Source organism: Carcharhinus amblyrhynchos, chromosome 9, assembly GCF_965287045.1.
Source record: "Carcharhinus amblyrhynchos chromosome 9, sCarAmb.v2.hapA, whole genome shotgun sequence".
Classification (NCBI taxonomy): Eukaryota; Metazoa; Chordata; class Chondrichthyes; order Carcharhiniformes; family Carcharhinidae; genus Carcharhinus; species Carcharhinus amblyrhynchos.
In genome coordinates, this window is record NC_137332.1 from 9,850,878 (window position 1) to 9,995,056 (window position 144,179).

General features: G+C 45.6%; 2 protein-coding genes across 2 annotated transcripts; one reads left to right on the forward strand and one right to left on the reverse strand.

Annotated features, from left to right (window-relative positions):
• Positions 1-11,612: 11,612 nt before the first annotated feature.
• Positions 11,613-53,256, forward strand: LOC145348294 (interferon-induced protein 44-like). Its single transcript, XM_080196497.1, has 8 exons — positions 11,613-11,813; positions 25,446-25,928; positions 31,944-31,983; positions 32,566-32,761; positions 41,537-41,683; positions 43,342-43,513; positions 45,056-45,156; positions 52,891-53,256. The coding sequence occupies exons 2-8, from the start codon at positions 25,454-25,456 to the stop codon at positions 53,071-53,073; spliced, it is 1,314 nt and encodes a 437-aa protein (XP_080052623.1). The 5' UTR covers positions 11,613-11,813; positions 25,446-25,453; the 3' UTR covers positions 53,074-53,256.
• A 12,292-nt stretch (positions 53,257-65,548) lies between these two features.
• On the reverse strand, positions 65,549-105,365 carry LOC145348295 (prostaglandin F2-alpha receptor-like). The gene is made up of 3 exons (XM_080196498.1): positions 105,274-105,365; positions 102,279-103,113; positions 65,549-68,063 (listed from the first exon to the last, which is right to left on the reverse strand). The coding sequence occupies exons 2-3, from the start codon at positions 103,083-103,085 to the stop codon at positions 67,764-67,766; spliced, it is 1,107 nt and encodes a 368-aa protein (XP_080052624.1). The 5' UTR covers positions 103,086-103,113; positions 105,274-105,365; the 3' UTR covers positions 65,549-67,763.
• Positions 105,366-144,179: the final 38,814 nt, after the last annotated feature.

The window sequence follows — 144,179 nt, forward strand, 5'->3', positions numbered from 1 at the left end:
CTGTAAATATTAACACATTCCACACTTCCAGTTGATATTAGCACACTCTACACCCCCTGTAAATATTAACACACTCCACACTCCCTGTAAATATTAACACACTCCACACTCACTGTAAATATTAACACACTCCACACCCCCTGTAAATATTAACACACTCCACACCCCCTGTAAATATTAACACACTCCACACCCCCTGTAAATATTAACACACTCCACACTCACTAAATATTAACACACTCCACACCCCCTGTAAATATTAACACACTCCACACCCACTGTAAATATTAACACACTCCATACTCACTGTAAATATTAACACATTCCACACTCCCAGTTGATATTAGCACACTCCACATCCCCTGTAAATAGTAACACAGAGAATGATGAGGCTCGCCTCCCACTCGCCCCCCCCTCCGCCCCCACCACGTCCCCACCACTGATCTGAGTCAGGGAGCCGTTCAAAACACTGAACTTGCTCTTCAGCAGCTGCAGCGCCCGATTCAGGCTTTTATTTAGCAGGTCCATTAGGGCGCGGTTCCAGATTGGTAAACGTGGTGGTAAAGGGGGAAATGCGGATAAAGTTGGGCGGGCAGTTCATTAATTCAATTTAAATGCAAATGCCGATGCGTTTAAATCACCGTTGCGCCCATTTGAATTGCTGCCGTTCCCGGGTTTTTGGTAAAGTAGCCATCTGTGCGGACACGGGTATGGATCGCATTAATGGTCTCTCACCCGACTTTACCACGTTTTCGCACCCGAAATGGAGCGTGAGGCAATGGGAAAATCAGGCCCATTGTCTTTGAGTCAGTTTAAGGTATATCAAGCTAGTGAAGTGAATCGAAGTTCTAATTATTCCAAGTTCCAGCGGAAGATTAATAAATTAATCCGGAACGATCGGAGCTCCCAAGCCGCAGAAAGCAGAGAAAGCGGCTTGGGAGCAAAAACCGGGAGCGAGGGAGGTGGGTAAGTTGTATCTCGGGGGAGAGGGCAGATGTGTCTCTGGTGGGAGGGGTGGGGGGCGAGTAGGAGGGGTCCGCTGTCACTCTGTGGGCGATCAAGGAGGGGGAGAGGTGGGAAAGGGTGGCGATCGGTCTGGATAGTTGGGGGGGGCGGATAAGGGGAGCACACACACATTACTGCCCCCCCTTATCCAACACCCCCCACTACCCAGACCGATCACCAACGCTGCCGGTGGGTTCTGCCTCCTGTCGGGGGGTCTGCTTCCAGGGGAGGGGCATTCGTCTGTTGGGGTGGTTGGGGGGGCAGGGGTGGTGCGGGGTGGGGGGTGGTCTGCCAGTGTGAGAGGGGGTGGAGGGATTGCCATTGTTGGGGGGACGTGGGCTGGATATCGGGGCGCCCTGAGAAGGATGGTCGAGAAGGATGGTGGCCGCAGACTGACTTCACAAGGGCAGAGAGAGCTTCGGAGGTTCCCCTGCAGAACAGAAATCCGCTTTGGATTTTTATTTTGCCGGTCGCTTACAGCACGGATCCGGAATGAACCATAAGAAGGTAGAGTGGGATTTGGTGGGAGAGTTGGGCGTGCGGCTCATTAAATCGATTTAAATGCACGGTAATACATTTATATGATGTATAATATGTCGGGAATATGGGGGTAGGGCCTGGGTGGGATTGTGTTCGGTGCAGACTCGATGGGCTGAAGGGCCTCTTTCTGCACTGGAGGGGTCTATGATCTATGATCAGGTGTCACTAAAGTTGCAGTTTGCTCAGATTCGGGTGCAGATCGCGTTAAAAGCCCGAAGCCCGAATTTACCTCGATTTTGCGTCCGAAAACAGGTGCAAATTGTTGGTAAAATTGGGCCCAGACAGTCACCCAAGGCCAGAATTGAACCCGGGTACCTGGCGTTGTGAGGCAGAAGTGCTAACCATTGTGCCACCATGCTACCAGGTCAAGGAATTCCAAAAATCAATTTAATCCAATCCAATTCCCATTTTTATTTTAAACTTTGTATCAAACCCACTATTTTAAAATCACAATTACAGGAAGAACATTAAAACATTAAAGCAAACAACATAACAAAAACATCCACACAACCACACAGGCACACATGGAAGATTCCATATTCATTCCACAGCATTTTCTCTTCTTTAAAACATAACCTTTTAAACTGGAATGAAAATAAGACAAAGAAAATAAAGAAAATAGATTAAGACAGCGACCTTCATTCTTCTTTCTTCCAAACTGTAACCAAACTCAAAAACAAAAGTAAATTCAAGAAACCTTAAACTTAAATTTTAACAGTTGTAACACTTTCTCAGCCCCTTTGAAGTCAAACCAAAGTGTAAAACATTGGTATTTATTGCCCGCAATAAATGTTCTGCAAGAACAAACAAAGGCTTTAATAACTCCTGCTCTCAATCTAATGCAACAACAACCACCTACCTTTAACAAGCAACCAGACCACGCAAACAAACTGAAATACAAAAACTACTCAAATCTCAGCTCCTCCTCAGATTTCCTCTAACCAGCATTTTTTCATCTTGCCAAGTAATTTACAATGTTTCCCTGGTAAGGTGAGAGAACATAGTTCCTTTCTCTCTCAATTCTGTAACACCACTCTGCACACCAACACCACCCCAGCCCACCCAACCTCCTTTCTAAAAAAAAAGCCAAAGGACAAAGAAATACATGGGAATAGAGGGATGTGGTCCCCGGAAGGGTAGGGGGCTTTAGTTCAGTCAGGCAGCATGGTCAGTGCAGGTTTGGAGGGCCGAAGGGCCTGTTCCTGTGCTGTAATTTTCTTTGTTCTTGGTTGGCCGCTTGGGGTTCTTTGTGATGTTAGTGAGGATTTAAGCTCCTTACCCTACTTGGTCTGTTTTACTTGGAATCATGGGCATAGCATTTCCTAATAATGCAAGATGATCGATCGGTAAGGGTGGTGAAGTCCACATTCAGAACAGTGGAGGGATTCTTTAAAACATTCATTCCTTCCCAATCAACAACATCTTCTGGTAATTCCATGCCTTCCTTGCAACTAATAGTCATAGGGTTCATCGGACAAGGGGCAAACTCTAAATTTGCTGAGGAATTAGTTGCCTTCCAAAAAGGAGGGGGTGGGGGCCTTAGTCGATGCTACGTGTGAAATGGGCATTCTTTTCCAGATATGATCCACAACCCAATCCATAGGGCCTGATTTTACCAACAATTTACACCCATTTTCAGGCGTGAATCGCCGTAAATTCGGGCATCGGGCCTTTAATGCAATCCACACCCAAATCCAAGTAGATCGCGACTTTACCAACACCCGATTTGGGTGCAGATCCAGTCCAAGCGCGAATCGGGTGGCCAATTTCAGAACCGCGCGCCCAACTCTCCCACCAAATCCCACTCTACCTTCTTTCGGTTCATTCCGGATCCGTGCTGTAAGCCACCGGCAAAATAAAAATCCAAAGCGGATTTCTGTTCTGCAGGGGAACCTCCGAAGCTCTCTCTGCCCTTGTGAAATCAGTCTGCGGCCACCATCCTTCTCGACCATCCTTCTCAGGGCGCCCCGATATCTAGCCCACGCCCCCCCCCAACAGTGGCAATCCCTCCACCCCCACCCCTCCCCACCCACTCCCTGGCAGACCCACCCCCCGACCCACTGCTAACCACCCTAGCAGACCAATCCCCCTCTCCTGGAAGCAGACCACTCCGACGGGAGGCAGATCCCCCCAGCAGAACACCTCGCACTCCCCCCCCCCCCCCCCGACACACACGGGATCAAACCCCCGCCCCCCCCCGGGAGGCAGGCGCCCCTCGGCAGACCACACCCCCAACCTGCCTCGATCGCCAGTCTCCCTCCACCATCCTTCTCGACCATCTTCAGTCCTTGGAGAGCCTGCAGCACCTTCCTGGCCACAGACTTGGAGCCACGGATAAAGTGACCAAGCTTCACACCGTTCCGCTGGCGTTCGCCGGAGGAAGGGGGGGGGGGCGGGGCGGGCTCAGATGGATCTCTGGTTGGGGGAAAGAGGGGGCTCAGATGGATCTCTGCCTGGGGGGTACAGGTGGATCACTGGTGAGTGGGACAGATGGATCTCTGGTGGTGGGGGGGGGCAGGGGGTCTGCTGCCACTCTGCGGGCAATCGGTGCGGGGAGGGGGGGAGGGTTGGCGATCGGTTGGGTAGTGGGGGGGTTGGATAAGGGGGGCAGTAATGTGTGTGTGCCCCCCCTTATCCACCCCCCCCACTATCCAGACCGATCACCGCCTTTGCCCCCCTCTCCCCCCCCATCGAACGCCTACAGAGTGGCAGCGGACTCCCCTATCCCCCCCACCAGAGATCCATCTGCCTTCCCCCTCTGAGATACATCTTACCCGCCTCCCTCCTTCACCCCCCCACACCCAAGAGATACACCCTCGCTCCTGGTTTTTGCTCCAAAGCCGCTTTCTCTGCTTTCTGCGGCTCGGGAACGACCTGACAGGGGCGCGCTTTTTCAGGTTTTTTTTGAACTGCACATGTGCAGTTCAGAGCTCCGATCGTTCCGGCAGCGCTAAGCCCCACTCACAGCACGGATTAGACTGGAGCTGGCAAAACGCGTATGGGTGCGCTGGAAGGAGGATTCCAGGCTCGGATCTGTATTACGCCCGGATCTGACCCTTAGACTCCAAATTGCAAAATTGGGCTCATAAAAACCATCTCCCTCAGAGTTAACTGTCCCAAATACAGATAACACTCTGATCTGCATTGACGTGTGGACTGTGTTAATACTTACAGTGAGTGTGGAGTGTGTTAATATTTACAGTGAGTGTGGAGTGTGTTAATATTTACAGGGAATGTGGAATGTGTTAATATTTACAGTGAGTGTGGAATGAGTTAATATTTACAGTGAGTGTAGAGTGTGTTAATATTTACAGTGAGTGTGGAGTGTGTTCATATTTACAGTGAGTGTGGAATGAGTTAATATTTACAGTGAGTGTAGAGTGTGTTAATATTTACAGTGAGTGTGGAGTGTGTTCATATTTACAGTGAGTGTGGAGTGTGTTAATATTTACAGGGAGTGTGGAGTGTGTTAATATTTACAGTGAGTGTGGAATGTGTTAATACTTACAGTGAGTGTGGAGTGTGTTAATATTTACAGGGGGTGTGGAGTGTGTTAATATTTACAGTGAGTGTGGAGTGTGTTAATATTTACAGGGAGTGTGGAGTGTGTTAATATTTACAGTGAGTGTGGAGTGTGTTAATATTTACAGTGAGTGTGGAGTGTGTTAATATTTACAGTGAGTGTGGAATGTGTTAATATTTACAGTGAGTGTGGAGTGTGTTAATATTTACAGTGAGTGTGGAGTGTGTTAATATTTACAGTGAGTGTGGAGTGTGTTAATATTTACAGGGAGTGTGGAGTGTGTTAATATTTACAGTGAGTGTGGAGTGTGTTAATATTTACAGTGAGTGTGGAGTGTGTTCATATTTACAGTGAGTGTGGAGTGTGTTAATATTTACAGGGGGTGTGGAGTGTGTTAATATTTACAGTGAGTGTGGAGTGTGTTAATATTTACAGTGAGTGTGGAGTGTGTTAATATTTACAGGGAGTGTGGAGTGTGTTAATATTTACAGTGAGTGTGGAGTGTGTTAATATTTACAGTGAGTGTGGAATGTGTTAATATTTACAGTGAGTGTGGAGTGTGTTAATATTTACAGGGAGTGTGGAGTGTGTTAATATTTCCAGTGAGTGTGGAGTGTGTTAATATTTACAGTGAGTGTGGAGTGTGTTAATATTTACAGGGAGTGTGGAGTGTGTTAATATTTACAGGGAGTGTGGAGTGTGTTAATATTTACAGTGAGTGTGGAGTGTGTTCATATTTACAGTGAGTGTGGAGTGTGTTAATATTTACAGTGAGTGTGGAGTGTGTTCATATTTACAGTGAGTGTGGAGTGTGTTAATATTTACAGGGGGTGTGGAGTGTGTTAATATTTACAGTGAGTGTGGAGTGTGTTCATATTTACAGTGAGTGTGGAGTGTGTTAATATTTACAGTGAGTGTGGAGAGTGTTAATATTTACAGTGAGTGTGGAGTGTGTTAATATTTACAGTGAGTGTGGAGTGTGTTAATATTTACAGTGAGTGTGGAGTGTGTTAATATTTACAGTGAGTGTGGAGTGTGTTAATATTTACAGGGGGTGTGGAGTGTGTTAATATTTACAGTGAGTGTGGAGTGTGTTAATATTTACAGGGAGTGTGGAGTGTGTTAATATTTACAGTGAGTGTGGAGTGTGTTAATATTTACTGGGAGTGTGGAGTGTGTTAATATTTACAGGGGGTGTGGAGTGTGTTAATATTTACTGGGGGTGTGGAGTGTGTTAATATTTACAGTGAGTGTGGAGTGTGTTAATATTTACTGGGGGTGTGGAGTGTGTTAATATTTACAGTGAGTGTGGAGTGTGTTAATATTTACAGTGAGTGTGGAGTGTGTTAATATTTACAGGGAGTGTGGAGTGTGTTAATATTTACAGTGAGTGTGGAGTGTGTTAATATTTACAGTGAGTGTGGAGTGTGTTAATATTTACAGTGAGTGTGGAGTGTGTTAATATTTACAGGGGGTGTGGAGTGTGTTAATATTTACAGTGAGTGTGGAGTGTGTTAATATTTACAGGGAGTGTGGAGTGTGTTAATATTTACAGTGAGTGTGGAGTGTGTTAATATTTACTGGGAGTGTGGAGTGTGTTAATATTTACAGGGGGTGTGGAGTGTGTTAATATTTACAGTGAGTGTGGAGTGTGTTAATATTTACAGGGGGTGTGGAGTGTGTTAATATTTACAGTGAGTGTGGAGTGTGTTAATATTTACAGTGAGTGTGGAGTGTGTTAATATTTACAGGGAGTGTGGAGTGTGTTAATATTTACAGTGAGTGTGGAGTGTGTTTATATTTACAGTGAGTGTGGAGTGTGTTAATATTTACAGGGAGTGTGGAGTGTGTTAACATTTACAGGGGGTGTGGAGTGTGTTAATATTTACAGTGAGTGTGGAGTGTGTTAATATTTACAGTGAGTGTGGAGTGTGTTAATGTTTACAGTGAGTGTGGAGTGTGTTAATATTTACAGTGAGTGTGGAGTGTGTTAATATTTACAGGGAGTGTGGAGTGTGTTAACATTTACAGGGGGTGTGGAGTGTGTTAATATTTACAGTGAGTGTGGAGTGTGTTAATATTTACAGTGAGTGTGGAGTGTGTTAATATTTACAGGGAGTGTGGAGTGTGTTAACATTTACAGGGGGTGTGGAGTGTGTTAATATTTACAGTGAGTGTGGAGTGTGTTAATATTTACAGTGAGTGTGGAGTGTGTTAATATTTACAGTGAGTGTAGAGTGTGTTAATATTTACAGTGAGTGTGGAGTGTGTACATATTTACAGTGAGTGTGGGGTGTGTTAATATTTACCGGGGGTGTGGAGAGTGTTAATATTTACAGTGAGTGTGGAGTGTGTTAATATTTACAGGGGGTGTGGAGTGTGTTAATATTTACAGAGGGTGTGGAGTGTGTTAATATTTACAGTGAGTGTGGAGTGTGTTAATATTTACAGTGAGTGTGGAGTGTGTTAATATTTACAGTGAGTGTGGAGTGTGTTAATATTTACAGTGAGTGTGGAGTGTGTTAATATTTACAGGGAGTGTGGAGTGTGTTAATATTTACAGTGAGTGTGGAGTGTGTTAATGTTTACAGTGAGTGTGGAGTGTGTTAATATTTACAGTGAGTGTGGAGTGTGTTAATATTTACAGGGAGTGTGGAGTGTGTTAACATTTACAGGGGGTGTGGAGTGTGTTAATATTTACAGTGAGTGTGGAGTGTGTTAATATTTACAGTGAGTGTGGAGTGTGTTAATATTTACAGGGAGTGTGGAGTGTGTTAACATTTACAGGGGGTGTGGAGTGTGTTAATATTTACAGTGAGTGTGGAGTGTGTTAATATTTACAGTGAGTGTGGAGTGTGTTAATATTTACAGTGAGTGTAGAGTGTGTTAATATTTACAGTGAGTGTGGAGTGTGTACATATTTACAGTGAGTGTGGGGTGTGTTAATATTTACCGGGGGTGTGGAGAGTGTTAATATTTACAGTGAGTGTGGAGTGTGTTAATATTTACAGGGGGTGTGGAGTGTGTTAATATTTACAGTGAGTGTGGAGTGTGTTAATATTTACAGGGAGTGTGGAGTGTGTTAATATTTACAGTGAGTGTGGAGTGTGTTAATATTTACTGGGAGTGTGGAGTGTGTTAATATTTACAGGGGGTGTGGAGTGTGTTAATATTTACAGTGAGTGTGGAGTGTGTTAATATTTACAGGGGGTGTGGAGTGTGTTAATATTTACAGTGAGTGTGGAGTGTGTTAATATTTACAGTGAGTGTGGAGTGTGTTAATATTTACAGGGAGTGTGGAGTGTGTTAATATTTACAGTGAGTGTGGAGTGTGTTTATATTTACAGTGAGTGTGGAGTGTGTTAATATTTACAGGGAGTGTGGAGTGTGTTAACATTTACAGGGGGTGTGGAGTGTGTTAATATTTACAGTGAGTGTGGAGTGTGTTAATATTTACAGTGAGTGTGGAGTGTGTTAATGTTTACAGTGAGTGTGGAGTGTGTTAATATTTACAGTGAGTGTGGAGTGTGTTAATATTTACAGGGAGTGTGGAGTGTGTTAACATTTACAGGGGGTGTGGAGTGTGTTAATATTTACAGTGAGTGTGGAGTGTGTTAATATTTACAGTGAGTGTGGAGTGTGTTAATATTTACAGGGAGTGTGGAGTGTGTTAACATTTACAGGGGGTGTGGAGTGTGTTAATATTTACAGTGAGTGTGGAGTGTGTTAATATTTACAGTGAGTGTGGAGTGTGTTAATATTTACAGTGAGTGTAGAGTGTGTTAATATTTACAGTGAGTGTGGAGTGTGTACGTATTTACAGTGAGTGTGGGGTGTGTTAATATTTACCGGGGGTGTGGAGAGTGTTAATATTTACAGTGAGTGTGGAGTGTGTTAATATTTACAGGGGGTGTGGAGTGTGTTAATATTTACAGAGGGTGTGGAGTGTGTTAATATTTACAGTGAGTGTGGAGTGTGTTAATATTTACAGTGAGTGTGGAGTGTGTTAATATTTACAGTGAGTGTGGAGTGTGTTAATATTTACAGTGAGTGTGGAGTGTGTTAATATTTACAGGGAGTGTGGAGTGTGTTAATATTTACAGGGGGTGTGGAGTGTGTTAATATTTACAGTGAGTGTGCAGTGTGTTAATATTTACAGGGGGTGTGGAGTGTGTTAATATTTACAGTGAGTGTGGAGTGTGTTAATATTTACAGTGAGTGTGGAGTGTGTTAATATTTACAGTGAGTGTGGAGTGTGTTAATATTTACAGTGAGTGTGGAGTGTGTTAATATTTACAGGGAGTGTGGAGTGTGTTAATATTTACAGTGAGTGTGGAGTGTGTTAATATTTACAGTGAGTGTGGAGTGTGTTAATATTTACAGGGGGTGTGGAGTGTGTTAATATTTACAGTGAGTGTGGAGTGTGTTAATATTTACAGTGAGTGTGGAGTGTGTTAATATTTACAGGGAGTGTGGAGTGTGTTAATATTTACAGGGAGTGTGGAGTGTGTTAATATTTACGGGGAGTGTGGAGTGTGTTAATATTTACAGGGGGTGTGGAGTGTGTTAATATTTACAGTGAGTGTGGAGTGTGTTAATATTTACAGGGGGCGTGGAGTGTGTTAATATTTACAGTGAGTGTGGAGTGTGTTAATATTTACAGGGGGTGTGGAGTGTGTTAACATTTACAGTGAGTGTGGAGTGTGTTAATATTTACAGGGGGTGTGGAGTGTGTTAATATTTACAGTGAGTGTGGAGTGTGTTAATATTTACAGTGAGTGTGGAGTGTGTTAATATTTACAGTGAGTGTGGAGTGTGTTAATATTTACAGTGAGTGTGGGGTGTGTTAATATTTACAGGGCGTGTGGAGTGTGTTAATATTTACAGTGAGTGTGGAGTGTGTTAATATTTACAGTGAGTGTGGAGTGTGTTAATATTTACAGGGGGTGTGGAGTGTGTTAATATTTACAGTGAGTGTGGAGTGTGTTAATATTTACAGTGAGTGTGGAGTGTGTTAATATTTACAGGGAGTGTGGAGTGTGTTAATATTTACAGGGAGTGTGGAGTGTGTTAATATTTACGGGGAGTGTGGAGTGTGTTAATATTTACAGAGGGTGTGGAGTGTGTTAATATTTACAGTGAGTGTGGAGTGTGTTAATATTTACAGTGAGTGTGGAGTGTGTTAATATTTACAGAGGGTGTGGAGTGTGTTAATATTTACAGTGAGTGTGGAGTGTGTTAATATTTACAGTGAGTGTGGAGTGTTTTAATATTTACAGTGAGTGTGGAGTGTGTTAATATTTACAGGGAGTGTGGAGTGTGTTAATATTTACAGTGAGTGTGGAGTGTGTTAATATTTACAGTGAGTGTGGAGTGTGTTAATATTTACAGTGAGTGTGGAGTGTGTTAATATTTACAGGGAGTGTGGAGTGTGTTAATATTTACAGGGAGTGTGGAGTGTGTTAATATTTACGGGGAGTGTGGAGTGTGTTAATATTTACAGTGAGTGTGGAGAGTGTTAATATTTACAGTGAGTGTGGAGTGTGTTAATATTTACAGTGAGTGTGGAGAGTGTTAATATTTACAGTGAGTGTGGAGCGTGTTAATATTTACTGGGAGTGTGGAGTGTGTTAATATTTACAGTGAATGTGGAGTGTGTTAATATTTACAGTGACTGTGGAGAGTGTTAATATTTACAGTGAGTGTGGAGCGTGTTAATATTTACTGGGAGTGTGGAGTGTGTTAATATTTACAGTGAGTGTGGAATGTGTTAATATTTACAGGGAGTGTGGAGTGTGTTAATATTTACAATGAGTGTGGAGTGAGTTAATATTTACAGGGAGTGTGGAGTGTGTTAATATTTACAATGAGTGTGGAGTGAGTTAATATTTAGAGGGACTGGGGCGTGTTAATATTTACAGTGAGTGTGGAGTGTGTTAATATTTAGAGGGACGGGGGGTGTTAATATTTACAGTGAGTGTGGAGTGAGTTAATATTTACAGGCGGTGTGGAGTGTGTTAATTCTTACAGGGGGTGCGGAGTGTGTTAATATTTACAATGAGTGTGGAGTGAGTTAATATTTAGAGGGACTGGGGCGTGTTAATGTTTACAGTGAGTGTGGAGTGTGTTAATATTTAGAGGGAGGGGGGGTGTTAATATTTACAGTGAGTGTGGAGTGTGTTAATATTTACAGTGAGTGTGGAGTGAGTTTATATTTAGAGGGACGGGGGGGTGTTAATATTTACAGTGAGTGTGGAGTGAGTTTATATTTAGAGGGACTGGGGGGGTGTTATTATTTACAGTGAGTGTGGAGTGAGTTTATATTTAGAGGGTCTGGGGGGGTGTTAATATTTACATGGGGCTTGGAATATGTTAGACATGTCAGACTTGCTGAAATTGCCAGCATTGTTTCAGATTTGCAGTATTTTCGGGGTAATATCGTCTGCACTGATAGAGGTTTAGCGTTAACAGGAAGGGCGGATAAATAACTAAAGGGAGGCGGAGTGTGCTCATACTTGCAGACTTCGAAAAAGAAGTAGGAATTTGCAGCCTTTTCCATGTGGTTTTCTGTTCATGTTTGGTTATTAGTGGAAATGAAACCGAAACTTTCCCTGAATCCCAGTTTCGTTTCTGAAGCAGACGTTTGAAGGTGCGGCTGAATCATTGTGTTGCTCTGGTATCTCTGCCGTGAATACAGGATAGGAGCAGCTAAACATTCAGACAAATTACAGCACGCATTCTCAAGGTGAGTGTTCTGTGATCACTTTCCCTGCAAGGAATGGGACTCAGTCGCGTTATTTCCGATTCTTCCCGCAGGATATTAATGGATTGGGAGCAGTGGCAGTTTCAGACTTGTGTTACTGTTAATGTGACAAGGTTAGAATTCTGACGGGTCTACCTTTGTTCCCTGAACACAAGGTGTGTGTGTGTGTGTGAAGTCCTGCAGTGAATTTAAAGCTCAGTTTGCGAGTGGGGTGTGTGTGACGCTGGGCTGAGCTGGCAGCACTCTCGCATCTCCCCCTCCCGGGGCGTTAGTGGGGAGTGTTGGAAGTTCTGTCTTTCATTGAAGTACAATCTGTCTATCTGTAAGTGGTCCCATGGCACTGTTTTCGAGATGACCAGGGGCAATTTTACCATTGCGTCCGGGCGTGAGAACATGGTAAAGTTGGGTGTGAGGCCATTAACGCGATCCGCACCCTCGTCCGCGCAGATGGCCACTTTACCGAGACCCGAGAACGGCCGCGATCCGCTTCACGCTCAAAACGGGCGCAGCGCGACAAATTAAATGCAGTTAAATTGAATTAATGAACTGCCCGCCAAACTTTATCAGCATTTCCCCCTTTTACCACCCCGTTCGCCAATCCGGAACCGCACCGTCAGGGAGCTGCTGAATAAAAGTCTGAATCGGGCGCTGAAGAGGGAGTTCAGAGCTTCCAACAGCTCCCTGACTCAATCAGTGGTGGGGGTGGGGTTGGTGATGGAGGCAGGTCAGATCATTCTCTGGTTGGGTGGGAGGAGGGGAGTGAGGCCAGATCGTTGTCTGGTTTGGGGGGGCGGTGGGGGGGAGGGGGAGGAGAGAGGTCAAATGGATCTCTGATGAGGGGATCTAACAGAGACATGTAAGATAATGAAGAGGCTAGACAGGGTAGAGGCAGAGAGATTATTTCCACTTAGAAAGGAAACAAGAACTAGAGGGCACAGCCTCAAAATGAGAGGGAGTCAGTTTAGAACAGAGTTGAGGAGGAACTTCTTCTCTCAGAGGGTGGTGAATCTTTGGAATTCTCTGCCCATTGAAGCAGTGGAGGCTACCTCGTTAAATGTGTTTAAGTCACAGATAGATTTCTAACCAATAAGGGAATTAAAGGTCATGGGGAGCAGGCGGGAAAGTGGAACTGAACCCACTATCAGATCAGCCGTGATCTTATTGAATGGCGGGGCAGGCTCGAGGGGCTAGATGGCCGACTCCTGCTCCTATTTCTTATATTCTTATGAGTGGGGGAGCGGGCCAAGTGTTGTCTGGTGGTGGGGGGGAGGGCTGATCATTGCCTGGTGACAGCGGGGGGGAACTGATTGTTATCTGGTGGTGGGGGGGGGGGAACTGATTGTTATCTGGTGGTGGGGGGGGGGCAACTGATCGTTGTCTGGTGGTGGGGGGGGGGCAACTGATCGTTGTCTGGTGGTGGGGGGGGAGGGCTGATCGTTACCAGGTAGGGAGGGAGGAGGAGGCAGGTCAGATGGTCTTCTGTGGGGAGGGGGGGGTTGGCAAGGCCAGACCATTCTCTGGAGGGTGCGGGAGGAGGGAGGTGGGTAAGATGTATTTCTGGTGGGAGGGGGGGGGAACCTGATCGCTCACTGGTGGGGGTGGGGGGAGCAAATGGATCTCTGGTGGGGGGGCAGGGGGGGCAATCAGTCTGGGTAGCGGGGGTGGATAAGGGGGACAGCGATGTGTGTGGGTAGTGGGGGGGTGGATAAGGGGGACAGTGATGTGTGTGAGTAGTGGGGGGGTGGATAAGGGGGACAGTGATGTGTGTGGGTAGTGGGGGGGGTGGATAAGGGGGACAGTGATGTGTGTGGGTAATGGGGGAGTGGATAAGGGGGACAGTGATGTGTGTGGGTAGTGGGGGGGTGGATAAGGGGGACAGTGATGTGTGTGGGTAGTGGGGGGGGTGGATAAGGGGGACAGTGATGTGTGTGGGTAATGGGGGAGTGGGTAAGGGGGACAGTGATGTGTGTGGGTAGTGGGGGGGGTGGATAAGGGGGACAGTGATGTGTGTGGGTAGTGGGGGGGGTGGATAAGGGGGACAGTGATGTGTGTGGGTAGTGGGGGGGGTGGATAAGGGGGACAGTGATGTGTGTGGGTAGTGGGGGGGGTGGATAAGGGGGACAGTGATGTGTGTGGGTAGTGGGGGGTGGATAAGGGGGACAGTGATGTGTGTGGGTAGTGGGGGGGGTGGATAAGGGGGACAGTGATGTGTGTGGGTAGTGGGGGGGGTGGATAAGGGGGACAGTGATGTGTGTGGGTAGTGGGGGGGTGGATAAGGGGGACAGTGATGTGTGTGGGTAGTGGGGGGGTGGATAAGGGGGACAGTGATGTGTGTGGGTAGTGGGGGGGGTGGATAAGGGGGACAGTGATGTGTGTGGGTAGTGGGGGGGTGGATAAGGGGGACAGTGATGTGTGTGGGTAGTGGGGGGGGTGGATAAGGGGGACAGCGATGTGTGTGGGTAGTGGGGGGGGTGGATAAGGGGGACAGTGATGTGTGTGGGTAGTGGGGGGGGTGGATAAGGGGGACAGTGATGTGTGTGGGTAGTGGGGGGGTGGATAAGGGGGACAGTGATGTGTGTGGGTAGTGGGGGGGGTGGATAAGGGGGACAGCGATGTGTGTGGGTAGTGGGGGGGGTGGATAAGGGGGACAGTGATGTGTGTGGGTAGTGGGGGGGGTGGATAAGGGGGACAGTGATGTGTGTGGGTAGTGGGGGGGTGGATAAGGGGGACAGTGATGTGTGTGGGTAGTGGGGGGGTGGATAAGGGGGACAGTGATGTGTGTGGGTAGTGGGGGGGGTGGATAAGGGGGACAGTGATGTGTGTGGGTAGTGGGGGGGGTGGATAAGGGGGACAGTGATGTGTGTGGGTAGTGGGGGGTGGATAAGGGGGACAGTGATGTGTGTGGGTAGTGGGGGGGTGGATAAGGGGGACAGTGATGTGCGTGGGTAATGGGGGGGGTGGATAAGGGGGACAGTGATGTGTGTGGGTAGTGGGGGGGTGGATAAGGGGGACAGTGATGTGCGTGGGTAATGGGGGGGGTGGATAAGGGGGACAGTGATGTGTGTGGGTAATAGGGGGGGTGGATAAGGGGGACAGTGATGTGTGTGGGTAGTGGGGGGTGGATAAGGGGGAAATCCACGCAAACAAGGGGGAGAGCGTGTAAACTCCGCACAGACAGTGACCCAAGCAGGGAATCGAACCCAGGTCCCTCGAGCTGTAGGCAGCAGTGCTAACCACTGTGCCACCGTGCCACCCATGTGTGCCTGGTCCAGTTTTCATTGGTGAAATCTTCCACATAAAGATTCATTATGATGTTAGATTGAAGCTCAAGTGATTTTGATGTTGCCAGACTTTGTATAGTTTCTGGCAGTGATATGCCAGGCCATGTCAATGCCCAAACATGATCGATGAAGCATTGGGAATGATTGAAAAGAGCTCTGTCTTGGGGTGTGGGCAATGCTGCCAAGGTCAAGTTCTGTTCTCAAAGATACAAAGTTATTAGTGATATGGTCTCCAGTGAAGTTTTGTGTGGAACCCCGACTTGTGCAGTTCTGCACAGAATTCTAGAACATTCACCCTCTGACAATGAGGGGTATGGACAGGGTGAATAGGGAGCAGCTGTTCCCCTCGGTTGAAGCATCAATCATGAGGTGGCATAGATTTGGGGGGAGGGCCGGGAGATTCAGTGAAGATTCGAGAGAAGCCTTTTTCACTCAGAGGGCAGTGGGAACCTCACGGTCGGACGCACTACCTGGGAAGATAGCGGAGGCCGGAAACCTTACAGCCTTTAAAAAATATTTGGATGAGCGCTTGGAACATCATGGCGTTCAAAGGCATGGGACGAGTGCAGGAAGATGGGATGAGTGTGATTTTAGTGGTCGTTATTGTCAGTGCGGATTCGATTGGCCAAAGGTCTTTTCTGCACTCTATGACAATGGGGAATCTGTGAGCTGTGCCCATCAAGTTGGTAACCGCCCGAGGATCGGAGTTCTCTACAACAGTGAGAACACATGAACCAAATAGGATGAGACAATCAGGAATTGGCAATTATTATTCATCTAAATTTGAATAGTCACGCCAAGAAACTGGGAATGCCTCATGGGGCTGAGGACTTTCCATGATAACTTTACTGGGAATTGAGAATATAGAGATCCTGTAAATAACTGATTGCATTTGTTACGGGAGAATTACCACCGGAGTCAGACTGGAGGTTCGATAATACAGCTTTATTTAGGCCACATAGTTTCGGGGAGAAAGCTCTGGTACTCCGCAGTACTTGGCAGCTACTTTCTCAATAGTACAATAGGAGTGGTTCATCTTTATACTTTTCAGACAATAGATAGTCCAGACATTAGCCATTTAACACATCGTTATAGTTGAGTAGGGCTGATAGTTAACACATTGTTACAGTCAGACATATACAGACATTAGCATTTAACACTTCATTGTCTCACAGAATGGACACATTTCCTCTATCAGTGACTATCAATGACTTAGTTTCGGTCTATACATACACTTTTTCCTGCATTTTTGTATTCCGGTTCCCATTTATGGCTAATGTCTTTATCAGACATTATTGTCCTGAGTCTGTCCTTAACTTTAAAGTGCCTCAAGCTCTTACTGGCTTCCTGCAGTATTTGTGTCCTGCATGTTTAACTTTAAATAACTGTCTGTGCTGCATGTTTTAATTTCAAGTAGCTGTCTGTGCTAAGAGTCAGTGCCTGCTTAATGTATCTTTCTCAGGTAACCGTTTTATGAGCCAGGCCACCATTTTGTGCGTCAGGTACCCACGTTATGATTTTCCCCGCTTCACATTTCACGGAATCACACAGTGTAGAGGAGGCCCTTTGGCCCATCCAGTCTGCACTGACATGTAAGGAACACCTGACCTACCTAATCCCATTTACCTTGGTCTATAGCGTGAATGTTATGACGCGCCAAGAGCTCATTGAGGTGCTCTTTAAAGGATGTGAGGCATCCCACCTCTACCACCCTCCCAGGCAGCGCATTCCAGACCCTCACCACCCTCTGGGTAAAAAATGCTTTTCCTCACATCCCCCCAAACCCCCTGCCCCTCACCTTCAGTTTGTGTCCCCTCGTGACTGATCCTTCAGCTAAGAGGAACAATTGTTCCTTATCCATCCTGTCCATATCTCTCATAATCTTGTACACTTCGATCAGGTCACCCTTCAGTCTTCTCTACTCCAATGAAACCAACCAAACCTATTCCACAGAAGGAGGTCGTTCAGCCCATCAAGGCTGCACCAATGATAATCCCACCCAAGCCCTATTTACCCTGCTACTCCTTCGAGTATACACATCCCAGGACACTAAGGGTCAATTTGGCATGGCCAATCAATCAAACCTGCACATCTTTCGAACTGTGGGAGGAAACCGGAGCACCCGGAGCAAACCCACACAAACAGAGGGAGAACGTGCAAACTCCGCACAGACAGTGACCCAAGCCGGGAATCGAACCTGGGCCCCTAGAGCTCTACGCAGCAGTGCTGACCACTGTGCCACCGTGCTGCCCATAACTCTCCATAACCTAAATGCTCCATCCCAGGTAGCATCCTGGTGACTCTCCCTCCAAGTGCAATCACATCCTTCCAAAAAATGTGGCAACCAGAACTGCACGCAGCACTCCAGTTCTGGCCTCACCACAGTTCGACACGACTCCAACATGACCTCCCTGCTTCTGTAATTTATGCTTTGATTGATAAAGGTCATATGCCATTTTCACTATTCTTCTAACATGCCCTTCCATCTTCAGAAATCCATGAACAGGCCAGGGTCTTTTTGTTCTTCAGAATTTCCTAGTGTCATTTAATACTTCTTGTCAAATTATTCCTTCCAAAGTGTATCGCTCCACACAGTTCAGGGTTAAATCCCATCTGCCACTTACCTGCCCATTTGACCATCCCCTCTACATGCTAGGCAACATGGAAACACAGTGTTTAGCACTGCTGCTTCACAGCACCAAGAACCCAGGTTCAATTCCCAGCTTGGGTGACTGTTTGTGTGGAATTTGAACATTCTCCCCATCGTGTGTGGGATTCCTCCGGTTCCCTCCCACACTCTAAAAGACATGCATTGTGACCAAATAGGTGCCGGACTGTGGTGTCTCGGGAAATTTCACAGTAACTTCATTGCAGTGTTAATGTAAGCCTTACTTGTGATTAATAAATAAACTTTATACCTTCCTGTAGCTCAGAAACTCAAACTCACTGTTAACCACCTGGCCAATCTTTGTGCCATCGACAAACTGACTAATCCTAACCCCCACATAGTTGTTTCTGTAAATGGTGAACAATAGGGAACCCAGCACAGATACCTGTGGTACACCACTGGACACTGGTTTCCAGTTATTAAAGTAGCCTTCTGCACCCTCTGTCTCCTACAACTGAGCCAATGTAGAATCCAGTGTATCAAATTATCCTGTATCCCATGTGCACTTGTTTCCTTTATAAGGCATCCATGTGGGACCTTGTCAAAACTTTTGATGAAATCCATATAAACTACATCAACTGTACTACCCTCATCTACAGACCTGGTCACCTCTTCAAAAAACTCAATCAAGTGACAAAGCCACGCTGACCATCCCTGATTAAACCTTGCCTCTCCAAGTGGAGATAGATTCTCTCCTTCAAAATTGTCTCCAGTAGTTTTCCCAACCACTGATGTGGGACTCACTGGTCTGTAGTTCCCTGGCTTGGCTGTACAATCTTCCTTAAATAGAGGGACCACGTTGGCTGTTCTCCAGTTCTCTGGCACTTCCTTGTGGCCAGAGAGGAATTGAAAATTTGGATCAGAGCCCTTGCAATCTCCTCCCTTGCCTCCCACAGCACACAATTCATCTGGACCTGGATTTTGTTCACTTTCAAGCCTGCCAACACCCCCAATACCTTGTCACTCACTATGTCAGTTTGCACAAGGACCTTGTAATCTTTTCCTGTATTCCATACCTTCACCCTCTTTCTCTTGAGTGAAAAAGAATATGAAGTATTCGTTCAACATCCTACCAATGTAAGAACATAAGAACTAGGAGCAGGAGTAGGACATCTGGCCCCTCAAGCCTGCTGCGTCATTCAATAAGATCATGGCTGATATTTTTGTGAACTCGGCTCCACTTACCCGCCCACTCACCATAACCATTAATTCTTTTACTGTTCAAAAATTTATCTATCCTTGCCTTAAAGACATTCAATGAGATAGTCTCAACTGCTTCACTGGGCAGGGAATTCCACAGATTCACAACCCTTTGTGTGAAGAAGTTCATCCTCAACTCAGTCCTAAATCTGCTTCCCCTTATTTTGAGGCCATGCCCCCTAATTTTCATTTCCCCCACCAATGGAAACAACTTCCCTGCTTCTATCTTATCGATTCCCTTATAACCTTCCATGTTTTTATTAGATCTCCCCTCATTCTTCTGAATTCCAATGAGTGTGGCCCCAGTCTACTCAGTTTCTCCTCATAAGCCAACCCTCTCAACTCCAGAATGGACCTAGTGAATCTCCTCTGCAACCCCTCCAGTGCCAGTATATCCTTTCTCAAGTAAGGAGACCTTACTTGTCTTCTGGCTCCACCCATAGATTGTCCCTTTGGTTCCTAATGGACCCGATTCTTTCTCTGGTTATCCTCTTCTCATTGATATACTAATGATATACCTTGGGATTTTCCCTACTTTTATCAGCCAGAGCTTTCTCATATCCCCGCTTTACTTTCCTAATTGCTTTCTTAAGCTCCACTCTGCTCTTTGTGTGCTCCAGTAATGCTGCCTTGCCCCACCTTGGACCTTTCAGGAATCATTGGAGACAGGGAGGGTCCCAGAGGACTGGAAAGCAGATAATGTAACACTGCTGCTTAAGAAAGGAGGGAGGCAGCAGACGGGAAATGATAGGCCGGTTAGCCTGACTTCAGTCACCGGCAAGATTTTAGAGCCTATTATTAAAGATGAGATCGTGGAATACTTGGAAGTGCATGATAAAGCAGGACTGAGTCAGTACGGCTTTGTCAAGGGGAGGTCATGTCTGACAAATCTGTTAGAGTTCTTTGAGGAGGTATCGAGGAAGTTAAATAAAGGAGAACCAGTGGACGTGATTTATTTAGATTTCCAGAAGGCCTTTGACAAGGTGCCGCATAGGAGACTGTTAAATAAGCTAAGAGCCCATGGTGTTAAGGGTAAGATCCTGGCATGGATAGAAGATTGGCTGCCTGGCAGAAGGCTGAGAGTGGGGATAAAGGGGTCTTTCTCAGGGTGGCAGCCAGTGACTAGTGGTGCTGGGACCACGTCTTTCCACAATATACATTAACGATTTGGGAGAAGGAACTGAAGGCACTGTTGTTAAGTTTGCAGATGATACAAAGATATGTAGAGGGACAGGTAGTATTGAGGAAGCAGGGGGGCTGCAGAAGGACTTGGACAGGCTGGGAGAGTGGGCAAAGAAGTGACAGGTGGAATACAATGTGGAAAAGGGTGAGGTTCTGCACTTCAGAAGGAGGAATGGATGTATAGACTATTTTCTAAATGTGGAAATGCTTAGGAAATCAGAAGCACAAAGGGACTTAGAACATTACAGCGCAGAACAGGCCCTTCGGCCCACGATGTTGCGCCGACCAGCTTTTAAAAAAAAACAACAACACTAACCCACTAATCTAAACCAATCCCATTTCGTCCATAAACCTATCCACAGATCTCTTAAACGCCCCCAAACTAGGCGCATTTACAACTGCAGCTGGCAGGGCATTCCAGTCCCTCACCACCCTCTGGGTAAAGAACCTACCCCTGACATCAGTCCTATAACTACCCCCCCTTAATTTAAAGTCGTGCCCCCTCGTGCTAGCTTTCTCCATCCTAGGAAAAAGGCTATCACTATCTACCCTGTCTAAACCTCTAATCATCTTATATGTTTCAATAAGGTCCCCTCTTAGCCGCCTTCTTTCCAGCGAAAACAACCCCAAATCTCTCAGTCTCTCCTCATAGGATCTCCCCTCCATACCAGGCAACATCCTGGTAAACCTCCTCTGCACCCTCTCCAAAGCCTCTACATCCTTCCTGTAATGTGGGGACCAGAACTGCACACAATACCCCAAGTGCGGCCGCACCAGAGTTGTGTACAGTTGCATCATGACGCTGCGACTCCTAAATTCAATCCCCCTACCAATAAACGCCAAGACACTGTATGCCTTCTTAACAACCTTATCTACTTGATTCCCAACTTTCAGGGATCTATGTACACATACACCTAGATCCCTCTGCTCCTCCACACTATTCAAAGTCCTCCCGTTAGCCCTATACTCAACACATCTGTTATCCCTACCGAAATGAATTACCTCACACTTCTCCACATTAAACTCCATCCGCCACCTCGCGGCCCAGCTCTGCAACCTTTCTAAGTCACCCTGCAAACTATGACACCCTTCCTCACAATCTACCACCGACTTTGGTGTCATCTGCAAACTTACTAATCCACCCAACTATACCCTCATCCAGATCATTAATAAAAATTACAAACAGCAGTGGCCCCAAAACAGATCCCTGAGGCACACCACTCGTAACCGAACTCCATGACGAATATTTACCATCAACCACCACCCTCTGTCTCCTATCTGCTAGCCAATTCCTGATCCAATTACCTAGATCACCCCCAATCCCATACATCTGCATTTTCTGCAGAAGCCTACCATGGTGAACCTTATCAAATGCCTTACTAAAATCCATATACACCACGTCAACTGCCTTACCCCTATCCACCTCTTTGGTCACTTTCTCAAAGAACTCGATAAGGTTAGTAAGGCACGACCTACCCGCTACAAAACCATGCTGACTGTCTCTAATCAATTCATTACTCTCCAAATAACTATAAATCCTGTCTCTAATAATCCTTTCCAAAACCTTACCCACCACAGAAGTAAGACTCACCGGTCTATAATTCCCAGGGAAGTCTCTTCTCCCCTTCTTAAACAATGGGACAACATTTGCTGTCCTCCAATCTTCCGGTACTATACCAGAGACCAACGACGACCTAAAGATCAGAGCCAGAGGCTCCGCAATCACCTCTCTTGCCTCCCAGAGAATCCTAGGGTAAATCCCATCTGGACCAGGGGACTTATCTATTTTCAAACCCTCTAAAATATCCAGCACATCCCCCGTATCAACTGCAATACTATCTATTTTACACCCCTGCACCCCAGTGTCCTCCTCAGCTACATTCATGTCCCCTTGCGTGAACACCGAAGAGAAATATTGGTTCAACGCCTCTCCAATCTCCTCCGGTTCCACACACAACTTCCCTCTACTGTCTGTAACTGGCCCTAATCTTGCCCTAACCAACTTTCTGTTCTTGACATACCTGTAAAACACCTTAGGGTTCTCCTTAATCCTATCAGCCAAAGTCATCTCATGTCCTCTTTTAGCCCTTCTTAACTCCCTCTTCAACTCCCTCCTAGCCAATCTAAAACTTTCTAATGCACTACCTTGGGAGTCATTGTTCAAGATTCTCTTAAGTTTAACGCGCAGGTTCAGTCGGCAGCTAGGAAGGGAAATACAATGTTACCATTCATATCAAGAGGGCTAGAATATAAGAGCAGGGATGCACTTCTGAGGCTGTGTAAGGCTCTGGTCAGACCCCATTTGGAATAGTGTGAGCAGTTTTGGGTCCGTATTTAAGGAAGGAGGTGCTGACTTTGGAAAAGGTCCAGAGGAGATTCACAAGAATGATCCCTGGAATGAAGAGCTTGTCCTATGAGGAATGGTTGAGGACTCTGGGTCTGTACTCATCGGAGTTTAGAAAGATGAAAGGAGATCTTATTGAAACTTACAGGATATTGCAAGGCCCGGATAGAGTGGACATGGAGAGGATGTTTCCACCAGTAGGAAAAACTAGAACCAGAGGGCACAACCTCAGGCTAAAGGGCTGACCCTTGAAAACAGGGATGAGGAGAAGTTTCTTCAGCCAGTGAGTGGTGAATCTGTGGAACTCTTTGCCGCAGAAGGCTGTGGAGGCCAGGTCATTGAGTGTCATTAAGACAGAGATAAATAGGTTCTTGATTAATAAGGGGATCAGGGGGTTATGGGGGAAGGCATGAGAATGGGGTTGAGAAAAATATCAGCCATGATTGAATGGTGGAGCAGACTCGATGGGCCGAGTGGTCTATTTCCACTTCTATGTCTTATGGCCTAAGAGGAAGGCGGGGATTGGAGCAGAGGAGCTCCTGTCTGTGGTGAGGATTGGTAACCTCCTGACGTTTTTGGATGAGGGCTTGGAATACGACGGCAATCAGGGCTTTGGCACAGGTGCTGGGAACTGGCAATCACAGATTTGGTGGGCCGAAGGGCCTCTCTCTAAGGCTCTGAAGTGCTTTTCACCACCCTATTAACCTGCATTTCCACCTTCAAAGATCTATTATGGACAAAGTCCCTTTGTTCTTTGGAACTTCCCAGTGTCGGATCTTTCATAGTACATTTCCTTGTCCTTCCAAAGTGTATTACCTCACACTTTTCAGGGTTAAATTCCATCTGCCATTTATCTGCCCATTTCATCATCTTGTCTACATTTTCCTGTAACCCAATACACTCACTGTTAACCACCCGGCGAATCTTTGTATCATTGGCAAACTTACTGATTCTAACCCCCAACATAGTTGTTTATATAAATACAGTAAGAAGTCTCACAAGACCAGGTTAAAGTCCAACATGATTATTTGGTAGCAAAAGCCAGTAGCTTTCAGAGCGCTCGCTGCTCCTTCGTCAGGTGATGAAGGAGCAGCGCTTCGAAAGCTAGTGGTTTTTGCTACCAAATAAACCTGTTGGACTTTAACCTGGTCTTGTGAGACTTCTTACTGTGTTTACCCCAGTCCAACGCCGGCATCTCCACATCACGTTTATATAAATGACAAACAATAGGAGGCTCTTTTTTCAAAGGCTCCCCAATAACTGGAAAATAAAACTAATAGCCCCACACACTCCATCATGCAGCAACCCTCACCCCCCCACCCCCCCCCCGCCACCTTAACCCCCTCCCCCCCCACCACCTCTCCCAATCATCACTGGCATTGGCCCCCTTCACCCCCCTCCCACTGTTCATTGTCAGAATTGGCCTTCCCCGCCCCCCGATTGTCGCCTGCTTCCCTCGCCACCCCTACCATCGCTGGCATTGCTCCACTTCCCCAGCCCCGCCATTGTCACCAATATACAAAGAACAAAAGAAAATTACAGCACAGGAACAGGCCCTTCGGCCCTCCAAGCCTGTGTTGAACAGGATGCCCTAACTGAACTGAAAAAAAGCGCCTTCCGCCCTCACCTCGGTCCGTATCCCTCTATTCCCTCCCTAACCATGTTCCCATCCAGATGCCTCTTAAGTGTGCCTGTTTCCACCACCACCTCTGGCAGCATGTTCTAGACACCCACCACTCTCTGTGTGAAAACTTTTCCCTGGACATCTCCCTTAAACTTCCCCCCCCCTCACCTTGAACCCGTGCCTCCTTGTAATTGACACTTCTACACAGTGAAAAAGCCTCTGACTATCCACCATGTCTATGCCTGTCATAATTTTGTAGACCTCTATCATGTCACCCCTCAGCCTCCATCTTTCCAGTGTAAACAATCCTATTTTATTCAACTATGTTCCATACCACCCTCCATCCTGCTGATCACCCCCCCGGCATCCACTCATCCACTCCCCATGATCACCGTGGCATCCCTGTCGCCCACAGCCCCCCTACTCCTCCCCCTCCCTGCCCTCACTCCACATAGATGTGCCCCCACATGCAAGGATCCTCCTATAGGGGCTGCCCCTTGCACTGCCCTCTGGCACAGGTTGGCAATGATTGGGGGCATTACCAGAGCACTGCCTGTCCATGTCTGTCTCCTCTGGGGGCTGTATTTAAATTTGTTGAAATGAATGCAACCAGTGAATGGATGGCACAGTGGTTAGCACTGCTGCCTCACAGCTCCAGGGATCCGGGTTCCATTCCCAGCTCGGGTCACTGTGCGGAGTTTGCACATTCTCCCCCTGTCTGCGTGGGTTTCCTCCAGGTGCTTCAGCTTCCTCCCACAGTCCAAAGATTTGCAGGTTAGGTGCATTGGCCATGCCAAGTTGCCTCTTAGTGTCCAAAGATTTTGAGGTTAGGTGCACTGGCGATGCTAACTTGCGCCTTAGTGTCCAAAGATATCCAGGTTAGGTGCATTGGCCATGCTAAATTGCCCCTCATGTCCAAAGATGCGTGGGTTAGTGGATTGGCCGTGCTAAATTACCCCTTAGTGTCCTGGCATGTGTCGGTTAGAGGGATTTGCAGAATAAGTGTGTAGGGTTGGGGGAATAGGGTTGAGGTGGGCTTGTAGTTGGTGCAGACTCAATGGGCCGAGTGGCCTCTTTCTGCCTTGTGGGGATTCTACGATTCAACTCAGGTTCTCTGCCATTTTGGCCGTGAACCTGATCACGTTGCCGGTGCTGGACAGCGAAAGTCGGGAATCACAATCTTGTCTGCAAGATTCCAGAATTCCGGGTTCCGCCAGACTTTGGGCCCCCGCTGGGAATCTCACGGGTGGAGAGTTAAATTCAAGCTGTTTCGGAGGATAACATCAATCTTAATCAATTCTTTGTTTTGTTTCAGTTTCCAGCATGTCTGACGTAACCTCACTGCTCACTGCACCAGATCGGAAAGAGTTGTCCCAACTCCTCGGGAAAGCAAACTTACATTTACTTTACAAAGCGACTGTCCATGGATTTGATGATCGTGCTTTCCATAGTAAATGTGATAAACAAGGACCAACAATAACTATCGGCTATAACAAGTCAGGTTTCATTCTTGGAGGTTACAGAAGCACAGATTTTGGTGGTCGTCCTAACCAAGTGAAAAGCAAGACTTTTCTTTTTCGAATTCCCTCAGAAGGAAAGGCCTCAAAGTATGCTGTAGATAAAGGTGCTGTGGCTCTCTGGAGTAATCAGCAAACTCCTCCTACTTTTGGACACAGCCTCTTATATCTGCTGAACAACAGAGAAAATTACTTAAGTAATCTTTTTCAGGAAAGTAAGAACAATTTCCTTGCTGTCAACGATGAACTTCTTGTTGAATGCGAAGCTTACCGTGTGGAAGGTAAGGCCCTTTTCATCTTACCAGAAATTAAGGAAATTTAGCATGTCAGCTGAGACTCTCACCAACTTTTACAGATGCACCATAGAGAGCATTCTTCCTGACCATATCACAGCTTGGTGTGCCTCCTGCTCTGTCCAAGACCGCAAGGAACTACAAAAAAGTCCAATCCGTCACGCAAACCAGCCTTCCATGAAAGAATAAAAGAGCAAAGAAAATTGCGGCGCAGGAACAGGCCCTATGGCCCTCCAAGCCTGCAGGTTTAAAACCTGTTGGACTTAAACCTGGTGTTGTCAGACTTCATACTGTGTTTAACCCAGTCCAACGCCGGCATCTCCACATCAATTTAACTAAACCACCCTACCCTTCCAGGGACCATATCCCTCTATTCCCATCCTATTCATGTACATGGCAAGATGCCCTTAAAAGTCAGTACCATATCCACTTCCACTACTTCCCCCAGCAACGAGTTCCAGGCACCCACTACTGCCTGTGTAAAAAAAATCTGCCTTGTACATCTCCTTTAAACTTTGCCCCTCACACCTTAAACCTGTGCCCCCGAGTAATTGACTCTTCCACCCTGGGAAAAAGCTTCTGACTATCCATTCTGTCCATGCCCCTCATAATCTTGTAGACTTCTGTCAGGTCTCCTCTCAACCTCTGTCACTCCAGTGAAAACAAATCCTGTTTCTCCAACCTCTCCTTATAACAAATGCCCTCCATACCAGGCAACATTCTCGTAAATCTTTTCTGTACCCTCTCCAAAGCCTCCACATCTTTCTGGTAATGTAGCGACCAGAATTGAACACTATATTCCAATTGCAGCCTAACTAAGGTTCTATAAAGCTGCAACAGACTTGCCAATTTTTAAACTCAATACCCCAGCCAATGAAGGCAAGCATGCCGAATGCCTTCTTGACTACCTTCTCCACCTGCACTGCCACTTTCAATGACCTGTTTACTTGTACACCCAGATCGCTTCGCCTATCAATACTCTGAAGGGTTCTGCCATTTACTGTATATTTCGTATCTGTATTAGAACATCCAAAATGCATTACCTCACATTTGTCTGGATTAAACTCTATCTGCCATCTCTCCGCCCAAGTCTCCAACTGATCTATATCCTGCTGTATCCTCTGATGGTCCTCTTTGCTGTCCGCAAATCCACCAACCTTAGTGTCGTCTGCAAACTTATTAATCAATCCTGTTATATTTTCCTCCAAATCATTTACATATATTACAAACAGCAAAGGCCCCAGCACTGATCCTTGAGGAACAGCACTTGTCACAGCCCTCCATTCAGAAACGCACCCTTCCACTGCAAACCTCTGTCTTCTATGATGAGCTAGTTTCTGCACCAGTCTGCTATGAGGGACCTTGTCAAAGGCCTTACTGAAGTCCATGTAGACAACATCCACTTCCCCACCCTCATCAATCATCTTCGTCACTTCCTCGAAAAACTCGATCAAGTTCGTGAGACACAACCTCCCCTTCACAAAACCATGTCAGCTCTCACTAATACATCCATTTATTTCCAAGTGGGAATAAATCCTGTCTCGAAGAATTCTCTCCAATAATTTCCCTACCACTGATATAAGGCTCACCCGCCTGTAATTACCTGGATTATTCTTGCTACCCTTCTTAAACAAAGGAGCAACATTGGCTATTCGCCAATCCTCTGGGACCTCCCCCATAGTCAGTGAGGATACAAAGATTGCTCTCAAGGCCCCAGCAATTTCCTCCCTTACTCAGTATTCAGGAGTATATCCCATCGGGCTCTGGGGACTTGTCTATCTTAATATTTCACAAGAACTCCAATACGTCCTCCCCTTTGATCTCATAATTACTCAAAATATCTACGCATCCTTTCCCAGACTCATCATCCACCAAGTCCTTCGCTTTGGTGAATACTGAAGCAAAATACTTATTTAATACCTCACCCATTTCCTCTGGCTCCATGCATAGATTCCCTCTCTTGTCCTAGAGTGAGCCAACCCTCTCCCTGGCTATCCTCTTGCTTTTTATATTTGTATAAAAAGCCTTGGGATTTTCCTTAACCCTGCTGGCCAATGTTTTCTCATGACCGCTTTTAGACCTTCTCACTCCTTGCTTAAGTTCCTTTCTACTTTCCTTGTATTCCACACTTGCTTCATGTGTTCCCAGCCTCCTAGCCTTGACAAATGCTTCCTTTTTCTCTTTGACTTGGCTCACAATATCTCTCGCTATCCAAGGTTTCCAAAACTTGCCATACTTATCCTTCATCCTTACAGGAATGTGCCAGTCCTGAATCCCTATCAACTTACACTTGAAAGCCTCCCACATGCCAGACGTTGATTTGCCCTCATACATCTGCCCCCAATCTACATTCTTCAGTCCCTGCCTCATATTGTTGTAATTAGCCTCCCCCGGGTTTAGCACCTTAACTTGAGGACTACACTTATCTTTATCCAACAGTACCTTAAAGCTTACTGAATTGTGGTCACTGTTCCCGAACTGCTCCCCTACTGAAACATCAACCACTTGTCCGGACTCATTCCCCAGTACCAGGCTCAGTACGGCCCCTTCCCTAGTTGGACTATCTACATACTGTTTCAAGATGCCCTTCTGGATGTTCCTTACAAACTCTGCCCCATCTACGCTCCTAGCACTAAGTGAGTCCCAGTCAAAATAGGGGAAATTAAAATCTCCCACCACAACAACCCTGTTACTTTTACACCTTGCCAAAATCTCATTCTTCCGCTGGCATTTGGATGGCCAAAAGTAAATCTCCAACATTGTGACTACACCTTTCCTATTCCTGAACTCTACCTATATTGCCTCACTGTATGAACCCTCCGAGGTGTCCTCCCGGGGGACAGCTCTGATATTTTCCTTAACCAGTAGCGCAACTCCCCCACCCCTTTTACATCCCCCTCTATCCCACCTGAAACACCTGTACCCTGGAATGTTAAGCTGCAAATCCTGTCCTTCCCTGAACCAAGTGTCTGTAATGGCAACAGCATCATAGTTCCTAGTACTAATCCAAGCTCTAAGTTCATCTGCCTTACCTGTTACACTTCTCGCATTGAAACAAATGCATTTCAATCCACCAGACCCTCTCTGATTAGCAATCCCACCCTGCCTGCTGTTCCTCTGTGTCTTACTGGCCCTACTCTCTGGTTCCCTTTCAACTAATTCACCTTTGCTTTGGTTCCCATCCCCATGCTAAACTAGTTTAAATCCTCCTTGTGTGATACGAGCAAACCTCCCAGCCAGAATATTTGTGCCCTTCCAGTTTAGATGCAACCCGTCCTTCTTGTACAAATCCCATATGCCTGGAAGAGACCCCAATGGTCCAGATATCTGAGACCCTTCCTCCTACGCATTTAGCCACGTGTTGAGCTGCACTACCTTCCTATTCCTAGCCTCACTAGCACGTGGCAGGGGGAGTAATCCTGAGATTACAACCTTGGAGGTCCAGCTTTTTAACTTCCTACCTAACTCCCTAAACTGCTGCTGCAGTTTAGACTCTGTCTACACTTCCCGCTGCCACAGCAAAGCTGCCAGCATGATTAAGGACCCATGCACTCCGGACATTCTCTCTTCCACCTTCTTCCTTCAGGAAAAAGATACCACGTACCAATTGACTCAATCACAGCTTTTTACCTCCTGCTGTTAAACTCTTGAATGAACTTGCATTAAGCTGATCTTTCTCTGCACCCTAGTTATGACTGTAACACTACATTTTGCACCCTCTCGTTTCCTTCTCTATGAACGGTATGCTTTGTCTGTATAGCGTGCAAGAAACAAAAGCACTGTATGTTAATACATGTGACAATAATAAACCAAATCAAATCAAAAGAATTGAGGTGGAACTGTGCCATTTGGAGATTAAGTCTTTCCTGTTCGACTGTCAGAAACACCTCTGACCTCAATTTCACGCCATCACTAAGACCACTTAAAAAGTTTATTTATTAGCCACAAGTAAGGCTTACATTAACACAGCAATGCAATTACTGTGAAAATCTCCTCCTCACCATACTCCGGCACCTGTTCAGGTACACTGAGGGAGAATTTAGCACAGCCAATTCACCTAACCTGCACATCTTTGGACTGTGGGAGGAAACCGGAGTGAACCCACACAGTCACAGCGAGAACGTGCAAATGACAGTGGCCCAAGCGGGAATCGAACCCAGGTCCCTGGCATTGTGAGGCAGCAGTGCTAACCACTGTGCCACCGTGCCCATCTACTTTGACCTCCATCACATTCCCTGACTCTACGCCTGTCATGTCGGTGCAATAACCTCAATCTTTTGTATTCCTCCATCAAATCTCCTCCCAACTAACTCTAGATGGGAGCAGCTCCAGCTGTCTTTTAAGTTTTAAGTTTATTTATTCGTGTAATCAATAAATAATAATACATAATGTAAGCCCCAATAGGCTTACATTAACATTGCAAGTGTGAGGTTATCCACTTTGGCAGGAATAATAGTAGGAGGGATTACTATTTAAAGGGCGAAAAGCTGCAGCACGCTACGGTGCAGAGGGACCTGGGGGTCCTTGTGCATGAGTCGCAAAAACCCAGTCTGCAGGTGCAGCAGGTAATCAAGAAGGCAAATGGAATCCTGGCCTTTATAGCGAGGGGGATAGAATATAAAAGCAGGGAGGTCTAGCTGCGACTGTACAGGGCACTGGTGAGGCCGCAGCTGGAGTACTGTGTGCAGCTTTGGTCGCTGCACTTGCGCAAGGATATCTTGGCCTTGGAGGGAGTGCAGAGGAGGTTCACTGGGCTGATACCGGAGATGAGGGGGTTGGACTATGAAGAGAGACTAAATAGACTGGGTCTGTACTCATTGGAGTTTAGAAGGATGAGGGGGGATCTTACAGAGACGTATAAGATGATGAAAGGGATGGATAGGATAGAGGTGGCGAGGCTCTTCCCGCTCAGAAAGGACAGTAGGACTAGAGGACACAGCCTCAAGATAAAGGGGGTGCAGTTTAGAACGGAGTTGAGGAGGAACTTCTTCACTCAAAGGGTGGTGAATCTCTGGAATTCTCTGCCCGTTGAAGTGGTGGAGGCTGCCTCGCTGAATATATTTAAGACGCGGGTTGATAGGTTTTTGATAGGCGAGGGGATTAAGGGTTATGGGGAAAGGGCGGGAAAGTGGAACTGAGCCACGACAGATCAGCCATGATCTTATTGAATGGCAGGGCAGGCTCGAGGGGCTAGATGGCCTACTCCTACTTTTGTTATTTTTATAAGATCTTGATTTTTCATGTATTTTTTTTTCTGCCTCTTCCTGCTATTCTCTGACCATATTCATTTCCCATATTGTAATTCTACTCTTTGATAAAGCTCATCTTTCCACATTTGATCCCTTTGCCCCATCGGCTACTCACCAATGAGCTGTTCCTCCAGTGTTAACATCACTATTCATAGAATCATAGGATCCCTACAGTACAGAAGGAGGCCATTTGGCCCATCGAGCCTGCATTGACAATAATCCTACCCAGGCTCTACCCTCATAACCCAACGTATTTACCCTACTAGACCCCCTGACACAAAGGGGCAAGTTAACATGGCCAATCAACCTAACCCGCATATCTTTGGAGTGTGGGAGGAAACCAGAGCACCCGGAAGAAACCCATACAGACACAGGGAGAACATGCAAACTCCACACAGATAGTGACCCAAGCTGGGAATCAAACCTGGGTCCCTGGCGTTGTAAGGCAGCAGTGCTAACCACTGTGCCACCGAGCCACCCATCATGTAAGAAGGTTAATTGAAGTGTTTTTATTTAATTTTTATGGTCTAAATCTCTTTGATTGTAATTTCTAGTTGATTATGTTAGAGCAAATCCTGGTTGTTTTCTGTTCCTTTGAACCCTTTGTTAATCATGGTGCTATTTTGATAGAACTTCCTGATTTCTCTAGTGTTTGATGTGGGCTCAGGTGCACCCTTTGGAACACTGCACGCTGTTTCTAGTGTGTTCATCAGTTGTTTTTTGTTATTGTTTGATATTTCCTTGTGTTTTCCAGAGGTAAAGACTCCCTGGAGACATCTAACTTGGACAACAGAGTAAGTCCCTTCATGGCCAGTTCTGAATGAATTTTTCGAGGAGGTGACTGGGTGTGTACATAAATAAGAATATAAGAACATAAGAAATAGGAGCAGGAGTAGGCCATCTAGCCCTTCGAGCCTGCCCCGCCATTCAATAAGATCATGGCTGATCTGAAGTGGATCAGTTCCACTTTCCCACTTTCTCCCCATAACCCCTAATTCCCTTGTCTGTCAAAAACCTGTCGACCCGTGACTTAAATATATTTAGCGAGGCAGCCTCCACCACTTCAACGGGCAGAGAATTCCAGAGATTCACCACCCTTTGAGTGAAGAAGTTCCTCCTCAACTCTGATCTAAACTGTTCCCCCCCCTTATTTTGAGGCTGTGCCTTCTAGTCCTGCTGTCCTTTCTGAGCGGGATGGGTGTAGATGGGCATGATTCCCACTGCTGGTCCAAAGTAAAAATAGTTAAGATCAGCTCCATTGAAATAATCCTTCTACCTTATTAATCAAACTATCAGTCAGCGGAACAGTCTGAGAAATCCATCAGTTTGGTTATTAAAGTTCAAATATTCATTCATATAAATATTCTTTCCAACAGGAAAAGGCGAGAACAGATGAATTTCATTGAGAACTATAAACCATACATGAGCTCTGTGTCTAAGGCGCGGATTTTGCTCATCGGACGAATTGGAGCAGGAAAGTCCAGCTTCATCAACTCAGTCAATTCGATTTTCCGTGGCCATGTCACCAGTCGTGCTATGGCTGGAAGTGGACCAACAAGCATAACGACAATGGTAACCTGAGAAATACAATCAGAAGGGCTTTGCTTTTCTTCATTAATGTATTTTGCTGCCTACCTTTGTTGCTGAGATGATATTCTGTACATAGAACATAGAACAGTACAGCACAGTACAGGCCCTTCAGCCCTCAATGTTGTGCCGAGCTATGTAAAACCCAAGATCAAGCTATCCTACTGTCTCTAATTCTGGTGTGCTCCATGTATCTATCCAATAACCGCTTGAAAGTTCCTAAAGTGTCCAACTCCACTGTCACAGCAGGCAGTGCATTCCACACCCCAACCACTTTCTGAATGAAGAATCTACCTTGGGCATACCTCCTATATCTCCCACCATGAACATCGTTCATTGTTTGATGCACTGTTTATTATGTGTTAACATCAATAGTGACTACCGGAGGTGTTAAGACCCGGGCCAGAAACTCCAAGGTGTTTTGTGAAGTTAGCCTAGACCCTAAGTTTTATATTTGATTTTGGCATAAGGGTGAGCATAAGGTGTTTCACTCCAAGTATGATTCAAGTGACCCACTAGGAAGCTTTCATCAAACAAAGTTTATTTCAGAACACAGTTAAAATGTAACAAAAAAAATTAGAATGACGTTTACGAATTACAAAATTTAAATATGACACAATATAATTCTTAACAGCTATCTATCTCTACTGTTCCAAGTCAAACATCATCCTACACATACACCATTCTTTCAACTTGGTGCAAAAAGCAAGTATGCTCACATGATGCTGGATTTTGCAGATTTTTAACATCTGCTGTGAATTGGTCCTTTGAATGTTGGATTAAAACTCTAAGGCTTCCCCATCTGGGAACTTTCAGTAAGCTTGTGGGGAGAGAGACAGAGACAGAGACACTGCCTTCTTTCACCAGCTTCTAGCAGCAACTGACCCAAAACTAAAACTTGGAATGCTCTATATAAAAAAAAGCTGTTTGTAGGCATATCACCTGACCTGTCAATCATCCTCAGTCAAGCTTCACTCAGCAATTCCCAAAGGATCATAAAACCCCAGGACACTGCATTAGTCCAGATAAAAAAGAAACATGATATCATTTATATTGCTTCAGTAACAATACGGGACACCAATTACAGGCAGCATGACACCAGGAAAATGCTCCAAAGGAACATAATCAAAATGATTCAGGGGATGGATGCCGACTGAAGGATTTGCTTTTGTTTAGGCAGTATTTGCCATTTTTTGTTTAACAGTCGACATTCATGAGTGGGGAACTGTGTTGCATGGCTGCCAATGAGAGTTGAGGTGGACAACTTTAACAAGTTTGAGTGGTGTAGCAACATCTAAATGCAGTCAGCTTTCATCTTAATAGATGTACTGAAAGGAGAAATTAAAAGGAACAGAATGTAATTGGTGTAAGAGGAGAGAAAAGTTAAAATTCTAAATTGGGGCAAAGCCAGTTTTGATGGTATCAGGCAGGAACTTTCAAAAGTTAATTGGGGGACTCTGGGAAGGCAAAGGAATGCCTGGTAAGTGGGCAGCTTTCAAAAGTGTGTTAACCAGGGTTCAGGGTAAATACATTCCTCTTAGAGTGAAGGGCAAGGGCTGGCAAAAATAGGGAACCCTGGATGACTCGGGATATTGAGGCCTTGGTCAAGAAGAAGAAAGAGAGACATGACATGCATAGGCAGCTGGGATCGAGTGAATCCCTTCAAGAGTTTAAGGGAGTGTAAGAGTAGAGTTAAGAGAGAAGTCAGGACACAAAAAGGAGACACAAGATTGTTTTGGCAGATAAGGCAAAGGAGAATCCAAAGAGCTTTTACAAATACATAAAGGACAAACGAGTAACAAGGGAAAGAGTGAGGTCTCTTCAGGATCAACAAGACTATCTATACATGGATCCACAAAAGATGGGTGAGATCCTAACCAAATATTTCTCATTAGTATTTACTGTTGAGAAAAGCATGGATGTTAGGGAACTTGAGGAAATAAATAGTGATGTCTTGAGGAGTGTACATATTACAGAGAAAGAGGTGCTGGAAGTTTTAAAGTGCATCAAGGTAAATAAATTCCCAGGACCCTAATGAAGTGTATCCCAGGACATTGTGGGAGGCTAGAGATGAAATTGCAGGTCCCCTACCTGAGATATTTGAATCATCGATAGTCACGGGTGAGGTGCCTGAAGATTGGAGAGTGGCGAATGTTGTGCCTTTGTTTAAAAAGGGCTGCAGGGAAAAGCCTGGGAACTACAGATCAGTGAGACTCACATCTGTGGTGGGTAAGCTTTTGGAAGGTATTTTGAGCGATAGGATCTACAGGTATTTAGAGGTGGAAGGACTGATTAGGGACAATCAGCATGGCTTTGTGAGTGGAAAATCATGTCCCACAAATGTGATTGAGTTTTTTGAAGGGGTAACCAAGAATGTAGATGAGGACAGTGAGGTTGATGTTGTCCACACAGACTTTAGCAAGGCCGTTGACAAGGTACCGCATCGTAGTTTGTAGCATAAGGTTAAATCTCACGGAATCCAAGGTGAGATATCTAAATGGAGACAAAATTGGCTTCTTGACAGAAGCCAGAGGGTGGTTGTGAGGATTGTTTTTCAAACTGGAAGCCTGTGACCAGCGATGTGCCTCGGGGATCAGTGCTGGGCTCACTATTATTTGTCATTTATATTAATGATTTGGATGAGAATATATGAGTCATGTTTAGTAAGTTTGCAGTTGACACCAAGATTGGTGGCATAGTGGACAGTGAAGAACGTTATCTCCAATTGCACTAGCTTCTTGATCAATTGGGCCAGTGGGCTGGCGAATGGCAGATGGAGTTTAATTTAGACAAATGCGAGGTGATGCATTTTGATAGATTGAACCAGGGCAGGACTTACTCAGGTAATGCTAGGGCACTGGGGAGAGTTACAAAACAAAGAGATCTAGGGGTGCAGGTTCATAGCTCCTTGAAAGTGGAATCACAGGTGGACAGAATGGTGAAGAAGTCATTCAGCATATTTAGTTTCATCGGTCAGAATACTGCATACAGGAGTTGGGACGTCTTGTTGATGCTTTACAAGACATTGGTAAGGCCACACTTACCAATACTGTGCACAGTTCTGGTTACCCTATTATAGAAATAATATTATTAAACTAGAAAGAATGCAGGAAAGATTTATTGGGATGCTATTAGGTCTTGATGGTTTGAGTTATAAGGAGAGGCTGGATAGACAGACTTTTTTTCTCTGGAGTGTAGAAGGCTGAAGGGTGATCTTATAGAGGTCTATAAAATAATGAGGGGTACAGATCAGCTAGATAGTCAATATCGTTTCCCAAAGGTAGGTGAGTCTAAAACTAGAGGGCATGGGTTTAAGGTGAGAGGGGAAAGATACAAAAGTATCCAGAGGAGCAATTTTTCACACAGAGAGTGGTGAGTGCCTGGAACAAGCTACTAGATGTAATAGTAGTCGGGGGTACAATTTTGTCTTTTAGAAAACATTTAGACAGTTACATGGGTAAGATGGGTATAGAGGGATATGGGCCAAATGCGGGCAATTGGAATTAGCTTAGAGGTTTAAAAAAAAGGATGGCATGGACAGGTTAGGCTGAAGAGCTTGTTTCCATGCTGTAAACCTCTATGACTCTGAGATTACAGAGCGTTGGCCATGAGAAATGGCAGGTGAGAGAACATAAACAAGTCAAAAACTGGAGTGCAGAAATTAATAAATAGTTTTGATTTTTCTTTCCTTCCATATCTCCTAATATGTCAATTCTCATAAAGTAGAGACGGTGTATGCAGAAATGTTTTTTTTGAATGAACTGGAGCACACTATCAGAAATAGAACAGCTCAGTCAACAGATTGTCACCACCCTTTGAAAGTGCACAAAGCAGGCTTGCAATGTAGAATAATTGCTGCTGTTATCCTTGTCCTGGCTGTGAGTGTTTCAGTCTTGACTGCTGACGGTGTAAAGCCTCAACCTTATTTTCTAAAGATTACTTCTTTGTTTTATGAACAGTGCACATATTTTGGACCATGTGGCAAATTTGGTGACCTGATCAGCTCAATTTTGCAAATATTAAAAGCTTATTGGACAACATAGCCTTAGGTGACCCAAAGAACAAGAAGCTAGTCACTTTTAGCAATGTTTTGCATGCTAATCTTCCTGATGGATATTGGGAGTATTACATATTGTGGTATTATCTGGAAATATAAATAACTAGGTACTACTTAGTTAGGAGCTAATGCCTAATGCGTAGGTGTTCCATGGGGCCATGTTTCATTAGAATCATTAGAGTCTATAACAGAATCAATTCAATCCAGCATTTCTTTTGGAATCCTAGAGCCTGATTTTCACCAACATTTTCCAGCGCGAAAACTTGGTAAAGTCAGGCGTGAGGCAAGTAGCGTGATCCGCGACCGCCTCCCCGCCCCGTTGCCCCTTTACCAAGCACATGAAGTGGCCACAATCAGCACCGTGCCCGAAACAGCGTGACATCAATTTAAATGCACTTAATGGGCTGGGCGCCAAATGTGCCGGCATTTCCCCCTTTGCCACGGGGTTCACCCGTCCAGATTTGGCAGTACCTTAATTGCGGTGCTAATGTGAACCTGCTTGTGACAATAATAAATAAAATAAAAATAAAATAGTTGTGTATCTTCACTTTTTGGGAGTGTAAGATGTATCATGATCTAAAAGTTCAAAGAAGAGTGTTTCATTTGTTCTACATTAAACATTCAAGACCTAGCTTAGCTAGGCAGGGACAACTTATAATTTATTTATTAGTCACAAGTAGGCTTACATTGACACTGCAACGAAGTTACTATGAAAGGTACTGTGGGCGGCATGGTAGCACAGTGGTTAGCAATGCTGCTTCACAGCTCCAGAGTCCTGGGTTCGATTCCTGGCTTGGGTCACTCTGTGGAGTTTGCACATTCTCCTCGCGTCTGCGTGGGTTTCCTCCCGGTGCTCCGGTTTCCTCCCACAGTCCAGAGATGTGCAGGTTAGGTTGATTGGCCATGCTAAGGAATTGCCCCTTAGTGTCCAGGGATGCGTAGGTTAGAGGGATATTTAGGGATATGGGGGTAGGGCCTGGGTGGGATTGTGTTTGGTGCAGACTCAATGGGCTGAAGGGCCTCTTTCTGCACTGTAGGGTTCTATGGGAATCCCCTACTTGCCGCACACCGGCGCCTGTTTGGGTGCACTGGGGGAGAGTTTAGCGTGGACAATGCGTCTGGCGGGCACGCCTTTTGGAGTGTGGAGGGGGGCCGGAGCACCCGGAGGAAACTCAGGCAGACAAACAAACAAAGAACAACACAGCACAGGAAACAGGCCCTTCAGCCCAACAAGCCCACACCGCTATTTTAACATTGAGTGCCCTCTTCTACCTATGACCTTTGACCACGCCTATTGGACTCCACAATAAAGGAATTACAACCAGGTTGAGGAACGCCTAATTTAGGGACAATTTGCAAACACCAGTCAGCCTAAGAGCATGTTTTTGGGGTGTGGGAGGAAGCCGAGGCACCCAGAGAAAACCCACGCAGGCACGGGGAGAATGTGCAAACTCCCACAGACACTGGCCCAAATCCATGTATCTGCACAGCAAACAGTGATAGTTCATGAGCTGTCATGTTGCCTGTCAGCTGCTCCAGTTTAAGCGTACACTAATGACATGAAGCACTAGGCAACTCTCAAAGCAACACCCAAGGGCAGCTCTCGCACGACCCACCGCGTGTATGCCCCTTGTTTTTTTTTGTAACTGGTCGGCGCAACATCGTGGGCCGAAGGGCCTGTTCTGCGCTGTAATGTTCTATGTTCTATGTTCTATGTTCTAAAACAGACATGCTCAGTAAAGGTCTGTTTTGGGCGCTCCAGCTTCTGAGGGGGTAAGTTCAGAGCTTCCAACAGCCCTCTGACTCGGGTCAGTGGTAGGGCGAGGGGGGTCAGATTGTTCTCTGGTGGGGGGGGGGGCAGGGAGTAGGGAGGGGGGTTCAGATTATTCTCTGGTACGGGGGGGAGGAGGAGGGAGGGAGGCAGGTCGGATCGTTCTCTGGTGGTGGGCGGGGAACGGGAGGGTTTGCAAGTCAGATCTGGAACACTCCCGGATTCAGCACTTAGAATCAAAATGGTAAAAATCGGGCCCCTACAGTGCAGAAGGAGGCCATTCGGCCCATTGAGTCTGCGCTGACCATAATCCCTCCCATCCTCGTTACCCCATAGCCCCGTGCATTTACCCTAGCTAGTCCCCCTGACACTAAGGACCAATTTAACATGGCCGATCCACCTAGCCCACACATCTTTGGATCTTTTGTATCGTACAATGCAGCCAAATTAAACATAAAGAGTTCCTGTTCTTTCCGAGCTTAATGTATGATTGTCATCAACATCTGTGAACCAGAAGATAATAGAACACACTGCAGGGAGGGACAGGAAACTGTAGTTTTGATTCCCAAGTATTTTCATCACCAGGGATCATCTTCACATCGGAATAGACAGATTTTTAGGAACTTCTTCTTTCCATAAAACCCTTCGGCCCATTGAGTCTGGGCTAGCACACGAGAAACACCTCTCCACCTCATCCCATCAATCAGCACTCGGCCGATAGTCTTGAATGTTACAATGTGCCAAGTGCTCATCCAGGTATTTTTTAAAGGATGTGAGGCATTCTGCCTCCACCACCCTCCCCAGGCACCCCATTCCAGGCCGTCACTACCCTCAGGGTAAAAAGGTTTTCCTCACATCCCCCACAAACCTCCTGCTCCTCATCTTGAAATTGTGTCCCCCCCGTGACTGATCCTTCACCTAAGGGGAACAGCTGCTCCTTATCCTGTCTGTCCATGCCCCTCATAACCGTGTGCACGCTCAAATGGTCAGTGGATAGGCATATGGATAACAGTTTAGGTTAGAGGGTCATTAGATTGGTTCCGCTGGTCGGGGCAACATCGAGAGTCGAAGGGCCTGTACTGCGCTATAATGTTCTATGTTCTAGATCAGGGGTCGCCCCCTCAGTCACTTCTGCACCAATGAAGACAACCCAAACCTGCACAACTTCTCTTCATAACTTAAATGTTCCCTCCCAGGCAGCATCCTGGTGAGTCTTCCCTGCATCCCTTCCAGTACAATCACATCCTTTCCCAGAGAGTAATAAGGAATAATGAGTATTGTTAGCTGATGTGGTGTTCGCTGAATCTCCACATCGATTTAAAGAGGGCTGATGATATAGATTGCATCATATAACACATGGGAAGTTCTGGGCTGGTTTTGGTCACTTGAGAAGGTTGGAGTAGAATCTTACGGAGTATTTTTCTCCTCGTTGGCCCTGGGGCTTTCAGCTTATTTGCTGAGGGAGCATAGCCTGCTGACCTGTTGGGTGCCGTGTTGAAAAGGCACCCAGCATCACTGACCCACTTTCAAAGAAAGTGAAAATGAAACGTAGGCATAGAAACATAGGAGATAGGAGCAGGAGGAGGCCATTCAGCTCTGTGACCCTGCTCCGCCATTCAACATGGTCATGGCTGATTGTCCAACTCAATAGCCTGATCCTGTTTTCTCTCTATAACCATTGATCCCATTCATCCCAAGCACTATATCCAGCTGCCTCTTGAATACATTAAATGTTTTGGCTTCAACGACTTCCTCTAGTAGGCTCACCACTCTTGGGGTGAAGAAATGTTTTCTCATCTTCGTCCTAAATGGTCTATCTCAAATCCACAGACTGCGACCCATGATTCTGGACTCCCACACCATCGGGAACATCCTCCCTGCGTCTATCCTGTATAGTCCTGTTAGGATTTGATAAGTCTCTATGAGATTCCCCCTTCATTTGTCTGAACTTCAGTGAAAACAATCCTCAGCTAGCGTCTCCTCATACATCAGTCCCACCATCCCCCAGAATCAGCCTGGTAAACCTTCGCTGCACTCCCTCGACGGATCTCCAGGAACATTCTGAGGCTGGAAAATAAACCCCTCTCTCCAGGACACCTAATCTGGGGGGTCCACCTGTAGGTGATCCCCATCACCCACTGTTATGGTGCCCCAGGGTCCAGGGTTACCATCGACCTCCATTTGGAACTCCAAAGGGAGCCTCAGGAATTATCCAGGTGAGGCCCAATACCTGCACACCACGTTCTTCCAAAGGGGTTTTGCACAGGCTTGGATAGCCGGGCCTTCATCGGGATGCAAATGAGCCTCATGCTGGCCTCTGGTGAGTTCTACCGATCCACCATGAGATGGACATCAGTGGAAGATCCGGTGGGAAATTCGCACGGAAGCTTTGGGCCTCCTGCAAATTCCTCCCCTCTCCTGCCATCGAACCTGCCAATAGGGTCTGAGAGAATCTGTGCCCTGGTTCATAAGACCATGAGACATAGGAGCAGAATTAGGCCACTCGGCTCATCGAGTTTGCTCCGTCATTCAATATTTTTCTCATCCCCATTCTCCTGCCCTTTCCCAATATCCCCTGATCCCCTTATTAATCAAGAGCTTACCAATCTCCGTCTTAAAGACACTCAATGACCCGGCCTCCATAGCCTTCTGCAGCAAAGAGTTCCACAGATTCCCCACTCTCTGGCTGAAAAAAAATCCTCCTCATGTCTGTTTTAAAGGATTAACCCTTTAGCCTGAGGATGTGCCCTCTGGTTCTAGTTTTTCCTACTAGAGGAAACTCCTTTCCTTGTCCACATTATCCAGGCCTCGCAGTATCCTGTAAGTTATCTCTATTGCCAAGGCAATGACCTTATTCCATGTTCTTGTAAAAGTGATTTTAGCATTGAAAGTGATTTTATTTTTGCCCTCTGGTATCTTTGTTTGATTGCAGTACTCAACATACTCCTTCAGAGAAGGAAAGGATAACACACCTCTCCCTTTTATTCTCTGCGATACAATGGGAATTGGAAGCAAACAGGGGATACTCAGTCAGGATATTATCAGCATCATCAAAGGCCATGCTCCAAACAAATATGAGGTATTCTTCTGCTTTTCTTCACTGCCGTGTATTTCCCCTCACTACCTGTTCAAACACTTTGATCGCAGGGTTCCATGTTGCTGTTCCACGATCAGTTACCCTGAGAGATGTGAGAAGGTTAAAATTAAAAGTTTACTTATTAGTGTCACAAGTAGGTTCACATTAACCCTGCAATGAAGTTATTGTGAAAATCCCCTAGTCACCGCACTCCGGCGCCTATTCGGATACACTGAGGGAGAATTCAGCAGGGCCAATGCACCTAACCCGCTTGTCTTTTGGACTGTGGGATGAAATCCACACAGACACGGGGAGAACGTGCAAACTCCACACACACACAGTGACCCAAGCTGGGAATTGAACCCGGGTCCCTGACGCTGTGAGGCCGCAGCGCTAACCACTATGCCACCTTGCTGCCCAGATGGGATTGAGACCAAACAACATCAGAAACGGAGATCAGCTACACTGTTCAAATTGAAAGGCTGACTGGAAGAGCCCCCAATGCCTCTTGCCTGACGCGCCGAGGCAGCAAGGTCAATACTGAGAGGGTGGCGGCCATAGTGGAGACCTTGGAACTAAGTCTCTATCCTGCACTGATGGAATGCATGAACTCCATGGTGCATGAGGTGCACTCCATGGTTTAGGCATTTGTGGGCAAACATAGAATCCCTACAGTGTAGAAGGAGGACATTTGGCCCATCAAATGTGCACCAACTCTCCAAATGAGCATCCCAACCAGGCCCATTCCATGCACCAACCCTCCTAGCCCCCTCCACCCCTCCCCCCCAATTCTATTCCTATAGCCCTGTGCATTTACCATGGCTAATCCACCTAAGCTACACACATTGGCAATTCAGTGTGGCCATTGCACCCAACCTACAGATCTTTGAATGGCAATGGTGGGGCTTCTTCACCTCACTCCAGTCGCCCCTCTATCCCCCGGAGGAAGCCAGAGCCAGCACTCCAAGCGTTCACAGCCTGGGACCTTCGACCGAAGAGATCCCAGGAGTGTCCAACCCCAACTGTCTCTCCTCTGACTAAATCAGCTCCAGTCCCAAAAGCCAACAAAGGTGACCACACCACATCCATGCAGCTCAACGAGCAGACCCGGACCCTCCAGAGGATACCTGTCAAGGTCATGACAAATTTCCAGGAATGTCAGAGAGCAGGCTGCTTCCACCTCTATTGTGGAGTCTGGGAATACACCAAGAAGTAATAAAAAGGTTAAAAAGGTCTAGTTACACAGCACTCGTAGATAGCGATCACCTATGTAAATTAATAATCACCAGTGTAAATGAAATAAATCTCACTTGTAGCAAACTCTCTACGGCCCCGCCGATTCTGTGTTGCTAAAGCAACCATATCTGTGTTCTACAGAATAAGCTAGATGTTCACCGTAGAGCGCAAAAAACACTGTATACCAACACATGTGATAATAATAAATCAAATCAAATCCTGAGGAGAATGGAAGCACCCCGCGGAAACCCAAGCAGACACGGGGAGAATGTGCAGACTCCGTACAGACAGTGACCCAAGCTGGGAATCTAACCCAGGTTCCTGGCGCTGTGAGGCAGCAGTGGTAACCACTGTGCCACCGTGCCACCCCAAATCCTGCGAAGGAATGAAAGTATTATTTTAACACCGGTTTCTTTCTCTTGCAGTTTAAAACAGCTTCTCCGATTAACCCTGATACAGCAGGTTACATCAAATCACCAACTGTTGGCGAGAGGATACACTGCGTTGTATACGTGATTGATGCCAGCGAAGCCTCTATGCTCTCCGCCAATATTAAAGAAAAAATTTGTGCCATTCGATCAGAGATTAATAAACTGGGTGAGTGCTATATTCCAATGCCCTCCAAGAAATACATTACAGTTCAAAGGCAACCCATTAAATAAAACATAGAAACTAGAAGCAGGAATAGGCCATTCAGCCTTTCGAGTCTATTCTTTGATCATTTTGATCATAGCTGATCATCGAATTCAATATCCTGATCGATTGCTGTCTCGGCTCCCTGTCTGTGTGGAGTTTGCACATTTTCCCTGTGTCTGCGTGCGTTTCCTCCGGGTGCTCCAGTTTCCTCCCACCATTCAAAGATGTGCAGGTTAGGTGGACTGGCCGTGCTGAATTCTCCCTCAGTGTCACGGGGATTAGCAGGATAAATGTGTGGAGTTACATAAATAGAGCCTGGATGGGATTGTGATCAGTACAGACTCAATGGGCTGAATGGCCTTCTTGGTACAGTAGGGACTCTACGACTAGACGGGGTAGCTGCAAGAAGGATGTTCCCGATGATGGAGGGGGTGCCCAGAACCAGGGGTCACAGTCTAAGGATAAAGGGTAGACCATTTAGGACAGAGATGAGGAGAAACTTCTTTACCCAGAGAGTGGTCAGCCTATGGAATTCATTACCACAGAAAGTAGTTGAGGCCAAAACAGGTCTTTTTTTCCTAAGATTGAGCTCTGTATGTTTTCAAGGAAGAGTTAGATGTAGTTCTTGGGGCAAAGGGGATCAAAGGACATGGGCCCCTCCCCCTATTTTCTGTGTTTCTATGTTAAGCAAGGGGGCAAATACTGTACACAGGTGTGGTCTCACCAATGCCCTGCACAGTTGTAGCAAGGCCTCCCTACCTTCATACTCCCTTGCAATAAAGATCAAGATTTAATTTGTCTTGTTTAATGTTGTGCATCTGATGTTCATCCAACAAATCACACAGGGAGAACTTTGTCACTTAAGTATATTAAAAGTCAGGAATGATGTGGAGATGCGGGCATTGGACTGGGGTGGGCACATTAAGAAGTTTCACCACATCACAAAGTCCAACAGGTTTATTTGGCATCACAAACTTTCAGAGCACTGCTCCTTCGTCACCTCTTGAACTTTAACCTGGTGCTGTGGGACTTAGAAAAATCAGGAAATCAGTTGTTTCTTATTTTTGTTCACAGGAGTTGATCTTTATGAGCAGCTGTGAATCATAAAGCAATAGCAATTAGCAATGTCGCCAAACGCTGCTTATCAAGGGCAACTAGTCCAAAGATGTGCGGGTTAAGTGGATTGGCCATGGTAAATTGCCTCTTAGTGTCTAGGAGTCTAGCAGGGTAAATACGTGGGGCCACAGGGATAGGGGCTGGGTAGGGTTGTGGTCGGTGTAGACTTAATGGGCCGAACGGCCTCCTTCTGCACTGTAGGGATCCTAACTTCATGTCCTATCTTTGTCAGGGAAGAATTTACTGTGCATCCCATGATGATTGGCACAACTTGTGGGCCGAAGGGCCTGTTTGTGCTGTGGTGTTCTATGCATCACCCTCTGAATCATAGCGAATAATCCTATGAAAAAAGTTGGCAAATAAATTAATATTTATTTCATTCCATAGAGGTGCCACAGATTGTTTTATTAACAAAAGTGGATGAAGAATGTCTCTTGGTTGCACAAGATCTGGAAAATGTCTATCACAGTGACGTCATTAAGGAAAAGGTACAATTTCTACCATCTGACCAATTGCAGTTGCATCTGGTTTTACAGCGTGTACATTTGGTGCTCAAAGGTGTGAATTTGGGGTTTTCTCTATTCTGAGTGAGTGGCGTCATACCAATCATAGGTCTGAATTTTCAGGATGGCGGACGCTTGGCGCCCACCGTCCTGAGAGATGGCACGTCACCCACCTTCACCAAGCCTGACAGACCCGCTGCCATTTCCCGGAGGGAATCCAGCCTGTGTGATTGTACCCCTTAGAGGCCCCTGTTGGCCTTACAGCCAACGCAGAAGAGTTGATTTCATTCATCAAGTGGTGTCTGACTCTCTGTAGAGCAATCCAATCAGTCCCATTCCCCAGCTCCTTCCCTGCAGCCCAATAAGTTTATTTTCCTCAAGCATCCATCCAATTTCCTTTTGAAATCACACTGCCCCCCACCCCGGCTCCCCCCATAGGCAGATCATCACTGTTAACTGCACCAAAACAGTTTCCTTCGCAAACCCCTCCACCCTCACCCTGGCCCCCGGGAACTCTTACCCAAACCTTAAGTCTATGGTTTCCTCTTATTTACTTTATTTAGAAACTGTCACAGTCTCGTACACCTCTATCACATCTTCCCTCAGTCACCCTCGTTCCAAGGAGAACACCCTTTATCCCATTGTTTTCTCTTGGATGTTACAGCTGGATTTTATGGGGCAACTGTTTTCACGATCTCCCCGTGTCTGCGTGGATTTCCTCCTGGTGCTCTGGTTTCCTCCCGCAGTCCAAAGATGTGTGTAATTGGCCATATTAAATTGACCCTACCGTCAGGGGGATTAGCAGGGTTAATATGTGAGGTTACAGGAATAGGGCCTGGGTAGGATTCTGGTCGGTGCAGACTCAAAGGGTCAAGTAGCTCTTTTCCCGCACGGTAGAGAGTCTATGGACTGTATCCCGGCACCCTTTGGTTGGGAGCTCGTCCACCAAAAAGCCAGCAATCCTGCCACCATTGTACACTCCGTGTTAATTGGCTCAGGATGAGAATTCTGCCACCATCTATTGAGGAAGTCCTATATCGGGTAGATCAGCACCATGCTGTTGGCATCCCGTTGTATAATGAACCAGCTGCCCAGACAGCTAAGCTAAGGGGTAAGTTTTTCACTCAGAGGGTGGTGAGTGAATGGAATCGGCTGCCGTCAGTGGTGGTGGAGGCGAACTCGCTGGGGTCTTTTAAAAGACTTCTGGATGAGTATATGGGGTTTAATGAGATTGAGGGTTATAGATAGGTCTGTAGGTTGGTAGGTGATGTGGTCGGCGCAACTTGTGGGCCGAAGGGCCTGTTTGTGCTGTAGTGTTCTATGTTCTATGTTCTATGATCTATGTTCTAACCAACCATCAGTAAGAGTTTCAGTAAGAAGCCCAAGGGTGAGCAGGACATCGAACACTCGCACTGCTCACTATGAAATGAAAGACAAGTCGGAAGGTGACAGGCAGGTCACAGGTTGGATTTTATGAGCATACCCACCTCCAGTGGGGTGGGCCGTAAAAGTCACCTCTCGGTACTTGGCCCGCCTCATTCTCCAACAGCAGATCCGCCAACAGGTGGGCGGCACGGTAGCACGGTGGTTAGCACAGCTGGCTCACAGCTCCAGGGTCCTGGCTTTGATTCCTGGCTCAGGTCACCGTCTGTGTGGAGTTTGCACATTCTCCTCGTGTCTGCGTGGGTTTCCTCCGGGTGCCCCGGTTTCCTCCCACAGTCCAAAGATGTGCGGGTTAGGTTGATTGGCCATGCTAAGAAATTGCCCCTTAGTATCCAGTGATGCGTAGGTTAGAGGGATTTGTGGGTATAATATGTAGGGATATGGGGGTAGGGCCTGGGTGGGATTGTGTTCGGTGCAGACTCGATGGGCCGAAGGGCCTCTTTCTGCACTGTAGGTTTCTATGATTCTGTGAACATCACCTTCTAAGTTGTACCAACAGCATAGGGTTCAAGAAAGTTCGGTCTCAGTTGATGTTTGGGTAATTAAATTCCCACAGTATCACCATTATAGTTCTCGCACATCTTTGCACTTTCCTAAAGACAAAATACGACAGATGTTGGAATCTGACTTCACTCTGATGATGAGTCATCCAGACTCGAAACATTGGTTCTATTCTCTCTCTACAGATGTTTTACATAGAACATAGAACATTACAGCGCAGAACAGGCCCTTCGGCCCACGATGTTGCGCCGACCAGTTAAAAAACAATGACCCACTAACCTAAACCAATCCCTTTTCGTCCATAAACCTATCCACGGATCTCTTAAACGCCCCCAAACTAGGCGCATTTACAACTGCAGCAGGCAGGGCATTCCAATCCCTCACCACCCTCTGGGTAAAGAATTGATTTCATAGAATCATAGAACCCCTATAGTGCAGAAGGAGACCGTTTGGCCCATCGGGCATTGGTGAGGCCGCAGCTGGAGTACTGTGTGCAGTTTTGGTCGCCGTACTTACGCAAGGATATTTTGGCCTTGGAGGGAGTGCAGAGGAGGTTTACTAGGCTGATACCGGAGTTGAGGGGGTTGAGCTATGAGGAGAGGCTGAATAAACTAGGCTTGTACTTGTTAGAGTTTAGAAGAATGAGGGGAGATCTCATTGAGACGTATAAGATGATGAATGGGATGGATAGGATAGAGGTAGAGAGACTCTTCCCGCTCAGAAAGGACAGTAGGACTAGGGGGCACAGCCTCAAGATAAAGGGGGTGCGGTTTAGAACAGAGTTGAGGAAGAACTTCTTCACTCAAAGGGTGGTGAATCTCTGGAATTCTCTGCCTGTTGAAGTGGTGGAGGCTACCTCGCTAAATATTTTCAAGACGCGGGTTGATGGGTTTTTGATAAGCGAGGGGATTAAGGGTTATGGGGAGAGGGCGGGAAAGTGGAACTGAGCCATGACAGATCAGCCATGATCTTATTGAATGGCGGGGCAGGCTCGAAGGGCTAGATGGCCTACTCCTGCTCCTATTTCGTATGTTCTTACGTTCTTATGAGTCTGCAGTGACCACAATCCCACCCAGGCCCTATCCCCGTAACCCCACTAACCTCCCCGACATTAGGGTCAATTTGGTATGGCCAATCAACATAACCCGCACATTTTGGACTGTGGGAAGAAACCAGTGCACCCAGAGGAAACCCACGCAGACACGGAGAGAACGTGCAAACTCCACACAGACAGTGACCCGAGGCCGGAATTGAACCCGCATCTCTGGTGCTGTGAGGCAGCAGTGCTAACCATTGTACCACTGTGCCACCGTGCCGCCCAATTTGATTTAATTTGATTCGATTTGATTTATTATTATCGCATGTATTGGCATACAGTGAAAAGTATTGTTTCTTGCGTGCTAGACAGGCAAAACATACCGTTCATAGAGAAGGAAGAGGGTGCAGAATGTAGTATTACAGTCATAATTAAAGCATTAGAGAGCAAGTTAGAGAGTTTAAAAGAGTTAGAAGCATAGAACAGAAGTAAAAGGTAGAATTAGAAGGTGTGCTGGGTACAGCTTGCAAGAAGTTGCCTCGCTCTGGCGCCATCTTGGGAAAAAATTAAATCAAAAATCAGACCTGCTGAGATTTTCCAGCATTTTCTGTTTATGTCTGTGCTTTCATCTTAAATTTGGCCTTCACTCTTTCTCTCTCTTTCTTTGTTCAGGGAGCCATAAAGTACCCATTCATTGTGATCACATCTTTCTTGCTAACTGGAGTCTCCCCTTGGCCCCCTCAGAGACGTAGGGCGGGAACAGAAACTCCTGTCCAAGGTCAAGGGACATTTCCATTCCCCACCCCTCACCCGCTCCGATTCCGTGGTGGGCGGGGCAGTAGCATTCCAGCGAACCTTTCTTTCTTTCTAATGTTGCAATTTCTTCACTAATCAGTATGGCCGTCCCACATCCTTTTTCCTCATCGCTTGTCTCTGCAGCCCTGAATATTAAGTGACCAGTCTTCACCATTTTTAAGCCACATTTCCAGCATTGCAACGGTATTATATTACCACACAGTCATTTTGTAGCTCACCTTGTTCACCACAGTTCGTGCGTTTGCAAGCATTCAGGCATTGTGGACCTATTTTAATATTCCCCATTGTCTGCTAAGACTGCTCCTATCAAATAAACTGATTTCCTTCCCTGGGACAATTGAACACTGTCATTATGCACCTTACTCCTTTTTCTGCTTTTATTGCTGGTGCCACTCACCGCTGCCAATAGAGTTTCCACCGTCCCCAACAACACAAGTGAACCTCACCACAAGGACATTGGTCCCAGTCCTGTTGAGACACACCACAATGCAGGGGATCCCCCTTGGGCTATACTGGAGGACCCCATTGGACCTGCCACACACATAACCCATGGATCCCTGGAGCACAAAAAGTGAGGGCTGCCCTGATCTTGCTTCTACAGGGAGTGGGTGTCCTCCACTGCCACGTGGCAACAAGTCCGCTGGGATGTGGCACAGGTACCAGGCAAGCTCCTGGCGAGGCAGTCTTCTACACCACATGTCAGCAAACAGCTCCATAAAAGATTCTCAAGCCCTGTACACACATTGTCTCCCTACTGTGCCATCATGCCCTTGCATGGCTAGTGCGGTCTTCGACCCCTAAGCTCTGACCTGCCCTGTGGTCCCCGGTCTCCTGCTGCTACACAAGAACTAGGAGCAGGAGTAGGCCAACTGGCCTATCGAGCCTGCTCTGCCATTCAATAAAATCAGGGCTGATCTTTTCATGACTCAGTTCCACTTACCCGCCCACTCACCATAACCCTTAATTCTTTTACTGTTCAAAAATGTACCTATACTTCCCTTAAAAACATTCAATGAGGTAGCCTCAACTGCTTCACTGGGCAGGAGATTCCACAGATTCACAACCATTTGTGTGAAGAAGTTTCTCCACAACTCAGTCCTAAATCTGCTCCCCCTCATTTTGAGGCTATGCCCCCTAGTTCTAGTTTCACCCGCCAGTGGAAACAACTTCCCTGCTTCTATCTTGCCTATTCCCTTTGTAATCTCATATGCTTCTTTAAGATCTCCCCTCATTCTTCTAAATTCCAATGAACATAGCCCCAGTCTACTCAGTCTCTCCTCATAAGCCCACCCACTCAACTCCGGAATCAACCTATTGAATCTCCTCTGCACCCCCTCCAGTGCCAGTATATCCTTTCTCAAGTAAGGAGACAAAAACTGTACACAGTACTCCAGGTGTGGCCTCACCAGCACCTTGTACAGGTGCGATATAACCTCCCTGCTTTTAAATTCCATTGTCTAACAATGAAGGACAAAATTCCATTTGCCTTCTTAATTACCTGCTGCAGCTCCAAACCAACCCCTTGTGATTCTTGCACAAGGACACCCAGGTCCCTCTGCACAATAGCATGCTACAACTTTTTACCATTTAAACAATAGTCCATTTTGCTGTTCCAAAATGGATAACTTCACATTTAACAACATTTTATTCCTTCTGCCAGACCTTTGCCCACTCACTTAGATTATCTATATCCCTTTGCCGCATTTGCGAAAGGATATATTGGCCTTGGAGCGAGTGCAGAGAAGGTTCACTAGGCTGATACCAGAGGTGAGGGGGTTAGCCTATGAGGAGAGATTGAATAGACTGGGTCTGCACTCGTTGGAGTTTAGAAGGCTGAGGGGGAATCTTATAGAGACATATAAGATAATGAAGGGGCTAGGTAGGGTAGAGGTAGAGAGATTACTCCTGCTTAGAAAGGATAGCAGGACCAGAGGGCACAGCCTCAAAATAAGGGTTGTGGGGGCAGTTTAGATCAGAGTTGAGGAGGAACTTCTTCACTCAAAGGGTTGTGAGTCTCTGGAATTCTCTGCCCATTGAAGCAGTGGAAGCTACCTCGCTGAATATATTTAAGTCACGGGTAGATAGGTTTCTGATAGACAGGGGAATTAAGGGTTATGGGGAGAAAGCGGGAAAGTGGAATTGATCCACTTCAGATCAGCCATGATCTTGTTGAATGGCGGGGCAGGCTCGAAGGGCTAGATGGCCTACTCCTGCTCCTATTTCTTATGTTCTTATGTTATTATGTTTGCAGACTTTCAGCATCCTCTGCATACTTTGCTCTGCCACTCATCTTAGTGTCACCTGCAAATTTTGACACACTACACTTGGCTCCCAACTCCAAATCACCTATGTAAATCGTAAACAATAGCAGTCCCAACACTAATCCCTGAGGCACACCACTAGTCACTGCTCGCCAACCAGAGAAACACCCATTCTTTGCTTTATGTTGGTTAACCAATCCTCTATCCGTGCTAATATGTTACCCATAATACCTTGCACCTTTACCTTATGAAGTAGCCTTCTGTGTGGCACCTTGTCAAATGCCTTCCAGATACACCACATCCACAAGTTATATTCTGAGCTAGTTTACCTTCATAATCCACCTTACTTTTCTTTAGAGATTTTCTTTGTGGCATTCTGTTGACCTTTAAAGATTTCCTAATCCTCTCGTTTCCCTCTAATCTTTGCCACTTTGTATGCATTCTCTTTCAATTTGATACCCTCCTTTATTTCCTTAGATATCCATGGCTCATTACCTCTTTTCCTACAGCCCTTCCTTATCACTGGATATACTTTTGCTGAGCACTGTGAAAAGTCGCTTTGAAAGTCCTCCACTGTTCCTCAATTGTCCCACCGTAAAGTTTTTGCTCCCACTCTACCTTAGCCAACTCCTCCCTCATCCCATTGTAGTCTCCTTTGTTTCCTGGTATTGGATTTTGCCTTCTTATGCTCCATCTGTATTTTAAATTCAACCATATTGTGATCGCCTCTTCCGAAAGGACCCCTGTCAGATTATTATTTATTCTTGTCCCATTACACAGGGCCAGACCTAGGATAGCTTGCTCCCTTATAGGTTCCATTACATACTGTTCAAGGAAGCTATTGTGGATACATTCTATGAGCTCCTCCTCAAGGCTGCCTTGACCAACCTGGTTTGACAAATTGACATGTCGATTAATTTCCCCCATGATAATTGCTGTACCAATTTTACATGCATCAATAATTTCTTTGCTTATTTCTCATCCCACGTTATTATTTGGTTGCCTATTGACTACACCTATCCATGACTTTTTCTCCTTACTATTTCTAATTTCCACCCAAATGGATTCAACCTTTTTTCTATAGAACCAACATTATCTCTCACTGATATCATCCTTAAATATCAGAGCCACACTATCTCCCTTACCCTCCTGTCTATCCCCCCAAACAATCTGATATCTCTGGATATTTAACTCCCAGCTGTGACCATCCTGCAACTATGTCTCTGCAATGGCCACCAAATCATACTCGTTCGCAATGACTTGTGCTGTCAACTCATTTACCTTGTTTTGAATGCTACGAGCATTCAGATAAAGTGCCCTTATGCTAGTTTTTGAACCTTCTTTTTGCATCCTGACACCACCATTAATAACATCTCCTGAGTTCTCCTCCCTTTTAAGTTTTTTTCTGATTTTCGAAATAATTGAAACCTTCTCCCCACAAGCTCAGGGACGAGGTTTACCCCACGTCCACGAGGTTCACCCCTGGTTCTTGCAGACGTGAACCTGTCATGGAGATCCTCCGCAGGCATGAAGGTAAGGATAGCCCCTCAGAGAGAGGGACATGTTGCCCCTGCCATATTTAAAGGCCAGAGATAAAGGATGATTCGGATGTCTTGCTCAGATTCTCATATCACTAATAAATTGTGTGTTTGTTTTCTCTAGGTGTTGGAGATTGGACGACAACTTGGCATTCCCATTTCTTGCATAATTCCGATGAAAAATTATTGGTCAGATCATGAGCTTGATGATACCACCGATATTTTGATACTGTCTGCACTGGTGCAGATATTGCGTTATGTAGATGACTATTTTGAGAATTTTCATAATTTGCCTTCAAACATTTAGATTAATTTCAAATGACTATGGACAGGATTTTCCAGCTCTTCCCATTGGCAGGAATCTTCCAGTCCCCACTGAAGGTGATCCCCGTCCCTGTGGCGTGTCCCACGCTGGTGGGATGAGTGAGCCATGCAAAACACCACATACTTCAATGGGACCAGCTGATCCCACTGGTGGCCAATGGTGATCAACCCCAGCAGGGGAGCACCATGGTGAGCTGGAAAATCCTGTCCTCTCTTTCAGAGTCATAAAGTTAGTGAATGTCTGGAGAAAATTTAACTGCTCCTAGAATAGTAGGGGGCAAGGTAACACAGCGGTTAGCACTGCAGCTTCACAGCTCCAGGGTCCTGGGTTCGATTCCTGGCTCAGGTCATTGTCTGCCTAGAGTTTGCACATTCTCCTCGTGTCTGCATGGGTTTCCTCCGGGTACTCTGGTTTCCTCCCACAGTCCAAAGATGTGTGGTTTAGATTGTTTGGCCACGCTAAGAAATTGCCCCTTAGTGTCCAGGCTTGCGTAGGTTAGAGGGATTAGTGGGTATAATATGTGGGGGTGGGGCCTGGGTGGGATTGTGTTCGGTGCAGACTCAATGGGCCGAAGGGCCTCTTTCCGCACTGTAGGGTTCCATGATTCTATGAATCCTACAGTACAGAAGGAGGCTGTTCGGCCCATCGTGTCTGCACTGACCACAATCCCACCCAGGCCCTATTCCCATAATCCCGCACATTTACACTGCTGGTCTCCCTGATGCTTGGGTCAATGTAGCACGGCCAATCCACCTAACCAGCACATCTTTGGACTGTGAGGGGAAACCGGAGCACCCAGAGGAAACCCGCACAGACACGGAGAGAATGTGCAAACTCCACACAGACAGTGAGCCGAGGCCAGAATTGAACCGGGGGGGGGTCCCTGGCGCCGTGAGGCAGCAGTGCTAATCACCGTGCCACTGTGCCAGTCATTTTCAGCATCCCTGTGATCTCACAAGTCTTACAAATGTAGCTTAGAGGGATGCAAATGTAATACTGAGGAAAGGATGAAAATAAGACTACCCTAACATCTGCTCAAGTTGCGTTGTTTATGCGTGGTTTTTATGTTGTAGCTGTAGATTTTAATCATTAAGTAATTCTTGATGCAGCAATTGCTGAAATGTTCAATTACGAATGACCGAATGATCAGTTTAGTATCTTATTAAAATATATTAAAAGAGACCCAGGTCAAGTTTATTTATTAGTGTCATGAGTCGGCTTACATTAACACTGCAGTGAAGTTACTGTGAAAGTCCTCTAGTCACTGCACTCCGGCGCCTGTTCAGGTACACTGTGGGAGAAGTTAGCATGGCTAGTGCACCTAACCAGCACATCTTTCAGACTGTAGGAGGAAACCGGAGCACCCAGAGGAAACCCACCACAGACACAGGGAGAATGTACAAACTCCACACAGGCAGCGACCCAAGCTGGGAATCGAACCCAGATCCCTGGCACTGTGGGTGTAGCAGTGCTAACCACTGTGCCACCCCTGTTCTGGACACATGGATTCAAGCCCCACCGTGGCAGCTGGTGGAATTTGAAATCTGGAATCTAAAGCTAATCTCTGTAAAATTGTGACCATGACAACTACCATTAATTGTTGTAAAAACCCATCTGGTTCACTGATGTTCTTTAGTGAAGGAAATCTGCCGTCCTTACCCGGTCTGGCCTACATGTAACTCCAGAGCCACAGCAATGTGGCTGACTCTCAACTGCCCTCTGAAATGGTCTAGTGAAACACCCAGTTCAAGGGCAGTTGGGGTGGGTAACACATGCTGGCCTTGCGAGTGATAACCACATCCCGTGAAATGATAAAGAAGCAAAAATCCTGATATATACATTTGAGAAATCTTCAATTTGTTGGTAAGAAGTTCCAGAGAAGGAGACATCTGCAAACAAATCATCCATTTGAGAAACCGGTGATTAATATGGAATATACAAACATATAATGGATGATTTTGAGCCCACATTCTCTGCGCACAGGACGGGGGGCGCGTCCCCAAAATCCGGAGAGACTGGGAATACACGATTCGGCAAGTTTCCAAATTCCGACCTTCCAGCTCCCTCACTGACAGGAAGCTCGCCAGGAAGCTCATTATAAAACACTAACACGTCATTGGCAAGACTGTCTCTGGGATTGGAGGGCCGAAGGGCCTGTTTCCTGTGCTGTGCTGTTCTTGTTCTTGCTCAAAGGGAATTTGGAACGGACACTAAATGTCGGCTTTGCCAGTAATAACCACCCCCACCGGGGTGGGGGGGGGAGATATTCATTGGACGCTGGTGTCACATCGCGCCAGCTCCATTTACAACAGGTCTACATACCACCACCAAGGGGAAAGCCGGAAGTGAGCGTTCAGGCAGCTGGCACCCCCCCGCAGGTATACACTGAGCAGGGAGCAGCAGAGAGGACGCGCGTGGCATAGGTAAGTGCGACTAGGGTTCAAGGATCGTCATATCGGGGTCGGGAGGGGGTTACTTACTAGCCTTACATTCCTTTTATGTCGGGGCGCCTCTTGGTCTGAAGGAGTTGTGAGGCCCGGTACGCAGGCAACACTTCCTATTCCCTCCTTCCTGGCTTCCTGCCCATATGGGGGCCGAGGGAGTGCCCTAACATAGTGGGAGCTGGTCACAGAGTGGAAGGGCTTGAAAACAAGGGGTTCAGCACCCTGGGGGTGACTGGGTGGGCTCCCACGGGCGATAAGGACAGAGTGACGGATCCAGGAACGGGCTGAAGGAGCTGGGACTCGGGGGAGGATTGCTGCAGTGTGACTGGAACACAGACTCAGGCAGTGGCTCGAGGACAAAAGCCCGCGCTTGACCTTGGGTGTGAATTTACAGTTTCGGGACAAATGTGGCCATAAAATCCAGCCTAAGGTGTCCTGTAGGAATGTCCTGGCAATGTCAGCCTCACCCGATTCATCGGTGCCTCCTCTGCCACAAGAGGGAGACACTCACCACCCTCTGTGTGGAAAAAACTGCCCCTCTGGACATCTCTTCCCTCTCACTTTAAACCTATGCCTTTGACTGAACATGTAAATCATATCATAGAAACCCAATAGTGCAGAAGGAGGCCATTCGGCCCATTGAGTCTGCACTGACCACAATCCCATCCAGACCCTATCCCCGCAACCCCATGTATTTACCCTGTTATAAAATGGAACACTTGGATTTTCCTGCATACTTTGCAAGTTATAATTGTGATGAATTTATTTAGTTGTAATAATTGCGAGCAAGCACGCGTGCACAGTTATACTTCCAGCCACACAGACATCTGTGGTCCTTGAACATCTGGATAGCAGTGATTCATGGACCTATATCCCCCATGTGGTGTCAGAGAACTTCCCTATTCTTCAGTCCTGAATTTAGTGATTCAGTAAACTTCTGATTCCGGATATTTCATGAAGCTTTTAAATTGAAACTTCTGCTACGTTGGGGGGATTTGAATCCAGGTCCCAGTGCGTTGCCCTGGATTAATAGTCAAGCGACAATACCGCTCCGCCACCACCCTTGCAGTGAAACATCTGCTCTCTGTGTGGGTGGTGACCTTCCTTTGCTTTAGCTTCAACGTAGTTGTGTTATTCCCCAGCTTGTTATGCGATGTTACTTTTCACTGTATCTCAGTCATCGGCCAGTCCACTCAGCAGCCAGCAGATGGCCTGCTCTGCCTAAATATTGAAGTTTCTCCAGTTAGATGCATAGAGGTTTACAGCATGGAAACAAGTCCTTCAGCCCAACTTGTCCATGCCACCCCTTCTTTTTAATCCTTAAACTAGCCCCAATTGCTGCATTTGGCCTTTATCCCTCTACACCTATCTTACCCACGTAACTGTCTAAACGCTTTCTAAAAGACAAAATTGTACCCGCCTCTACTACTGCCTCTGGCAGCTTGTTCCAGACACTCATCAGCCTCTGTGTGAAAAAATTGCTCCTCTGGACCCTTTTGTATCTCTCCGCTCTCACCTTAAACCTATGCCCTCTAGTTTTAGACTCCCCTGCTTTTAGGAAAAGATATTGACTATCCAGCTGATCTGTGCCCCTCATTATAAGAACATAAGAAATAGGAGCCGGAGTAGGCCATCTAGCCCTTCGAGCCTGCCCTGCCATTCAATAAGATCATGGCTGATCTGTCGTGGCTCAGTTCCACATTCCCGCCCTCTCCCCATAACCCTTAATCCCCTCTCTTATCAAAAACCCATCAACCCGCGTCTTAAAAATATTTAGCGAGGCAGCCTCCACCACTTCAACGGGCAGAGAATTCCAGAGATTCACAACCCTTTGAGTGAAGAAGTTCTTCCTCAACTCCATTCTAAACCGCCCCCCTTTTATCTTGAGGCTGTGCCCCCTAGTCCGACTGCCCTTTCTGAGCGGGAAGAGTCTCTCCACCTCTATCCTATCCATCCCATTCATCATCTTATACGTCTCATTATCTTCTAGACTTCTATAAGACCACCCGTCAACCTCCTATGCTCCAGGGAAAAGTCTCGTTCTATCCAGCCTCTCCTTTTAACTCAAACCATCAAGTCCCAGTAGCATCCTAGTAAATCTCTTCTGCACTCCTCCTAGTTTAAAATACTGTCTTTTCTATAATGACATAAAAGAAGGTACTGGCAGAACTTGATTTCAATTTAAAAAGCCATTGGAATAGCCTTACCACTTGAGAATGTCGGAAAGGGGCTTGGAACTGTAGGTAGCTTCAGGTAGTGATGTCTTCTAGCTAGGAAGGGAGACTTCACGTAATCAGTCCTCAATGGAAAATGATTTTGATTTGATTTGATTTGGTTTACTATTGTCACATGTATTAACATACAGTGAGAAGTATTGTTTCTTGCAAACTACACAGACAAAGCATATTGTTTATAGGGAAGGAAAGGAGAGAGTGCAGAATGTAGGGTTCCAGTCAGAGCTAGGGTATAAAGAAAGGTCAACTTAATGCAAGGTAAGTCTGACAGCAGCAGGGAAGAAGTTGTTCTTGAGTCAGTTGGTACGTGATCTCAGACTTTTGTATCTTTTTTCCAATAGAAGAAGGTGGACGAGAGAATGCCCAGGGTGTGTGGGGTCCTTAATTATGCTGGCTGTTTTGCCGAGACAGTGGGAAACGTAGACAGAGTCAGTGGATGGGAGGCTGGTTTGCGTTTTGAATTGGGCTACATTCACAACCTTTAGTAGTTCCTTGCGGTCTTGGGCAGAGCAGGGGCCATATCAAGCTGTGATACAACCAGAAATAATGCGTTCTATGGTGCATCTGTAAAAGTTGGTGAGTCGTAGCTGACATGCCAAATTTCCTTAGTCTTCTGAGAAATCAGAGGCGGTGGTGGGCTTTCTTAACTATAGTGTCGGCATGGGAGGACCAGGACAAGTCGTTGGTGATCGGCACACCTAAAAACCTGAAGTTCTCGATCTTTTCTATTCCATGGTGAGCGGTGGCCTTGCAGCAGGGGGAACCATCATTTCTGTCTCCGTATTCACAAAGGAAAGGGACAATGTGGATAAAGTAATCCAAGAGCAGTGAGAAATTTTGGATAAAACAATCACAACGAGAGAGGAAGCTTTAGAGGATTTGGAATCCTTGAAAGTGGATATGTCGCCAGGGCACCTGAGTGTCTTTGGGTTGCCATGGATAAGATGGATCAATTGGCCCCCTTCTACGCTGTATCAGTTCAATGGTTCTATGATGTGATAGCCATTTTGGATCAAGGGATATGGTTGGGGGTTGGGGGGGCAGGGGGGGACAGAATCAGGGTATTGAATTTGATGATCAGCCATGATTATAATGAATGGTGGAACAGGCTCGAAGGGCCGAATGGCCTGCTTCTGCTTCTAATTTCTATGTATGTTTAGAGACATGACCACCAGATAACCAAGTTTAAGTCCTGAATATTGACGGTATATGATGTTGAAGAAAGTAGGAAGCTAGGTAAAGGTGGAGGAATCGCACTCTTAATCAAAGGTGGCACTGGTGTAGTGGAGGTGCCCTTAGTTCAGGAGGTCAAGTTGGAGAATTGATCTCTTTTTATTCATTCATGGGATGTGGGCATTACTGGCTGGGCCAGCATTCATTGCCCATCCCTGAGGGCAATTAAGAGTTAGTCACATTTCTGTGGATGTGGGGGTCACATGCAGGCCAGACCAGATAAGGACATTAGTGAACCAGTTCAGTTTTTACAACAATTAACAATGGCTTCATGGTCATCAGTAGATTCTTAATTCCAAATAATTTTTATTGAAATCAAACTTCGCCCTCTGCCATGGTGGGATTCGAACCTGAGTCCCCAGGGTATTACCCTGAGTCACCAGATTATTATTCCACTACACCACTGTCTCCCATTTGGGTGGAGATGAAGAATGGTAGGGGAAAGGAGTCTGTATTGGGAGTGGTCTACAGGCCCCCGAACAGTAACCACGATGTCGGGCAAATAATACGAGAGGAAATATTGGGAGCCTGTGATAAAGGGACAGTGTTAATCATGGGAGATTTCAATCTATATATAAACTGGAAGAATCAAATTGGCAATAGCAGTCTGGATGAAGAGTTCATCAACTGGATGAAGCAAGATGGTTTCTAAGAGAAGCTCATTGTGGAATCAAATGTAAAGCAGGTTATATTAAACTTGATATTGTGCACCGTGACTGGATTAATGAATGACCTCAGAGTAAAGGTAGCAGCGACCACAATACGATTGAATTTTACATCCAGTTTGAAAGGGAGAAGAGTGGGCCTAAGACAAGTATTTTAAATGTAAATAAGGGTAACCATGTGGGCATGAAAACTGAGCTAGCTGAAGTGAACTGGGACATTAGGTTAGTGGATAAATCAAGAGACAAGCAGTTGTGACGTTTAAGGGGATATTTCAGAATATTCAGAATAGTTATATTCCGACCAGAAAAAAAATTCTGAGGATCCATCACCATGGACAACATGGACAGCATCAAACTGAAGGACATAAGGATGAGTGGCAAAGGAGCTCAGTTGGAATTTTAGGATTGCTGCCATAGAATACCTACAGTGCAGAAGGAGGCCATTTGGCCCACTCTCTGAAACAGCATCTCACCCAGGCCCACCACCTGAGGCCAGAATTGAACACAGATCCCTGGCACTGTGAGGCAGAAGTGCTACCCACTGTGCCACCGTGCCAAACTTACCTCCTCTCACTCTTGATTCCTCCACCAGAGGAAATAATTGTATTGTGCCTGTACTAGCGAATTCTTTTAACATTTTATCCCCAGGTATAAATCATTCTTCAATCTACTTGGTTGATGTCTAATGATGTCAGCTTCGAGACTGACTGCAGCATCCTCTGCTGAAACTCACTGGGAGAAACTGTCACCTCCACTGATTGAGCAGTAAAATGACAGAGTGGATGCCCATTGATGTGGTGTCCACCCTGTATAGTAACCGCCCAGTATAGTACCCATCGGTATAGTACCCACCTGGTATAGTACTCACCTGGTATAGTACCCACCTGGTATAGTACTCACCCGGTATAGTACTCACCCGGTATAGTACCCACCTGGTATAGTACCCACTTGGTATAGTATCCACCTGGTATAGCATCTACCGAGTATAGTACCCACCCAGTATACTACCCACCTGGTATAGTATCCACCTGGGATAGTACCCACCCAGTACAGTACCCACTCGGTATAGTAACCACCCGGTATAGTACTCACCCGGTATAGTACCCACCTGGTATAGTACCCACTTGGTATAGTACCCACTTGGTATAGTACCCACCTGGTACAGTATCCACCCAGTATAGTACCCACCCAGTATAGTACCTACCCAGTATAATACCCACCTGGTATTGTACCCACCCAGTATAGTACCCACCTGGTATAGTACCCATCCAGTATAGTACCCACCTGGTATAGTACTTACCTGGTATAGTACCCACCTGGTATAGTACCCATCCAGTATAGTACCCACCTGGTATAGTACTTACCCAGTATAGTACTCACCCGCTATTGTATCCACCTGGCATAGTACTACCTAGTATTGTACCCACCAGTATAGTATCCACCCAGTACAGTACCCATCCAGTTTAGTACCCACGCAGTATAGTACCCATCTGGTATAGTACCCACCTGGTATAGTACCCTTCTGGTATAATACCCATCCAGTATAGTACTCACCCGATATAGTACCCACCTGATATAGTACCCATCCAGTACAGTACCCACCCAATATAGTACCAACCCAAAAATGTACTTGACCAGTAGAATACCCGGCCAGTGTGGTGCCTGCCCAATAGAATACCCACCTAGTATAGAGCTTGCCCAGTGGAATACCCACCCAGTATAGTGCCTGACCAGTAGAATACCCAGCCAGTATAATACCTGCCCAGTAGAATATCCACCAAGTATAATATCTGCCCAGTAAAATACCAGCCCAGTACAGTACCCACCCTGTATCTTATCTGTTCAGTATACTACTTGCCCTATTATACCCACAAATTATGGCAGCTAACCAGTGTACTGCCCATCCAGTGTAGACCCTGCCTGGTATAGTGCCAGTCTGGTATAGTGTCTGCTCAGTGGAGTGTCCAGATAGTATATTGCCTGTCCAGTATTGTACCACCTTATATGAAGCCTGCCCTGTTTGGTGACAACTTAATATAGTACCACTCGATATATTGCCACCTGGCATGGTACCCGCTTGGTATAGTATCCACCTGGCATGTTGCCTGCCCAATACATTGGCTGGCCATTATAATACTCACCAAGCAGAGTACCTGCTCAGTATAGTATGCACTCAGGAAATTTGTCTGGTATAATATAGTGCCCACCTATCTGCACTTTCTCCAAAAATGTGTGGGTTAGGTTGCTTGGCCATGCTAAATTGACTCAGTGTGAGGGGGATTAGCAGGGGAAATGAGTGAGGTTATGGAAATAGGGCCTGGGTGGGATTGTGGTCAGTACAGACTCAATGGGCTCAATGGCCTCCTTCTGTATTGTAGGGATTCTATGATTCTATGACCTGGTGTAGTATCCATCCAGTGTCATACCCATCTGGCACAGTGCCCATCCAGTGCAGTGTAATATCTGGTATAGTGTCCACCCAGTATAGTACCCACCCAGGATAGTACCCTTCCAGTGTAGTACCCACCCAGTATAGTACCTCGCCAGTATGCTGCCCACCTGGTATAGAACCTCTCTGGTATACTGCCCATCCAGCTTAGTAGCTGCCTGGAATAGTGCTCACTTAATATAGTATCCATCCAATATAGTGCCCACCTGTTTTGCACCACCACCACCCCCCACCCCCCCCCCGGTGTAGTACCACCTGGTACAGCACACACTAGTATAATGCCCGTTCAGTATAGTGCATATCCCATGTAGTACCCACCTGGCATAGCACTGCCCAATGTACTACTCACCTGTTTCACAGCGATGTGGAAATATAAGAGTTTTATAATGGGTGGACAATCTACTCTGTCAGTCCAGCATCCAAGTGGTGCAGCAAACAATCATTATGCGAGCTCAGACTGGCCACTTAGGGAAGGTGCTGGGGATGGTGTGAAACTGGACGTGGGGGAGGGTGCTTGAAACTGGGGGGGAAAGGTAACCAGTGCCCATGGAACCATACCTGAGCAAGAATCATTGCCTATCAGCCAAGAGCAGACAAAATAGATGGCACGGTGGCACTGTGGTTAGCATTTTTACCTCACATTGACAGGGACCCGGGTTTGATTCCCGGCTTGGATCAGTATTTGTGTGGAGTCTGCACTTTCTCCCCGTGGCTGTGTGGCTGGAATATAGAACATTACAGCGCCCTCAATGTTGCGCCAACCTGTGAAACCAATCTAAAGCCCATCTAACCTACACTATTCCAATATCATCCATATGTTTATCCAATGACCATTTAACTGCCCTTAATGTTGGCGAGTCCACTGCTGTTGCAGGCAGGGCATTCCGCACCCTTACTACTCTCTGAATAAAGAACCTACCTCTGACATCTGTCCTATATCTATCACCCCTCAATTTAAAGCTATGTCCCTTGTGCTAGTCATCTCCATCCGAGGAAAAAGGCTCTCACTGTCCACCCTATCTAATCTCATGATCATCTTATATGCCTCTGTTAAGTCACCTCTCAACCTCCTTCTCTCCAACAAAAACAGCCTCAAGTCTCTCAGCCTTTCCTCATAAGACCTTCCCACCATACCAGGCAACATCCTGATAAACCTCCTCTGCACCCTTTCCAATGCTTCCACATCTTCCCTATAATACAGACCAGAACTGTACGCAATACTCCAAGTGCAGCCGCACCAGAGTTTTGTACAGCTGCAACATGACCTCGTGGCTCCAAAAGTCAATCCCTCTATCAATAAAAGCTAACACACCTTCTTAACAACCCTATCAATATGGTTTGCAACTTTCAGGGATCTATGCACATGGACACTGAGATCTCTCTGCTCATCCACACTACCAAGTATCTTACCATTAGCTCAGTACTCTCTATTCCTGTTACTCCTTCCAAAGTGAATCATTTCACACTTTTCCACATTAAACTCCATTTGTCACCTCTCAGCCCAGCTCTGCAGCTTATCTCTGTCCCTCTGTAATCTGCAACATCCTTCCACACTGTCACAGTCCGCCGACTTTAGTGTCATCCACAAATTTACTAACCTGCCCTCCTACACCCTCACCCAGGTCATTTATAAAAATGACAAACAGCAATGGCCCCAAAACAGATCCTTGCGGTACACCACTAGTAACTGAACTCCACGATGAACATTTCCCATCAACCACCACCCTCTGTCTTCTAACAGCTAGCCAATTTCTGATCCAAACCGTTAGATCACACTCAATCCCAAGCCTCTGTATTTTCTGCAGTAGCTTACCGTGGGGAACCTTAACAAACGCTTTACTGAAATTCATACACATCACATCAACTGCTTTGCCCTCATCCACCTTTTTGGTCACCTTCTCAAAGAAGTGGTCTGGTTTCCCCTCACAGTCCAAAAGACGTGCCGGCTAGGTGTAAATTCTCCCTCAGTGTACTCGAACAGGCGTCTTGAGTGTGGTGACTGGGTGATTTTCACAGTAACTTCATTACAATGTTAATGTTAGCCTACTTATGATACTAATAAATAAACTTAAATTGGTATCCATCATTAATGATCACCATCTCATTCATGTAACCTTTCCTTCAGTAAAAGTTATACTCAGGTGGAGAAATGTTCAGGTTAGACCAGCATGCAAGACCTTAACAATAAGAATGGACAATCTGTTGATAGTTTCCAGGTAACTTGGAAATATATTTTCATTGTATGTAGCATTCTGGGCAGGCGCAGGGAGAATATGAACAGAAATACATCTGAAACGTTCACAATATCAGCCACTTTTAATATTAAAAGTGATTCACATTAGCCCTCTATAAAGAAGCACTGGAGGGGAAATGGGTTAAGTCCAGCGAAGCAGAACATATTCGAATCAAGTCAGCCACCAGTTCAGACTGTTCACGATGTGCCCACTTGCCCTTCTTACTTGGTTCTCACTCAAAAGGCTGTGGTTTCCTGTCCCACTCCAGAGAGCTGAGCGCAAAATCTAAGCTGACACTCCGGTGCAATACTGAGGAAGTGCCACTCGGTTGGAGGTACAAATGAGATGATAACCACAGCCTAACCTGCCTTCCTGGATGGGTATAAAGTACTCCGTGATGCTATCTTGCAGGGGAGTAGTGGGGGCGTTGAGGGGGGTGGTGTGGTGCTTCTTCTTGCTGTCCTGGGCGATATTTACCCTACAAACCACATCTCTAAAGCAGGTTATCTGGATATAATCTGACTGCAGCTGGCCGTGAGCAGATTGTGGTATTTTTCTATGCCGCCACTTCAAAAAGTACTTCATTTGCTGTAAAGTGCTTTGGAAGGTCAGGAGGTTGCAGAATTGCCAGCCATTCCATCGAGGTTAAAGTCAGACGTGACTTAATATGGGTGGCCAACTCCCCACCAGTGACCCTGCCCGGTTTCACCTCTGCTTAGGCTCAGCCTTCACCTTCACAGAAATAAATACATCCAAACAAGAATATTGAGTGAATATTTACAAAAGAGAAGACAATGCACAATCTGGAACAAATGCTCTGTGCCCAATTCTACAAGAGTAGCAGTGTCAACAAACCACTCCCCCCACTCCACCAGCTAGGCACATCAGAAAACTGTGGGTAAATTGACAGTGATGCCCTTACACACAAAAGGAGCTTTCCTTAAAGTCTCAGTTGACTTTCTTTCATTCTTCGACAACCGTTTGGATGAATGGGGCGGCACAGTGGTTGGCACTTCTGCCTCACAGCTCCGGGGACCCAGGTTCAATTCCAGCCTTGGGTTGGAGTTTGCACGTTCGCCTCTTGTCGGCGTGGGTTTCCTTTGGATTCTCCAGTTTCCTCCCACAGTCCAAAAATGTGTGGGTTGATGGGCGTAGATAGAGTGAATGCAAACAGGCTTTTTCCACTGAGGCTAAAACAGAGGGCATGGGCTAAGGGTGAGAGGAGAAAAGTTTAAAGGGAATATTAGCGGGGGGCTTCTTCACACAGAGAGTGGTGGGAGTGTGGAATGAGCTGCCGGATAAAGTGGTAAATACGGGGTCACTTTTAACATTTAAGAAAAACTTGGACAAGTACATGGATGAGAGGGGTGTGGAGGGACATGGTCCAAGTGCAGGTCCGTGGGACTAGGCAAATAATGGTTCGGCACAGACAAGAAGGGCCAAAAGGCCTGTTTCTGAGCTGTAATTTTCTATGGTTCTATGGATTGGCCATGCTAAATTGCCCCATAGGTTCCCAAGATGTGAAGTTTAGATGGATTGGCCATGCTCAATTGCCCCTTAATATTCCAAGATGTGTACATCAGAGGAATTAGCGGGGTTAATATGTGAGATTACTGGAATAGGGCCTGGGTAAATTGCAGATCGATGGGCTGAATGGCCATTTGGTGCAGATCAATGGGCTGAACCTTCTGCACTGTAGGGATTCTATGACTCGATTTTGCTTTTGCTCTTTCTCCCTCTTGTCTCCTCTCTGCCCAATAGTTTTCTCAGAGTGCATTGACTTTTTTTGTTTGGGCCATGAGCCCTGGCCTTTCGAGGTCTGTGTGCTGCCCTCTGTGTGTTGTCCCTTGATGGCAGCATGGCAGATCATGGAGTCATTGCAACCAAAACCCGCATGATCTCAACAAGCAACATTGTTGGCACAGCCAATGATGTTATCTAAGGCTGTGTGTCTAATTTGGATTCGAACAAGGAGGCACAGTGTGCCCAGGCACATTATGTGGCGTGTGTGGCATGCTTGGGCAGACAAGGTTGACTTTGGACTTGGGGCTCCCAACGCTCTTCGTCACGGGGAGGTTTCCTCACCTTGTGCCCAGCTCCACAGTGGACCCGTTGTTGGAAATTGTTTAATGAGCTTCTCCACTACTCGGAAGGCCGCAGGGAAATGAGGTGGCCTTTTTGTTTCAAAATAGTGATGTTCACTTGCTTTGAGTTCCTCCAGGACGTGAGCAGATAAAGCTGTTGTGTGATAACTGTGGCGTGCTGCATTGATAGGGGCATGGAAATTTTCAGATGAAACTGAAGTGCCCCCATCTGTTCAGAGGGATTTAATGGAAGCCACTGGCACTGTCTGAAGTAGAGCCGACAGGTTTTTCCTTCGTTACGATCAATATTCTTCCTTTAACTAGCACCGCCAAAACAGATTAATTGGTCATTTATTGAATTCAGCATCGCTGGGACTTTTCTGTGGGCGATTGGCTGATGTCTCCATCTGTATAATTTCAAAGCTGTCCCATTGATGGTGAAGTGTGCCAGGGGTCCGATAAATGTGAAAAAGCACACGGTAAATCACAGAATTACACAACAATTACAAAACAGAAGGAGGCCATTATATCTGAACAGAAACCAGAAATGATGTCCAGAGGCTCCTGTTTGGAGCTTTCCCTTCCAAAGCCCTGGAACCAATACAAAAGTGCGCGTACATTTATGGCAAAATAAATTGGTGTCGGCAGCTCATATGTGCCTGCCTCACAGAGTCAGTTGACACGTTGACCCCTTGGACATGTTATTGCCAGCTGTGCAAAAACATTACAAAATTAAAAATCACAGGGGTGTCCGATGTTGCTATCTTCACCGACCACAAGGTGCCTATCTCATAACCCTAAGGACCACTTATAAAATATGAGTTAATGTTTCTGCTTATTAGAATGTACCTTTGGCGGCCTTTCCTAACAGATCTTGATGTCCTGTTTCACGACTGCCCACGGTGTGGAGTTTGCACAGTCTCTCTATGTCTGCGTGGGTTTCCTCCGGGTGCTCCGGTTTCCTCCCACAGTCCAAGGATGTGCGGGCTAGGTTGATTGGCCATTCGAAATTGCCCCTTAGTGTCCCGGGATGCGTAGGTTAGAGGGATTAGTGGGTAAATGTGCAGGGATATGGGGATAGGGCCTGGGTGGGATTGTGGTTGGTGCAGACCCGATGGGCCGAATGGCCTCTTTCTGGACTGTAGGGTTTCTATGATGAGTCTATTTATTAATCAGCTCCTGCAGGCCCACAAATTTCAAGTAGATCAAGCCAACAAATAAGGAGTATGAGTGCCAATGAGGTTGAGCTGTCCGAGGGCTGGGCTTGTAGGCCTACCAATTATGGCTTGGACGGTCCTGATGTAATACGTGCATGAAACCATTAAACTATCACTGGCTTTCATTTATCCTGGATATCTGTGACTGTCTTTTAGCAGCAGAGATTGATCGTTCCAACGCGGCGCTCTTGATGGTGTTCTGGAGTGAGCCACAGTTCCAGCTGTGGAGCCTAATGTCCTCTCTTCCCATACAGAGGTGAGTAATTTTCCAAATCCTCTTCAAAACTGACTTCCGAAGCAGGATGTAAACCCAGGGATCTAAGATCTGATTCCAGGCTGCCAGTCGCACGCCGAAGAGTAAAGTAGTGGCTTGTGCGTCTACATTTGTGCTGCCTATCCTTGCCACGATTACCTGAATGAAACAAAAATCCCAAATAAAAAATTACTTATCAACAGAAACACCAACTAATGTTCCACTGTGCATCTCAGTTTCATTCTTCTAGTCAACGTAGAAATTTAAAATTCTGAGAGGTTTATAAATCATGAGGGGCGTGGTTAAGGTGAATAGCCGAGATCTTTTCTCCAGGATAGGGGGAAGTCCAAAACAAGACTTTAAGGTGAGAGGGGAAAGATTCAAAAGGGATCTGAGAGGTAAATTTTCCACACAGAGAGGGTGCGCACCAATCAACTCAAGAACAGCTTCTTCCCCGCTGCCATCAGGCTTTTGAATGGGCCTACCTCGCACTGACTTGACCTTTCCCTTTCCACCCCCCCCCCAGCTATGACTGTAACACTAGATTTTGCACCCGCTCCTTTCCTTCTCTATGAACAGTATGCTTTGCCTGTATAGCGAGCAAGAAGCAATACTTTTCACTGTATACTAATACATGTGACAATAATAAATCAAGTCAAAGTATATGGAATGAGCTGCCAGAGGAGGTGGGTACAATTACAACATTTTAAAGACATTTGGACAGGTACATGGATGGGAAAGGTTTAGAGGGATGTGGGCCAAATGCAGACAAATGAGACTAGTTCAGTTTAGGATGCCTGGTCAGCATGGACAAGTCGGGCTGAAGGGCCTGTTTCCGTGCTGTATATCTCGATGACTCTATTAAATTAATGGATTTTGAAATCACAATTTGGAATATTCAGACTGTAAGCCAATGTACTGTTTACCTTTTTAATGTATGTTCACTGTTTAACTATGTAACTGTCTCCATATTTCTTCTACGTTGTGATGTTAACCCCTGCGTGTGGGGCGGAGTCTGTTTCGTGGTGGTAAGAGGGAGCATCAAGATAAAAGATACAGAGGCTGAAGATATGTAAAGAACTGGACTGAACTGAATTGAGAGCTCAAAGCACAATGCATGTGTCCAGTTTTGCTCTCCTTACTTGAGGAAGGATGTAGTGGCACTGGAGGCAGTTCGGAGGAGGTTCACCAGATTGATTCCGGGGATGAAAGGGGATGACGTATGAGGAAAGATTAAACAGTTTGGAACATAGAAAAAGACTACAGCACAACAGGCTCTTTGGCCCACAAGTTACGCTGATCATATCATAAGAACATAAGAACATAACATAAGAACATAAGAAATAGGAGCAGGAGAAGGCCATCTAGCCCTTCGAGCCTGCCCCGCCATTCAATAAGATCATGGCTGATCTGTTGTGGCTCAGTTCCACTTTCCCGCCCTCTTCCCATAACCCTTAATCTCCTCTCTTATCAAAAACCCATCAACCCGCTTCTTGAAAATATTTAGCGAGGCAGCATCCACCACTTCAATGGGTAGAGAATTCCAGAGATTCACCACCCTTTGAGTGAAGAAGTTCCTCCTCAACTCCGTTCTAAAACGCCCCCCCTTTATCTTGAGGCTGTGCCCCATAGTCCTACTGTCTTTTTTGAGCGGGAAGAGTCTCTCCACCTCTATCCTATCCATCCCATTCATCATCTTATACGTCTCAATGAGATCTCCCCTCATTCTTCTAAACTCTAACGAGTACAAGCCTAGTTTATTCAGCCTCTCCTCATAGCTCAATCCCCTCAACTCCGGTATCAGCCTAGTAAACCTCCTCTGCACTCCCTCCAGGGCCAAAATATCCTTGCGCAGGTGCGGCGCCCAAAACTGCACACAGTACTCCAGCTGCGGCCTCACCAATGCCCTATACAGCTGCAGCAAGACCTCCCTACTTTTATATTCAATCCCCTTCGCTATGAAGGCCAGCATCCCATTCGCCTTCCTGACCACCTGCTGCACCTGCAAGCTGGGTTTTTGCGACTCATGCACAAGGACCCCGAGGTCCCTCTGCACCGTCGCCTGCTGCAGTTTTTTGCCCCGTAAGTAATAGTCCTTCCTACCATTCTTCCTACCAAAGTGGACCACCTCACACTTGCCAACATTAAATTCCATTTGCCATTTCCTGGCTCATTCGCCCAGCCTATCTAGATCCTTCTGCAGACTCTCCACACCCTCCGCACAATTTGCCGTTCCCCCAATCTTGGTGTCATCCGCAAATTTCGACACCCTACACTCGGTTCCCTCCTCCAGATCATCTATATAAATGGTAAAAAGCTGAGGCCCCAGCACCGACCCCTGGGGCACTCCACTAGTCACCAACCGCCAATCCGAATAGCACCCGTTGACCCCCACTCTCTGTCTCCTATTATATCCCTACCTACTAGGCCTACCTATAACCCTCAATCCTATTAAATCCCATGTACTCAGCCAGAAGTCTCTTAAAAGACCCTAACGAGTTCGCCTCTACCACCACCAACGGCAGCCAATTCCACTCACTCACCACCCTCTGAGTGAATAACCTACCCTGACATCTACTCTGTACCTACTACGTTTGCGTTTATACTCACTGGGGTTTGAAAGGATAAGAAGGGATCTGATCGAGATATATAACATTTTAAAAAGGATTGATAAAGTAAATGTAGACCAAATGTTTCCTCTTGTGGGCCAATGTAGAACAAGAGGTCACAGGTAGAGCTTGAGAGGCAGCAGATTTAAAACTGAGATGAGGAGGAGCTAATTCTCACAGAGGGTGGTGAATTAGCGAAACTCGCTGCCCTATAGCGCGGAGGAGCCTGAATCATTGAATGGTTTCAAGAAGGAGATAGACATAGTTCTAATTTTAAAAAAGGGGATAAAGGAATATGGGGAAGAGGTGGGGAGGTGGATTTGAGACCAGGGGGAGATCAGCCATGATCTGACTGAATGGCAAAGCAGGCTCGGAGGGCTGAATTTGCCTACTTCTGCTCCCATGTCCCTACGGTGGTCAATTTAGTCAAGTCAAAGGTGTGTTTGCATCAACTGAGCTCCACAGAGTGACTTAAGCTGCAGGAGGACTCGTATCAGGGGAGATCAGCAGACAGATTAAGGGCAGTAAATGTCGCACTATCTTCTAGTTTTAAGATTGACAACAGAGATAACAAAGCAAAGTCAAACTGACTTCAGTATTTCAGCGGAACCTTCAAATGGGACCTAGCAGGGAACATCTGTGAAGATGTAGAGATGAGGACTGGTGTGATTGAAAACACATTAAATGGAACAAAGAACAGGTTTTATACCCTATACAGCAAAGTATAAAAGTCCAACAGAACCATCGAGGTTGCAGTAGATGGACAAATGTTGTGAGATGCTCAGGGAACGCACATAAAGGACTTTGTTATCAGATTGATCAGTAAGACAGGTCTTAGCACATGAGGAACTAAGGTAATGCTATGAATACGTACTTGCAATAATTCTTGTCCATCAGTTAAGGGCAAAACAACATTTATTACGGGAAAAGCACATTTATTTACAGGTAAAAGCTACACACAGACTTGCAGCCTCGTGGCTGAAGCCAGTTCCTCAGATGGTTCTGGTTACCGGCATGGACCCCCCTACCTGGTCCCGGATTGGTTTCCCAGACGACGTGTGATACAAAGTCATATATGCAAATTTGCTAACACAAAGTTAGGCGGCATTGTAGCATTAAAATCACAAAGGGATATTGATAGACTAGGTGAGTGGACAAAACTATGGCAGATGGATTTCAATCTAAGCAAGTGTGAGGTTATCCATTTTGGACTGAGAAAGGTTAGATCAGGCTACTTTCTAGATGGTGTCAGTGGATTTCCAAAGAGACATAGAAGAAGATAGGAACAGGAGGAGGTCTTTGGCTCTTCGAGCCTGCTTCACCATTCATCACGATCGTGGCTGATCATCCAACCCAACAGCCTAATCCTGCTTTCTCCTTTGATTCCATTCGCCCCAAGTGCTATATCCAGCCACCTTTTGAATACGTTCAATGTTTTGGCATCAACTACTTCCTGTGGTAATGAATTCCACAGGCTCACCACTCTTTAGGTGAAGAAATGTCTCCTCACCTCTGTCCTAAATGGTCTACCTTGAATTCTCAGAATGTGATCCCGAGTTCTGGATTCCCCACCATCAGGGACATCCTCCCTGCATCTACCCCTGTCTAATCCTGTTAGAATATTATAAGTCTCTATGAGATTCCAACCCCCACCCCCACCCATTTGTCCAACCTCCAGCAAAAATCCTAACCTGGTCAATCTCTCCTCATGCACCAGTCCTGCCATCCCGGGAATCAGGCTGGTAAACCTTCACTGCACTCCCTCAACAACAAGAACATCCTTCCTTGGAAAAGGGGAGACTTAGGCATTCAGGTGCATAGATCTTTAAAATGCCTAAAACAAGTACTGAAAATAATCAAGCAGGCTAATGGAATGCTGGCCTTTGTATCGAGAGGAATGGAGTATATAGATGTAGGAGTTATGCTGCAGCTATCCAAAGCCTTGGTTAAATCCTATTTGGAGTCACTCAGCAGATGTAGGCACCACACCTTTGTAAGGATATATTGGCCTTAGGGGGAGCACAACTTAAGTTTATAAGAATGATAGCTGGACTTCAGGGATTTAATTATTAGGAAGATTAATTTTATTTATTAGTGTCACAAGAAGGCTTACCTCACTGCAGTGAAGTTACTGTGAAAATCCCCTAGTCTCCACATTCCGGCGCCTGTTCGGGGACACTGAAGGACAATTTAGCATGGCCAGTGCACCTAACCAGCACGTCTTTCAGACTCTGGGAGGAAACAGAGGAGATGCCAGGGGTGAGTTTTTCACTCAGGGGGTGGTGAGTGAGTGGAATCGGCTGCCATCGGTGATGGTGGAGGTGAACCCGTTGGAGTCTTTTAAGAGACTTCTGGATGAGTACATGGGATTTAATGGGATTGAGGGTTATAGATAGGCCTGGTAGGTAGGGATATGATCGGCGCGACTTGTGGGCTAAAGGGCCTGTTTGTGCTGTAGTGTTCCATGTTCTATGAAATCGGGGCACCAGAGGAAACCCATGCAGATACAGGGAGAACATGCAGACGCTGCACACACAGTGACCTGAGCTGGGAATCAAACCCAGATCCCTGGCGCTGTGAGGCAGCAGTGCTACTGTGCCACAGTGCCACCCTAATTCAAATTAGGTTTATTTTCTCTAGAATTTAGAAGGCTAAGGGTTGATCTGATTGAAGTCTTCAAGATACTAACAGAAAAGAAAAGGTAGATAAACTACTTCCCCTGGTTGGAAGTTCTAGAACCAGTGGGCATGATCTAAAAACAAGGGCTGGACAGCTCAGGAAAGATGTTAGGAAGCACTTCAACACACACAGGGTGGTAAACATTTGGAACTCTCTTCCACAAAGGGCAGTTGATGCTAGATCAGTTGCTAATTTTAAATCTGAGTTGATACATTTTTGTTAAGCAAAGGCATTTAGGTATACAGACCAAAGGCAGGCGTTCCTTCCCTGTCCTAACACTCCTTCCAAACAGCACTGTGGGTGTACCTGCACCACATGGACTGCAGTGGTTCAAGAAGGCGGCTCACCACCACTTTCCCCTGGGTAATAATAAATAAATGGACAAATCACCTCTCATTCTTTTAAGTTCAAATCAATGTAAGTTCAACCTTTCCTCACAAGGCAAACCCTCTCACTCCAGGAATCAACTACATTAGCCCTCTCTGAACTATCTCCAACACCAGACAAGAAGACCAAATATTGTCAGCAATATTATTGGAGCTGCTCTCAACCAAACACCAGCACAGATTCCCATGACTACATGCTCCTTGTAATAATTCCACTTTCGCTTTCTGATCACCTGCTGTACCTGCACACTAACCTTTTGTGACTCATGTATCAATGATTTATTCCTAACAACAAAATGCAAAACAAATATTGGGCCAATTGTTTGAGTGAGTCAGATCGAGGACAGGTTCGGATTCCAGCCTTGTGTAAATATGGACAGAGAAACATCTTAGCTTCTCATGGGGCAGGTGTCTCCAAACCTGTAGAACTGGACCTGCCAGCAATTAAGAACTTACTTTCCAAATGTCTCGGGGATAGCTTGAACGTGCTTGGAATCATAGAATCCCTACACTGCTGAAGGAGACAGTTTGGACATGGGTAACAATTGTTGGAATGTAATGATAGCATTGGATGTGATGTAATGTAACCAATGGTAACATGCTGTGAGGGTCAGACAAAATGATGTGGTGGTCAGCTGACCCAGTACAAATAAGAAGCAGATGGGAATTGTGGGGGGCTCATATCGCCCAGGGTGAGGCCTCAAGTGTTGGAGTAATGGAGTTGCTTTATTAGACCTTTCTCTTTGATTTATTTTCTGAAGTAGGTTCCTTTCATTGCCTACAACTGAAGAATTCCTTCTGCTGGATGAACAACAACCCCACTCAGGCCCTATCCCTATAACCCCACACAATTACCCTGCTTGTCCCCCTATACCAGTGGTTGATTTAGCATTGGCAATCCACCTAATCGACACCTCTTTGCAGTATGGGAAACCCAGATGAAAGCCACACAGGCATGGGGAGAACGTCCAAACTCCGCACAGACAGTGACAGGGGGCTGGAATAGAACCCGGGTCCCTGGTGCTGTGAGGCAACAGTCCCAAGCACTGTGTCTCTGTGCCACCCATCTGCTCACTGAGAGGCCTGACCTATGTTCAGGCCACCATTTTACAGTGTCCCAGAGAAGATTGAGCTGGAAATCAACTGGGGCGGCAGGGCCTGATGCACTCTTTGCCACCGCTGGCATTTTGCTGACAAGGAGGCAGGAAGTAGATGGCATAGCCACTCGAAAAGAGGCCTTTGAGTAAAGGCCACTTAGGAATCTCTTCCTACTCGATTTTATTTGCCATGTAAAGAGGCCATTAGGTCATATAGTCTTTTTTTCCTTCTACATCTGAAGAATGGTAAACTGGGGTCTCGGGGTTGAGGGGGGCATTCCTGTTCATGCACCTTATGACCTGGGTAGGATAGTCTGTCAGAGAATCAGTGCAGACTTGAGGGGCCAAATGGCCCTTTCTGCACTGTGGGGATTCTATGGTTCTATGAGCTCATGCCAACCAGGATGGGCAAAAAAAAATCATTAGGGGGTGGAACTTTATGGCCGCACTTGCCCGCAGGTTGGAAAACCCCACCCAAGATCAACAGACCTTTGCATGGTCCATGTCCTGCCTGCTACAATTACTGAGGCAGACGGGACGGTAAAATTCCATTCTAGAAGTTGAAATAAGTGAGAACGCCATGGATTCCTTGCCCTAGGAATAATTGATTGATTTATAGTTGTCGGCTTTGATTCAGTGGTAGCACCCTCACCTCTGAGTTCAGAGGTCCTATTCCAGTAGGCCTGAGCGAATTGTCCAGGCCCAGATATCAGTGCAGTACTGAGGGAGTGTTGCATTGCTGAAGGTGCCATCTTCTGAGTGAGGTAATAAACAGCTTTCTTCGGTAAAATCATAAGGTCCCACAGCACTATTTGTAGAAGCAGCACATTAGTCCCAACATCGGTAAAATTAATTCATTGCCGTTTGCAGGAGCTTGTTGTGCATAACTTGGCTGCACCGCATTTTGGGGAGTTAGAGTCACAGAGGTTTACAGCATGGAAACAGGCCCTTCGGCCCAACTTGTCCATGTTCATAAGTTTATTTATTCGTATCACAAGTAGGCTTACATTAACACTGCAATGAAGTTACTGTGAAAATCCCCCAGTCGCCACACTCCAGTGCCTGTTCGCACTGATAGTGCAACATGAACCCAAGATCCCTGTTGAGACCGTCCTCATGTGTGCGGAACTTGGCTATCAGTCTCTGTTCAGCGACTCTGCGCTGTCGTGTGTCGTGAAGGCCGCCTTGGAGAATGCTTACCCGAAGGTCAGAGGCGGAATGCCCGTGACCACTGAAGTGTTCGCCAACAGGAAAGGAACAGTCTTGCCTGGTGACTGTCGAGCGATGTCGCACTATCTGTAACCCCCGTGACTTGCCTGGGTTTGCAAAACCTCACTTACTGTACTGTCTGGAGACAATACACATCTCTTTAACCTGTGATCAGTGCTCCTTCCACTCACATTGTCAACCACTTTAGGTCTTGAACAGCAGGTTAGGTGTAAGGATTCACATTCTAATCAGTAATCTCTAAACTGTCTGTGCTTTATATGCTCTGTCTGAGGCCAGAACTCTCCATTCACCTGATGAAGGGACTAACCCCAAAAGCTTGTGAGTCTATTATCAAATAAATCGGTTGGACTATAACCTGGCGTTGTCAGACTTTTTACTGTGGGAGGAAACCACAGCATCCGGAGGAAACCCGCACAGAGACGGGGAGAACATGCAGACTCCACACAGGCAGTGACCCAAACCGGGAAATGAACCCAGGTCCCTGGCGTTGTGAGGCAGCAGTGCTGACCACTGTGGTGCAATTGGCTACCTGTTAGTTTCCTGCCAAGGCCTTGCGGCTCTTATTCAAACATTAATTTCAAGTTGTAATATTTAACTACTCTCTGAGTAGTTAAGCCTAAGAAGTTTGCAAGCCCTTTAAGTTACTTGTGAGCGCCAGTGCACGTCAGCTGGTGTTTTTGACAGTGACACCTTGTGTCTGTGCTCCACCTTACCCAGGGGTGATCCCACAGGAGGACCGTGAACATTTAAGGCAGATCACCGCCCTCCTGTTTACAATGGAATGCTGCGGAATGCTGTGAGTTAAGCGCCCACTTTTGTCAATGCAGCAATTCCAAGAATAAAACGTACAAATAATTGAATTTCTGAATTTCACTGATATGAAATGCTTGATATGAAATGTTTGCTGTTTCTCTCTCTGCAGATGCTGTTTGACCTGCTGAGTATTTCTATTTTTACATCACAATATTTTGAAGGTAAACATGAAGCCATCCTAACAAGCTTGCCTGCTTTACAAATGCAGATTAAACAATCATCTCGTGTTCATCACAATATAAACCTGTCAGGCTGGCTTCACACTCCAGCCTGAGACTGACAGATGTGGATTGCAGCCGTACCTAGTGGCACGATCTATCAGAGTTATATCATAGGCATTGCATTCCAGGTCTCGCACTGAATTCAGCCATGCCCTCATATAGAAATATTTGCGTCATCTCGTAATCAGAGTGATCTTATGCATCCCCAGTCACATCAATAGCCTCAGTTAAGTGGGGTTGGCGATGGCCTAGTAGTATTATCACTGGACTACTCATCCAAAAACTCAGCTGATGTTCTGGGGACCCGGGTTCGAATTCCACCACAGCACATGGTGGAATTTGAATTCAATAAAAAAAAAATCTGGAATTAAAAGTCTGCTGATGACTGTGAAACCATTGTCGATTGTTGGAAAATCCCATCTGGTTAGGGAAGGAAATAAGAACATAAGAACATAAGAAATAGGAGCAGGAGTAGGCCATCTAGCCCTTCGAGCCTGCCCCGCCATTCAATAAGATCATGGCTGATCTGTCGTGGCTCAGTTCCACTTTCCCGCCCTCTCCCCATAACCCTTAATCCCCTCGCCTATCAAAAACCTATCAACCCGCGTCTTAAAAATATTGAGCGAGGCAGCCTCCACCACCTCAACGGGCAGAGAATTCCAGAGATTCACCACCCTTTGAGTGAAGAAGTTCCTCCTCAACTCCATTCTAAACTGACCCCCCTTATCTTGAGGCTGTGCCCTCCAGTCCTACTGTCCTTTCTGAGCGGGAAGAGTCTCTCCACCTCTATCCTATCCATCCCATTCATCATCTTTTATGTCTCAATGAGATCTCCCCTCATTCTTCTAAACTCCAGCGAGTACAAGCCTAGTTTATTCAGCCTCTCCTCATAGTTCAACCCCCTCAACTCCGGTATCAGCCTATTAAACCTCCTCTGCACTCCCTCCAAGGCCAAAATATCCTTGCGTAAGAGCGGCGACCAAAACTGCACACAGTACTCCAGCTGCGGCCTCACCAGTGCCCTGTACAGTTGCAGCAAGACCTCCCTACTTTTATATTCAATCCCCCTCGCTATGAAGGCCAGCATCCCATTCGCCTTCCTGACCACCTGCTGCACCTGCAGGCTGGGTTTTTGCGACTCATGCACAAGGAAGAAATCTGCCGTCCTTACCTGGTCTGGCCTACATGTGACTCCAGAGCCACAGCAACGTGGTTGACTCTTAACTGCCCGCTGAAATAGCCCAGCAAGCCACTCAGTTCAAGGGCAACTAGAGATGGGCAATAAACCAGCCAGCGATGCCCATGCCCCACGAATAAAAGAATCTGTTCTTTCTCAAGAAATGTTGTTCACACTGCTGACTGAATTGGCTGACCTCTATCCATAGAGACCAAACTGAAAGGAAGAGGTACAATTGCTACCTCTCACCACCTCATTGCCGTCACTGAGGCCTATACTGTTCAGTATTGAATATGACCTTCCTTTCTAGTTTTTATGTTTCTATGAAAGGAAATTATTCAAACAGTCACATGAAGATCTGACGCAAGGTATAGTCCAAACAATGGTGTGCATTTGTTCAAACTTAAGTGACCGCTAAGCTTGAAGACAAAGCATATATTTGCATATCGACAGGTGACAAGTCAGAAGATTGATAAGGGCATAAAGAACAGCAAAGAATGACAAAAAATTGATAAGGAAGAAAGCTAGTTTATAACGAGGGATAGCAAGAGATTCCATAGATATTGAAATAAGAAAAGAGTTAACAAAGTGAGTGTTGGTTCTGTAGAAAGTGCGTCTGGGATATTGCAGGGCTATGGTGGATGAACTCATCGGGTATCTGCATCAGTCTCCATTGCAGAGGGTGCAAGTAACATCCCTTTGTGGGAGAATCTTGGACAAGAGGACATGGTCTCAGATTAAGGGTCATCCATTTAAGCCAGCGATGAGGAGGAGTGTAATGCATTGGTGGAATTCTTTACTGTAGAAGGCTGTGGAGGCTGGATCATCAGATATGTTCAAAGCTGAGATGAACAGATTTCCAATCAGTGTGGGAATGGATAGTTCAGGGGATAAGGTGGGAAAGTTCAGTTGAGGATAATCACATCAGGTCAGTCATGATCTCATTGAATGGCGGAGCAGACTCAATGGGCTGAAAGGTCTATTTCTGCTACTATGTCTTATGATTTTATTGTTGTAAACCAGAAAGTAGAAGGGAGGCAGGGCAAGTAATCAGAAAAGCTGATAGAATGTTATTGACTATTGTAAGGGGAATTGTTTTCAAAGGTAGGGAGGGCATGCGTTAGTTGTACAGAGCGTTGTGAAACTACATCTGGAATACAGTTATTTAAGATGTGTTGTAAGTGCAACAGAAGCAGTTCAGAGAAGGTTTACTAGACTATGGGTGTATTGTCTTATTAGGAAAGGTTGGGGAGGTTAGGGGTTGTTGCCACTGGAGTTTAGAAGATTTAAGAGGAAACTTGAGCGAAATCTTGAAGATCCTGAGGGATGGATGTGGAGAGGGCATTTCCTCTGGTCAGAAACTAGTTGTAGATTTAAAAAAAGGGGGGTTGCTCATTGAAGCCAGAGACAAGGAGAATACTTTCTCTCAGTAGCTCTGAGTCATAGAACCACAGAACCATAGAATTCTTACAGTGCAAAAGGAGGCTATTTGGCCCACTGAGTCTGCATCTACTCTCCAAAAGAGCATTTTTAACCCCCTGTCCTATCCCTGTAGCCCACGCATTCAACATGGCCAATCCCCCTAACCTACACATCTTTGGACACTAAGGGGCAATTTAGCATGGCCAATCCACCTAATTTACACATCTTTGGACACTAAGATGTGATTTAACATGGCCAATGCACTCAACCAACACATCTTTGGATGCTAAGGGGCAATTTAGCATGGTCAATCCCCCTAACCTACACATCTTTGGAGTGTGGGAGGAGACCAGAGCACCCGAAGGAAGACCATGCAGACACTGGGTGCATGTTCAGACTCCACACAGGCACCCAAACTGAGAATCTGAACCCGAGTCTCTGGCAGTGTGAGGCAGCAGTGTGCTAACCACTGAACCACTGTGCATACAGGGTATGAAGTGATCAAATCAGCCACTCTATAGATTTTCAGAAACAGATTAAGGTTAAGATATTATAATCAAAGATGCTGCGCCAATCACTAACACAGGGGTGATCTTTATAAGAGCGGTGCACTTAGGGATAGACACAAACTTACAAGACAGTCATGTGTGGGGGTGAGTTACAGACAGGAACATGTTCCTCTGAGTTTCTGTTATTCTTTCATTGAATGTGGGCATCGCTCATCCCTAATTGTTCTTGAATTGAGTGGCTTGTTAGGGCAGCTAAGAGTCAACCACACTGTGGTAGATCCAGAGTCACGGGGAGGCCAGACCAGATAAGGATGGCAGATTTCCTTCCCCAAACGGCATTAGTGAAGCAGATGGGTTTTTACAACAATCAACGATAGTTTCTTGATCATCATTACCGAGACTTGATTTTGATTCCAGATTCTATGAATTGAATTTCAATTCTAGTGCTCTTGAACCCATGTCCTCAGAGATAGCACAGTGGCACACTGGTTAACACCTCACAACACCAAGGATCTGGGTTCAATTCTGGCCTTGGGTGATTGTCTGTGTGGAGTTTGTATGCTCTCCCTGTCTCTGTGTGGGTTTCCTCCCACAGTCCAAAGATGTGCAGGTTAGGTGGATTGGCCATGCTAAATTACTCCTTAGTGTCAGGAGGATTAGCAGGGTAAATATGTAGGCTTATGGGATAGGGCCTGGGTGGGAGAGTTGTCAGTGCAGACTTGATGGGCCAAATGGCCTCCTTTTGCACTGTAGGGATTCTATGATTTCATCTGGGCCTCTAGATTACGAGTCTAATTGACATTGCTCTTAGCTACTGTTTGAAATGAACACAAGTCAAGGTGAACAGTGTATGTGAATGGTTATTAAATGGGAGGGAGTTAGAGGACACTGTGTGCGAGTTCCGTTTGGAATTAAAGGGGACAGTATACTGATACTTGTCTGTTATTTATGCTACAATAAACAGTCAAAAGAACATTGAGTTGTAACTGAGAAATGAACACTAGGTAGATCAGGTTGGAACCTAGAATAAAAGTACAAAATGGAACAGAAGTACAAGATGGAAAAGTACAAGATGGAATGGTCTAGTTGGACGCATGAGCAGCGCAGGCTTGGAGGGCCAAAGGGCCTGTTTCCTGCGCTGTATTGTTTTTTGTTCTTTATTCTTTGTTCTTTGGAAGATGCTAGTTCACCATTTCCCACACAGATATAAATTCACAATGTACAATGTCCAGAGAAAACCCTATTTAGCTGATTAACATACAAGACTAAAATGTGCAGCAAGCATTTCAGTGGCATTCTTTCATTGACTTCTTCAGCAAAGACTATAATCTATTTTTTAGAAATGATAGCACAAAAATGGAGAGATTTTTCACGTATTGAGTTTGAAAGTGTGTTCCTGCAAAACTGTAGAATCATAGAATCCCTACAGTGCAGAAAGCAGCCACTTGGCCCAAAGAGCCTGCACTGACAACAATCCCACCCATTCCCGTAATCTCAGGTATTTACCCTGCTAATCCTCCTAATATTAAGGGGAAATTTAGCATGGCCAGTAAACCTGGCCCACACATCCAAGCCACTCACCATCCTTCACAGTCATTGGGTCGAAATCCTGGAATTCCCTCCCTAACGGCACTGTGGGTCAACCCATAGCGCACGGACTGCAACGATTCAAGAAGGCAGCTCACCACCACTTTCTCAAGGGCAAGTAGGGATGGGCAATAAATGCTGGCCTGAGGCACTGGAGTGTCAACATGGTTATTTACCCCATCTCTGCAGTGAAACTTGAACCCTCTATCTTCTGATCCAATTTTCCCTGGTTTTCTGCCTAATCTTTATCCCTCAGTCTCCACAACTAAGACCATCAGAAGGTTCAAAATGGGAGTTAGATTAGCCCATTCGCCCTTCACGCCTGCTCCACTATTCAACAAGATCATCTTCTTCAGAGCCATCTTCCCCACAGTACCCCTAAACCCTTAATCTCCTTAGAACCCAAAATTGTATTGATTTCTGTCTCAAACACAGCCATTGACTGAGCTTCCAACGCACTTTAGATTCCAAAGATTCACAACTCTTCAAATGAAATAATTTCTCCTCACCTCAAACCTAAATGGCTGACTCTGAGGGTTGGTGTGAGTCTGTGTTATAGGAGCCAGGGGGATCATTTTCACAGCACTCACCTCAGCATCTCCCTTCAGGCACCTGAAGAACTTCAACTGTTATGTTGTGTCCAGTTTTGGACACCACAATTTCAGATGGATGTGAAACATGTTATTTTGATTTGATTTGATTTATTATTGTCACATGTATTGGGATACAGTGAAAAGTATTGTTTTTTGCACACTGTACAGATACAGATACACACAGGGCCTCAATTAATTGTCTCACCAAAAGTATAAGAATGGCTGATGGAGCTTAGTTTAGATAAATGCGAAGTGATGCATTGTGGTTGATCAAACCAGAGCAGGATTCAATTAATGGTAGGGCACTGGAAAGAGTTACAGGACAAAGAGATCTAGGGCTACAGTTTCATAGCTCTTTGAAAGCGGAGTCACAGAGTGGTGAAGAAAGCTTGATTTCATTGGTCAGAACATTGAATACAGGAGTTGGGATGTCTTGCTGAAGTTGTACAAGACATTGGTAAGGCCCCAACGTCTTGGAATACTGTGTACAGTCCTGATCACCCTATTATAGAAATGATATTATTAAACTAGAAAGAGTGCAGAAAAGATTTACTAGGGTGCTACCAGGGCTTAATGGTTTGAGTTATGAGGAGAGGCCAAATAGACTGGGACTTTTTTCTCTGGAGCATAGGAGGCTTAGGGGTGATCTTATAGAGACCTATAAAATAATGGGGGGCACAGGTCAGCTAGATAGTTAATATCTTTTCCCAAAGGTAGGGGAGTCTAAAACTAGAGGGCATAGGTTTAAGGTGAAAGGGGAGAGATACAAAAGGGTCCAGAGGGACAATTTTTTCACAAAGAGGGTGGTGAGTGTCTGGAACAAGCTGCCAGAGGTGGTACTGGAGGTGGGTACAATTTTGTCTTTTAAAAAGCATTTAGATAGTTAAATGGGTATGATGGGTATAGAGGGATATGGGCCAAACATGGGCAATCGGGACTAGCTTAGTGGTTAAATAAAAGGGGCAGCATGGACAAGTTGGGCCTAAGGGCCTGTTTCCATGCTGTAAACCTCTAAGACTCTAAGACTCATAAGACTCACACTAGTGCCACAGTACTATAGCGACACTATATATAAGTCTCTTTGATAGAACATAGAACATTACAGCGCAGAACAGGCCCTTCGGCCCACGATGTTGCGCCGACCAGTTAAAAAACAATGACCCTCTAACCTAAACCAAACCCTTACCATCCATAAACCTATCCACGGATCTCTTAAACGCCCCCAAACTAGGCGCATTTACAACTGCAGCAGGCAGGGCATTCCAATCCCTCACCACCGTCTGGGTAAAGAACCTACCCCTGACATCCGTCCTATAACTACCACCCCTTAATTTAAAGCTATGCCCCCTCGTGCTAGCTTTCTCCATCCGAGGAAAAAGGCTATCACTGTCCACCCTATCTAAACCTCTAATCATCTTATATGTTTCAATAAGATCCCCTCTTAGCCGCCTTCTTTCTAATGAAAACAACCTCAAATCCCTCAGTCTCTCCTCATAGGACCTCTCCTTGATGGAGCATAACCTATTGACTTGGAGATAAGCAAACTAAGATTAAACCACTTGATAGCCAATAATCACGTCAACTACAAAAAGTGTTTATAAAGAGGAAAAGATTGGCATTTAGATAGCAACCTTTGTGATCTCAAATGAAGACTGAGTGAGTGAGTGAGTAGGTCAGTGTATGTGAGTGACACAGTGTGATTGTGTGTGTGTGCGTGTGTGTACATAGAGAAGGAAATGAGAGAATGCAGGATGGGTGTAGAGAAAGATCAATTTAATGCATCAAAGGTCCATTCAAAAGTCTAACAGCAGCAGGGAAGAAACTGTTCTTGAGTCAGTTGGTACGTGACCTCAGACTTTTGCATCCTTTTCCCAATGGAAGAAGGTGGAAGAGAGAATGTCTGGGTGGTGTGGAATCCTTGATTATCACATCCCATTAAAGCATTAACAGAATCTCAGCTGGGTATCTAAATGCGTGGCCAAGTTTCGAACAGTTGGGTTCAGCCTGAGGCAGTGGCCAAGGAGGGGAGTGAAATGGGTGGCTGAGGTTCGTACTGGGGACCAAACAGTACTCTCCAGGTTACTGTGACCACAGGTAATCTGCTCACACACATACTCCCCCACCTCCTCCCTACCACAGAGTCCCATGGAAACTGTCCACACTTGTATGCCGAAAGCGCAAGCCACAACCTGGCACCTGGCCTGCCTCCCCCAAAGCCTTCTATCTTTGAGGTTCAGTTTATAAATACAACATCGCCTTCACGACAACACAATGGCTCAGTCCTGTTGTCCTTGAAATGGTGTCTGCTTTGAATCAGAGTGATAAGCTAAACAGTGGCCTGTCAATACTCCTTTTGTCTTCCTTTGGCTCCAGTGACAAATTGGACATCTTCACTGTAAACAGCAACCATCTAAGCAGCCAATGTTTTAGTCATTTGCAAGTTTTGCTGAATTAATAGGCCTTACAATAATAATAGGTTGACATGATCCCTTACATTATGGTATGCATATTCTCTCCAAGCAGCAATGAGTCAGAAATAGAGGGACCGGCTGCTTTTTTCTAGAATCTTTGCCTCCCAATTTCTGACAAAGTGTCAACACCAAGGACCGGTGGCACAGTGGTTAGCACTGCTGCCTCACAGCACCAGGGACCTGGGTTCTATTCCCAGCCAGGAGAGTCAGCAAGTTCTCCCTGTGTCTGCGTGGGCTTCTCCGGTTTCCTTCCACAGTCCAAGAAACATGTTGGTTAGGTGTATTGGCCATGCAAAGTTCTCCCTACGACAGGCACCAGAGTGTGGCAACTAGGGGATTTTCAAAGTAATTTCATTGCTGTGTTAATATAAGCCTACTTGTGACGAATATGATGAATACTTTTAACATGATGCCTTCTTCCCTGCTCTGTGGACATTGGCAACCCCACTGAATATTTACAGCATTTTCAGTTTAAGTCTGGAGTTTTTCCATTTCTGTTTATGTAAAGATACTGACTGCGTGTTGCCTGGGACCTCTGCCAACAGCCGTTTCTCGAAAACCGAGGGACATTTATTTACACCAGAGACAACAAGACCAACTTACGTTTAAGCAGCACCTTCAATGCAGTAACTGCCCCCTTCGCAGGAGCAATATCAGCTGAAACCCTCTCCAAATTCATGAGTGCTGGGTCGCTAACTGTTACAGAAAAGCGGTTCGCAACCAGTTTCTTTTTGACCAAGTTGCCATCCATGATCTGAGTCCTGATTCTGCTTTCAGAGGTGGCGCGCTGGCACAGTGGTTAGCACTGTTGCCCCACAGTGCCAGGGACCCAGGTTCAGTTCTAGCTCAGGTCACCGTCTGTGTGGAGTTTGCACGTTCTCCCGTGGTTTTCCTCCGGGTGCTCCGGTTTCCTCTCACAGCTGTGCAGGTTAGGTTGACTGGCCATGCTAAATTGACCTTAGCGTCAGAGGGATTAACCGAGTAAATGTATGGGGTTACGGGAATAGGGCCTGGCTGGGGTTGTGGTCGGTACACTCTCGATGGGTCAAATGGCCATCTTCCGTACTGTACGGATTCTATGAGGAGAGCTCATTAAATCCATGGAGCTTCACCACAGACCTATGGCCCATTGTCCCACTGCCCGTATCAGATCTTCACATTCTGCTGTCGACCCTAACCCCATTTCCCTGAACGTGTGCAGAAGTGGTGAGTGAATAAACATCCAAGAATTTGCAGAGTTAATCGGTTATCACTGACCTTAAGGAGGCACAAAGTACTTCAATATGACTCATGAGAAAGCGCTTAGATGTACAGGATTGATGGAAGCACTGAGGGAGCTCTATTCTGTCAGATAGCTTATTTATTAATGTCACAGGTAGGCTTACTTTAACACTGTAACGAACTTGCCATGAAAATCCCCTAGTCGCCACACTCCGGTGGCGCCTGTTTGGGTGCACTGAGGGAGAATTTAGTATGGCCAATGCGCCTAACCAGCTCGTCTTTCCAACTGTGGGAGCAAACCGGAGCACCTGGGGAAAACCTATGCAGACACGTGCAGACTCCACACAGACCCAAGCCAAGGAATCGAACCCAAGTCCCTGTGGCGCTGTGAGGCAGCAGCGCTAACCACTTGCCACCTAAGTTAAGTTGAGCACCCCACCCCATTAATCCCATCATGTGGACGTCAATTTAATTTTGAAAGAGTCTGCGTGGGTTTCCTCTGGGTGCTCCAGTTTCCTCCCACAGTCCAAAGGTGTGCAGGCTAGGATTGGTCATGCTGAATTGCCCCTTGGTGTTCCAATATGTATAGATTAGATGGATTAGCCATGGTAAATGTGTGGGGTTAGGGGATAGTACGGGGGAAGGTACTCTGGGTAAGATGCTCTGTCAAAGAGTCAGTGCAGACTCAGTGGGCCAAATGGCCTCTTCTGCATTGTAGGGATTCTATGATTCTATGAGGTACCTTCTGCCTTTTGGGAAATAGGTATAAGGACTCCTGAGCTGATTATGTATGCACCTTCCATAGCCAACAAGTTCTGGCTTTGGACATAAACCCAGAGTATCTGATCCAGAGGTAGAGACACTGCCACTGAGCCACATGACTTCCCAGATGTCAACAATCCCAGGCACTATTGAACAAAGGGAATGGGAGATTACCTGGAGTCTGGGCCAACATTCATCCCTTAACATCACTAAAACAGGTTATCTGGTCATTATCTCAATGCTGCTTGTTTAGTGTAATCTGGCTGCTGCCTTTCTTCAATTTATAGAATCCTACATTGCAGAAGGAGGCCATTTGGCCCGTAGAGTCTGCATCGACCACAATCCCACCCAGGCCCTCTCCCCATAACCCCATGCATTTACCCTAGCTAATCCCCCTAACACCAAAGGGGACATAGCTTTAAATTGAGGGGTGACAATTGTAGGACGGATGTCAGAGGTAGGTTCTTTACTCAGAGGGTAGCAAGGGCATGGAATGCCCTGCCTGCAGCAGTTGTGGACTCGCCAACTTTAAGGGCGTTCAAATGGTCATTGGATAGACATATGGATAACATTGGAATAGTTTAAGTTAGAGGGTCATTAGATTCGTTCCACTGGCCGGCGCAACATCGAGGGCCAAAGGGCCTGTACTGCGCTGTAATGTTCTATGTTCTAAAGGCCAAGTTAGCACGGCCAATCCAACTAGCCCGCACATCTTTGGACTGTGGGTAGAAACCGGAGCGTCCGGAGGAAACCCGCGCAGACACGGGGAGAATGTGCAAACTCCACACAAACAGTAACCCGAGCCGGGAATCGAACCCTGGTCCGTGAAGCTGTGACGCAGCAGCGCTAACTACTGTGCCACTGTGAACATGCCTCCCTTCTGACTTTATGATACCGCCCGTAACATATTAACACAGCGACTGCACTTAAAAAGCACTTCATTAGCTGTACAGTGCTTCGGGACAATGTTAGGTTGCAAAAGATGCTCTCTGAAATGCAAATTCCTTCGCTTCTCTGTAACTTTATATGGGGACTCTGAAACTTGGCATACGTTTCCACGTCAGACCACAGAAAAACGCTCTAATGAGCAAGCCGACAAGAACTGATGTTATCAACCAAAGTAGGCTGAATAGAAAACCCACATAGCTTTTATAGTTTAACATTTCTTAAAAGTGGTCTTCCATCTCTTTAATGCACTGCATTAGATAAAATTAAGATAAAAGTCAGACAGGGAGATGCCAAGTTAACAGAAATGAATTGGGTCAAGTCCCAAATCACCCTTCTTTAACCCCCAAAAATTCGCATTTCAGAAGTTTGTGTAAAATGACCTGTTGTTGAATGACTGCCGAGTTTATGTAGTTCTACTATTTTGGATATTTTAAGGGATTGCTTGCTTTTGATGTATTTTGGCATCACACCATTAAAATATCACAAAGTGTTTATCACAGTGAAATGCTCCGTGAGGCATTGTGAATGGATATCGGAGAGTTTATCTACCACCAGCCACATGATCAATTGACGGTTAATCGGCTATCTTTACTGGTATTGATCGAATGTCGGACTTCCTCCCAGTCATACCATGGGACCTTTTAACCATTCTGCCTTAAAAGGCAGATCCGAGCGCAGCTCAACAGCTCATGCAGAGAGGGATGGAAAGATGGAATATGCCTCACTCCAGACTCAAAATATCACATCATCTGGGAAGAATTAGTCACCCTGAAAATTTATTTAAACTGCGCATCAGAGAGGCTGTGGAAACAGATACAAAAGTCAGGTTCAGAAGCAAACTGAAAACAAATCTATGATAAATTCCCTACTGCACAGAAGGAGGCCATTCGGCCCACTAAGTCTGCACTGGCTTTCTGAAAGAGCATCTTATCCTGGTCCACTCCCTGCCCTATCCCCGTAATCCGACACATTTATCCCACTAATTCTAATCCTAACCTGTGTGTCTTTGGAAGTTAAAGGGCAATTTAGCCTGACCAAACCACCTAACCTGCACATCTCTGAAAAGTCTGCAGAGGGATTTGGATAGGCTGAGCGAGTGGGCGAGGACCTGGCAGATGGAGTATAATGTTGGCAAGTGTGAGGTTATCCACTTTGGCAGAAATAATAGTAGGAGGGATTATTATTTAAAAGGCGAAAAGCTGCAGCGTGCTACGGTGTAGAGGGATCTGGGGGTCCTTGTGCACGAGTCTCAAAAACCCAGTCTGCAGGTGCAGCAGGTGATCAAGAAGGTGAATGGAATGTTGGCCTTTATAGCGAGGGGGATAGAATATAAAAGCAGGGAGGTCTTGCTGCAAGTGTACAGGGTACTGGTGAGGCCGCAGCTAGAGTACTGTGTGCAGTTCTGGTCGCCGCACTTGCGCAAGGATATATTGGCCTTGGAGGGAGTGCAGAGGAGGTTCACTCGGCTGATTCCAGAGATGAGGGGGTTGGACTATGAAGAGAGACTGAATAGACTGGGTCTGTACTCGTTGGAGTTTAGAAGGATGAGGGGGGTTCTTATAGAGATGTATAAGATAACGAAGGGGATGGATAGGGTAGAGGTAGAGAGATTCTTCCCGCTTAGAAAGGATAGCAGGACTAGAGGGCACAGCCTCAAGATAAGTGGGGGTGGGGGGGAGGATGCAGTTTAGATCGGAGTTGAGGAGGAACTTCTTCACTCAAAGGGTGGTGAATCTCTGGAGTTCTCTGCCCGTTGAAGTGGTGGAGGCTACCTCGCTAAATATATTTAAGTCACGGGTAGATAGGTTTTTGATAGACAAGGGAATTAAGGGTTATGGGGAGAAAGCAGGAAAGTGGAACTGATCCACTTCAGATCAGCCATGATCTTATTGAATGGCGGGGCAGGCTCGAAGGGCTAGATGGCCTACTCCTGCTCCTATTTCTTATGTTCTTATGTTTTTTGTAGGGCTATGGGGAAAGAGCAGAGCATGGGGTCCAGTCCTTTCAAAGAGGCACAATGGGCAAAAAGGTGCCTGTATGGTTGTGTGTGCACTACAGCATTCAATTATCACTGTCACAACTGCAAAAACAGGTCAAAGGCTAGAATTTCTGCAGCAACTAAGTCGCCTCCCAACTCCCCAAAGCCTGTGCACCATCTACAAGACACAAGTCAGGAGTGCAATGGAATACTCCCCACATGTCTGGATAAGTGCAGCTACAGCAACACTCAAGAAGCTCAACACCATCCAAGACAAGGCAGCCCACTTGATCAGAATAAGCATTCACTTGGTCAACCACCAACACGCAGTGGCAGCAATGATTCAATGAAGCAACGCCCTAAGGCTCCTTTCGCTGTACCGTCCAAACCCACAACCTCTAATATCTAGGAGGGCAAGGGCAGCGGATGGATGGGAAAACCATCACAAGTTCCCACCAAGCCACACACCATCTTGATTTGAAACTGGATCACCATTCCTTCACTGTCGCTAGGTCAAATCCTGGAATGCCCTCTCTAACAGCACGATGGGTTTATCTACACCACATGGACTGTAGTGATACAAGTATACTGCTCAACACTGCCTTCTCAAGGCTGTTACGGGCGAAGCAATGAACGCTGGCCTAGCCAGCAATGCTTGCATCCCATGGGAGAATAGAGAAAGCACAGACATCCAGACATATTTGGGTGGCACAGCGGTTAGCATTCTTGCCTCACAGCTCCAGGTGCCTGGGTCCAAATCCAGCCTTGGGTCACTCTCTGTGTGGAGCTTGCATGTTCTTCCCGTGTCTGCGTGGGTTTCCTCTGGGTGCTCCGGTTTCCTCCCATGGTCCAAGTGTGTGCAAGTTTGGTGGCCATGCTAAATTGCCCCTCAGCGTCCCAAAATGTGCACATTAGATGGGATTAGCAGGGTAAATGTGTAGGATTACGGTGATGGGATGGGGGTTGGGCCTGGGAAGACTACTGTTTTCGAGAGCTATTGCAGATTTGATGGGCCAAATGGTCTCTTCTGCACTGTAGGAATTCTATGATTAAGCTTTGTAATATTGTGTAGATCTTTTGTGATGTGATGACAGAGTTCTTGCCCTAACTGACTGCCATGGTTTAGCACTAAAATTTTTGTCTTCTTCATCCAAATCCTACATCAGATGTTGGACTGCAAAATCCAGGAAAATATTCCAGTGCAGTACTAATGGAGTGCTGTCGTACAGCTCAGACATTAAATTGAGGATCTGTCTGCCCTCGCAGGGATTTAACAAATGCCTATCATTACAAGATGAGGAGTTATCCTGGTCAATATTTACCCCTTGAATGCATTGCAATAACATCTTTGGGGCAAATTTTTCCATTTCATACACCCAGGAATCTTACTGGGTGAGAGGCGGAATATGGAAAATCCCTTTGACCATGGGTGGGATTTTCCGATTTCAGGGTGAGCATGGCGAGAAAATCATCGAATCACTACAGTGCAGAAGGAGACCATTCAGCCCATCGAGACTGCACCGACCACATTCCTACCCAGACCCTATCCCTTTCACCCCATGCATTTACCCTAGCTGGTTCTCCTGACACTAATGGACAATTTAGCATGGCCAATCCATCTAACTCGCACATCTTCGGACTGTAGGAGGAAACTGGAGCACCCGGAGGAAACCCACACAGACCTGGGGAGAACATACAGACTCCACACAGACAGTGACCCAAGCCAGGAATCGAACCTGGGTCCCTGGCGCCGTGAGGCAGCAGAGCGAACCATGTGCCACTGTGCCGCCCATCGTTTGAGATCACAATATCTAGAATTTATTTCCAAAGTGATACATCTCCCTCTGCTACTTAAATCTGAACAAGGAGATCTCCAAAAGTACAACAGGCACCTCAACTATAGTGGATTGGGGGAAAAAAAATTAAAAGATTTGATAGCAGACAGATAATAGTCTCGTAGTTTTAAAAAATGACATGGTCTATAACATTCCTCGAAGGTTAAAAAACCCAACAGGAAGGATGAATCAACTGTGCCAGATAAAAGAAGTCACATCAGATCAAAGGAAGACGTTTGTAAGATTGACTAAAAAGTAAGTCTGAGGCTTTGGAGCGAATTAGAATTCAGCGAAGGGGGGGGAGGGGTGAAGGAACTGAGAACGAAAGAGGAAGGAGGATAGGAACATAAGCCGGAGAAAACCATAACATTAGACTGCGAAAGCTTCTTTAGGTCTCTGAAAAGGGAAGGATCAGGAATAAATGTGGGTCCACTTCAAGCAGAGGACAGAGAATTTATGACGGAGAACAGGGGAAATGGCAGAGAAATGAAACCATTACATTCAGCTAGAATTTTCAAAGCGTCAGACTGAAAACCGGTGCCACTCTCCAGCTGCACAGCCCAGTCTTCACTCCCAGATCTTGATGTTCACTCCAGGTTGGCACAGGGACCAAGCAGTGCCAGGGGCCAGCGCCAGGGGTGGGGCCCTTCTGGGCTGCTCCATGGGAGGGTTTCCCCTAACGTTTGTGTTGGAGAGGGCTGATTCTTGTGAGAAGTAGAGTGCCCCTGAGACAGTGGTGGTGGGGGATGGGGGCGCAGGGGGGCAGGGGGAGTGGGGGGGGGGGGGTGTTGTTGGTTGAGGGGGGGGGTTGTTCCCCGATCTCTGTCGAGCTGGCCTTGCCCACCCAGCCAGACTGAGCGTAAAGTCAACCCTCTCATTCTTCAATGCAAGCTCAAAATCACCCCTATGATATCCGTTTTCACGGAGGAAGATACATAAAATCTCACAGAAATACCTAGAGTATTGTGCGCAATTTTGGTGTCCTTATCTGAGGAAGGATGCCCTTGCTATAGGCGGATGCCCTTGCTATAGGCGGAGTGCAGTGAAGGTTTACCAGGCTGATTTCTAAAATGGCAGGTCTGTCATAGGTGGATAGACTATGTCAGTTAAGACTATATTCATGGGGGTTTAGAAGAGTGAGATGGGATCTCACAGAAATTTATAAAATTCTAACAGAGTTAGACAGGGTAGATTCAGAAAGAATGGTCCCAATAGTGGGGGAATCCAGAACTAGGGGTCATAGTTTGAGGATAAAGGGTAAACCTTTTAGAACTGATGTGGGGAGAAATTTCTTCACCCAGAAGGCAGCGAATTCACTACCACAGAACGTAGTTGAGGCCAAAACGTTGTTTGATTTCAAAAATAAATCGCTCCTGGGGCTAAAAGTTTAAGGGATATGGGAGGAAGGGGGTATCAGGATATTGAATTGGATGATCAGCCATGTTCATAATGAATGTTGGAGCAGGCTCGAAGGGCCAAATGGCCTACTCCTGCTTCTAGTTTCTATAGTAAAAAGTCTGACAACACCAGGTTTTAGTCCAACCTATTTATTTGATAATATTCTCACTAGCTTTCGAGGGGACAGCCTCTTTGTCAGGTGAATGGAGAGTTCTGGCCTCAGACAGAGCATATAAAGCACAGACAGTTTAGAGATTACTGATTAAAATGCGAATCCTTACACCTAACCTGCTGTTCAAGACCTGAAGTGGCTGACAATGTGAGTGGTAGGAGCACTGATCACAGTTTAAAGAGATGTGTATTGTCTCCAGACAGTACAGTAAGTGAGGTTTTGCAAACCCAGGCAAGTCACGGGGGTTACAGATAGTGCGACATGAACCCAAGATCCCTGTTGAGACCGTCCTCATGTGTGCGGAACTTGGCTATCAGTCTCTGCTCAGCGACTCTGCGCTGTCGTGTGTCGTGAAGGCCGCCTTGGAGAATGCTTACCCGAAGGTCAGAGGCTGAATGCCCGTGACCACTGAAGTGTTCGCCAACAGGAAGGGAACAGTCTTGCCTGGTGACTGTCGAGCGATGTTCATTCATCCGTTGTCGTAGCGTCTGCATGGTCTCCCCAATGTACCATGCTTCGGGACATCCTTTCTTGCAACGTATCAGGTAGACAATGTTGGCCGAGTTGCAAGAGTATTTACCTTGTACCTGGTGGATGGTATTCTCACGTGTGATGATGGTGTCCATGTCGATGATCCGGCATGTCTTGCAGAGGTTGCTGTGACAGGGTTGTGTGGTATTGTGGTCACTGTTCTCCTGAAGGCTGGGTAGTTTGCTGCGAACAATGGTCTGTTTGAGGTTGTGTGGTTGTCTGAAAGCAAGAAGTGGGGGTGTGGGGATGGCCCTGGCGAGATGTTCGTCTTCATCAATGATATGTTGAAGACTCCGGAGAAGATGTCGTAGCTTCTCCGCTCCGGGGAAGTACTGGACGACGAAGGGAACTCTGTCCACTGTGTCCCGTGTTTGTCTTCTGAGGAGATCGGTGCGGTTTTTCGCTGTGGCGCATCGAAACTGCCGATCTATGAGTCGAGCACCATATCCTGTTCTTACGAGGGCATCTTTCAGGGTCTGGAGGTGTCTGTCACGATCCTCCTCATCTGAGCAAATCCTGTGTATACGGAGGGCTTGTCCATAGGGAATGGCTTCTTTAACATGTTTAGGGTGGAAACTGGAGAAGTGGAGCATTGTGAGATTGTCTGTGCAAGCCCACAGACCGCAAAAACCGCACCGATCTCCTCAGAAGACAAACACGGGACACAGTGGACAGAGTTCCCTTCGTCGTCCAGTACTTCCCCGGAGCGGAGAAGCTACGACATCTTCTCCGGAGTCTTCAACATATCATTGATGAAGACGAACATCTCGCCAGGGCCATCCCCACACCCCCACTTCTTGCTTTCAGACAACCACACAACCTCAAACAGACCATTGTTCGCAGCAAACTACCCAGCCTTCAGGAGAACAGTGACCACAATACCACACAACCCTGTCACAGCAACCTCTGCAAGACATGCCGGATCATCGACATGGACACCATCATCACACGTGAGAATACCATCCACCAGGTACAAGGTAAATACTCTTGCAACTCGGCCAACATTGTCTACCTGATACGTTGCAAGAAAGGATGTCCCGAAGCATGGTACATTGGGGAGACCATGCAGACGCTACGACAACGGATGAATGAACATCGCTCGACAGTCACCAGGCAAGACTGTTCCCTTCCTGTTGGCGAACACTTCAGTGGTCACGGGCATTCAGCCTCTGACCTTCGGGTAAGCATTCTCCAAGGCGGCCTTCACGACACACGACAGCGCAGAGTCGCTGAGCAGAGACTGATAGCCAAGTTCCGCACACATGAGGACGGTCTCAACAGGGATCTTGGGTTCATGTCGCACTATCTGTAACCCCCGTGACTTGCCTGGGTTTGCAAAACCTCACTTACTGTACTGTCTGGAGACAATACACATCTCTTTAAACTGTGATCAGTGCTCCTACCACTCACATTGTCAGCCACTTCAGGTCTTGAACAGCAGGTTAGGTGTAAGGATTCGCATTTTAATCAGTAATCTCTAAACTGTCTGTGCTTTATATGCTCTGTCTGAGGCCAGAACTCTCCATTCACCTGACAAAGAGGCTGTCCCCTCGAAAGCTAGTGAGAATATTATCAAATAAATAGGTTGGACTAAAACCTGGTGTTGTCAGACTTTTTACTGTGTTTACGCCAGTCCAACACCGGCATACCCACATCATGTCTAGTTTCTATGACAGGGGACTTGTGAAATGAGGAATTGAAAGACGTTAGTATTAATACAGAGGTGGTACTGAATGAATAAGTGGGTTGGTAAAAGCCTGAGACCAGATGAGCTACATACCTTGGTGTTCCAGATAGTGTACGTACTGATGGCTATCTTTCAGGATTCTACAGATTCTGAAAAGGTTCTTACAAATGTAGCAAATGCAAGGCAAGTCCATTCAAAAGTCTGACAGCAGCAGGGAAGATGCTGCTCTTGAGTCGGTTGGCATGTGACCTCAGACTTTGGTATCTTTTTCCCAAAGGAAGAAGGCGGAAGAGAGAATGTCTGGGTGCATGGGATCCTTAATTATGCTGGCTGCTTTGCCGAGGCAGTGGGAAGTGTAGACAGGGTCAATGGATGGGAGGTTGGTTTGCGTGATGGATTGGGCTACATTCATGACCTTTTGCAGTTTCTTGCAATCTTGGGCAGAGCAGGAGCCCATACCAAGCTGTGATACAACCAATAAGAATGTCTTCTATTGTGCATCTGTAAAAGTTGGTGAGAGTCATGGCTGGCATGCCAAATTTCCTTAGTCTTCTGAGAAAATAGAGGTGTTGGTGGGTTTTCTTAACTATAGTGTTGCCATGGGGGGACCAGAACAGGTTGTTGGTGATCTGGACACCTAAAAAAATTAATGCTCTTGATCCTTTCTACTTTGTCCCCATTGATGTAAACAGGGGCACGTTCTCCTTTACACTTCCTGAAGTCGATGCCAATCTCCTTCATTTTGTTGACATTAAGGGAGAGGTTATTGTTGTCACACCAGTTCACCAAATTCTCTACCTCATTCCTGTACTCTGTCTCATCATTGTTTGCAATCCGACCCATTACAGAGTGCTGTCAGCAAACTTGTAATGCTCCAAAGTCAAAAATACCACAGCGCAAAAGCGAACAATGTTCTTCAGGCTGCTGTGTTTTGAGAATTAACATTGGTCTGCATTTCTTTTTGAACAGTAAGAAATCTCACAACACCAGGTTAAAGTCCAACAGGTTTATCCCTGGTAATGTAAATGGGTTCCCTGGTAATGTAAATGGGTATAGTATGATAATGTTTTTTCTCTTTTCATTCACAGGTTTTAAGTCGGTCCACCTTGTGGCCAACGAGGGGCATACACGCGATGGGTCGTACTGGGGCTGCTCTTGGTTGTTCGAGATTGGCCTAGTGCTTCATGTCGTTAGTGTGTGCCTAAACTGGACAAGATACTGGGCAAGACGACAGCTCAGTGACTATCGCTGAGTGCTGTGCAGACACATGGATTTGGGCCGGTGTCTGTGGGAGTTTGCGCATTCTCCCCGTGCTTGCGTGGGTTTTCTCCGGGTGCTCCGGTTTCCTCCCACACCCCAAAGATGTGCTGTTAGGCTGATTGGCAGGAATAAATTGTCCCTAAATCAGTTTCCCTCAATCTGGATGGCCATAAAACATTAGACAGGGGTCGTGGGTAGAGAGGCGGACTGGTGGTGTTGAGATGGCGGCGCGGGCTCGCTGGGCCGAAGGGCCTGTTTCCCGGGCTGATTTTGTTCTTTGTTCTTTGTTCTTCCTATTTGGTGGCACAAGCCACAAGCTTTTGGAGCACCGCCCCTTCATTAGGTGAGTGATGAAGAGGCAGCACTTTGAAAATTTATGGCTCGTGCTACCAAATAAACCTGTTGGACTTTAACTTGGTGTTGTGAGATTTCTTACTGTGCTTACCCTAGTCCAACACTGGCATCTCCACATCATTTCTTTTTGAAACCAGTGTACTCGATTTAACTCTGGGAGAAGTCTGGCCAGAGTTAATTGTTTTCTGGTGGATACAGAAGGGATCAGAACTGTGGAACCTGGGCTCAAGCCCCGAGATCAGCCAAGGTTTTAATCATCACACTTTCAGTGGGGAGACACTGTCAACAACAGGAGTGAAGCAGCTGCCAAGGGAGCCAAAATCTACACAGAGTCGATAAATTTATCTTGTGAATCAGTGTGGCAGCCGCACACATTGACAGATTGATGGTTTCTAACCCAATTATTTTTAATACAAATATTATTTATATTATAAACTTGTTGGAGTTGTCCAAGTAAGGCCACACTTGGACCACCGTGCAGAGTTCTGGTCACTCTATTATAGAAAGGATGTTATTAAATCAGAAAGGGTACAGAAAAGGTTAACTAGGATGCTACCAGGACTTGATGGTTTGAGTTATAAGGAGAGGCTGGACAGACTGGGACTTTTTTCTTCGGAGCGTAGGAGGCTTAGGGGTGATCTTATAGAGATTTATAAAATAATGAGGGGCACAGATCAGCTAGGTAGTCAATATCTTTTCCCAAAGGTAGGGGAATGTAAAATTAGAGGGCATAGGTTTAAGGTGAGAGGAGAGAGGGATAAAAGGGTCCAGAGGGGCAATTTTTTTCCCACAGAGGGTGGTGCGTATCTGAAATGAATTGCCAGATGCAGTAGTAGAGGTTGGTACAATTTTGCCTTTTAAAAAGCATTTAAACACTTACATGGGTAAGATGGCTGAAGAGGGATATGGGTCTAATGCGGGCAATTGGGACTAGCTTAGGGGTTAAAAAAACAGTGGCATAGACAAGCTGGGCCGAGGGGCCTGTTTCCATGCTGTAAATCTCTATGACTGCATGACTAATTTGCAGCACATAAGGAGGCCACTCAGCCCATCTAATTCATGCAGGTGTTCATGCCCCTTGAGTCATTGCCAAACTGGCCACTGGCTGTTTGCAATGATCTCTTCAGCTTAAAGAATAGTTGACCCCTATCTTTCACCTCTTATTGTGAATTTGTTCACCCACACAGATCTACTTGCGTATCCAATTGTGAGTCATGTCCTCAAAAGCTCACTCCATGATTTAGCACATGCCAGTGCTTAATTTCGACCACACACACAAGTGTAAGTGCACCACTGACTCATTTTACTTGACAGAGAACTAGTGAGACCACATCTGGATCACTGCGTACAGCATTGCTCATCTTATTCAAGGGTGTAAATGTGTGGGAAGCAGTTCAGGGAAGGTTTTAGCAGACTAACACCTGCAACGGATATTGTCTTGTGGACAAAGACTGGATAGAACGGGGCATGTATCTGCTGGGGTTTAGAATGAGTTTAAGAGGAAAGAAGTGAATATACTGTAGCCCAGTTTGCAGATGACACAAAAATAGGTGGAAAGGCAAGCTGTGAGAGGGATACAAACAGTTCGCAAAGAGATATTGATAGGTTAAATAAGTGGGAAAAAAGTTTGACAAATGGAGTATAATGTGGGGAAAATGTGAAGTTGTTCATTTTGGAAAGGAGAACAAAAGGACAGAGTATTATTTAAATGGAGAAAAAACTGCAGGACACAAAGGGGCTTGGGGGTACTTATGCACAAACACAGAAAGCTAGCTCACAGGCATAGCAGGTAATCAAGTAGGGTAATGGAATAAGAAATAGGAGCAGGAGTAGGCCATCCAGCCCCTCGAGCCTGCCCCGCCATTCAATAAGATCATGGCTGATCTGTTGTGGCTCAGTTCCACTTTCCCGCCCTCTCCCCATAACCCTTAATCCCCTCTCTTATCAAAAACCCATCAACCCGCTTCTTAAAAATATTTAGCGAGGCAGCCTCCACCACTTCAACGGGCAGAGAATTCCAGAGATTCACCACCCTTTGAGTGAAGAAGTTCCTCCTCAACTCCGTTCTAAACCGCCCCCCCTTTATCTTGAGGCTGTGCCCCCTAGTCCTACTGTCTTTTCTGAGCGGGAAGAGTCTCTCCACCTCTATCCTATCCATCCCATTCATCATCTTATACGTCTCAATGAGATCTCCCCTCATTCTTCTAAACTCTAACGAGTACAAGCCTAGTTTATTCAGCCTCTCCTCATAGCTCAACCCCCTCAACTCCGGTATCAGCCTAGTAAACCTCCTCTGCACTCCCTCCAAGGCCAAAATATCCTTGCGCAGGTGCGGCGCCCAAAACTGCACACAGTACTCCAGCTGCGGCCTCACCAATGCCCTATACAGCTCTTATTTCAAGGGGGTTGAAGTTTAAGAGTAGGGAAGTCATGCTGCAACTGCACAAGGTAGTGGTGGAGTGCTGTGAGCAGTTTTGGTCCCCTTATTTAAGAAAGTGAGCTTTTGAAGACATGTATTGCAATTGGATACACAAATAGATCCGGGCGGGTGAACAGATTCACAATAAAAGGGTTCACGAAAGATAGGGATTAACTATTCTTTAAGCTCATGCAATCATTGCAAACAGCAAGTGGCCAGTTTGGCGATGACTCAAGGGGAATTAACACCTGCATGAATTAGATGGGCTGAGTGGCCTATTTGTGTGCTGCAAATTAGTCATGCGCTCATACAGTCATGGAGGTTTACAGCATGGAAACAGGCCCTTCAGCCCAACTTGTCCATGCTGTTGTTTTTTTAACCCCTAAGCTAGTCCCAGTTGCCTGCGTTTGACCCATATCCCTCTTCAGCCATCTTACCCATGTAATTGTCTAACCACTTTTTAAAAGGCAAAATTGTACCCACCTGCATCTGGCAACTTGTTCCAGACACTCACCACCCACTGTGAGAAAAAATTGCCCCTCTGGACCCTTTTGTATCTCTCCCCTCTCACCTTAAACCTAAGCCCTCTAGTTTTAGATTCATTGGAGACAGTTCAGAGAAGGATATCCCTGAAATGGAGGGATCGTCTTCTGAGGAAAGGTTAAACTCACTGGAATTTGGAAGAATGAGAGGTGATCTCATTGAAACATATCGGATTCTTAAGGGGCTTGACAGGGCAAATGCTGTGAGATGTTCCCCCTCATAGGAGAGACTAGGACCAGAGGGCAAAGTCTGAGCATAAAGGGATGCCAATTTAAGACTGAGATGTAGAGGAATTTCTTCTCTCAGAGGGTTGTGAGTCTTTGGAACTCCTTACCACAGAGAGCAGTGGGGACAGAGTCTTTGTGTATATTTAAGGATGAGATAGATTTTTGATCAGTAATGGGATCAAGGATTACAAACAAAAGGGCAGGAAAGTGAACGTGTGAAATGTTGAACTGGTCATGATCCTACTGAATGGCGAAGCAGGCTTGAGGGGCCGAATGGCTTACTCCTGTTCCTGTTTCTTATAGTCTTACAGTCCTAAGGGAAAACTTAATTGAAATATATAAGATCATGAGGAGTCTTGACAGGGTGGATGTGGAGAAGATGTTTCCTCTTGTGGAAGAATCGAGAACTAGGGGTCACTGTTTAAAAATAAGGGACCCTGGCACTGTGAGGCAGCAGTGCTAACCACTGTGCCACTGTGCTGCCCCTTCAGGATATACGTAAATTATTGTGTTTCCTCCACATAACTTTGACATATTGGAGAGGTCTTTCAAGGTTTTTATAAGCACATTTTATTTACATAGTACTAAATATATGTATTTATAAAATATATATATAAAATGTGCATATAATATACATTATACATATATTTTACACCTCTGCAGCCAAATGTGCAGCTGAGAAATAGAAAGGTACAAAACTCAGGTAATGTGTTATTGGAGATAACAAGATTGTTATTGGTGCAAATAGGACTGAACCCTGAAAGACTGTCACAAACTCAGGAACAAAGACACAAGCTCATGAACAGAAGAGAAAAAAAGGACAAAGTTTTTCAATGAAATGGCTTTACCATGCGGAATACACTGCCTGAGGGAGTCAGCAAAAGCAGTTGCGTGTAAATTGGATCAATGTTTAAGCAAGTGGGCAATTAAGGGTACAGACACATCTTATAATGCAGTCCCTTTAGGTGGAGTCAGTAGCATATTAGTACTGTCACTGCAGTCGTAACCCAGATGTGGAGATGCCAGCACAGGACTGGGGTAAACACAGTAAGAAGTCTCACAGTACCAGGTTAAAGTCCAACAGGTTTATTTGGTGGTAAAACCCACACGCTTTCAGAACGCTGATCCTTCACCAGGTGAGTGGAGAGTTCTGCTCACAAACAGGGCATATAAAGACACAAACTCAATTTACAAAATAATGGTTGGAATGTGAGTCTTTTCAGGTAATCAAGTCTTAAAGGTACATACAATGAGTGGAGGGGGGGCAGTGGTTAAGCACAAGTTATAGTGATGTGTATTGTCTCCAGCCAGGAACATTAGTGAGATTTTGCAAGCCCAGGCAAGTCGCGCCCGAAAGCTAGTGGCTTGTGCTACCAAATAAACCTGTTGGACTTTAACCTGGTGTTGTGAGACTTCTTACTGTAGTATCCAGAGCCAGGGCTAATGCTCTGGGGACATAGGTTCAAATCCTACTATGATGGAATTTAAATTCAATACCTCCAGAATATAAAGCTAGTCTCAATGTTGGCAACATTCACTGATTGTTGTAAAATCCCATTTATATTTGCGGGAAGGAAAGCTGTCATCCTTGCCTGGTTTGGTCCTATGGGCAACTCCACTCTAAAGTATTGTGGTTGACTCTTAAATGCCCTCTGAAATGGCCTAGCCACCCAGTCAGTTCAAGGGCAATTAGGGATGAGTAACAAATCCCCATCAACAAACGGGACTGCACAGTAGCACAGTGGTTAGAACTGCGCCAGGGGCCTAGGTTCAATTTCTGGCTTGGGTCACTGTCTGTGTGGAATTTGCATGTTCTCCCCATATCTGCATGGGTATCCTCTGGGTGCTCCAGTTTCCTCCCACATTCTGAAAGACATGCCGGTTAGGTGCATTGACCCGAACAGGTGCCGGAGTGTAGTGACTAGGGAAATTTCACAGTAATTTCATTGTAGTGTTAATGTAAGCCTATAGAACCATAGAACCATAGAAACCCCGCAGTGCAGAAGAAGACCAGTCGGACAATCCCACTTAGGCCCTAACACCGTAACCCCACCTATATACTCCGCTAATCCCTCTAACCTACACATCCTGGAATACCAAGGGGTAATTTAGTACGGCCAATGCACCTAACCAGCATGTCTTTCCAACTATTAACACAGTGGACAGATAAATTTTACACATTAGAATTAACCAGTGATGGTAAATATTTAGAAAGCAAACAGATAATATAATTGAGATTGCTTACCAGGAATGGACCCCAACAAATGCAGGAGACACACATGATTGTCACTAACTGGACCAACATTTCTATATGGTGGGATTTTCCTCGTCTGTGGGGTTTGCTCTTGACTCGAGCTCTCACCAGAGTCACGCCACTGATGGTATTGCACAGAAAGGAAGTACCAAGGGCAGTCAATCCAGAAGAAGAGAATAGGAGCAGAATTCCTTTTTCTATCCCAGATTTAATGTTGCTTGTTTTCAGAAAACACCAGGTGTGAGTGCACTGAATTTCATATGTCCCAAAGCCAGTGAAGGGGAGTAAAGCGACGCCGAGTGCAAATAGCCATGTACCACCCAGGATAAACATGGCACGGTGGGCAGTCACCTTGGCCGAATGTAGAAGAGGTTGTGTGATGCCCAAGCACCGCTCAATTGCCATGACACTTCCCAGGAACAAGGCTGAAAGGCCAAAGAAAACCATGCAGGTTCCTAGAAATGGACAAAGTTGCCCTGAAGGGTCAATCTTTTCCCAGTTCTTCTCCAGCACATAAACCCTGATTGTTATGGCTCCATTGATGATGTGCCCCAAGCAATCAGTAAAAACCAGTCCACTGGCAAACAGCAGGAAGGACGCCCTCCATTTCTGTCTGAACCTCTTGTAGGTTTTCACAAGAATGGCCAAGGCGATGCAATTCGATAGCACCCCGATGGTCATGAATACAACTGGAATGTGAACCACTCCCAGTTGAGCGACACAACAATCAACGGTCGCGTTGGGGGTCGGTTCAGTCGTGTTGTTACAGGTGGTAGACATTGTGCAGGAGAGGCCCATTCATGATATCTCCTGCCAGTACGCTGGCCTGCAATCAAGACAAGACATTAAGCAAGGTTTCCTTTCCACAATAGACTCACAGAAAATGAGATTAGACATGGGCAGGGATCATAAACCAGCAGCGTCACAGTGAAGAGGCAAAGACTGTGACTTTGCTTTTCCCAATCAATGCAAGTTAGGGTTAGGGTTATATCTACTGTGAGTATAGGGTTAAGGTTATATATAGTCTGAGTATAGGGTTAGGGTTATATATAGTCTGAGTATAGGGTTAGGGTTATATAAAGTATCAATATAAAGTTAGAGTTAAGGTTATATATTTTATTAGTATAGGGTTAGGGTTATACATAGTATTAGTGTCGGGTTAGGGTTAAGGTTATATATAGTCTGAGTGTAGGGTTAGGGTTATATATAATATTAGTATGAAGTTAGGGTTATATATATATTAGTATAGCATTAGGATTATATGTAGTATTAGGGGAATTATGGTTCCTCAGAGACAGAGAGATTAGTATTAGTATTAAGGGAATTAAGAGTTATGGGGAGCAGCCGGATAAGTGGAACTGAACCCACTATCAGATCAGCCATGATCTTCTTGAATAGCGGAGCAGGCTCGAGGGGCCAGATGGCCTATTCCTGCTCCTATTTCTTATGTTCTTATATTAGTATAGAGTTCGGGTTATATATAGTATTAGTATAAGGTTTGGGTTATATATATTATTGGTATAGGATTAGGATTAGGATTATACATAGTATTAGTGTAGGGTTAGGGTTATATATAGTATTAGTATGAGGTTAGGATAATATACAGTATTAATATAGGGCTAGAGTTATATATAGTATCAATATATGGTTAGGGTTATATATAGTATCAATATATGGTTAGGGTTAGGGTTATATATAGTATCAATATATGGTTAGGGTTATATATGGTATTAATATGGGGTTTGGGTTATATGTAGTATTAGTATAAGGTTAGTTTTAGGGTTAGTATTATATATAAATATATTATATGTATATAGGACTGGTTATCTGAATCACCACCACAAACCCATGCCTTGGCATATGCCTAAGGGTTTCGATTCATGCAATAACAACACCCTGAAAATATGAATTAATATGAACCAACAGTCATCGAACGGAAAGATAATCAGTTCCAGAACAATTTTGAACTAAGCAATAAGAAATTAAATTGGCTGTGAAGGAAGTAAACAAGCAGGCATGTGTGAAATGGTAAACATTCAATTTGAAATGCTTTTTCCAACAACAGAAACGCAGGCTGTGGGTTATTAAATAATAACTCAGCCTATCTGCCAACGTTAATTCAAAACAGACCTAGACCTAGCTACCATCTAGTTAGCAATGTTTGGGTTTAAAAGACAGGGTATTATTTTAATCATAAAATCTATACAGTGCAAAAGGAGGCCATTCAGCCCATCGAGTCTGCACTGACCACAGTCCCACCCAGTCCCTATGCCCATAACCGCTCCTATTTATCCTAATCCCCTGACACTAGGGTCAATTTAGTACAGCCAATCAACCTAATTTGCACATCTCTAATTTTCTATTATTTTGCTGGAAGTACGGAGATAAGTGTGTGCGTAATTGTATATGTGAATGTGCCTGTGTGTGCTCCTAACTGTGTGCTTCTGAGAGTGTGTTTCTGTGTATGTGTGTGGGTTTCTCTGTGTCTATGTGTTTGTGTGTATGTTTCTCTGTTCACATGTGTGTGTTTCTGTGTCTGTGCTTCTGTGTGTGTGTGTTTGTGTGTGGTTGTTTGTGTGTCTCTGTGTGTGTGTTTCTGGGTGTTTGTGTGTGTGTTACCCTGGTTTGGACAGTATTCTCTCGGTTCTTAGTGCGGAATCTGGGGAAATCTCACAGGCAAAAGTGAACGCTTTTCTCAGAGACAGAGAGATCTGCAGCCACGTCCACACACTCTCGCCGGTCACCGGCGTCCCGGGTGAATCTGTGCGCGGTTTTAACAGAAACCCGTTTTAAAACAGACGTCTAAATCGGGACAGAAAGACATTCTCTTATTTCAAATCAATTTCCTGCACAAATTATTCTCCTAAAGCTAATTTAAAATGATTCGCCGATCTTGTTCGTATTAATCTTTCTGAAGACACCGCCTGATAAGTTTTACAATTTATTTCAACTTTCTTAAAACTCGTACAACAGAAAAAGGACTTACTTTTACATTGCGTACGGGCTGACAGGTCGGAGAGGGGAGCTCAGTGGGATTTGCAAGCGCTGTCTGCTCCCAGCATGTTCAGGACCTGTCACCCACACTCTCATTTCACTTGGAGGATGTGCCCGACACCGGAGCCAACAAATTGCAAAGACCGCCCCGTTACCCTGGTGACTGCTTAACCCCGCCACTTGTTACAGCCAAATTAGGTACTGGGAGTAAAAGATTTAATGTCCCGGAGGCATTGAGAGACACGGAAGCCTCCAGTAAACCTGCAGCACCCGCTCAACATAGCACCATAGAAAATAGATGCAGGAGGAGGCCACTCAGCCCTCCCAGCCTGCTCCACTGTTCATTATGATCATGTCTGATCAGCCAACTCAATAGCCCGATCCCACCTCCACCCTTTTGCGGAGATGATGGCCTTATCGCCAGGCTATTAATCCAGAAAATCAGCTGATATTCTGGGCACTGGGGTTCGAATCCCACCATGGTAGATGGTGAAATTTGAATTCAATAAAAAATATCTGGAATTAACCATCTACCAATGACCGTGAAACCACTGTCGGTTGTCTGACAAAACCCATCTGGTTCACTAGTGTCCTTTAAGGAAGGAAATCTGGCATCCTTACTTGGTCTGGCCTGCATGTGACTCCAGAGCCACAGCAATGTGGTTGACTCTCAACAACCTGCCAAGGGCAATTAAGGATAGGCAATATATGCTGGCCAGCCAGTGACGTCCATGTTCCATGAATGAATAAAAAAAACTCCATATGCTTTCCTTCCCCTCAGCCCACAAGCTATATCTAACTGCTTCTTGAAAACATGCTGGGGCCAATCTTACCAAAAAAATTCTAAGTCCCAAAGAAGTGTAGAACTGAGAGAGAATCACATCCATTTTTTGGGTGAGCTCCCAGATACAATCATGTGGCACTTTGAAAAAAAGAGGTAAAATGCAATTCTCCCCAGTAAGATTGGGCAGAGCCTATTCTCAATGGCAAGTCAGCTGAAGACTGCTCGGGGTGCTATTGCGCAGGTACCCCACTATCTTATTGCACTGTGTACAAGTGTGCACACAGTAAGAAGTCTCACAATACCAGGTTAAAGTCCAACAGGCTTATTTGGTAGCAAATGCCACTAGCTTTTGGAGCGCTGCTCCTTCATCAGGTGAGTGGGGAGTTCTGATCACAGACAGGGCATATAAAGGCACACACTCAGTTTACAGAATACTGATTAGAATGTGAGTCTTTACAGCTAATCAAGTCTTAAAGGTGCAGACAACTCATATTGTCTGACCATTGAGTCTTGGAGTAAGGCTTGAAACTAGCCAAGAGACTAGTATCTGGGCCATGGTGACCACAATGAATTGAAATTATAAAGGGATCCATCGAGGTCAGGGAGAATTTAAATTCCATTCTGCTTTCAAATTTGGGATTTTTAAAAGGGAAATTTTCTCTGATATGGAGATCTCTGTAACCAATGGCCAGTACATAGGATCACACAGCATGGAAGAGACCCTTCAGCTCATTGAGTCTGCACCGACTCATTAGAAACACTTGAACTCCCAACTAATCCCACCTGCCAGCATTTGGCCCATAGCCCTGAATCTTATGATGTGCCAAGTGCTCATCCAAAGTAAGGAGGAACATACAAGCGGCCAAAGGGGAGTCATTTCCCTGTATTTAGAATTGTTCATGTGTGCAATCGTACCTTGAAAATCAAACACTTCAATTTTTCCGTAGGCAATAATTGAGTTATTCTTAATAAGGTAAAAATGTTTCCTGTAAAAATGTTTCCTTTGGTGATGCTTATTACTAACAGATTGTACCAGGGGAACATTTCATAGCACCTACTTCCAGTGGAATCAAAACAGAACGTTCCTTGTATTGATGAAAGAATTCATTGGATTGACGAATCCTTTTGACTAATGTGTAGCTCCATTCATATTTTTTATGACTTGTAGAAAACAGACTGTGGAGATTTCTAGGAATTGGCCAAAGATTCATAGAATCCCGATATTGCTGAAAGAAGCCATTCAGCCCATCAAGGCCTGTCTCTGTACTGTAATGTTCTATGGTTCTAAGTCTGCACTGATTCTCTTGCAGATCATCCCACCCATGCCCTATTCCCATAACCCTACATATTTACTCTGCTAACACCCCTAACCTGCACATCTTGGGGCACTAGAGGGCAATTCAGCATGGCCAATCCACCTAACCCCTCACATCTTGGGACTGAAGAGTACCAGGGGACAGAAGCAGACAAAGGAAGTTATCAGGCTAAAAAAGGGTCAGTGCTAACCGCTGTGCTACCGTGGGCGGCACGGTAGCGCTGTGGTTAGCATTGCTGCTTCACAGCTCCAGGGGCCTGGGTTAGATTCCCGGCTTGGGTCACTGTCTATGTGGAGTTTGCACATTCTCCACGTGTCTGCATGGGTTTCCTCTGGGTGTTCCGGTTTCCTCTCACAGTCCAAAAATGTGCCGGTTAGTTTGATTGGCCATGCTAAAACTGCCCCTTAGTATTCTGAAATGCATAGGTTAGAGGGATTAGTGGGTTAATATGCAGGGATGTGGGGGGTAGGTCCTGGGTGGGATTGTGATCAGTGCAGTCTCGATGGGCCGAATGCCTCTTTCTGTATTGTAGGGTTTCTATGAAACTGATCAACAGTTCAATTAGACACGCTGGTACAGTGGTTAGCACTGCTGCCTCACAATGCCAAGGACCTGGGTTCAATTCCTGGCTTGGGTCACTGTCTGCTTTGGTTTCCTCCGACAATTCGAATGATGTGCTGGTTAGGTGTATTGGCTCATGCTAAATTCTCCCTCAGTGTACCTGAACAGGCGCCGGAGTGTAACGACTAGGGGATTTTTCACTTCATTGCAGTGTTAATGTAAGCCTACTTGTGACACTAATAAACAAATTTAAAATTTAAGGACAAGTGATAGATCAAAGGAGAACAACAATGGCAAAAATGATAAAGAGATGGAAAGACATATTAAAAAAAACTTGCAGAGAGTATTGTCATCCTTTTGCAAGAAGGGTTCATAATAAGAGTTAAATAAGGCGGTTCCATTAAGAACACCTTCATGTGTGTCTGCAGTAAAGACATGTCAAAACAGTTAAGTCAACATTTTTTTCATCAGTCTGGTAGAACTAATGATATAGAGATAACTGGATGCATACAAATTAGCAAAGACAAGACCTTTCACCAACTAAACAAAGTCAAGAACAAGAGCACATGAGAATATCACTGCCCCTAAGCTCTCCCCATGCCCCCACACCACAAGCCACACATGGTCCCTGACCTGGAAATATATTGCTGTTCCCTCATTGACCCCTCATCAAAATCTTAAATCTTCGCAATACACACTGCAGTTGTTCACGAAAGTCACACACCAGAACCTTCTCAAGGGAGGCTGTGATACGACCAGAAAGAATGCTTTCTATGGTGCATCTGTAAAAGTTGGTGAGAATCGTAGCTGACATGCCAAATTTCCTTAGTCTTCTGAGAAAATAAGGCATTGGTGGGCTTTCTTAACTATAGTGTCAGCACTGGGGGACCAGGACACTTTTTGGTGTTATTGTCACAAGATTAGTAATCCAGAGATCCAGGTTTACATTCTAGGGACCCAGGTTCAAATCCCACCACGGCAGATGGTGGAATTTGAATTCAATAAAAATCTGGAATGAAAAGCCTAATGACAACCACAAAACCATAATTGATTGTCATAAAATCCAATCTGATTCACTAATGCCCCTTAGTAGAGGAAATCGGCCATCCCTTCCTGGTCTAAAGGTAAAGTCACCTCGCTCCCAGATGACCATAGGCTTTGCAGGGTGGGGAAGAGCTGACTGATGGTGATTTAACGTGAGGATCACCACACCTCAGGCGAAGGGCAAGTTTGAGAAGGTGGGACCTGCACTGCAGGGGTTCTATGATTCGATGAATGTGGCAGCTTGGCCTCTTCAAGGGTGACGGTTCATGCGTCACATGACCCTCCCAGGGTCTAATAAAATGGAGCACATGAACCTCAGCCTATCAGGTGTTAGGGTGAAGGCCTGGGTAGGTGCAATCTGCAGTGTGAGCGCAAGACTCAGTGGGACTCAACCTGTATCTGCACTGAGCTTGTTTGCATATAGTTTTAACTATCTGTCATTTTATCAAGTTTTCAGGTGTCCAGATCACCAACAACCTGTCCTGGTCCCCCAGTGCTGACACTGTAGATAAGAAAGCCCACCAATGCCTCGATTTTTTCAGAAGACTAAGGAAATTTGGCATGTCAGCTACGACTCTCGCCAACTTTTACAGATGCACCATAGAAAGCATTCTTTCTGGTTGTATCACAGCTTGATCTGGCTCCTGCTCTGCCCAAAACTGCAAGGAACTAAAACTGCCTCAGCAAAGCAGCCAGCATAATTAAGAACGCCACGCAGCCAGATATTCTCTCTTCCACCTTCTTCCTTCGGGAAAAAGGTACAAAAGTCTGAGGTCACGTACCAAGCGACTCAAGAACAGCTTCTTCCCTGTTGCTGTCAGACTTTTGAATGGATCTACCTTGCATTAAGTTGATCTTTCTCTACACCATTGCTATGACTGTGACACTACATTCTGCACTCTGTTGTTTCCTTCTCTATGAATGGTATGCTTTGTCTATATGGCGCGCAAGAATCAATGCTTTTCACTGTATGTTAATACATGTGACAATAATTAATTAAATCAAATCAAAATCAAAGCAATTGAGGTTGGCCTGCTCGAATATGAACTCCCTGATTAAGGGCCAATTGGGGTGCATTATTGACCCCAGGTGACGAAGGAGCAGCGCTCTGAAAGCTAGTGGTTTTCACTACCAAATAAATGTGTTGGACTTTAACCTGGTGTTGTGAGTCTTCTTACTGTGTTTAACCAGGAGTGTGAGTTCCTCTGGGACTCTGAGTGTAGACTGCTAACTGAAAGCATACAGAGTATTTGAATGCTGTTGTCAGACTTGGAAATAAAGGGATTTTGGTGCAAGGTCTTCTGCCTCCGTCAATTGCGATTTAAGGCTTTGTCATCATGTTACCTTATGCCACAATAATGTGAGTGGTCATTGTTTAACTGGGAAGATGATAGTTCGACTCAGAGCCTGAGGGTCTCAGAGACATGGATTCAAATCCCACCACGGTCGCTGGTGGAATTTAAGTTCAATTAACAAATCTGCAATATAAAGCAAGTCTCAGTGATGGTGACCATGACAACTATTGTTGATTGTCGTGAAGACCCATCTGGTTCATTTTAAGGGAGGGAATCTGGTCTGGCCCAGTTTAGCTTCTGACCCACAGGCATGTGCTCAACTCTTAACTACCCTGTACAAGGCATTCTCAGTTCAAGGAAAATTACCCTCTACGTTGGCATTACAGTTCAGAGGAATTTAGTGATGGGAGATAGATGCTGCCCTTGCCAGTGAAGCCTACATCGCATGGACAGCGTTAAAAGAAAGATTTGTTTCTACTACTTTACCTATCGGTTTTGCACAGGTTTGACTAACTAGGTTGTGAAATTGGAAATTAAATGGTGCTGCTCTCTACTCAAAGCTTCACTAATAATTGAGATGTTGGAGTAAATTTTACCGTTCCATCCACCACTGGAATCATAGCGGGCGAGGGACGCATCATCGAAAGATTCGTTGACCTCGGGCAGGGTTTTCCAGTTTCGGGGTGAGCGCGGCTGGAAAATCTCGCCCATCATGCCATTTAAAAAAAAATGGTTCTTGCGATGCAGCCATCACTTGGCTTCATCGACTGGCCATGCCAGGTTGCCGAAGATGATGGCCTTTTTCTTCTGAACTGAATAGATTGTTGTGTCATTTTAGAATGCATTTAAGATTAGATATGTGGACATGAGAAACACAGACAGGACATTTTAGACAGCATGAAAGGTTTCTTCCCCAAAAGACTATTGGTGAATAGGGTAATGAACATATGGCCAGCTTTTCATTTCCGTACGTTTTCATTCTGAATTGGAATTATTGGTGGACTATGAAATAATATTCCCTGGATTACAAGTCCCCCTGTCCAGTAATATATCCATACATTACCATATCCACCTGTCCCATAACATATCCACACATTACTATATCCCCCTGTCCTGTAACATATCCACACATTACTGTATCCCGCTATCCAGTAACATAACCACACATAGCTAGAGGCAAGGATGGGCCCATGGGAAAAATTTAAGAAAAAAAAGAAAGCTTAGGGCACAGTGATTAGCACGGTGCCTCACAGCGCCAGGGATCCGGGTTCAATTCCCAGCTTGGGCCATTGTCTGTGCAGAGGATCTGCACATTCTCCCCATGTCTGCATGGGTTTCCTCCGGGTGTTCTGGTTTCATCCCACACTCCAAAGAGGTGCGGGTTAAGTTCATTGGCCATGATAAATTGCCCCTTAATATCAAGGGTATTTACAAAGTAAATACATGGGGTTACAGGGGTAGGGCTTGAATGGGATTGTTTTCGGTGCAGCCTTGATGGGCGAAATGGCCTCCTTCTACATTGGAGGGGTTCTATAATTACTGTATCTCCCTATCCCGTGACATAGGCACACATTACTGTATACCTGTATCCAGTAACATATCCGCACATATCTGTATCCCCCCTTCCAATAACATACCTCCACATTTCTGTATCCCCCTATCCACCAACACAGCCACAACACTATTTTATCCCCTATAGTGTAACATGGAAATCATCAAATTAAATAGTGTCACAGAGTCATAGAAGTTTACAGCATGGAAACAGGCCCTTCGGTCCAACTTATCCATTCCACCCTATTTTTTAAAACCCCTCAGCTAGTCCCAATTGCCTGCAATTCCCCCATATCCCTCTATACCCATCTTACCCATGTAGCTGTCTAAATGCCTTTTAAAAGACAAAATTGTACCCGCCTCTACTATTACACTGGCAGCTTGTTCCAAACACTCACCACCCTCTGTGTGAAAAAATTGCCCCTCTGGACCTTTTTGTATCTCTACCCTCTCACCTTAAACCTATGCATTCTAGTTTTAGACTCCCCTATCTTGGGAAAAGATATTGACTATCTAGTTGATCTATGCCCCTCATTATTTTATAGACCTCTATAAAATCACCATTAAGCCTCCTGCGCTCCAGAGAAAAAGTCCCAGTCTATCCAGCCTCTCCTCATAACTCAAAACATTGTCCCAGTAGCATCTAGTAAATCTCCTCTCCACTCTTTCTAGTTTAATAATATCCTTTCTATAATAGGGTGATCAGAACTGTACACAGTATTCTAAGTGTGGCCTTACCAATGTCTTGTACAACTTCAACAAGGCATCCCAACTGTTGTATTCAATATTCTGACCAATGGCACCAAGCATGCTGAATGTCTTCTTCACCACTCTGCCCACCTGTGGCTCCATTTTCAAGGAGCTATGAACATGTATCCCTAGAACTCTTTGTTCTGTAAGTCTCCCCAGTGCCCTACCATTAATTGAGTAAGACTGGCCCTTGTTCAATCTACCAAAATGCATCACCTCGTATTTATCTGAATTAAATTCTATCTGCTAATCATCAGCCCATTGGCCCAATTGATCAAGATCCTGTTGCAATCCAAGATAACTTTCTTCACTGTTTACTACACCACCAATCTTGGTGTCATCTGCAAACTTACTAACCATGCCTCTTATATTCTCACCCAAATCATGAATATATATGACAAATAAATGTTGATCCAGCACCGATCCCTGAGGCACACCGCTAGTCACAGATCTCCAGTTTGAAAGACAACCCTCTACAACCACCCTCTGGCTTCTGTCATCAAGCCAATTTTGTATCCATTTAGATACCTCACCCTGGATCCCTTGAGGTTTCATTTAACGCAACAACCTACCCTGCCATACCCTATCAAAGGCCTTGCTAAAGTCCATGTAGACAACATCAACTGCACTGTCCTCATCTACCTTCTTGGTTACCCCTTCAAAAAAGTCAATCAAATTTGTGAGACATGATTTTCTATTCACAAAGCCATGCTGACTGTCCCTAATCAGTCCTTGCATCTCTAAATGCCTGTAGATCCTGTCTCTCAAAATACCTTCCAACAACTTACCCACCACAAGTGTGAGGCTCACCGGCCTGTAGTTCCCAGGCTTTTCCCAGGAGCCCTCCTTAAACAAAGGCACAACATTTGCCACCCTCCAATCTTGAGGCACCTTACCTATGACTATCGTTGATTAGAACATAGAACATAGAACACTACAGCACAAACAGGCCCTTCGGCCCACGAGTTGCGCCGATCACATCAACACCTATCTATAACCCCCAATCCCATAAAACCCCATATACTCATCCAGAAGTCTTTTAAAAGACCCCAGCGAGTTCGCCTCCACCACCACTGACGGCAGCCGATTCCACTCACTCACCACCCTCTGAGTGAAAAACTTACCCCTAACATCACTTCTGTACTTTCCTCCCCGCACCTTAAATCTGTGTCCTCTCGTAGCGACCATTTCAACCCGGGGAAATAGCCTCTGAGAATCCACCCTATCCATTCCTCTCAACATTTTATAAACCTCTATCAGGTCACCTCTCAACCTTCGTCTCTCCATGGAAAAGAGACCCAGCTCCCTCAACCTAACTTCATAAGGCATGCCTCCCAGTCCAGGCAACATCCTTGTAAATCTCCTCTGTACCCTTTCAATAGCTTCTACGTCTTTCCTATAGTGAGGCGACCAGAACTGCGCACAGTACTCCAAATGAGGCCTGACAAGGGTCTTATAAAGTTGCAGCATTACCTCCCGACTCCTAAACTCAATCCCTCGATTAATGAAGGCCAGTACACCATACGCCTTCTTGACCACCTCTTCCACCTGCGAGGCCGATTTAAGAGTCCTGTGGACCCGGACCCCAAGATCCTTCTGCTCTTCAACACTACTAAGACTCCTGCCCTTGATAGTGTACTCGTTCATCCCGTTGGTTCTGCCAAAATGGACGACTACGCATTTATCCGCGTTGAAGTCCATCTGCCACTTCTCCGCCCAGTCCTGCATCCTATTTATGTCCTGCTGCAACTTTTGACATCCTTCCAGACCATCCACAACACCACCGACCTTCGTGTCATCAGCGAACTTACTTACCCATCCCTCCACTTCCTCATCCAGGTCATTTATGAAAATGACAAACAGCAAGGGTCCTAGAACAGATCCCTGGGGCACTCCACTGGTGACTGACCTCCAATCAGAAAAAGACCCATCCACAACCACTCAAATATCTCTGCTAGGGGGCCCACAATTTTCTCCCTAGACTCCCACAATGGCCCGGGATACACTTCGTCAAGTCCTGGGGATTTTGAGGAAATTGGTTTGCTATCATAGAATTATAGAAACCCTGCAGTGCAGAAGGAGGTCATTCAGTCCATCAAGCCTGCATGGCAACAACCCCACCTAGGTCCTATTTCCATAACCCCACACATTAACCCAGCTAATCCCCTGACATTAGGGTAAATTTAACATGGCCAATCAACCTAACTTGCATCTGTGGACTGTGGGAGGAAAGCGGAGCATCCAAAGGAAACCCACGCAGACACAGGGAGAATGTGCAAACTCCAGAGAGACAGTGACTCAAGGCCGGAACAACGTAAGCATGAGTTTGAAAGTGAAGACTGATCAAGCTTTGTTGGCTCATACCAATCTACTCGTTGTGGTTGTTCCTGTGAGAGTTGAAAACCCTACATTCAAAGCAATCCAGCGAGTTCACTTGACCAACGTTCACCCCTCAAACCATTACCATCTAGAGCAGATGAATTAAACGCAGCCAATCTTCAATTCATTTCAGTTCAGCTGCCGAACTTTGAAATTGCAAGCGAGATGTTTTGCAAATTTTTTTTCCACATGTACTGTTTGGGCATTCATGTCACACGGGAAGAGAAGGTGGAAACCTGGGCCATCCTGTTACAGAGTTCATGGGATTCTTCATGACTGAAAATGTATAATCAGGTGAATGCTGTGTGTTCTACCCCCTTCTGCTTCACCCAGGCAGACACCCAGCCAATGAAAATCCTACCTCCTTCCCAATAAAGCTTTACTCAACCATTATATAATAACATAGATACTGTCCACATTGTACGAATGTGATCAATTAGTACACTGGCCCTGAAATGGGAAACTTTGAGTCAATTTCTGGATCATAATCTTTCAGACAGGCGTGTGCATGTCACATGGATAAGATTATTAAATCGCTGTGTGTTTTGGTGCGTTCTGGTTCCCACATGTTGTTTATAATCACATTTTCAGCTTGGAAAAGTCAGAAACTCTGCCATGTTTCATTTTACCATGCTGCCTACGATGCAATAGACTGAACTGATTCTGTTCCACCTCACAGGAGTCTCAAGTACAGCTGTGAAATGTAGGCCCCAGGACACTTACTCGTAACGCATTATTCCTAGCTAGTTACTTCCGAGATATTTGCAGATATTTACAGCTGATTCAACAATCCATGGGTAGCACGGTGGCACAGTGGTTATCACAGCGCCAGGGACTCGGGGGTTCAATTCCGGCCTCGGGTCACTGTCTGTGTAAATATTGAACATAGAACATGGAACACTACAGCACAAACAGGCCCACATGTTGCACTGATTATATCCCTAACTACTAGGCCTATCTATAACCCTCAATCCCATTAAATTCCATGTACTTATCCAGAAGTCTCTTAAAAGACCCCAACGAGTTCACCTCCACCACCACTGACAGCAGCCAATTCCACTCACCCACCACCCTCTGAGTGAAAAACTTACCCCTTGACATCTCCTCTGTACCTACTCCCCAGCACCTTAAACCTGTGTCCTTTCGTAGCGACCATTTCAGCCCTGAGAAATAGCCTCCGAGAATCCACCCTATCTATTCCTCTCAACATTTTATAAACCTCTATCAGGTCACCTCTCAACCTTCGTCTCTCCAGGGAGAAGAGTCCCAGCTCCCTCAACCTATCCTCATAAGGCATGCCTCCCAATCCAGGCAACATCCTTGTAAATGTCCTCTGCACCCTTTCAATAGCTTCCACATCTGTCTTGTAATGAGGCGATCAGAACTGCGCACAGTACTCCAAGTGGGGTCTGACAAGGGTCTTATCTCCCGACTCCTAAACTCAATCCATCGATTAATGAAGGCTAGTACACCATACGCCTTCTTGACCACATCCTCCACCTGCGAGGCCGATTTAAGAGTCCTATGGACCCGGACCCCAAGATCCTTCTGATCCTCTACACTGCTAAGAGTCTTACCCTTGATATTGTACACCTTCTACACATTTATCCAGGTTGAAGTCCATCTGCCACTTCTCCGCCCAGTCTTGCATCCATTCTATGTCACACTGCAACTTCTGACATCCCTCCAGACTATCCACAACACCACCAACCTTCGTGTTGTCGGCAAATTTAGCAACCCATCCCTCCACTTCCTCATCCAGGTCATTTATGAAAATGACAAACAGCAAGAGTCCTGGAACAGATCCCTGGGGCACTCCACTGGTGACCGACCTCCATGCAGAAAAATACCCATCCACAACCACTCTCTGCCTTCTGCGGGCAAGCCAGTTCTGGGTCCACAAGGCAACAGCCCCTTGGATCCCATGCCCTCTCACTCTCTCAAGAGGGACCTTATCGAATGCCTTGCTGAAGTCCATATAAACCACATCCACCACTCCGTTTGCACATTCTCCCTGTGTCTGTATGGGTTTCCTCCAGGTGCTCTGGTTTCCTCCCACAGTCCAAAGGTTAGGTTCAGATCTTTGGATCAGGCTGATTCGTCCATTGCAAATTGACCCTAGTGTCAGGGGGATTAGTGGGGTTACGGGAGTAGGGTCTGGGTGGGATTGAGGTCAGTGTGGACTTGATGAGCCGAATGATCTCCTTCTACACTGTAGGGATTCTATGATACAATGATTCTATCAACAATAGGTTATGGCCCTGAGAATGACTTTGGAAAGTTAGTTGGAGCCCTGGCTTACTTTACATCATATCTCATGATTCTTTCAATAACAAAAAAAACTCTCATAAAGAATTCCTTTTTTCCAATGTGCAATCCTCACAGTGACCCTCAGCTTGGGGACCAGGCTGAGAAATCAGCAACTTGTGACAAAGATGGCATCTCATTGTGAGCTGTCCCCAGCATACCCTCTAATTCTATCTTTTACTCTCATTCTATGCTTTTCCCTACATCCTAACTATGACTGTAACACGACCCCCTGCACCCTCTCCTTTCCTTCTCCCCCTACGTACTCTATGAACAGTATGCTTTGTCTGAAACAATGTTTTTCACAGTATCCCAGCACATGGGGCAATAATAAATCAAATCAAGTCAAATTCCACTTCTTTCTCCATTTGTGTTCCTGATGGGCAGAGCTCTAAACCAGTGGGGGGGGGGGCATGGTGGCACATAGTGGTTAGCACTGCTGCCTCACAATGCCAGGGACCTGGGTTCAAATCTAGCCTTACGTGATTGCCTGTGTGGAGTCTGAATGTCCTCTCTGTGTCTGCGTAGGTTTCCTCCACGTGCTCCGGTTTCCGCCCACAGTCTAAAGATGTGCAGGTTGGAGGGATTGGCCATGCTAAGTTTCCCCTTAATGCCCCAGGATGTATAGGTTGGGCGATGAGTGAGGTAAATACGTGGGATTATGGAGTAGGCCTGGGTAAGGGTTGGTGCAGATTCGATGGGTCAGCCGACCTGTTCTGCACTGTAGGGATTCTATGATAAACCAGGATTTCATGGTTAAAGACTCTGAACAAAACAGTGGACCAGAAAAGTGTGAAGTACTCACGTCACCTCTCTGGTGGAGAACCTAACCATTGCCTTTTCATTGTTTCTTCGTCAAACACACATTTTAAATGAAAAACCATCATTGATTCCATCCCTGTTTTTGGAGAGATAGCCTCTTGGGAGGAAGGAAGAGTATAGGCAAGGACTCTGAGCAAGAGCAGGATGATGTGGGAATGCCAGCGTTGGACTGGGGTAAGCACAGTAAGTGGGCAGGATGACAGTGTAACTGGGCCAGTTGGTGAGCTGTCATTTCTATGATCAAATGAAACTGCTGGAAGGGAGCCTGGTCATTATAATCCTGCATGCGTGCTGTTCAATATCGCTCACTGTGCAACCATAAATAATTCAACCACAAGGATTAGTGTAATTGCCTGCTATGCGTCAGCTAAAATTTTCCTCATGAAGGGTAGGTCGTGCCTCACAAACCTTATCGAGTTTTTTGAAAAGGTGACCAAAGAGGTGGAAAAGGGTAAGGCAGTTGACGTGGTGTATATGGATTTTAGCAAAGTGTTTGATAAGGTTCCCCATGGTTGGCTATTGCAGAAAATGCAGATGCATGGGATTGAGGGTGATTTAGCAGTTTGGATCAGGAATTGGCTAGCTAATAGAAGACAGAGGGTGGTGGTTGATGGGAAATATTCAACCTGGAGTTCAGTTACAAGTGGTGTACCTCAAGGATCTGTTTTGGGGCCACTGCTGTTTGTCATTTCTATAAATGACCTAGATGAGGGTGTGGAAGGATGGATTAGTAAATTTGCTGACGAAACCAAAGTCGGAGGAGTTGTAGACAGTGAGGATGGATGTTACAGTTTGCAGAGGGACATAGATAAGCTGCAGAGCTGGGCCGAGAGGTGGCAGATGGAGTTTAATACGGAAAAGTGTGAGGTGATTCACTTTGGTAAGAATAACAGGAGTACAGAATATAGGGCTAATGGAAGGACTCAGTAGTGTGGACGAGCAGAAGGATCTCGGGGTACATGTGCATAGCTCCCTGAAAGTTGGCACCCAGGTTGATAAGATTGTTAAGAAGGCGTACGTGTGTTAGCTTTTATTGGTAGAGGGATTGAATTTCGGAGCCATGAGGTCATGTCACAACTGTACAAAACTCTGGTGCGGCCGCACTTGGAGTATTGCGTACGGTTCTGGTCGCCGCATTATAAGAAAGATGTGGAGGCATTGGAAAGGGTGCAGAGGAGGTTTACCAGGATGTTGCCTGGTATGGTGGGAAGGTCTTATGAGGAAAGGCTGAGGGATTTGAGGTTATTTTCATTGGAGAGAAGAAGGTTACGAGGTGACCTGATTGAGGCATACAAGATGATCAAAGGATTGGATAGGGTGGACAGTGAGAGCCTTTTACCTCAGATGGTGATGGCTAACACAAGGGGACATAGCTTTAAATTGAGGGGTGGTAATTATAGGACAGATGTCACAGGTAAGTTCTTTACTCAGAGGGTAGTAAGGGCGTGGAATGCCCTGCCTGCAGCAGTTGTGGACTCGCCAACTTTAAGGGCGTTCAAATGGTCAGTGGATAGGCATATGGATAACATTGGAATAGTTTAGGTTAGAGCGTCATTGGATTGGTTCCACTGGTCGGCGCAACATCGAGGGCCTGTACTGCGCTGTAATGTTCTATGTTCTATGTTCATGGTTTCATTGCCGTTACAGTTATCTGGAGAGATTGAAGGCTATTTGCAAATGTTTGCTCCATCCTGCATGCCTGTAGGTAAGAATATAACCACAACACAGAGTCACAGAATCCTTACAGTGCAGACCATTCGGCCCATCGAGTCTGCACCAACTCTCCAACGGAACTTCCCATCCAGACTTCAATCATGTAATCCTATGTATTTACCCAGCTAATCCCCCCTGGGACACTGAGGAGCAATTTTATCATGGCCAATCCACCTAACCTGTACATCTTTGAACTGTAGGAGGAAACCGGAGTGCCTGGAGAAAACCCACGCAGGCACAGGGAGAACGTGCAAACAGCGAGTAGCCCAAGGCCGGAATTGAACCTGGGTCCCTGGCACCGCGAGGCAGCAGTGCTAACCACTGTGCCACTGTGCTGCCCAAGTCGAGTTGGAAACTTGAGTATTGGGGGGTGGGGGGGGTGGTGAGGGCGGTGGCGGGCATGATATGTAGCCTCAAAACCTGATACAATTCAATTATGTGCCATGCTGCATCAACCCAGGTCAAAGCTGATCAGCTTTTCAGCGACCTTTCAGAGCAGTCTTCTTTCATATTTCTAACTGTAAGGCTGTGTTAGATTAAAGTTTAAAGTTTATTTATTAGTCACAATTAAACTTACATTAACACTGCAATGAAGTTAGTGTGAAAATCCCCGAGTTGCCACACTCCGGCGCCTGTTCAGGTACACCGAGGGAGGATTTAGCACGGCCAATGCACCTAACCAGCACGTCTTTCAGAATGTGGGAGGAAACCAGAGCACCCAGAGGAAACCCACTCAGACACGGGGAGAATGTGCAAACTCCACACAGAGACAGTGACCCAAGCCGGGAATTGAACCTAGGTCCCTGTTGCTGTGAGGCACGATGTGGAGATGACTTTAACCTGGTGTTGTGAGACTTCTTACTGTGTTTTCCCCAGTCCAACGCCAGCATCGCCACATCATGGCTACCATCGACACCGCAAACTGTCGGCTCCAAGTGGAGACGATCTCCAAGAAGATCGTGCATATTGACACGGACATCAAGTTTCTACAAAGCTGTGAGGCAGCAGTGCTAACCATCATGTCACCTGTATTTTCTTGTAGATTACAGTGAAATCACCTCCCATTCTTCTAAACGCCAGAGAGTCCAGGCCCTGTTTACGCACCTCGAGGAAGCTATGCAGTGTACAGCTACCAAAACAAGTCTATCCTCCATTGGATATGGAGACCAAAACGGCACACACCATTCCAAGTGTGGTCTCACCAAAGCCCTGTACAATTATGGCAATTACTCTTGTGCTTCAGTCACCTCCCAATCAAAGCCAACATGCCAAATGACTCTTAATGGTTCATTGTCTCTGAATGTGAACTTTCTATGCTCCTTGTTACAGCATGTTTCCATACTGTAAACCTCTGTGACTCTATAATTTAAAGTTTTAAAGATTAAAGTTTTTAAAACCTTGAAATCATAGAGATTATGGAGTGAAAGACAATGGACCTACCAAAGTAGTTAGTTAATCTTGTACTGTTAATTTAGAGAAGAATTGTCAATCCAACCAGAAGTCATTGAAATGTGAGTTTAAAACATAAAACTCGCTGAACCCTATAAATTCTTTCCTTTAAGTAAGCAGATATGAGTGAACATTTGTGCAGAGACATGAGCTCCACACAGCAAAATGTTGGACATCCAAGCCAAAAACAAGTGTAGCTAACTATTAGTGCCAGTTCATTGCCAAACATCTGCAGTTACTACACAAGAACTTTGAGAGAATTCTTACTGCGAAATTGGAATCCACTTTCCAATAAATACTGCAAACTATTCTTTGATCCTAAGGAGGTTACAGTGTATTCATTAGTTTCACAAGCAGGCTTACATTAACATGACAATGAAGTTACCAGTGTAATGTGGATAAATGTGAGGTTATCCACTTCAGTAGCAATAATAGGAAGGCAGATTATTATCAGAATACACATAAATTGATGAAGGTGAATAATCAGTAAGATCTTGGTGTCCTCGTGCATCAGTCACTGAAAGTAAGTGTGCAGGTACAGCAGGCAGTAAAGAAGGCAAATGGTATGTTGGCCTTCATAGCGAGAAGATTTGAGTGTAGGAATAAGGATGTTTTGCTGCAATTGTATAGGGCCTTGGTGAGGCCACATCTGGAGTATTGTGTGAAGTTTTGGTGTCCTTACCTGAGGAAGGATGTCTTTGTTATAGAGAGAGTACAGCAAAGGTTTACCAGGCTGATTCCTGGGATGACTGATCTGTCACATGAGGAGAGACTATGTCGGTTAGGATTATATTCACAGGAGTTTAAAAAATTGAGAGGGGATCTGATAGAAACTTATTAAATTCTAACAGAAAGAATGTTCCCAGTAATGGGGGTGTCCAGAACTAGGAGTCATAGTTTGAGGATAAGGACTAAACCTTTTAGGACTGAGGTGAGGAGAAAACTCTTCACCCTGAGGGCGATGCATGTGTGAAATTCATGACCACCGAATGTAGTTGAAGCCAAAACATTGTCCGATTTCAAAAAGAAATTAGAGTTGGTTCTTGGGGCTAAAGGGATCAAGGGATTTGTGGTTGGAACGGGCTTGGGGGGTGGGGAGAAACAGAATATTGAATCTGATGATGAGCCATGATCAAAATGAATGGTGGAGCAGGCTCGAAAGGCCAAATGGCCTACTCCTGTTTCTATTGTCTATGTTTAAATAAGCTAGAAGCTTCTTGCAGACGGAAAGATTCACTGAAAGTCATTGCGCCAGCTGCAATTCATCCAAGTTCCAAGGTAATAAACAGCAATACCTTGAAAGTGGGAGATCATAACAGAGATAAGGACACTCCCCAGCCTACCTCCTTGAAGTTATGCTACATGAAACCTCAAAGCTTACTGAGAATCCTTCACTTTACCAGGCTTTACTTTAACTATGAAGCATCAGCTACACCTAAGAAACTGCAGGCCTGTCATGAAAGAGAATGGAGTCATTAGAAACATAGAAGATAGGAGCAGGTGGAGACCAGTTGACCCTTTGAGCCTGCTCTACCATTCATCATGAGCATGGCTGATCATCCAACTCAATAACCTAATCCTGTTTTCTCCCCATAACCTTTGATCCCATTCACCCCAAGTGTTATATTCAGCAGCCTCTTGAATACATTCAATGTGTTGGCATCAACTACTTCCTGTGGTAATGAATTTCACAGGCTCACCACTCTTTGGGTGAAGAAATGTCTCCTCACCTCCATCCTATATGATCTATCCCGAATTCTCAGACTGTGACCCCTGGTCCTGGATTCCCCCACCATTGGGAATACCCTCCCTGCATCTACCCTATCTAGTCCTGCTAGAATTTTATAAGTCTCTATGAGATAATTTGTCTCAATTCCAGCGAAAACAATCCTAACCTAGTCAATTTCTCCTCGTACATCAGTCCCACCATCCCTGGAATCAGCCTGGTAAACTTTCGCTGCACTCCCTCGAGAGCAAGAGCGTCTTTCGTCAGAAAAGGAGACTAAAACTATTCTAGGTGTGGCCTCACCAAGGCCCTGCATAATTGCGACAACGCATCCCTGCTCCTATACTCAAAACCTCTCGCAATAGAGGTCAAAGCGATAACCATAATCTTCACCCTCATCTGTATCTAGTCTTTGTGTGGGTGAGAGAATGTATGTGAGAGTGAGTGACTCATTGCATTTTTTAAAAAAACTTGGGGTAAATGTGCAATAATATATAAACTTCTTTACTTTGAAACTCACAAAATGCTTACTGCTGGAAATATTGAATTGTGACACTCATTCCGAGAACAAGAACACATGTCCCGCTTGCAACAAACGGGCAGTAAAAAGGAAGAAGTTCAATCCATGAAGCCTTCACACTATTACCAAAGAAAGAAATCGGTCCAGTTATCCCAATCCTTTGCATGGGAGAGTTACAATTTCAAATACCCTCTGTGAAAAATTGTCTAATTTCACCAAATGTCCTAGCTCTAAATTTACAATTACATCTTCTTCTGCATGCCCCTAACCAGGGAAAAAACATTGTTACTTTGCATTAGATAAGCAAGTTGAGGATCTTCCTTTACATCAGTCCACAATTTTTCATTCATGCAAACTGTGAGTCCATATCAATGTAGGTCACATAAGACATAGGAGCAGAAGTAGGCCAATCATCCCATCAAGTCAGCCTGACCCTTTGCCTCTCTGATACTGCAGAGGAATCAGAAAACGAGGAAGGAGGTGCTACACATTTTCCGTTAAAGTTTATTTATTAGTGTGACAATTTGGCTTACATTAACACTGCAGTGAAGTTATTGTGAAAATGTCCTGGACGCCACACTCCGGCGCCTGTTCGGGTGCACTGAAGGAGAGTTTGGCATGACCAATGCACCCAACCAGCATGTCTTTCAGAATGTGGGAGGAAACCGGAGCACCTGGAGCAAACCCACGCAGACACGAGGAGAACGTGCAGACTACGCACAGACAGTGACCCAAGCCGGGAATCGAACCCTGGTCCCTGACGCAGCGAGGCAGCAGTGCCATCCACTGTGCCAGCGTGCCACCCAGTTCTGTTCATGTCAAGGACAGGAATTCACCATGAAATCGTTGGATATTAACAAGGAGGTGACAGTAATATGTGCAGTGGAAGTGTTAAATTTTATTTGTGATATAAAAAAGAAGTAACAGCCCTTTTACGAAAGATAAACACTGGGCAGCACAGTGGTACAGTGGTTAGCACTGCTGCCTCACAACTCCAGGGACCTGGGTTCGATTCCTGGCATGGGTCACTGTCTGTGTAGAGCTTGCATGTTCTCCCCATGTCTGTGTGGGTCCAGTCGCTCCAGTTTCCTCCCACAAGATGTGCGGGTTAGGTGCATTGGCCATTCTAAAATTGACCCTTTATGTCCTGGAATGAGTAAGTTAGAGGGATTAGTGGGGTGAATATGTGGAATTATGGGGATAGGAGATGTGTGGGATTGTGGTCGGTGCAGACTCAATGGGCCGAATGGCTCCTTCTGCATTGTAGGGATTCTATGATTTCTATGAATAAAAAATTCTCTCTGATGGCGCTGGGCAGAAGGCCCTCTTTGTGTTTTGTAACCATTCTGTGATCCTGCGGTACCGAATGAACAAATGTTGCAATGAGCGGATGAGAAAGTTAAGTTTGGAAACACGGAGGCGAACAGCTGCTTATAAGGCACCTTCAGTCAATTCCAAAGGGAACCATCAGATAGATTTTACTGTAACAGCAATTTGTTTCCTGTGTTGTAAATGGAATTTTGGCACACCAGCCAAATAACACCACACAGCGCATCAAATCAAACTCTCCAATTAAATACACATTCCCCGTCACAATGGCAGAATTAAGCAATAACAGTTATTTTTGGGAAATTTTGGACAGTGATACAGTGGGTCTGAATTTATAGTGAGTATACTGATTAAACACATCAAAGCAGACAATGAGGGATACTTCACATGTCTTAACTTATCCACTGAGAACTGTCCAAAAATTCCCCTTTTTATAGCATCCAGCTGTTTCTTAAGTGATTCTGCATTCTTTCCTAGGCTAATTGCACATGGGGCACGTGTAAGGATTTATCCTGACAGCAGTCCTCAAGTTTTAAAGTTCATTTATTTAGTGCCACAAGTAGGCTTACATTAACACTGCAATGAAGTTACTGTGAAAATCCCCTAGTCTCCCCTAGGTTTACTAGGCTGATACTGGAGTTGAGGGGGTTGAGCTATGAGGAGAGGCTGAATTAACTAGGCTTGTACTCATTAGAGTTTAGAAGAATGAGGGGAGATCTCATTGAGACATATAAGATGAATGGGATGGATAGGATAGAGGTGGAGAGACTCTTCCCGCTCAGAAAAGACAGTAGGACTAGGGGGCACAGCCTCAAGATAAAGGGGAGGCGGTTTAGAACGGAGTTGAGGAGGAACTTCTTCACTCAAAGGGTGGTGAATCTCTGGAATTCTCTGCCCGTTGAAGTGGTGGAGGCTGCCTCGCTAAATATTTTTAAGAAGCGGGTTGATGGGTTCTTGATAAGAGAGGGGATTAAGGGTTATGGGGAGAGGGCGGGAATGTGGAACTGAGCCACGACAGATCAGCCATGATCTTATTGAATGGCGGGGCAGGCTCGAAGGGCTAGATGGCCTACTCCTGCTCCTATTTCTTATGTTCTTATGTTCTTATGTTCCACGCCCTGGCGCCTGTTCGGGTACACTGAGGGAGAATTTAGCACAACCAATGTACCTAACCAGCATGGCTTTCAGATTGTGAGAGGGAACCGGAGTACCCTAAGGAAACCCACGCAGACATGGGGAGAATGTGCAGATTCTGCACAGAGAGTAACCCAAGCCAGGAATCAAACCCTGGACCGTGGTGCTGTGAGGCAGCAGCACTAACCACTGTGCCACTTGCAAATCCATATCAATCTGCCACGGTTTAATTTGCACCTAGATTTAAGTCTACTTTGCCAAGGGAAAGTATCGGCATCCACCTCGATTAAGTGGCTTGCTTATTTCCGCATCTCACCACCACCAATGCCAAAACTAAAGAGTCACTTCACGGTTTGATTTTCCCCAATATCATTTCAGCAGCATTTCCCCAGTTTCATCTTGCTCGATGTTCGCCTCACACAGAATTCTGCCACTTGTATCTTACCCCTACATTGTCCGACACAACCACTAACCCGTCTTTGCAACAGCGCTGACTTTACAATCCTCTTTCTAAATTTCCATCTGCCTTACAGCACAGCCCTCACACCTTCTCTGTTCACCAAAAATCATAGAACATAGAAAAAAAAAATCACGGAAATATATTTCCATTCCTTCGCAGTCACTGGATCAAAATCCTGGAATTCCCTCCCTAATTCTGGGTCAACCCACAGAACTGCAGTGATTCAAGAAGGCAGTTCACCACCACTTTCGCAAGGGCAACTAGGGATGGGCATTAAATGCTCCCAGCCAGTGAGCATTATTAACCATGAACTGATCTTAATAACAAGTATCACACCTCATGGTTCTCACAAACATGATTTGAATCTTATTCCCCACAAGCAGGTAGGCTGAGGTAATTTCAAATCTGACCCCCAATCCTGCCACCAATTTGCCCATTTCTGAATTTAACAGAGGCCATCAATACCTTTATTTTCTCAGGAGGCTAAGGACATTCAGCATGACTTCCACAAATTTTTACAGATGCACCATAGATAGCATCTTTTCCTGATGTATCACAGTGTAGTATGGCTCCTGCTCTGTCCAAGACTGCAAGAAACAAGAAAAATACCCTCCGTGGCAGCACAGTGGCACAGAGGTTAGCACTGCTGCTTCATAACTCCAGGGACCCAAGTTCGATTCCCGGCTTGGGTCACTGTCTGTGTGGAGCTAGTACGTTCTCCCCATTTCTGCGTGGGTTTGCTCCAGCTGCTCTGGTTTCCTTCCACAGTCCAAAGACTGCGCAGGGTTAGGTGGATTGGCCATGCTAAATTGTCCCTGAATGTCAGGGGGACTAGCTGGGATAAATGCATGGTGTTACGGGGATAGGACCTGGGTGGAATTGTGGTCGGTACAGACTTGATGGGCCGAATGTCCTCCTTCTATACTGTAGGATTCTATGGAACTGCAAAGGGTTGTGAATGAAGCCCAATCCATCACACAAACCAGCCTCCCATCCATTGACTCTGTCTATACTCCCCGCTGCCTCGGAAAAGCAGCTAGCATGACTAAGGGCCCCAGACATATTCTCTTCCACCTTCTTCCATCGGGAAAAAGATACAAACGTCTGAAGTCACGTACCAACCGACTCACGAACAACATCTTCCCTTCTTCCGTGAGACTTCTGAATGGATCTGCCGTTCATTAAGTTGATCTTTCTCTACAGTCCAGCTATGACTGTAACACTACATTCTGCACTCTCTCCTTTCCTTCTCTATGAATGGTATGCTTTGTCTGTATAGCGCGCAAGAAACAATACTTTTCACTGTATGCCAATGTATGTGACAATAGTAAATCAAATCAAATAGGGTAACGGGCAGGGCTCCAGCTCCCAGCAGATGGGTTGGCCAATTAAATAATTTAATGAGGCTGGCAGGATGATTTAATTCTGACCAAGACTTGGGGGACACCGCAGTGAAGGGATTGTACTGAGATTGCGAATCAGCCATGATCATATTGATCAATGAAGCAGGCTCCAAAGAGTGAATGTCCTACCCCTGTCTGTTTTTCTATGTTTCTATGAATGAATTAGTCTACCTGTCCAACTCTTATTGAGTTGCTTTTTCCTCCATCTGACCCCTCATTTTTTGGGCATTCCTTTTCATGTATATTTTTAATACAGAATGGAACAACCAACCAAAGATGCTCATTTGTAAAACCCACTCCAAAATGCCAACACACTTTGACCTGGCTGAGACTCCACTGGCCCACACATTCCTTTGGGGATCCCATCAACTCTTCTTGGGGATGGACTATACAGAAGAAATGGGCCAGTGGCAGCAGAGAAATGGCCACGGATGAACAAAAAGAAAAGAACATAGAACATTACAGCGCAGTACAGGCCCTTTGGCCCTCGATGTTGCGCCGACCAGTGGAACCAATCTAATGACCCTCTAACCTAAACTATTCCAATATTATCCATTTGTCTATCCAATGACCATTTGAATGCCCTTAAAGTTGGCGAGTCCACAACTGCTGCAGGCAGGGCATTCCACGCCCTTACTACCCTCTGAGTAAAGAACCTACCTCTGACATCTATCCCATATTTATCACCGCTCAATTTAAAGCTATGTGGTTTTTTGACTTGCTGGCACCCACTAAACAGCAGCACACAGAAACCTTTGCAAACCACATTGCCATTGGCTGTAACCATACTGAGGGAGTCTTTAGTGCACCTACTCATCATTAATGGAAGATAATAAAGCATCACCAACCTGAAGATGGTGGAAGGGTCAGTGGGCATGAGAAGGTTGTCCCCTTTGCTTCACTGACCTCAATTTTGCAAGATGCTCCCTATTGAAAAGGATGTCCAAGGGGACTTGCTCTCTTGCCCTCTTGCCTTCAACATGACTTCCTAGGCTTCCTCAGCAAAGGCTGCACCCTGGGAAATGTCAACCCTTGCACTCCTTTTCCAACACTTTCAACAAAGATGCTGTACAAAATATCCTGTCTGGAGAGAGAGGGAGAAGGAGAGCCAAAACACAGGTGATGCACCTTTACTATTAAGGATTTGCCCCGAATGTTGAGCTCTCTCTTACTTCTGTGAACCTGGAAGTGAGTGTTAACAATGCTGTGCCAATATGGGAGCAAGGGGATTCAGTAAAATCCAGAGAGGTTCCCTCAGCACACAGAACAACAAATACCCCTGTGACAGCAACGGTGGTACAGTGGTTAGCACTGCCACCTCACTGCACCAGGGACCCAGGTTCAAATCCCGGCACTGCCTGTGTGGGATTTGCACATTCTCCCCATGTGTTTCCTCTGGACGCTCCAGTTTCCTCCCACAGTCCTAAAGACGTGCTAATTAAGTGTATTGGCCATGCTAAATTCTCCCTCAGTATATTCAAACAGGCGCTAGAATGTGGCAACTAGGGGATTTTCACAGCAACTTCATTGCAGTGCTAATGTCAGCCTACATGTGACACTAATAAATAAACTTTGAACATCCCAGAACCTGCAGGCTGTGTAGCCCTCATTCTCCAATTAAGCTTCTTTGTCTACCTCAAGTTTCTTCAAATCCCACTTTTCCTACCATCCCTCCAGTTACCTCCTATCTAGATATCAGCCTTGGTTCAGTGATAGTATTCCTGTTGCTGAGTCGGAAGGTTGTAAGTTCAAATCCCAGTCCAAAGAATTGAGCCCATGACCTCAGCTGACGCAACAGTGCAGTTCCGAGGGTCTTGTGCTTTAGATGGACTTTCAAACCAAGCCTGAATCTTCCTTCTCAGGTGACATTCCTTCAAAAAGGAGGACGTCCTGATGCTCTGGTCATATTTATCCCTCAATGACTACCATCAGAACCTGCTTATCTGATCATTATCTCATTGTTGTTTGTAGGAGTTTGTTTTGCACAAACAGGCTCCAGTTTAAAACAGTGACTGCACTTCCAATTAACCATAAAGAGCTTTGGCATGGCCCAAGGATGGATAAATCGCTACATAAGAACCAAAGAACACTACAGCACAGAAACAGGCCCTTTGGCCCTTCTTGGCTGTGCCGAACCATTTTTCTGCCTAGTCCCACTAACCTAGACCATGTCCCTCCACACCTCTCTCATCCATGTACCTGTCCAAGTTTTTCTTAAATGTTAAAAGTGAGCCCACATTCACCACTTCATCTGGCAGCTCATTCCACACTCTCAGCCCTCTCTGTGTGAAGAATCCCTCCCTAATATTCCCTTTAAACTTTTCCCCCTCAACCCATGTCCTCTAGTATTTTTCTCCCCTAGCCTCAGTGGAAAAAGCCTGCTTGCATTCACTCTATATACACCCATCATAATGTTATGCGCCTCTATCAAATCTCCCCTCATTCTTCTGTGCTCCAGGGAATAAAGTCCTAACCTATTCAACCTTTCTCTGCAACTCAGCTTCTCAAGTCCCAGCAACAGCCTTGTAAACCTTCTCTGAACTCTTTCAACCTTATTAATATCTTTCCTGCAATTAGATGACCAAAACTGTACACAACCTTCCAACTCAGCAATAAATGGAATATTTCATTCTATTTCTTATTGTATAACCTTGATGCCTTGAGAGGTTATTTCTTTGTGTTCTAAAGCAATGTTTACAAGCTTCAGATATTGGAAATTAGAGCAACTCTCACATGTTTTAGCAATTGGGCTGTACTGGCTGGATCAGCATTTATTGCCCACCCCTGAGGGCATTGTAGTGGCTCTGGAGGCACGTGTTGCCAGATGGGTAAAGGTGGCAGATTTCCTCCCCTGAGGGTCATTAGTGAACCAGATGGGTTTTTATGACAATCAACAATGGTCAACATTAGGCTTTTAGTTCCAGATTTTTAATTGAATTCAAATTTCACGATCTGCTGTGGTGGGATTTGAACATAGTCCTCAGGGCGCTACCTTGGTTTTCTCGATTACTGGCCCAGTGACAATATCACTACACTGTGGACTCCCATACGCAAAAACAGTTCTACGCTTTAACACTGTCACTTCTCTCCGACTCTTCTCTCTCAAACCCCAACAACATCTTGCATCTGTTCAAGCCATATGGTGTTATTCATTCCTTTGATCAAATAATGATGATATAACACAGCAGCCTCAGACTTCTTCCTTGACTTCAAGCCAATCCAACTGAGACACCTCCCACAAAGGCGCAGGTCTCCCACAAGAAAGTCAACTTGCTCCCCCTAGTTCTCTAAAACCCTCGATGCTTCAGGATTCAGGCAGACTTCATTGATAAACCAGTCAGTGTCTGATAGGCTAAAGCAGAACAGAGTAGACCAGAGAACATAAGAACATAAGAAATAGGAGCAGGAGTAGGCCATCTAGCCCTTCAAGCCTGCCCCGCCATTCAATAAGATCATGGCTGATCTGAAGTGGATCAGTTCCACTTTCCCGCTTTCTCCCCATAACCCTTAATTCCCTTGTCTGTCAAAAACCTATCTACCCGTGACTTAAATATAGTTAGCGAGGCAGCCTCCACCACTTCAACGGGCAGAGAATTCCAGAGATTCACCACCCTTTGAGTGAAGAAGTTCCTCCTCAACTCCGATCTAAACTGCCCCCCCCCCTCATCTTGAGGCTGTGCCCTCTTGTCCTGCTATCCTTTCTAAGCAGGAAGAATCTCTCTACCTCTACCTTATCCATCCCTTTCATTATCTTATATGTCTCTATAAGATCCCCCCTCATCCTTCTAAACTCCAACGAGTACAGACCCAGTCTATTTAGTCTCTCTTCATAGTCCAACTATGTAGAGTTGGACATACTTGGACACACTTTCCCATAAGTGTGAGTAGCTTCATAGTAGAGAAGCTACTCACACTTATGGGAAAGTCCAAAACTGTTATTGGCTAAAGCTGTGAATGAAGTGTTCAGAAAAGAATTTAGCTTAATTCAGAACCAGTACAGACCCTTAACAGGGAAAGGGTTTGCAAGTAAAACAGATTTGGTCACTGAAAACCTAAGGAAAGCACATGCAAAACTGCAAAGAATGCTGCAGTTCCAGAGGATTGGGACAGTCTGCTTCAGGCACATTTAATGGAAAAAAGGGACTTCCATTTAAGATATAAAAGTGGAGGAATTTCTTCTCCCGGGGATAGTGAATGTGTGGAATTCTTTACTGTAGAGAGCTGGATGGTTCAGTATGTCCAAAGCTGATTTTTAATCAGGAAGGGAATCAAGGTTACGGGGATAAGGCAGGAAAGTGGAGTTGAGAGTTATCCCATCAGATCAGTTATTCCATTAAAAAGGATCTTTCTTAAAAAGACTTTTATGTTGCTCACCCTTAGAATGATAGAGGAACACACAAAGAAATGAGTAACATTGGAAAATGAAAGGTGTGTGTTTTCCTTCAATGACGAGGGTGTAAAATTTAGAGATGGTATTTGGAGGCTGCAGGAAATAAATCTGTTGATTATTGAATAGGGAAGTGTGCATTCAGATATTTCATGTGTTTGAGGGGAGCAGCATGCGGAACTGTCACTTTACAACCCACTTTCATCCCATAAAACCGCCATGATCACAGTGCAATGACTCTATAGGACCATAAGATGCAGGAGCAGAAGTAGGCCATTTGGCCCGTCAGGTCTGCTCCATCATTCATAAAATCAGAGGCCGGAACTCTACCACCTCGCCTGCCATGGAATTGGCGTGGGTGAGTGTCCGACGATGGAAATCTTCATTGACCTCGGGCGGGAATTTCCAGTCTTGCCCTTGCATGGCAATAAAATCCTGTCCTTGTGTCAGAGGTTTACAACATAGAAACAGGCCCTTCGCCCCAGCTATTCATGTTACCCTTTTTAATCAGTAAGCTAGTCCAAATTGCTTGTGTTTGGCCCATATCCCTCTGTATCCATCGAACTTATGTAATTGTCTAAACGTTTTTTAAAAGACAAAATTGTATCCGCCTCCACTACTACCTCTGGCAGCTTGTTCCAGACACTCACTACCCTCTCTGTGAAAAAATTGCCCCTCTGGGCCCCTTTTGTATCTCTCCCCTCGCACCTTAAACCTATGACCTCTACTTTTAGATTTCTCTACCTTTGGGAAAAGATATTGACTATCTAGTTGATCTATGCCTCTCACTATTTTGTAGACTTCTATAAGATCACCATTAAGCCTTCTATGCTCCAAGGAAAAAAGTCCCAGTCTATCCATCCTCTCCTTATAACTCAAACCATCAAGTCCCGGTAGCATCCTAGTAAATCTTTTCTGCACTCTTTATAGCTTAATAATATCCTATTTATAATAGTGTGACCAGAATGTACATAGTATTCTAGTGTGGCCTTACCAATGTCTTGTGCAACTTCAACAAGATGTCCCAACTCCTGTATTCAATGTTCTGACCAATGACGCCAAGCTTGCTGAATGCCTTCTTCACCACTCTGTCCACCTGTGATTCCACTTTCAAGGAGCTATGAACATGTACCCCCTAGACCTCTTTGTTCTGTAACTCTCCCCAACGCCCCAAAATTAACTGCATACGTCCTGCCCTACTTCGATTGACCAAAATGTATCACCTCGCATTTATCTAAATTAAACTCTATCTGCCATTCAGCAGCCCACTGGCCCAATTGATCAAGTTCCCATTGCAATCCTAGATAACCTTCTTCACCGTCCACCTTGCCACCAACCTTGGTATCATCTGCAAATTTACGAACCATGCTTCCTAAATTCTCATCAAAATCATTCATATAAATGACAAATGACAGTGGACCCAGCACCGATCCTTGAGGCACACCGTTGGTCACAGCCTCTCCTTTTGTAGAGTTTGAAAAAAAACCCTCTACAATCACCCTCTGTCTTCTGTCATCAAGCCAATTTTGTAACCATTTGGCTACCTCACCCCAGATCGTGTAAGGTTTCACCTTATGCAACAATCTGCATGCAGTACCTTATCAAAGGCTTTACTTAAGTCCATGTAGACAACATTGACTGCACTGCCCTCATCTACCTTTTTGGTTACCCCTTCAAAAAATTTCATCAGGTCCCAGGGTTTCCTACCTTCCAGCATCTCCTTTTCTGTGATATGTACAGTCCTCAAGACATCACTATTTATTTCCCCAAGTTCCCTAACATCCATGCCTTTCTCAACAGTAAAAACTGATAAGAAATATTCATTTAGGGTCTCATCCATCCCTTGTAGTACCACATATCGATGACCTTGTTGATCCTTGAGAGGCCCTATTCTCTTCTTAGTTACTCTTTTGCCCTTTATGGATTTGTGGAAGCTCTTTGGATTCTCCTTTGCCTCATCTGCCAGAGCAAGCTCGTGTCCCCTTTTTGGCCTCCCGATTTCTCTCTCGACTCTACTCCTACACCCCCTCTACTCTCCTAGGAGTGCAGTTGATCCCAGCTATGTCTATGCATGTCATATACCTCCATCTTCTTCTTGACCAGGGTCTCAATATCCTGAGTTATCCAGGGTTCCCTATTTCTACCAGCCTTGCCCTTCACTCTAAAAACAATGTGCTTATCTTGAACACTGGTTAACATACTTTTGAAAGCCTCCCACTTATCAGACATCCCTTTGCCTTCCCACAGCCTCCCCCAATTAACTTTTGAAAGTTCCTACCCGATACCATCAAAATTAGCCTTGCCCCAATTTAGAATTTTAACTTTTGGGCCAGACCTATCATTCTCCATACCTATCATAGTGATCCCTCACTATCACTTCTGTCACCTGTCCTTCCTTATTCCCAAGAGGAGGTCAGGTTTTGCCCCCTCTCTAGTTGGGCCATCCACATACTGAATGAGAAATTCCTCCTGAATACACTCAACAAATTTTTCTCCATCCAACTCTCTAATACTATGGCTGTCCCAGTCGATTTTGGGGAAGTTAAAGTCCCCGATTGTTACCATCCTATTTTTCTTGGAGTTATCAGTAATCTCCTTACATATTTGCTCCTCAATTTAAGAACATAAGAAATAGGAGCAGGAGAAGGCCATCTAGCCCTTCGAGCCTGCCCCACCATTCAATAAGATCATGGCTGATCCGTCGTGGCTCAGTTCCACTTTCCCGCCCTCTCCCCATAACCCTTAATCCCCTCTCTTATCAAGAACCCATCAACCCGCTTCTTAAAAATATTTAGCGAGGCAGCCTCCACCACTTCAACGGGCAGAGAATTCCAGAGATTCACCACCCTTTGAGTGAAGAAGTTCCTCCTCAACTCCATTCTAAACCGTCTCCCCTTTATCTTGAGGCTGTGCCCCCTAGTCCTACTGTCTTTTTTGAGCGGGAAGAGTCTCTCCACCTCTATCCTATCCATCCCATTCATCATCTTATACGTCTCAATGAGATCTCCCCTCATTCTTCTAAACTCTAACGAGTACAAGCCTAGTTTATTCAGCCTCTCCTCATAGCTCAACCCCCTCAACTCTGGCATCAGCCGAGTAAACCTCCTCTGCACTCCCTCCAAGGCCAAAATATCCTTGCGCAGGTGCGGCGCCCAAAACTGCACACAGTACTCCAGCTGCGGCCTCACCAATGCCCTATACAGCTGCAGCAAGACCTCCCTACTTTTATATTCAATCCCCCTCGCTATGAAGGCCAGCATCCCATTCGCCTTCCTGACCACCTGCTGCACCTGCAAGCTGGGTTTTTGCGACTCATGCACAAGGACCCCGAGGTCCCTCTGCACCGTCGCCTGCTGCAGTTTTTCGCCACGTAAGTAATAGTCCTTCCCGCTGACTATTTGAGGGCCTATGGTGCAATCCTATCAAAGTGATCCCCCCCTTCTTATTTTTCTGATCTATCCGTATAGATTCAGTGGGCAAACCTTCAGAGCTATCCCCGCTCACTACTGCCATCACGTTCTGCCTAATCAAAAATGCAACTCCCCCTCCTCTCTTACCTCCTGCTCTATCCTTCCAATACAGCATCTGTACCCTGGAACATTGAGATGCCAGTCCTGTCCCTCCCTTAGCCATGTTTCAGTAATAGCTACAATAATCCAGTTCCATGAGCCCATCCATGCCTTGAATTCATTTGCCTTATCCATAAGGCCTCTTGCATTGAAATAAATGCAGTTTAATCTGGACTTCCCTTGCTCTCTGCCCGGCTCTTACCTGACCTGTCTAGTGCTAGGACTATTGATACTGCCTTTACCATTTAACATGTTCTCCTTAATGTCCATGCTGTCATCAACCTTCTCTTCTGTCTCCCAACTGCTTTGGATCCTATGCATTCAATAAGATCATAACAGATCTGATGTAATCATCCTCAACTCCGCTGTCCTGCCTTATCCCTATAATCCTTAATTCCCTTACTGATTAAAAACCTGTCTGTCTCAACTTGAACACACTTAATGACCCAGTCTCTACAGCCCTCTGCAGTAAAGAATTCCACAGATTCACTACCCTCTGAGAGAAGAAATTCCTTCTCATCTCTGTTTTAAATAGGTGACCCTTCACTCCATTGTGTGCATGTACAAACTGATCCCAATATGAGGAGATCCATTTATGAATAAGCCTCACATAAAGATGTAAATTCTGCTGGTGACCTTGCTGGAAGCCAAATCCACAGGGTTCAAGAAACATTAGAACATAGAAACTAGAAGCAAGAGTGGACCATTTGGCCCTTCAGATCTGCTCCACTATTCATTATGATCATCAAATTCCTTATCCTGATTCCCCCCTTTTCCCCACCAATATCCCTTCATCCCTTTAGCCCCAAGGGAGAAGAGTAAGATAAGTTAGGATAAGTCACCTTCAACTACAGTAAGACTTTTTGCGTGTGAGACTCAATCTTGAATTCTGAAGTGTTAAAAAACATTTTGTTTGAAGGGATGGAGAACAGCCAGGCCTGAAATGTTTGATCATGAACTAACGAAGATTGTGGAATTCTGGGATCACATACACTTTTGGCTATCTTCTTCTCAACTTTAGAAAAATTATAACAACTTCAAAGTAAAACAAGTCTCTTTAGTAGCTTTGTTCTGTCAACAAGAATGAGTTGCAGGTTTAATTTTATCTTAAGTTAATACAGTGCAAGTCACTAAATGGTTCATCTTGACGTAGAGATGTTGGCAGCTCAGGATTGAGGTCCAGCTAAATATTTATTCTTCGCTGCCTTCCAGTTTTAGTTTCCCATGCAGTTATTTAAGAAGCAAAGAATTAACTCACAGTTATATAAGCACCTCATTGCACCATCAGGATGTCCCAGACCCTCTTCGAACCATTACTGGAATGTCGACGAGCAGTTGCACTAAGCAAGGTAACCACAAACAGCAAAAGGAATAAACAGGCTGGCTTAGTTGTTTTTGCTGCTGGTTTTTGGCAAACTCACTTTCCAGATGTATCACAGCTTGGTATGGCTCCTGCTCTATCCAAGACTGCACAAAACTACAAAAGGTCGTGAATGTAGCCCAATCCATCACGCATAAGAACATAAGAACATAAGAAATAGGAGCAGGAGTAGGCCATCTAGCCCTTCGAGCCTGCCCTGCCATTCAATAAGATCATCGCTGATCTGTCGTGTCTCAGTTCCACCTTCCCACCCTCTCTCCATAACCTTTAATCCCCTTGCCTATCAAAAACCTATCAACCCACGTCTTAAATATATTTAGCGAGGTAGCCTCCACCACTTCAACGGGCAGAGAATTCCAGAGATTCACCACCCTTTGAGTGAAGAAGTTCCTCCTCAACTCCATTCTAAACCGCCCCCCCTTTATCTTGAGGCTGTGCCCCCTAGTCCTACTGTCCTTTCTGAGCGGGAAGAGTCTCTCCACCTCTATCATATCAATCCCATTCATCATCTTATATGTCTCAATGAGATCTCCCCTCATTCTTCTAAACTCTAACGAGTACAAGCCTAGTTTATTCAGCCTCTCCTCATATTTCAACCCCCTCAACTCCGGTATCAGCCTAGTAAACCTCCTCTGCACTCCCTCCAAGGCCAAAATATCCTTGCGTAAGTGCGGCGACCAAAACTGCACACAGTACTCCAGCTGCGGCCTCACCAATGCCCTATACAGCTGCAGCAAGACCTCCCTACTTCTATATTCAATCCCCCTCGCTATGAAGGCCAGCATCCCATTCACCTTCCTGACCACCTGCTGCACCTGCAGGCTGGGTTTTTGCGACTCATGCACAAGGACCCCAAGGTCCCTCTGCACCGTCGCATGCTGCAGTTTTTCGCCATGTAAGTAATAGTCCTTCCTACCATTACTCCTACGAAAGTGGACAACTTCACACTTGCCAACATTAAATTCCATTTGCCAGTTCCTGGCCCATTCGCCCAGTCTATCTAGATCCTTCTGCAGACTTTCCGCACCCTCCGCACAATTTGCCGTTCCACCAATCTTGGTGTCATCAGCAAATTTCGACACCATACATTCGGTTCCCTCCTCCAGATCATCTATATAAATGGTAAATAGCTGAGGCCCCAGCACCGACCCCTGGGGCACTCCAGCCTCCCAGCCATTGACTCTGTCTACACTTCTCACTGCCTCGGCAAAGCAGCCAGCATAATCAAGGACCCCACGCACCCCGGACATTCTTTCTTCCACCTTCTTCCATCGGGAAAAAGATACAAAAGTCTGAGGTCACGCACCAGCCGACTCAAGAGCAGCTTCTTCTCTGCTGCTGTCAGACTTTTGAATGGACCTACCTCGCATTAAGTTGATCTTTTCTACACCCCAGCTATGAGTGTAACACTACATTCTGCACACTCTCCTTTCCTTCTCTATGAACGGTATGCTTTGTCTGAATAGCATGCAAGAAACAATACTTCACTGCATGCTAATACATGTAGCAATAATAAATTAAATCAAAAAGCTGACTCTCAACTACACAGACACAGTCTAGCACTCAGTTATGTTATCTGTTGCGACCAGCACCTCAACAAGACAGTCCAGCATCACATTTTCAAAGCAACTGAAGATGTGCAATAAATGACAGTCTTGGTGCTGATATTCATGCCCTGAGAGTGAAAATGCCACAGGAACGGACGAATATTGACCAGGATAACTTTAAGCTTCTCTTTTCTTTGATTGGAGAGACAGAGACTCAGTTTCACATCTCTACCCACAAGAGAGCGGCCGGGGTTTTGTTCGCCGCTCTACAGGTCTGGAGCGGCGTGAGCCATCCGAAGAGACAACGCCAGGTTCGCACAGGTAAGGGAGGTAGAGGGACATGACCTGGCAGTGCTGAGGGGCAGTGCCGGGGAACTCCCACTGGGGATTGCCATGGTCGGGGGTGCTCCATATCAATGAGGCAGTCCCCTTGTGTGTGTGTGTGTGTGTGTGTGTGTGTGTGTGTGTGTGTGTGTGTGTGTGTGTGTGTGTGTGTGTGTGTGTGTGTCCGTGGTCTGTGTGTGATTTCCCATGTGCCTGGGGGGAAGGGTCCATGTGCACATGTGGGGGTGGTTTTGACCTGTGTAACCGTGGAGGGGTGCCCCATATGTACCTGAGTAGGTCTCCATGATTGTGGAGGAGTCGGGCGGGGAGGGGGGGTGGATTTAGAATGATACAGGTACATAGCACAGAGAAAGGCCCTTCAGCCCATCGCATCTGCACCAGTGAAAGACATACCACCCAATTATTCTAATCCCATTTTCCATTGGTTGGCTTTGTAGGCTTTGGCATCACAAGTGCACGTCTAAATATTTCTTCAATGTTAGGAGGGTCTCTGCTTCCACCACCCTTTCAGACAGTGAGTTCCAGGCTCCCACCACCCTCTGGGTGAGAAAGCTTTTCTTCTCATCCCCTGTAAACCCCCTGCCCATTACCTTAAATCTGTGTCCCCTGGTCATTGAAACCCCCATCAAGGGAAAATCTTTCTTCCTGTCTGTAAATGCCCCTCATAATTTTATTCATCTCAGTCCTGTTCCCCTGATTCTCCTCTGCTCCAAGAAAAACAACCCCAGTCTATCCAATCTGTCTTCACAACTAAAACTCTCCAGCCCGCACAGCGTATTCTTCATTTGTTTGTTACTGGAGATCGAGGCGCCCTTTAAAAATGGTGCCCTGACCTCTGGAATACCAACATTGCCAGCCCTTTCAGGCTCTATCTCATCAGCATGATGGCGAGGGGCACGCCTCCAGGAGATTTTCCATCTACGTGCTGGACAACCTGGAAAGAAAAGTCAGCTGTGCAGCCAGCGAGCTACACGCCTCTTGTCTCGCCCGGTCCAGCACGTACAGGAGCAAATGGAAAATTCCATAAAGCATCCCCGGCAGTCCATTGTAGCGTTAACCTCGCTCCTGTGCTGCAAGACCTAGTGAAGGCCCTGAACCCCCAGTCTGCGAAACAAACAATAAATGTTTTAAATACAGGAGCTGAGCTGAGTCTACGATACATTCTGTATTTGTTCATTCACCGAGTTTCATGTAAAGCTATTCCTTGCCCCCTTTGGGATGTTAGTGTAAATAACAACACAAGTTATATTTACACAGCACTTTTTAAAAATTCTTCTGCAGGACATAAGTCCTGACGTGGTATATATGGATTTTAGTAAGGCGTTTGATAAGGTTCACTATGGTAGGCTTCTGCAGAAAATGCAGATGTATGGGATTGAGGGTAATCTAGGAAATTGGATCAGGAATTGGCTATCAGATAGGAGACAGAGGGTGGTGGTTGATGGTAAATATTCGTCATGGAGTTCAGTTACGAGTGGTGTGCCTCAGGGATCTGTTTTGGGGCCACTGCTGTTTGTAATTTTTATTAATGATCTGGATGAGGGTATAGTTGGGTGGATTAGTAAATTTGCTGTTGACACCAAAGTCGGAGGTGTGGTAGATTGTGAGGAAGGGTGTCATAGTTTGCAGGAAGACTTGGACAGGTTGCAGAGCTGGGCCGAGAGGTGGCGGATGGAGTTTAATGCGGAGAAGTGTGAGGTAATTCACTTTGGTAGGAATAACAGATGTGCTGAGTATAGGGCTAACGGGAGGACTTTGAATAGTGTGGATGAACAGAGGGATCTAGGTGTATGTGTACATAGATCCCTGAAAGTTGGGAATCAGGTAGATAGGGTTGTTAAGAAGGCATACGGTGTCTTGGCGTTTATTGGTAGGGGGATTGAATTTAGGAGTCGCAGCGTCATGTTGCAACTGTACACAACTCTGGTGCGGCCGCACTTGGAGTACTGTGTGCAGTTCTGGTCCCCACATTACAGGAAGGATGTGGAGGCTTTGGAGAGGGTGCAGAGGAGGTTTACCAGGATGTTGCCTGGTATGGAGGGGAGGTCCTATGAGGAGAGACTGAGGGATTTGGGGTTGTTTTCGCTGGAAAGAAGGCGGCTAAGAGGGGATCTTATTGAAAAATATAAGATGATTAGAGGTTTAGATAGGGTGGACAGTGATAGCCTTTTTCCTCGGATGGAGAAAGCTAGCACGAGGGGGCATGGCTTTAAATTAAGGGGTGGTAGTTATAGGACGGATGTCAGGGGTAGGTTCTTTACCCAGAGGGTGGTGAGGGATTGGAATGCCCTGCCTGCTGCAGTTGTAAATGCGCCTAGTTTGGGGGCGTTTAAGAGATCCGTGGATAGGTTTATGGATGGTAAGGGTTTGGTTTAGGTTAGTGGGTCATTGCTTTTTAACTGGTCGGCGCAACATCGTGGGCCGAAGGGCCTGTTCTGCGCTGTAATGTTCTATATTCTATGTTCTATGTTCTATGTTCTAGGACATGGGCATCACTGGCTGGCATTTATTGCCCACCCCTAACTGCCCTCCACTTCAGAGGGCATTTGAGAATCAACCCTTACTGTGGATCTGGAATCATATGTAGGCCAGACCGGGTAAGGGCAGCAGATTTCCATCCCTAAAGAACATTAGTGACACAGGTGGGTCTTTACAACAATCGACAATGGTTTTTGGTCATCATTATACTTTTAATTTGAGCTTCTTACTGGATTTAAATTTCACCATCTGTTATGGTGGGGTTTGAACCCAGGTCCCTGGATCTTGTCCTGGGTCTCTGGGGTACAAGTCCAGTGACAATACCACTACGCCACTGCCTCCCTTAATCAATGCAATAAAGCACGCCAAATCATTTCACAGGTGCATCACGAAACAAAGACATTTATTTCCTGTTCCTGTTGCTTTGGGAATGTGGAATGTTTTGACGGGTTTTCTGGGCCACTTCAGAGCGAAGAGTGAAGAGCCACACACATTGGCATGGAGTTAGATGCCGGCCCAAACAGGGTAAGGATAACGGCTTCCGTAAGTTTTAAGGTACTTGTGGATAAGGGCAAGAGTGATCCTGAGGCAAAGGTGTTAAATTGGGGGAAGACTAACTACGACAACAGACAGGATCTGGAGAGTGTAGACTCGGGCAGGCTGTTGAGGGTAAATCAACACCCAATACGTGGGAGCCTTTCAGATGTCAGTTGATTGGAATTCAGGACCAGCATGTGAGGATGATGGATAAGTATGGCAAGTATTGAGATAACGAGAGATATTATGAGCCTTGTCAAAAAGAAGAAGGAAGCATTCATAAGATCTAAAAGGCTTAGGACAGATAAAGACCTTGAAGAGTATAAAAAAAGTAGGAACTTAAGGAAGCAATTAGGAGGGCTAATGGGGGCATGAAAAGTTCTTGGCAAACAAGATTAGAAAAATCCTAAGGCATTTTCTATGTATGTAAACAGCAAAAGGGTAGCCAAGGAACGGGTTAGTCCGCTCAAAGATAGTGGAGGGAATCTATGCATGGAACCAGAGGAAATAGGCGAGATACTAAATGAATACTTTGCCTCAGTAATCACCAAAAGGAGGGACTTGGTGGATGAGGAGCCTAGGGTAGGGTGTGTAGATATTCTGGGTCATGTCGATATCAAAAAGGAGGAGGTGTTGGGCATCTTAAAAACCATTAGAGTAGGTAAGTCCCCAGAGTGTGATGGGATCTACTCCAGAATACTGAGGGAGGCAAGGGAGAAAATTGCTGGGCCTTTGGCAGGAATCTTTGTATCCTCATTGCCCACAGGTAAAGTTCCAGAGGACTGGAGGATAGCCAATGTTGTTCCATTGTTTAAGAAGGGCAGTTGGGATAATTCTGGAAATTATTAGCCTTATATCAGTGACAGGGAAATTATTAGAAAAGAGTCTTAGGGACAGGATTTATTCACGTTTGGAAACAAATAAACTTATCAGTGATAGACAGCATAGTTTTGTGAAGGGAAGGTCATGCCTCACTAACTTGATCAAATTTTTTGAGGAAGTAATGAAGATGACAGATGAGGGAAAGACAGTGGATGTTGTATACATGGACTTCAGTAAAGTCTTTGACAAGGTACCTCGTGGTAGACTGGTACAAAAGGTGAAGTCATACAGGATCAGAAGAGAGCTGGCAAGATGGATACAGAAGTGGCTTGGCCATAGAAGACAGAGGGTAGCAGTAGAGAGGTGCTTTTCTGAATGGAAGGCTATGACTAGTGGTGTTCTACAGGGATCAGTTCTGGGATCTTTGTTGTTCATAGTATATATAAATGACTTGGAAGAAAATGTAGCTGGTCTGATTAGTAAGTTCACAGATGACACAAAAATTGGTGGAGTTGCAGATAGTGAAGAAGATTGTCAGAGGATACAGCAAGATATAGATCGGTTGGAAATTTGGGTGGAGAAATAGCAGATGGAGTTTAAGAACATAAGAACATAAGAAATAGGAACAGGAGTAGGCCATCTAGCCCTTCGAGCCTGCCCCGCCATTCAATAAGATCATGGCTGATCTGTTGTGGCTCAGTTCCACTTTCCCGCCCTCTCCCCATAACCCTTAATCCCCTCTCTTATCAAAAACCCATCAACCCGCTTCTTAAAAATATTTAGCAAGGCAGCCTCCACCACTTCAACGGGCAGAGAATTCCAGAGATTCACCACCCTTTGAGTGAAGAAGTTCCTCCTCAACTCCGTTCTAAACCGCCTCCCCTTTATCTTGAGGCTGTGCCCCCTAGTCCTACTGTCTTTTTTGAGCGGGAAGAGTCTCTCCACCTCTATCCTATCCATCCCATTCATCATCTTATACGTCTCAATGAGATCTCCCCTCATTCTTCTAAACTCTAACGAGTACAAGCCTAGTTTATTCAGCCTCTCCTCATAGCTCAATCCCCTCAACTCCGGTATCAGCCTAGTAAACCTCCTCTGCACTCCCTCCAGGGCCAAAATATCCTTGCGCAGGTGCGGCGCCCAAAACTGCACACAGTACTCCAGCTGCGGCCTCACCAATGCCCTATACAGCTGCAGCAAGACCTCCCTACTTTTATATTCAAATTTGGACAAATGTGAGGTAATGCATTTAGGAAGGTCCAATGCATGTGGGAATCATACAGTAAATG

Excerpts from the sequence above, each read along its gene's own strand:
- LOC145348294 (XM_080196497.1), top strand. The coding sequence starts at position 25,454 with ATGTCTGACGTAACCTCACTGCTCACTGCACCAGATCGGAAAGAGTTG. Across the intron at positions 43,514-45,055 it reads ATCAGAGATTAATAAACTGG|AGGTGCCACAGATTGTTTTA; the intron begins GTGAGTGCTATA and ends TTCATTCCATAG. Across the intron at positions 45,157-52,890 it reads GTGACGTCATTAAGGAAAAG|GTGTTGGAGATTGGACGACA; the intron begins GTACAATTTCTA and ends TGTTTTCTCTAG.
- LOC145348295 (XM_080196498.1), bottom strand. The coding sequence starts at position 103,085 with ATGGGCCTCTCCTGCACAATGTCTACCACCTGTAACAACACGACTGAA. Across the intron at positions 68,064-102,278 it reads TTTGTTGGGGTCCATTCCTG|GTAATCGTGGCAAGGATAGG; the intron begins GTAAGCAATCTC and ends TGTTTCATTCAG.